General features: G+C 37.8%; 1 protein-coding gene and 1 long non-coding RNA gene across 4 annotated transcripts; one reads left to right on the top strand and one right to left on the bottom strand.

Moving 5' to 3' along the window:
• Window positions 1–11,336: 11,336 nt before the first annotated feature.
• On the top strand, window positions 11,337–98,274 carry LOC117670973 (sodium channel protein type 2 subunit alpha-like). Of its 3 annotated transcripts, XM_087881994.1 has the most exons (28): window positions 11,337–11,607; window positions 25,309–25,443; window positions 26,679–26,996; window positions 29,455–29,573; window positions 30,593–30,682; window positions 38,689–38,817; window positions 39,231–39,322; window positions 40,686–40,958; window positions 42,314–42,377; window positions 45,156–45,297; window positions 45,558–45,764; window positions 48,544–48,816; window positions 53,941–54,291; window positions 55,338–55,470; window positions 58,233–58,471; window positions 63,469–63,642; window positions 65,278–65,634; window positions 67,855–68,340; window positions 78,141–78,261; window positions 80,330–80,484; window positions 80,812–80,985; window positions 85,826–85,948; window positions 87,353–87,634; window positions 90,077–90,130; window positions 90,750–90,887; window positions 92,951–93,055; window positions 93,642–93,912; window positions 95,313–98,185. In XM_087881994.1, exons 3-28 carry the CDS (start codon window positions 26,730–26,732, stop codon window positions 96,503–96,505), a joined length of 6,012 nt encoding a protein of 2,003 aa, XP_087738120.1. In that variant the 5' UTR covers window positions 11,337–11,607; window positions 25,309–25,443; window positions 26,679–26,729; the 3' UTR covers window positions 96,506–98,185. The 3 variants fall into 3 exon arrangements, with proteins under 3 accessions (XP_087738120.1, XP_087738118.1, XP_087738119.1); XM_087881992.1 differs by lacking the exons at window positions 11,337–11,607; window positions 25,309–25,443; window positions 26,679–26,996; window positions 29,455–29,573; window positions 39,231–39,322 and adding an exon at window positions 39,418–39,509 and having other exon boundaries at window positions 30,568–30,682; window positions 95,313–98,274; XM_087881993.1 differs by lacking the exons at window positions 11,337–11,607; window positions 25,309–25,443; window positions 26,679–26,996; window positions 29,455–29,573; window positions 40,686–40,958 and having other exon boundaries at window positions 30,568–30,682; window positions 95,313–98,274.
• On the bottom strand, window positions 80,298–85,219 carry LOC117670986 (uncharacterized). Its single transcript, XR_004592742.2, has 2 exons — window positions 85,131–85,219; window positions 80,298–80,481 (listed from the first exon to the last, which is right to left on the bottom strand). It is a non-coding gene; the product is annotated as an uncharacterized LOC117670986 (long non-coding RNA).
• Window positions 98,275–122,211: the final 23,937 nt, after the last annotated feature.

Here is a 122,211-nt window from a genome sequence, read left to right as displayed (position 1 = left end):
TTAAAGAGAAACAATCCCGAGCTCCATTTTCGCTGGCAGAGGCACCACAGACAGGTCCTTTGCTACTTCCAAAATGGCCCTGTGGACCAGATCTAAGGACCGATACCCCTGCTCTAAATAAGACATTAAGGTAAGACAGCCCACTTCACATCCTACTTCACTTTGGGGAAAATAGCTTTTCTACCTGTGCATCATCACACAGAAAATTGGTAACAGTCAGAAGAATGGCCGATTCAATCCATATGGTGGTTGTTGATAACATGCTATTTTACTTTTCAAAAGCTTGCTGAAAGCAGACTTTGTTGAAAGCCTTGATGGAACTTCAGAGTGTTTCTCTCAGGCTTCACAGAAACCTACAAAGCCATCTGTACCAAATTTGTGGGTAGCATCTGATGAAATGCTGGCTAAGCTGAACAAAGTAAATGGATATCATTTGTCTGTATTTTTATATTTTTACTCTTTTACTTGATGCTTTTTTAAAAACTCAAATGTTGCCCACTCAGTTCCAGTTTCAAAATTTAAAGAATGACTCCCATCTTCCAACAATTTCTAATCTTTAGTTGTAGAAGCATCTTCTGACTATATGCAGTCATGGCAATGAAGCAAAAGAAATTTCAGAGTTCTTAATAAACCCTTGTGGTAGTATAAAGAATTAATTTGCAATCCATACCAGTGGTGGGTTCCTCCAGGTTCCGCCCGGTTCCACCGAGCCGGTAGCGGTGATGATATGATGTCATCAAACTGGTTCTGCCCCCCGTCCCCGCCCCCCCTCATTATTCTTATCTTTTATTTAGCCCCACCCCCAATCTATTGCTGCCTCCTGAGTCCCAGCTGATGGGCTATAAGGAAAAACTGTTTAAATTCTTGCCGCAGGGCTTCAAAGGGCCGCCCTACAGCTGATCAATGGTAAAAGGCAGTTTGGTGGTAGACCAGTGCCTCCAAAAACAAATGAGTAGACCGATGCCTGCAAAAATAAATGGGTAGACTAGTGCCTGCAAAAATACATGACTAGACCAGTGCCTGCAGAAATAAATGGGTAGATCGGTACAGCTCTGCAAGCAGTTAAGAGCCTGGTAGACCAGTACCTCTGCTAAATCCTAAAGAATTGTCACATGACCATCAAGCCACACCCCCCAAAATAAGCCACGCCCACAGAACCGGTAGTAAAAAAATTTAGAACCTACCCCTGATCCATACAATAAGATGAAGCTCAGTTTACGATAACAATAAACATTTTAGATAGTCAGTGTATATGGGGACCAGATTTGCATAGTGGTTGTAAGGTACCAGGCTAGAAACCAGGAAACTGTAAAGTTTTAGTTCTGCCTCAGGCATGAAAGCCAACTGAGTGACTTTGGGCCAGTCACTTTCTCTCAGCTCAGAAATCAGACTCAGGCGACAATTTGGTCAGTCAATTTCTGTCACAACCAATGGATTATCACTCAATTGATGTAAAAGGAGTGGACCCTGTGTTTGCAGGAAAAATGCTAGGAAGGAATAAAAAATCTAGTTAGTTTATATAAAACTCTGCAAGTGTTCACTTGTTCAGGTATTCTATCCATCTTTGTGCTATTTTATCATCCATGTATTTTACTTTTGTTTTATTTTAAATCATTCTCTTAAGCGGCATTAAGTATTTTCCTTGATATTTCTTATTTGTTAAAATAATGTTTTAATGACAAGTGTTACAGTACTATAGATCTATAATTAAATATATATGTGCACGTACAAAGGTACATATAATATTATATTAAAAGCTGTACCTTTTAATTTTAGCAACATTGGTCATGACCGTCAGAAGAAAAATATTTTTTTAAATTATATAAAATTATACTCTATACACTTCTATGTTTCTTTAAAGAAAGCTGTGATTACAGCATTACATAGCTTTTGTATTTTTTCAATACATTATATTTTCCACTCATCAATATTAGCTATATCACTAAGTTAATGCTGAATAAATCCATTTATTTATAGTTTTAAGGATTATATGGCTGAATTAGTTTGTTGGGAAAGAAAATTTAACAAGGACCTTCCATTTATTAAAAACTGAAATGACTAACAAATTATTTGCTGTTTTATGACAGATTAAATTTGCTGGCTTGTGGTAGGGCGGGTTGCAAATAATTATAGCTGTGTAGCTAAAAGCTTTTGAAACAGGGTAATTCCCAGGAGACCTAAATAAAAAGATTTCTTAAACACACTTCCATTTCATTATTGCCTAAAACTTAGGCCATCTAATTGTAAGACTAATTTATTAGGCTTTTCTGGCAGCTTTTTAAAAAAGGCACTATTATATGGACAAAAATTATTCCAGGCCTTTAAGAATTTGCTTACAGTAATTAAAATATTTTTTTTACAACTCAGACCAGGTAAAAGTAAATATATAAACAACACTTTTTACCATCACATATTAAAAACATGCTAAACCAGGTTAATATTATGAGTGAGCAGGTACATTTAATAATCTCCAATTTCATACAAGGGGAGAAAATGCATCACTTTTGGCCAGGATAATTTATCATTGTACATGGAAATAGTGGCAGGATGTTGTCTCCTGCTAGATTGGAAATAACTTGTCCAATTTATAAATATATCTATGAAGGCCAGATAAAGCAACAGCCTGGTTGTGGAAATGTGACTTCAATGGCACTGACTCCAGTATACTCAGCTTTACATAGTTAGGGATTTACTCCGTGATCCCTCTTCATCTGTCATCTACCTGCTCTTTATTTTATGGGAATCTGAATCCTAGATGATTTCTTTCTGTCTTTCTTTCCACGCATACACACCCATGGAACATTACTACCCCTTCATGGCAAGCCAGGTCAGAAAATACATATCACAACAAATAAAGGAAATCTACTTTACTGAAATAGATTATAATAACATGAAAGCCCAAGAGTTTTCCTTTCTCTCTCCCTTATACAAAACAGAGTCAAGGCAGGGCAAACTTGACTTTCTTTCTTATGCTTTCCTGTTTTCCTGGGCTGTTTGTGTTTTCCCACATATTTTCTTCAAGACCATCTCTATTCCCCTCTACAAATACTTCTCTTCTGACTTTCTTCTTGGTGGTATGTGGTCAGCTAGGAGCTTCTCACGAATTTTCATAAATAAATACCCTTTCTGTTACAGTTATAAAATATGCTTTATTACTTCATGCGTCCCACTTTCAGAATGGCATGTGAGCATATGTATACATACATATAAATATATACATATATGCAAATGCTTTCCCTACAACAAAGCTGAGGCCAAATTACAGTTGCCAGGTGTCCACTATTTGAGCGGACAGTCCGCTTTTTTCACATTATGTTCACTATTTTTTTTGCACAAAATAGTGGACATTTTTTTTATTCAAAAGCTTTATGATGAAATTAAAATGTAATTTAATATTTTACATATTATTATAATATATTTGATGTTGTGAATTTTAAGTAAAGTTTTGAAGTGATTATTTTAATACGTGTTAAAATGTTTGTAAGAAAATATATAATTTAATTGTAATTTTTTTAAATTTTTTTTACTACTTAACCCCCCCCCCCCCCCGCTTGTCCGCTATTTTTTGGAAGCAGACCTGGCCACCCTACCAATTTTCAATTTCAGAGAATAGAAAAACACAGCTGAATTTTTTGAATAAAAGAAACTAGAAACAGGCATGTAGATTTAACTGCATTTTATATTTTTGAATTATCTGAGCCACACAAGCCTTTGCTATCTCATCACAAAATAGGTTTGTAACAAATCAACAGTGCTATTAGCAGTTTTGCATATTCTGAGATATTTAATATTTAAGCTACGTAAGGTTTCTTTCAAAAATCAAGGGGAAAATAAAATTTAGCAAACAAATTTTAAAAATCTTCATTGAGAATCTTATAAGGAATAGTGAAATGAATATTTCAATTACTGAAACATATTTGAAAGTTTAAATGACAGGGACTCAAGCTGGGCTCAAGAAGGGTAAGGAAACTAGAGAGAAACTAATGAATTATTGGCTTCTCTCTGAAGGACTTCCCAGTGCATATCCCCATAGGAAATGGAGGAACACAGCTGTGCTCTCAAAAAATGAACATGTACAGTGGTACTCGACTTACAAAAAAATGAACTTCTTTAGATTAGAAATTTGTTATCGAGAAAGCATTCTCTAGGGCACTCAGCAAGTAGATTAATGGAGAAAGAGTTATTGTACTTTTTGGAGTATAAGACGCACTCCCGCCTCCCCCAAAAGAGGGTAGAAATGTTGGTACATCTTATACACCAAATACAGCCATTTTTGGCCTCCCAAAACCCCGCCCTGCGCATCCTGTTTTTGCCAAAAACAGGTGCAGAGGGTTTGGGAGGCCTGCAGAGTGCTCCTGGGGCCTGGGAGGGCAAAAATTGGATGCGTGGAGGCAAAAAACTATTTTTTTTCTTGTTTTCCTCTTCAAAATCTTGGTGCATCTTATACTCCAGTGCATTTTATAGTTTGAAAAATACGGTAATCTCTTTAACATTGCCTTCAATTAACACACCTCCCAATCTCAGCCTGAAGATGAATCAGCCCAATCTGAAAATAAGAATCTAGGCAGGCAAACAGGCAGGCCTGTTTTTGTACAGTACTTTATTTTGTTCTAGGCTCCATTCCAATCTAGGCCTTAGCATATAACTCCAGCCAGAGATGTCACTTATTTACTGCTTGGCATAGATGAAAGTGGTAGTTCCAAAAGGTGGCAAGCCTGTTTCAATTCTACTTGCTTCATCTTATTGAAGATGTCACTGTATGAAACACCTTGTGCAATCTGGACTTTTTAGGATACTGTACAGTAGTCCTTGACTTACAATAACAATTGGAACCAGAATTTCTGTGGCTAGATAAAGGTGGTTGTTAAGTGAGTCATGCCCAATTTTACAACTTTTTTTTTCTTTTTGCCCTGGATGTTAAGGAAATCTCTCCAGTTGTTATGTAAATCATGTGGTTATTAAATAAGTCTGTCTTTCCCCATTGACTTTGTTTGTCAGAAGCCAGCTGGAAAAGTAGCAAATGGCAATCGCACGATCCCAGGGTGCTTCAATTTGCCATAAATACATGTCAGTTGCCAAGAGCTTAAATTTTGATCACATGACTGTGGAGATGCTGTGGAGTGTGAGCGCTAGTTGTAAGCACTTTTTTCAGTGCTGTTCTAACTTTCCAGTCAACCAAAAGATTCTGAGTTCAAATAGGAAAAAAAAATGTCGCATGGCAATTTTCTTCAGCTGCTAGCTCTTTTCTTTCTGACCTCTCAGTTTTTCTCCTTCTATGGAGAAACTCTCTTCTTCCAACTAGTTTGTGATTGTGTTAGCAGTTTGGGAATTTGAGACAGACCACAAATTTGAGACAGACTGCAAGACACTGCAACTGCAACAGAGCTTGGATAGCTCTGCAGACTAAAGTACTGTAATTTAACACCAGCTGTCTGCAATTAAAGTAAGTTCGAATCTTGCCAGGCTCAAGGTTGACTCAGCCTTCCATCCTTTCTAAGGTAGGTAAATTGAGGACCCAGTTTGTGGGGGCAATAAGCTGACTTTGTATAAAAAATATACAAAAGTATGAAGGCTATTGCTTAACGCACTGTAAGCCGCCCTGAGTCTCCGGAGAAGGGCGGCATATAAATCAAATTTTAAAAAAAATATGAATCAATTGCCAAGTGTCTGAATTTTCAGACCGTGGGGAAAAGATCATAAGTCACTTTTTTTCAGTGCTGTTGTAACTTCAAATGGCCACTAAACGAACTATTGTAAGTCTAGGACTACCTGTAACTGAATATTGAAAGCCTGACAGAGTTTGTCTTTCCCTCCCTCTTATGAGGGAAAAAAGATCAGGAAATCTTACCTTTCTTCCTCGTGATTTCCTGTTTTGCTAACAGCTGCTAGTTATTTCAGTGATGGCAAACCTTTTGGGCTCAGTGTGTCAAAAATTTGGAAAATGGATAACTTGATCCTGTGGTTTGTTGAACACATACCTCTCAACAAAAGAGAAACAATTCTCTATCTCCCTCCCAACCTCCATCTAGGCCATCCTAAACAGCAGCATTTGGTGGCAGCACCAAGGCTGGGCCTGAAGTAGAGACCCAGGCTTCTAGTTCAACCCTGGTGCCATGCTACCACTCCAAAGGGCCACCTAACATCATGCTGCCATGTGCTGCTGTTCCGGGCAACCTAGATGGAAGGAAGATAGAGAAATGTTTTTCTTTTGTTTATGAATTTGTGGTGTTTGACACGCCAGTAAAGTTTCATTCTAGAGCAGGTGTGTCCAACCCATGGCTTGTGGGCTGCATACGGCCCCGGATAACTAGTAATACGGCACTACAAGATCATAAAAAAAAAAAAATTAAAGGAAATTTGTTATTTATATACATTAACTATATCATATATTTTATATGTGGCCCAAGATGATTTCTCTTTACTCAGTGCAGCCGAGACAAGCCAAGAGTTGGGCACTCATGGCCTAGAGTTTTTCACTGCAATGTTGCCTCATGAATATTCAGAATTTTTTCAGAAGTGATATTTTGTAGCCCATAGACCAGTGATGGCTAACCTTTTTGCAGTTGCGTGCCAAAAGTGGAGGGAGCGGGGGGGGATGCGTGCACGTGCGTGTGCGTGTGTGCCCACACCCATAATTCAATGGCCCCCCTGCGCTCCCCCCGCTTTTGGCACGTAACGGCAAAAAGGTTACTGGTAGGCCCATTTTTTGCCCTCCCCAGGCTCCAGAGGCTTTCTTGGAGCCTGGGGAGGGCGAAAACAACCCTCCCCACCCCCCCAGAGGCCCTTTAGAGTCCGGAAACGGCCCATTTCCCAAGTTCTGGTGGGCCTGGAAGGCCCAAAAATCAGCTGACGGGCTCACACATGCATGCTGGAGCTGAGCTAGGGCAACCTTCGTGTGCCTACAGATATGGCTCCGCGTGCCACCTGTGGCATGCATGCCATAGGTTCGCCATCATGGCCATAGACTATATCTGAAAACGATCTGTCCTCACATTTAGAGTTAGATTTCCAATTTCCTGGTGAGTTTGTCTCAAAGGTGCTTTTTTTCTTTTTTTAAAAAAAGGCAACTGGACTATTTTTTTTCCTCGAGGAAAAATATGTTTTGCTTCCCCTCCAAAAAGCTTCACTGGTTCTGACTGGATGGTGGGAGGGATGGAAGGATTAGTTCTGACAGGGTAGTAAGGAGCAGATGGAAGAGTGATATTTCTTTGCAATCATCTGGTCGTTAATGCTCTCTCTGAGCTATTGACGCTACTTGGGGGTTTATCTGTGCCCTCATGTCAGAGTGCAAACAGGTGCGGAACCTTCTTGGAACTGCTGAAAAGACTGTGTTGTAGACTGGAGATGGTGTCGTATTCCTTCCTCTCGTTGAGAGATGAGGCTTTTCAATCTTAATATAGATGGCCTCTTTGATCCATCTTTCAAACCAGCGGTCTTCTCTGTCCAGAATGTGGACTTTGCTATCAATAAAAGAATGACCTTTGTCTTTCCCCTCTGTTGAGAGAGGGCTGTTCAATTTTAACATACATGGCTTCTTTTACCCCTCTTTCAAACCAACGATTCTCAACATGGGTACCACCTATCTCCTTTTAGCAGTTCCAAGATTTCATGCCCATTTGAGGGTGCAGATAAACCCCCTTCTTCTTCTTCTTGTGCCATATCTGTCATCGGACGTTGGCAATCATGTTGGCCATCCTATTTTTATCAGCAGCTGCACGAAAAAGTGCTGCTGAGTTTTGTCCAAACGAGTCCCTTAGATTTTGAAGCCGTGATGTTCTTCTTCTGCCTGGACCTCGTTTGCCTTCAATCTTTCCTTGGACATTGAGTATGCCGTATTTTTCCGGGTGTCATATCACATGTCTGAAATATTCTAACATTCACTTTTTAATGGTTTTGATTATTTCCCTTGGCTTTCCCAGGCGGCTTATCACCCTCATTTCTGATTTTGTCAGCCCAGCTTATATGTAACAGCCATCTGTAAATCCACATTTCAAATGCTTCTAGTCTCTTCAAGTGGCTTTCTGTTAGAGACCAACTCCCTACTCCGTAGAGCAGGATAGAAAAGATGTAATACCTGACAAGCCTCATTTTCAGTCTTAGGCTTATGTCGTGACTGCAGAAGATCTTTTTCATTTTGAAGAATGCTGTTCAAGCTTTCTCTATCCTTGTCTTTATTTCAGTGGTCATGTCCCAGCTTTCATGTAAATTAGAACCAAGGTACATGATCTGTACCGAGATAAACCCCCAAGGACCCTCAATGGCTCACAGAGAGAGAACTAACAACCAGAAGACTGCAAAGAAATACAATCCTTCCATCCCCCCACTATCCAATTCCAACTGTTGATACCTATCCTTCCATTCCCATACCATCATAACTGATGAAACTTCTTGGATGAGAAGAAAAATGTCTTGTTCTTCAAGGAAAAAGCATAGTTCAGTTGCCTTTTGGAAAAAAGAAGAGCATCTCTGAGACTACCATGACCTGGATGATTTAGAATCTTCATAGACACCTGGTGAGTTAACTTCTCAGAGACACTGGAATAAAGAGATAAAATTGCAATTGATGTACCTCATCTGCCAAAGCCTATGAGAGGATTTTTCCTCTTTGGATCCTCTTACTTCCATTCTTGACATTAATTGAACTAAGGGCAACTCAGCAGATTAGCTCTTGCATGTCTGTGCACCCAAGGTATTATGCAATACATATCTTTTTATTTAATTAGTAATTAATCAGAAAAATAATTAATCAGAAAAAATAATTTTAAGCATGCTTTGCTTAATTGGCAAATACAAATACAACTTTTGACCCTTCAAGATAAAAATCCATCACTCCCTAATGATTGTGGAATGCTTTAACATTATGCAGAATTTATAGAATGTCTTATATTATTTATCTAATTCTATATGAAGGATTATTTTAGTTATCCCAAATTTCCAGTATAATTTAGAGCAGGAGTGGGGAAGTATGCCCCCATTATGATTTGGGAACTTCAATTCCCAGAATTCCGGGGCCAGTCATGCTGGCTCTGGAATTCTGGGAGTTGAAGTCCATAAGTCATTAAGGGGCAATACCAGTGGTGAAATCCAATTTTTTTTACTACCAGTTCTGTGGGCGTGGCTTGGTGGGTATGGTTTGGCTTGGTGGGCATGGTGTGGCTTGGTGGGTGTGGCTTGGTGGGTGTGGCGGGGAAGAATACTGCAAAATCTCCATTCCCATCCCACTCTAGGGGAAGAATACTGCAAAATCTTTTTTTCCACCCCACTCTGGGGCCAGCCAGAGGTGGTATTTGCTGGTTCTCCGAACTACTCAAAATTTCCGCTACTGATTCTCCGAACTGCTTAAAATTTCCACTACCAGTTCTCTAGAACCTGTCAGAACCTGCTGGATTTCACCCCTGGGCGATACTTTCCCACCTCTGATTTAGAGCAATAATTTACTGTTATGACCTTGAACAGAAAAAAGCAAATGTGAAATATTAGCTGATATGTGTCTTCATTACTTCTTCTCCTTTGTGACAACCAAGAGAAATAAATCAAGAGTTCCATTTTGTATTAGCAGATTGCCATAGAGTTGCCATTCTCCTTAATCTCAACCAATCTCACCTCAGAGTCTCAGAGTCGCACTTAATTTTTGCTGCAGAAATGGCTCTTTGCTGATTCTCAGAGATCCACATGGAAGGGGGAAGGTGATAAAATGGGCATCGTGTTTATCCTGATGCAAATCCCATAATTTATGTCTTTGCCTCAAATGTCAAGGTATAACAGTATATATACTAAATTGTATACAAGTGCATAAGGGCGGTGTGCACAGTGTGTTTGTGTTAAAAAATCATTTTGCATGTTTCATCATTATGATTGGAGAGCTAGTGGTTAAGGGACCAGGCTAGAAATAGGAGACTGTGAGTTCTAGTCCCATCTCAGGTATGAAAGTCGGCTGGGTCACCTTGAGTCAGTCACTCTCTCTTAGCCCAATCCACTTCACAAAGGTTGTTGTGGGGAAAAAAGGAGGAGCAAGGAGTATGTTTCCACCTTGAGTTATTTATAAAAAAATAATACAGACAGGGTAAAAGTAAATAAATAAGTAGTTAGCTGCTGTTAACTACTTTCTGACTTCCATCCAGTGTCACTTCATCAATGTTGCTCTCCTGCTCCCACCTAGTCTTAGCTAGGTTGTAGGCTGGCCTTGGAGGGAAGCTTTTTTCATCAGCAATGTGCAATATTCTCCCAAGGCTTTCTTTCTAAATCATTTCTAACCTTTTAGGCTGTGCTTCAGCAGACATTTGTCATTCTGCCGCCCAGAGTCAATTGGATTAAGATAGACAGCCATAGAAATTGAATAAATACATAAATAAATAATTTTTCCTAGATTTAGCTTAATGCTATTCCATCGTGCCTTCTGTTATTATGTAACTGATTTTGTTAACGATTGGAAATTTTTAAACTGCATTTTTTTAAACGCTCTGTACTACAACTTCCTATTGCAAGCCATTTTCAGTTCATCTTGTGGATTCCTTTATTCAAGCAGTAGACAGGTATTAATATTAGTATTTACCCTGGATGTTGTATTTTGAACTCACAACCTATTTAGAAGTGTTGCTAACTCTGGTAATTGATATGATTACATGCCCTCTGGAGCTCATGGATTCCCCCCCCCTCAAGATAATACTGATCCTTTGGGTGCCAGGCTGAATCTTTCTTTCCACCAGCAGAATTTTTCTTTTAAGAAAAATAAACAAACAAACAAAAAAGAAGTGGCAGCAGAAGATGGGACAGTTATCAGTTATCATCACGTGGCCCAAAATGAATTTCCTATACAAAACCCTGTTTGGAAAGCTGTCACATGGCATGGGGAAAAAACTACACACAACTAATGGAACAAATTCAGGGAGAGGCCCTAGAGGAAATGGTAGTGTTATCACACCTGTGAGGCAGCTTTGAAAGAAGTGGCCATCTTCTGAGTCAAGCACAACAACAGCCTAGTCTGGAGGATGGAGGGGAGAGGAACCATCGTGCTGAGAGTTTGGGCAGCCACAGAATGTTGCCCGAAGGACAGAAATATTCTGCAGACATTCTGCAGTATCACTTGCTACTTTGCCCATGCAGTCAGTTTGGCGCTGGGTGTGTGCGTGTGTGTGAGATGTCTGTGCGCCTCTCCTTTCCTTGCCTGGAAGAACACAGCTATCAAGCTGTTGATTCAAGAAGAGCCTGTAAAAAACTGGGCTTCTCATTTATGCCTTTCCTTGACCAGTAGATGGAGCTGCCATGTAAGGTGCTGCGTTCCCCCCTCCCCATCTTTTTTCTCTCTCCTCTCCCCCTTTCCCCCGTCTCCCCCTCCTAATGAGCTGTTTTCTGATATATGTTGGGTACCATAGAGTGAGCCTGAGAACAGGAAGCGGAGGCAGGAGCCACAAGGATTCTGGAAAGGTCTCTGTGTTTTTCTTTTCCTCCAAGAAGGCAGAAATTAAGTGAATATATAGACACCCAGCTAGAAAGAGAGAGATAACCTTGTGGCCGGAGACCTGGATCATTACAATAAGAAGCAAGCGTGTTATATGTTTCTGCTTAGATGGATGTTAGGGCTGTGCTTCGTCCTTCCCTTTTCATCAGGTAAGTTGGCAAGCCATTTCCTCGGGCTAAGGGGGGGAATGTTAGCAACCTGAGATCTTTATGGAAAAAAGAGAAGCATCCAATTTTAGTCTCCGGCTGGGATGTACAGATGCATCCAAAGAGGATCAGGGAAAATTTAAAGCCATGTTGGATTATCCAGCTGAAGTGATGCTGTGCTGGTGGGTGGTTTTGTGCTGCTTTTTAAAAATTATTATTTCTATCTTTCTGTCCCCCTGTCTCCACTCCTCCTACCTGTTTTAGACTATAATCTTTTACACACTGACCTGAGCCCAACTGAAAGCTTTGGGACTTACCTCTGAGTAAATATGCACAAGATTATGCTGCAATAATGGCTTAACACTGTAAATATTGCATTTTTTTTTCTCTTCCTCCCCCTATGGATTGGATCAATTGGTAAAATATGACTTTATCTATGCTAAAGCGAGACCAGGAGTGTTTTATATTTCCAAAGGAGGTCATGTTGCTTCTGAAAGGAAAGAAAGAAAATGTGCTTGACATTCTTTTTTTTAAAAAAAGGCTTTAGTATAGTTATAAAGCCCTCAAATCAAAGTGCCCTAGGGAAGAAATGCATATAATAGTCTATCTTATTTTCACAAGACTGCTTTCAGAAGAAGACTCCCTTTTCCTTGGATTTTTGATCCTTGCAGTAGTATGCACCAAATCTATAAATATTATTTTTTCAACATGAAGTAGATTTTGTGAGGGGAGGAATGTGATAGTTGGAGTAGTGAAGATGAAAGAAACCTTACTTTCAACCTTTAATAAGAAGTTTCTGAGGCAAGAGTGAGGCCTGTTAGGAACAGAAGCCATCACAAGGAATTAATTATGTTATATGTTAATTCCCACTAATGTATTTCCTTTGACAATAGTGGTTCCTGCTTGTATCTGTGCCCCTGTGCATGCTAATTAAGCAGCACAGCTTTTATTCTAGAATTATTGTACTGGTCTGTACATCTTATAATTCAGATTAAATTAACCTATGGATATATTTACATTTGTGATTTGTCCTATTACTTAGATCATGTTCAGATCTCTCAATAAGATTATAGTACAGAAATAATAGTTTTTCTTTGGAATGAATTCTATATTGTTACTGCTTTCTTGTGTTGGCAACAGAAGTTTTTGGAATAATAACTTAGTTTGTAGATACTACCAAAAAGGATAGGCCTATGAAGAATGAATATATGTTAGGATAATTGTTTTCTTAATTGTGTTCAATCCTGAAAAAAAATATGATTTTAATTACTGGTATGACATATGAAAATATAAAGTATGTATCTTTCTTTGGCTAATATTTCAGTACATTTTGTTTGGTAGAGATATCAATGGATCATGAGAAGCCTGAATTTTCTCTTAATTAATTTTTTTCTAGCTTGTTGATTAAGGCAACTAGATTGGCCTGAAAATCTGGATGAGCAGTAGATAAAACCAAAGAGATATAAGAAACTCTAGCTTTTTGCTGCCTTCCAGTCATCTTATAAATATTTGCAGCCCAGATCAAGTTATACTTCCAAATGGTCAATGATACGTCACCTTTCTCTTTTGAAAGAAATGCCTAAGTCTTCCCAAAATTAAATGTCTATTGGACTAAAAGCAAAAACTGAAATCACCACTAGATGGTAGCAAAGAGATAGAGACAACCTCAACACTTTTCTGCCACTGAGTCATTCAAAGTTTTGTGTCCCATGTCTGGTTGTCCTAGGATTAAATGTTATTGGAATCAAAGGTACATTGGAACATACTTTCAGGTTGTTTCTCCTATTACTGATATTAGTATTTTTTGAAATCGACCAAACTTAACTTCCAAAAAAGCTGTAAAAGAAAACAAGATTTTTATTGCTTCAACAATGGTTGGGTAACGCTACAGAGAGTTATTAGTCTTTGGCAGGGAAGTAAGCCCGGGAAATGAATATCTGATTTCTTCTTACTTCAAACTGAAGTCAGTTTTGATGCCTCTATTCTGAAGTACAGGGTTGAAGATTGTTGTCTATGTATATTTATAATGTCTGTGCTTGCAAAAAAATCTCTTCTATTCCTTTTTTTAGCTGAGGGCAAGAGTAAGACAATGCCAAAAGTAATATGGATCAGCAATGGGAATTAATTAAGCTGTGCCTGCTGTCTATCCTATTTTAAATCTGAGTGAGGATTCTTATTCTCAGATAATTAATGAAGTTATTTACATTAGTAGAAGTTATATATAGTAGATATCCAAATGCTCAATTCAAGGCATGGCCCTAGCATTTTTCTCTAAGCCATAGTTCAAATACAGCATTGTGTGACATTCAGTCCACATGGAATTTCTCAATTTTAACTCCTTTCATCCTGGCTAACCATAAAACCCTAATGCAATCTGCCTACTATGTGCTTGGTAGCTGATTTAGGGCAAAGGGAAGTTGTGTACTATACTGGAATGGAGTCGTCCACTGGTTTGGGCCACTATTGTGTTATCTGACAAGCATCAGGAATTTTGTAATAAGATGAATTTTATAGAATAAAAGGAGAGAGAATTTTGTGGAACTACAATATCTCCCTGTTTTACACAATGCCACCAGTGTTAGCTTTTAAACATAAGTTTAGTATTCTTCTGAAAGGGCGTGAAGCCAGGGGTGAAATCCAGCAGGTTCTGACATGTTCTGGAGAACCGGTAGTGGAAATTTTGAGTATTCGGAGAACCGGTAGCGGAAATTTTGAGTAGTTTGGAGAACTGGCAAATACCACCTCTGGCTGGCCCCAGAGTGGAGTGGGAATGGAGATTTTGCAGTATCCTTTCCCTGGAGTGGGGTGGGAATGGAGATTTTGCAGTATCCTTTCCCTGCCACACCCACCAAGCCTCGCCCACAGAACCGGTAGTAAAAAAAAATTGGATTTCACCACTGCGTGAAGCCCATGTTTCAAAATATGTTCCCTAACAGTAGATAAGTTGGTGGGACTGAGCTGTGAGTTTTGCTTCTAATGTCCTGCATAGCCCCTGTCTGTCTTAGACAGCCTATCTCTCTTTCAATGCCAAGCCCCCAAACTAGATTTGCTCACAAATATCTGGTGAGTATGGAAGGAGTGTCCATTTGAAAGAGCCAGACTCTCTCACTGCCCAAGACAGAATGATCCAGGAGGACATTGCCCAGGGATCTGAATGTACCAAGATGAGGAAGAAAACACTACCTTAATGTGGCGACAACTAACAATGATATAACAATGCTTCATAATGCAGTTAACATTCCAGAGGTGAGTTTCAGCAGGTTCTGACCAGATCGGGAGAACCGGTAGCGGAAATTTTGAGTAGTTCAGAGAACTGGTAGTAAAAATTCTGACTGGCCCCACCCCCATCTATTCTCTGCCTCCCGAGTCCCAGCTGATCGGGAGGAAATGGGGATTTTGCAGTAACCTTCCCCTGGAGTGGAGTGGGAATGGAGGTTTTACACTACCCTTCCCCCTGCCACGCCCACCAAGCCATGCCACGCCCACCAAGCCACACCCACATAATTGGTAGTAAAAAAATTTGAAACCCACCACTGTAACATACACTGCCTCACATGGGCTGGGGATCACATAAAGTCAACATAAAAAAGACATAGCATAAAGAAGGTTGTTTGGCATGTTGTACTGTTGTTAAGTAATGCTTTTGGGGTTGCATCTCAGGGTTGCTTCCCCTGAAGTATTGTATGCTGTAAACTCTGGACAACAAGAGGGAGATTGATTAGGCTAGGAATATTCCTTTAGAAGTGAAAACCATGGGACCAAGGCAGAAGAGAAGGGCATATTACCAATAGCAAGTTATCTTTATATTGTGACCATGCGAATATGAATAGTATAATGTTCAGTTAAATGCCTAACATAATTTTATCATATATCTTCATCCATTCTGAGATCCAGGAAAAAGAAATAGAATTTATTTAATAGTAGGTTCAACAGCTTCAGACTACGTTTCAGTTGAATAGGCTATTTGCTTTGGAGAAAAATAGGAAACATTTATTTTTACTTCCTACATTTACCATTCAGGCCATGTAATCCTTTCGAAAGTCTAGCAATACATTAATTAAAAAATATTGAAAATATTAACATTGTATTTCCAAATAAAACACCAATCAGCAAAGTTTAATTAGGGAAGAAGCAAAATTGGAAGCAGACTTTGGCAAGAGGATTAAAGATGATGTATGCCTTGTGTTGAATTGACATAAGTAGTGACACTTTCCAAGAAATGAGGAAATGGCTTGACTGTCATAAATGACAGATTCAAAAGCAATAGGCCTAATCCACCCACCTACCCCCCAGATAGTGGATTGCAATATCCCACCACCCAAAGAATCACTTGTTTCAAAGTTGGGGTAAATCAATATTTTCTCTTACATGTGCATTCTGGTGTAACCTCAAATCTGTCAATGGAGAAGCAAACTTTCAGCCATACCAAATACTATTAAATGATAAGAATCCCTTCTTGTGTTTTACCTAGTGAAGGTTTCCTACTTCTCTTCTAGGAATAACTTTTTGAGTTTAATGGAACTTATTCCCAAGTATGGTAAATGCCTAGTAGGGTTGGGTACTTTTGGAAAATGATTCAGAAAATGGGATGGACAGTGAAACACAGCAGAACTCTCTTATTGTCTGTGGAAATATTTCCTTTAATTGAGTTTTGAAGCATGAATCTTGCCTAGGATTGTACCCCTTTATAAGGCCTTTGTAATATCACATGTGGAATATTGCATCCAGTTTTGATCACCACGATATAAAAAAGATGTTGAGACTCTGAAAAGAGTGCAGAGAAGAGCAATAAAGATGAGTAGGGGGTTAGAGGCTGAAACATATGAAGAACAGTTGTAGGAATTGGGTATGTCTAGTCTAGTAAAAGAATGATTAGGGGTGATACGATAGCAGTGTTCCCCCAATATCTGAGGGGTTGCCACAAAGAAGAGGGGATCAACTTATTTTCCAAAGCATCAGAAGGCAAGACAAGAACCAATGGATGGAAACTAATCAAGGAGAGAAGCAACCTAGAACTAAGGAGAAATTTCCTGATAGTGAGAAGAATCAACCAGTGGAATAGCTTGCCTTCAGAAGTTGTGGGTGCTTCATCATTGGAGGTCTTTAGGAAAAGACTAGATAGCTACTTTTCTGAAATGTTATAGGGCTTCTTGCTTGAGCAGGGGGTTGGACTAAAAAACCCCCAAGGTCCCTTCCAACTCTGATGATGTTTTATGTGCTATGATTGCAGTTGCCTTTATTTTGGCTGCTGTGTCACTCTGCCCTGTTTCCTTAGCTGTCAATCTAGTCTTCAATCATTGCAGCTATTATATAAACATACAATTTGTCATTTACTTCAGCATTAGCTACTAGAAATGGCACAATATGAAGTTTGGAGCCTTATGGAAAGTTATATCTGAATCAACCCCATGTGGAAATAAGCCCCACTTAGGTTCCAGTAAACCAATACAAGAATGAGGTAATCAACTCTGACATATAGAGCAAGTGTAATTGTTAACACCTGAGCTTCAGTAATCTACACAAATTATTTTCTTTCTAACCAAATGTTGATTGATCGTAATGAGGGCAGAAAATGGATCCAATATTTCAGAATATTCTAAAGTCTTATGTGTTTGCTGAAGTTCCTAACTTGGAATTAGGAAGAGGAAAGCTGAGAAACAAGTAATTTATTATTTGGAGTATATCTCAACTTTTCTTTGCATATGAAAAGAGATTTCAGCAACAATCTGAGATGCTTGAAACTGCATAGATGAGAGGCCTTTTATCTATTTATATTTAATATCCCCTTTAATGGAAGCTCACTGACATCTCTTTTTCTTAATCTGGGAGGTTAAAATGTTAATATACTAATATTTTAGAACTCTTAATTTAGTTCTTAGAACCTAAGTAAATATATTTGATCAATATGCTATTGCTGACACTTTATTCCTTCTTAGTATTATTTCATTCAGTTTTTAATATCCTAAGAATCACATATAAGTTATTTTTACATGCTTTTAAATTAAAATGTGTGTTATTTATATAATTTTATATCATTTAGATCAGTTTACACTGTGTGCTATTATGTAACTGGTTAACTGTAATACTTTGCAGTAAAACCATAATTTAATGTGTTCTGTAGACTCTCAATTGAATAATTTGAGTTAAATATCTGTTAAATGTGGGGCTGAATGAAAACGTTATTATATCTGAAGTTTATGATCCAAAGTCTAATAAACTAAGGGTTTACAGTACGTCAGTATTCAACTCTGTTTCTTGAATTAATCACATATCTGCACTTGATCGTAGTAAAAGGTCCAAAAATCCTTGGAGTTGCAGAGGTTCAAATCATGAAGATTTCTCCTTAATCTTTCAGATTGCCTATATTAGGTTTTCCTGGTACATTGTATAGAGAGTAAGGAAGATGATCTGGAAAAGATATGCAGGATCTGTTATCTAGGCAAACCATACTGAAACATTTTTTTCTGAAGTCCAGAAAAAAACATTCGGAAGTGGCTTAGGCAGACACTTCCCCAATTCACTAAACTATAAGAAGGAAGAGGAGGTATTGAACAATCAGATTTCCAAGATAACTGCTCTTATAGTCATAAATAAAAATGAATAACTGTAGTTCTGGCTTTCCTGTGGAGTTGATTTCCTGGTCAGGTTTACTCAGTGGGCTGACTAATAGATACAAAAGTGAGCAATTGTAATAGGATTGGATTTTTAAAATGACTTTATGACCCCGGCATTGTGTGAATGGGTCCCCTCTTGTGTTGACTGGCATTTCCTGCAGTTGACAATAGGGAAGCCCTGCAGTTGAGAGCTTGCCAATACAATGGCCTTTGCCCCCTGCCTTATCCTTGCTTCCCCATTTAATAAAAACCAGTTTGCCCATGAAAAGCTTTGATTCCCAGTGCAAGGATGCCATGATGCTCCAGAAGCACTGCATTTCTAGTCACAAGATGGAGATTGGCATATTTTCCTGCCAGCAGAGAATCAGCCTGGCCAAAGCACTATTGAACTTTAACATCTCAAGCTGCCAAATGGAAGTTTTCTGTAGATTGCTGCAATAGGAGACTGGCATGGGAACTCTGGGGCAAGGTGGGAATAATACCAACCTCCATATATGGAAAAGTTCTTGATGTGACTGAAATTGGCCGGTGCTACCAATGAAACTTTTGAATATATTTGTCAATGGACAAATGGACAAATTTCACAACATGAAATGAACTGGATAAATAAATTGGAACCAGAACTTTCATTGCTAAGTGATGCAGTCATTAAATGAGTCATGACTAATTCTCTCTCTCTCTCTCTCTCTCTCTCTCTTTTTTTGGCTACATAATCTGTCTTTCCCCACTCACTTTGCTTGCCTTCAGAAGTTGTGTGGGCTCCATCACTGGAGGTTTTTTAAAAATAAATAAATGCTTTATGAACAATATATCATTTCCCCCTATTTTCTTGGTGGTTAATATGCTACCGCGAGTAGGTAGCGATGATGGCCGGTGGTTCGGAGAACCGGTAGCAATGGCAGCTGGAGGCTCCGCCCACCTGCCCACCCGCCCCATTCCCAGGAGTCGGAGAATGCACCATTTCCCGACTCCTACTGCTCACCTTTCTCCCGCAGCTGGCTGTCAGGGAAGACAAGCGCCTGAAAGGTAACGGAGTCGCTCACTTTCCTTCTTGAATGAGCCACTCTGGTCCACGCGCTCACTGTGCAAGCGCACACTGTTTATTTAATTCAGCGGCAGGTTGGATGTGCGCTTGCGCAGCTGGCGCGTGGACCAGAGCGGCTCATTCAAGAAGGAGAGTGAGTGACTCCAGTACCTTTCAGGCACTTGCCTTCTCTGACAGCCAGCCGCAGGAGAAAGGTGAGCAGTAGGAGTCGGGGAATGCACCATTCCTCGACACTGGCCTTGCCGCGGAGTCGCTGCCTGCTCGCCCTTCACCACACGGCTCCACCCACCTGTACCATTTCCCGGAGTCGGGGAATGCACCATTCCCCGACTCCTACTGCTCATCTTTCTCCCGCGGTTGGCTGTCAGGGAAGGCAAGCACCCGAAAGGTACCGGAGTCGCTCACTCTCCTTCTTGAATGAGCCGCTCTGGTCCACGCACCGGCTGCACAAGCGCACATCCAACCTGCCACTGAATTAAATAAACAGTGTGCGCTTGCGCAGCCAGCGAGGAACTGCACATTGGGAGACTAAGGAGACTTACTGCATAAAAATCTTGGTTTACGTAGGAAGAACCTGGCTAAAGAGAAATACACATAAAGCCTACGAAAAGGAAAGAAAACATATATATATTGACTCAGCCTTCCATCCTTTCGAGGTAGGTAAAATGAGGACCCGGTTTGTGGGGGCAATAAGCTGACTTTGTATAAAAAAGAACACCGCTTGGGGGTGGGCAAAAGCCCTACTAAGCAGGTATATACAAAAGTATAACGGCTATTGCTTAATGCATTGTAAGCCGCCCTGAGTCTCCGGAGAAGGGCGGCATATAAATTGAACCTATATATATATATAGGTTGGATATATATATATATATATATATATATATATATATATATATATATATATGCGTATTCTTTCTAGCCAGGTTTTACCTACGTAAACTAAGTTGTTTTACAGCCCTGGTTCTGTGAAATCTCATTCAGGGATCAGAACCAGGGCTGTAGAACAACTTAGTTTACGTAGGTAAAACCTGGCTAGAAAGAATATGCACATAAAAGCCTACGAAAAAGAAAAAGACATATATATATATATATATCCAAAATTATTGCAAGGTCTGGACAAGATGCTGCAATATTGTAGTAGGGTATATTTTACAAACGTAGGGTGGAGATAGGAAGTAACAGAGATTAGTTTTCTAGTTGACATGTAATAAATAAAATATTCTTTGAGGAAATAGTTTCTGGCAGGTTATATGATATAGGCAAGCTTCTTATGCATTTGAGGGTGAAACCATTTTGTGAAGGGACTGTAAGCTTTTCTGGAACCTTTTGGTCAAAGAGCAAGGTAAAAAAAATCAACATGAAAAATAGGAAATTCTTACCCAAAAACAACTAAAATTGATAAAAGAAACTTTTTACATCCCAGACCTTCAGTCTCTGTTGACAAAGATGGGAGCAAACCATATAAGGTAACTTTTGCCAGAATACCATTCTGTTTACTGAGGGCCAAGTAAAAATATTGGAAAATATATTAGAACATTAAAAGCATAATAAAAATATTAAGATTCTTATCCAGTTAAACAAAAAAACCCTGTCTAATAAAAATTATAATAAAAAAAACCCAGTTGGATTTTGCAGTTATATTCCTGTATAATCTATTACTTGCTTGATAAAAACAGTATAAATCTCTGGTAGTTGCAGTTGTTTAAACTTGAGCACAATCCTAGTACAGGGTCAACCCACAACTGCAAATCAAATGTGATTGTGGCTTGAGGTAGCCCTTTCAGGCACTGTGGTCTGGTTAACATTGCTGGATTTTGCACATTTCTTGCTTTCTTTTTTCTCTGTTTGCAGCTATATTGGTATTGATTTTATTAGTCACTAACACGTATGCTAGAAATAATCAAATGTCCACACTGAGAGATCATGAATTGAGTTCCCCTCTTTTCTCCAAAACCATGATATCTATGCTTATATTTTATTTTTCTAATTCATATTGTGTGTGTGTGTGTGTTTACTAGGCTTAAGCGCTGCTTCAATTATATCTGACTAGGCAGCTGACAGATCTACTAAACAGTAATAAGTTTAAAAAGTAAACATTAACAACATGAAGATAAAAGCATAATAAATAACATCCCCAAAGCTAAGGAATAGCCATTATACAGTAAGTCCAGAGGTGGGTTCTACTTACGTTTACTACCAGTTCACAACGGGATCACGCAGATCACTGACGACGACATCTGGGGCAGTGGGCGGGGCCTCCCACTGGTTTTACTACTGGTTCTTGCAAACCGGTCCGAACTGGGGGCAGTCCACCACTGAATAAGTCTACAGGAATGGTACTCAGGGAACCCATCCCATGTACAACAGAGGGGCTTTTGTATCAACAAAACAAACTTTCAGTATTGAGACTGTTAACACATCGAAGGCATTATTATTAGTTAGGCTTCCTTCTGATTAGCAGTGATTCTGAGTTTATGTTGTTATGTGGCTTTTCTTTAGAAGATCTAATAATTAACAGATTTCCATTTTATTCTTATTATTGGCAGCATCTGATTTGTATGAATTAGATACAAATTTATTTGTATGAATTAGGTGCTGAAACAATTGTTCAGATATATAGGGATCCTGCTTACTAATTTATTTCATCATTATAATGCTATAATTTTTACGCCCTGCTGAGAGCATTCATTTGCCTGAAAAGCAAAATAAAAGTCCTATATATAAATAATCAAAACATTGTATGAGAAACTGACTTACCTGGGTGCAGATTAATATTTCGACTGAATGTTAAAAATACATCCATACTGTTTGCCAATAGACAAAGTGTTAATGTTGATAATAGCAGGATCGTAAGAGGAGAATGTTAAAATGTTTCTCATGTACTTCTCAGATTTATTCAAATTCTTTAAAAGAACAGGGGCTTGAAGAATTATGGGCAACTCAGACTTCAGGCCCATAGATATATGACATTGGTTGATACCTTAGCTGTAGAATGGAATGCCTTATGAGTCCAATGGAAAATAAAAATACTCAGCTTGGATTTTTAGTAATTTCTTGCTTTATTTATTTAGTCCTTTCAGGTCGGTGATGACTATGGTCACTGCAGTTCTCTTGACAAGATTTTCACAAATAGTTTGCCATTGCCTTCTTCGTATAGTTAAGAAAGAGTTATGCAGATGGGCTCAAGGTCCTTTAGATGGTTTTGGGCCTAAAGTAGGAATAGAATTTACAGACAAAATTCATTGCCTTCCAGCTTCTAGCCTGCTAACTTAACCACTCCACCAAACCGGCTCTCTAATTGATTTTATTATTATAGATTTTCTCTGGGTCAGGTTAACACTGGTGTTCCTGATTCTTTTCCTCATGCCATTCTCAACATGACTTTAAATATAAATAAAGTGATTTCATCTTCTGCAGTGCAGATTTGGATCATAGGCACAAATTATTTTAGCTTCTTTTCAGTTCAGGCAGGAAAAAAGAAATTGCACGTTGCTTATCTAAGGAGATTGAAGGAGTTCAAATACCATTCTGTTAATTGGCAATATTGCTTTTTAAGTAAGTGCACATAGCTTGTATGAGAAGACAAGCTAGTATATGAAGAAATATGGGCTTCAAAATCTTAGCTTAGTGCACCCTAACAGGAAAAAAAATCCTGTGGTTCTGTTTTCCCAATCCCAAACAACATTAATATATAATTTAAGATCGAACTACAGAGATTTATACAAACATCAAGCTATTTTTCCACCTGCTTTTTTGAAAAAAGAAAAGAAAGCTTTTATTAAAGCTTTTGCTATCTGTGATATTTCTTCATCCAAGAATGATGAAAGCCATTTCATTTCTCAGTATAAACAATGGCAAATTCAAATGGAGATTCAGCTGCATTTTAAGTCAATCTGTGGAATGATCCTCAACCACACTCACTGGAGGGAAGGCAGCATAGGTTAATACCATTAATATAGCTTTTCTAAATTTAGTACCTTCAAGTTGTGTTCAGCATCAGCTTTTGTAACTCCAAGACAGTAGTGCTGTAGAATACTTTCAGAAGAAATTGTTTCAAGGGAAATTTTTCCTGAACAACTTTAAGGAATTTGAGGGAAAGGAACATGCAGAAAGAAAAGTAGCCAACTTTTATTTTGGCCCTGGATTCCTTTGTATCATAAAATGTTAGAGAGTTCTAGTCCCACCTTAGCTATTATTATGAAAACCCCCTGGGTGACCTCGGTCAGTCACTCTCAACCTAACCCACCTCACAGGGCTGTTGTTATAGGGAAAATAGGAGGTGTGTTGGAAATAATAATAATAATAATAATAATAATAATAATAATAATAATAATAATAATAATAATAATAATAATAATAATTTTATTTCTATACCGCCCTTCTCCCGAAGGACTCAGGGCGGTGTACAGCCAATTTAAAAACACAAGACACAACAATGATTAAAAATTAAAATAATTAAATAGATTTGGCCGATTTAAAATCCCAAAAATTTAAAATACCCCAATTTAAAATTATTATGTTGATAGCCCAGCCTGGCGGAACAACAGGGTCTTCAATGCGCAACGAAACACCCGGAGATCGGAGATCTTACGTATTTCCGGGGGCAGTTCATTCCACAGGGCTGGGGGTCCCACAGAAAAGGCCCTCCCCCTGGGTGTCGCCAGCCGACATAACTTGGCTGATGGCACCCTGAGGAGACCCTCTCTGTGGGAGCTGTGACAGCTATGTTCGCTGTCTTGAATTATTTCTAAAACAACAAAGGCAGGACATAAATACATAAATTCAAGTTGCTAGAACTTGAATTACAGGAATTATTTTTCCCCAGCTCCTTTCTAGAGTGCTTTGTCTTGTTATAATAGAAGCCTATAATTCCAATAGATTAATAATCATGCTTTTCATGTACAAATAAAATTCTCTCCTCCCAAAGTATAACAGTCTAAATATATATACTTTTCATTCAAGAACAGGACAAATAATAAAAACAAGGCTGAAAAGAAGTGAAATCACATCTATAGCTAGATTAAATATTGGAGTTTTCGGTACAAAGATGAGTACTGTTATTTAAATGGAATACTGGGGCTGTAGTATTGTTAAATGTGATTTTTCTTTATCTGAAAGTTTTCTCCGTCTTAAATATAATGCATTTCTGAATATTGATTATGAGAATAGATGTTCTTTAAGGTATTGTACCTGCCTCTTCTAATATGCTATAAAATTACCACACTATTTATAGCAAGAGGCACTTCACAGAATGGTGACGGTAAATCTGAAAATCTCGGAAGGAGGTAAAATCTTCTAGCTGACTTTTTTTTTTAATGCTGGGAGAAAATTATTTGAATTGCCCAGCACTTAGGGAAGAACAAGCAGACAGGAAATTCTATAAAGTAAGGCAGGAATAAAAGAAAACCAGACTATGAAAGCTGTAAAAAATGTTAGAACATGGAGCGAGAAAGAAAAGAGGTGAATATTAACAGGAACAATAAAAGTTTGGAAGGTTCAAAGTTTACATGTTGATTTCAAATAATTATTTGACCGCAAATCATTATTTATGTCGGATTTTTCAAAACTGCTGTTTGAGGTTTCTTATCAAAATGTCTAAATAGCTGGTATTTGCTGAGGATTTCTTTCTTCCCCATCTTTCCATGTATAGTAGGAATCCCTTCCCTTCCCTATACCAGCTTTCAATAAATTACTGCATTACATTGTTCAATTTTTAAATCTTCAACCAAAATAGATAGGTGAAACATAACTGATGGTAGCTCTTTAAAAGATTAGAAAAATGAATAATTGTTAATTTTCCTCTGAATCAAATGCTGCTCAAAATAACAGCCCCATAACTAAGGATCAAAGAGCAAGCTAAAAGGAAAACAACCCACACTTATACCTTTTTATGTGTTTTTTTTTTGCCTCTTCTCTTTGACAGTGTATGTACCTCCATCATTATTATGTGTTTTGCTCTTTTTCTTTCTCTTTTTTTTTGTTATTAATTGAAAAATGATTTTTTTAAAAAAATAATCCACTGACTGGGAAAGTGTTCTGTTTCAGCTGCTGTTAAGGATGGGATTCCCTGAATTCATTTTGCCTCTGGAAGAAAGAAAGATTTTGTAGTTCAGGGTTGCTGCATATTCCACCCTAAGAATTTACATGAAATTCTGTGGCACAGTTTCAGAAATCAAAAAGGTAGGACATACTTTTTTCCCTCTAAATGTTTCATTTTTGTCTTGGCAATTGTTCCAAACTTCCCCATTCTCATATCCACATAAGCCTTTTAGCACTTGTTCGATTTCTTGCTCTCTTTCCCCACTAGAACAGTTGATACCTTGACCTGGTTTAAATCTCAAATTGCCTTTCAGCTAATTGGTACTTCCCACTGTTATGGTTCCAAGCCCTTTCCCCCCACATCCTCATCACAGATTCAGGGTATTTGATTTCTTCTGGCCATGCTCTTTCTAAAATACTCCATCAGGGTGGCCGGAAGAAGAAAGAGCAAGGGCTAATACCTAGTCATAATGTCTATACTGCCCTGTCATCTGTCAATAAGACTCAAGCCATCAGCACTTAGACTGGGGAAATGTTCAGGGCTGGAGGATTGTTTCATGAAGTCATGACTTCTTACGCTTTGCAGTCTTTTCAGAAAGTTAAATAGCAGTTAACATTATATACACTCAGAGATTTCAGACGCTGCTTGGCTTTTGACAACCCTGTGGAACTTGTTCATAGATACGAGTAACTCTGGAGTATTCTAGAAGTCTCTAGAATGGAATTTGATCTTATCCCAAAGCATGAATGGTGTGGGACTAGGAATGGATTTCCAGAGGAAAAAAATTGCAGACTACAGGAACCAGGAATTCAGGTGACCCTGAGGACACAGATAAACCTCCAAGTGTTTCAATGACCCTCTAAAAGGATGCCAATGACCAGCTGCCGGCAAGGAATATAAATCCTTCCATTCCCCACTATCCTGTCAGAGCTAAAGAAGCTTCTTGGATGAGAAGCAAAAGTTTTCAAAAGAAAAAACAAGAAAGTCCAGTTGCCTCCTGAAAAAGCACCTTAGGGACAACCATGACGTGGATGGCTGAGAATCTCTACAGACTCTTAGGCAACTTCTTCCTTTCCAACATTATTTTAGGGATAATAACTGCCTTAAGTCATAAAGCTCGTTCCATAGGGTGAAGACACGCATGCATTTGTCATCCATCCATCCATGTACCTCAGCAGTTAACAGCATATGGCTGATCTGGTCTTGGCTCAGAAGCTAAGCAGAGGCAGGTTTGATTAATAGTGAGATAAGAAATCCAAAAGGGATTGTGTGTATATGTGTGCAGGTATCTGTGTTTGATTATTTATATATGTTACATATGTGTGTTATATTAACATTGTCTAATCATTTTTTATTTCACCTTGATTTTTTGCAGGTCATTCTTATGCAATAGGCTAAAAGTAATTTCAATGTGCAGGATGAAAAAATGGCACAGACACTGCTGGTACCACCAGGACCTGACAGTTTCCGCTTTTTTACTAGAGAATCTCTTGCAGCTATTGAAAAACGGTGCGCAGAAGAGAAAGCGAAAAGGCCCAAACAAGAACATACGGATAATGATGACGAAAATGGGCCAAAACCAAATAGTGACTTGGAAGCAGGAAAAACACTTCCCTTTATATATGGCGATATTCCTCCTGGAATGGTGTCGGAACCATTGGAGGACCTGGACCCTTACTATAGCAATAAAAAAGTGAGTTTTAATTAAGATTGGCTGGATTTTTAATAATATTTGCTGGATTTTTCAAAGGTTTTGTGAACGCTTGATGTTCTTAGTGTGTATTCATTTAAGCTTATTTTTCTCAGTTCGCACTCAGAAAAAATGTGAAAAACATTTTGCAGCATGGCTTTATGGGTACAGTTCATGGGTTTCCTGTTTTATATCTATGCAAAACTGGCCCTAGGGCTGGAAAAAAGAAAAGAGAGATCTTGATTAAAAATCACTACAAAAATGAGTTAAATAAATATAAACAACAACTATAAAAATTTATAGCAAAGTACAATTATCTAAGTAGAAGTTAATGGTTGGGGGGGATGAAAGAAAGTAGTACACTATAGAACACTTTTTATATGCAGGTAGTCCTCGACTTACAACAGTTCATTTAGTGACAGTTTGAAGTTTTTTTTTTTTAAAAAAAAATTGATTTATATGCCGCCCTTCTCCGGAGACTCAGGGCGGCTTACAATGATTTAAGCAATAGCCTTCATACTTTTGTATATTTATACAAAGTCAGCTTATTGCCCCCATAATCTGGGTCCTCATTTTACCTACCTTAGAAAGGGTGGAAGGCTGAGTCAACCTTGAGCCTGGTGAAATTTGAACTTGCAGTAATTGCAGGCAGCAGATGTAAGTGGATGTCAATTAGTCTGCTGAGCCACCAGCACTGAAAAAAGTGACTTATGACCATTTTTCACACTTATGACCATTGCAGCATCCCCATGGTCATGTGATTTACATTCGGATGCTTGTCATCTGACTCACATTTATGACAGTTGCAATGTCCCAGGGTCCTGTGATTCTTTTGCGACCTTCTGATAAGCAAAGTCAATGAGGAAACCAGATTCCACTTAACAACCATGTTACTAATTTAACAACTGCAGTGATTCACTTAACAAATTTGGCAAGAAAAGTTGTAAGATGGGGCAAAACTCACTTAACAAATTTCTCACTTAGCAACATAAATTTTGGGTTCAATTGTGGTCGTAATTTGAGGACTACCTGTAATACATATATATTTAATTACACTATATCATCTTGCTTATCTGTTCTTGATCTCCTACTTTTGCACAGTATCTTTTGCAATAATAAAATATTTTCTTTTTTAAAAACAAAAGGAGATAGCAATAACTATAGGATCAGCTAAGAATACAGACTCTCAGTATAATAAAACTCATCAATTTTATTATACTGAGTGGGTTTGCTCTCTGTTTAAATACAAGCAGCTTGCCCTAAACTAGATCTATTTTGTTCGTAATAGCTAAACTCATTTCTATATCTTAACTGATGGTAGTGTGGGGGTTGTGGAACAATGTGACGAGAAGGTTCTATGATTAAGTTGCTGCAACAGCAAGTCAGGAGTAAGCAAGTTATTTTGAAGGACGGAACTAGTCAGAATAAGTGCAGTCTCAATAAGTTCCTGCAGCAAGTGAAGGTTGCCCATCACAAGTTCACAAGTTCATCAGAGTTGCTGTTCTTCCAGTTAGGGGAGGAGCAGTCCATGGTAGGCATGAAATGCACCATAATACAGTAGACATTTAGCTGTTTGGTCCAAGATGGGGTGGCCTTTAAAGTTAATACTAAGAAATATTATTACCCATGGTTCCTGGCAGATATTCCTTAGCTGAGAGAGTACGTTACTTCTCAGCTGTAGAGTCTACTGTGCAGAGTTCCCAGTGACTCAGCCTCCACCCACGACGATAGCCATTCTGAGTCAGCCTCTGGAAGTTGGTGGGATATGACATTTGAATGGACATTATTGTATCACCATAGCCTATTTTTCTTACAGAGATACAATTATGTGTCACTTTATAAGTTTGTAGTTGCGAGTTACAAACCACACAGTTTTCCTTGTACGTTGCACCATGTTTCGGGTCAAACTTGTCCAATCTGATGCTCTCCAGATCTGCAACGACCAGAATTTCTAGTTCTGATTTAGTACAGCATCTGTATAATGATGCATTGGGCAAGTCTGTTCCAGTTCATAGATTTTCTTGCTCGTACACAGTAATAAAAAAGAGATTATTTACTGAATACGAGAATATTTACCTATGCTTCTAAATTCATTAAAGTGTGGTATTATTGCGCTGATGAAAAAAGTATGGACTTTATTTGATTCTGATCATTTTTATTTATGTGTTAAAAATTTGTATGTTGTCCTATAAACAATTAATTTGTTTTTCAAAGTAACAAAATGTGACACTCAAATGGACAATAAAGTTAGTAGTGATAGTAATCGTAGGCATTGTGATAACAAGAACAACAAAAACCAAACATCTTTAATTTACCTTATTTGAATCCGGGTACTGAATATAAAGTGCTGCATTTTCTTCAAAGGTCATTACAGTATCAAGATTTAGGAAGTGCACGGTATATGTATTCTTCATAAGAATATTCTAATCGAGCTATTCTTTGTGTGTTTTTTTCCCCACAGACCTTCATTGTGTTGAATAGAGGGAAGGCAATTTTCCGATTCAGTGCCACATCTGCCTTGTACATTTTAACCCCTTTCAATCCTCTCAGAAAAATTGCTATTAAAATTTTGGTACATTCATATCCTTTTCCAGCTGAATACCACAAATGAAAGTTGAATTGTTTTTCCAATATTATTTTCAAAAATAATTACTATCTTTACCCCTACAATCAGAAAGAATTGTCTTTTGATGATAAAGGCATGTTTTGAACAGTAGTTTAGAATAAACTGGGTTAAAGCTCCTGGTAAAATATTTTCTCTTTCATGATATTTAGATTACAAATCTAAATGTTTGGCATTACTTAAATGCTTAATAGTACCGTAGTATTTCCCCCCCATTAATTGTACTAATGCATTCTATGTTTGTTCATGTCATTAAAAAGAAAGAATACTGTTGGAATAATTATGTATCTCTGGAGACATGAAATGTATCATCTGCACCAGGTGGCATAATAACATGGTCACAAAAGGGAAATTGGATTGGGATGAGGAGATGAAGAAGGATGAATGTTTTAAGGGGAATGAGGAAAAAAAATCAGTATTTGGATTCTTCTTGTTAATGGGTATCTATTATTTTGGCTGTGTAAAGAATAATTAGTTATGGGAATATCTTTTATTCAGAAAGTTAAATAAAGTGATGAAGTTGTAATTAGAAAAAATATAACTCAGTGACATTGTGGCCTCAGCAATTTGATGCTAAATTAATATCGTTTAGAATGTAGTAGAGACATTAATGCTTGGTGAATAAAATATTGAGGTATCAGTGCAACAAATATATGGCTGGTTCATATAATCCAATTCTCCAGTACAAGGAAAATACTCAGTTATGGGCAGCAGATTGTGCTGGCATATAGAGACTCCTTGCTATTATTGGCTGTTATGTAGCCTTGCTATGATCTGTGGCAACCTGCTTATGATAGTTCTCTTAATACAAAGCATGATCACTTTAAATGTGCCATGTTTTCATCTATTTTTGCTGTAGCAGTGTCTTTGTGGGATTCACTTTGTTTCAGGGAAAATAAGATTGGCTCTGTCATTAAGTTTATTCGGTGATATGGCAAATAATAAAAGGCCCAATATTCCTTAACTTGGGTTTTACATTATTCAGCATGCTTATTATGTGCACTATTTTGACCAACTGTGTATTTATGACCATGAGTAATCCTCCAGAATGGACAAAGAATGTAGAGTAAGTCAAACTCTTTTAAAACCTATATAAGCTATCTTTGTTTTTATGTATTTTCAATTGCAGATTTTAATGAGCAGTCTCAGCACTGTATTTCCTTCTGCTCCTTTACTCTAAATTGGTTTGTAAATAAAGTTATAGCAATAGCACTTGGACTTTTTAAGGCTAATTTTATATTTATATTTCAATATAATTATATTTTATTATGATTAGATTATAAATAAAGTGATAAATGTGTGACTTTGGAGTTATATCCTTCCCTGAAACTCCAAATGGCAAACTTGGGTTTCCTCAAAAAACGTCCATCTAGGTCAGGGGTGTCAAACTCACATTGTCACGGTGGCATCACGTGACATACTGGAACTTTTTTCCCCTTCGCTAAACTAGGCGTGGGCGTGGCCAGTGTATGATATAGTCGGACTGCGGACCAGGAGTTTCACAGCCCTGATCTAGGTACTGAGTAGATCGAGCGTAAACAGTCATAGATAGGATGACTTTCAGACAATTAGAAAACATACTAAGGGTCTACAAAGCAGAACAAGAATCAGGGAATGGATGCCTGATACGACTTCAACACTTTAATTCCAACTATAGTTGCAGTGCATCCCCATATACCCATTTGCTCTTACTTTGGAGTAAAAAAATAATAATACAGCAAATAGATGTACTGTTCCAGGTGCCTATCCAACAGCTTTTTTTAAAAAAAAAGCTATTTCCATAGGGTTTGGGATTGCAAATTATTTTTAAGAGACCATATAGTGGCTTGCTAATTCCATGAATGGCATCAATCCTAGTTAGATCTTCAGAGTGGCATTAGTTTCCACAAAGCCGCACCTTTTATGATTAAAGTCACTGATGTCATGGCAGTGAGAACCTCCTTCCCTTATAGCTTGACCGCCTCTGCATTTCTTTTTTCTTGATCTTCCTTTCCTTTGGACATCCTCCCCTTTGTAGTAGTTAACTATTCATTTTCATTCGGCCCACCTCATTTATACTACTACTTCAGGCCATTCAAATGAGGCCTTGATGCTCATCGTGGCCCATCTTTTTAAAAAGCTGAGTAATCATGCTTCTCTTTTTGTGCTTACAATCCCTGCCTATTCAGCAGAATGTATGCATTGCTGCGTATATTCAAAAACAGCTTAAGGAGAGAAGAAGAAAGGAGGTTGTAGAGTCAGAGTGGAAAAAGGAAAAAAAAAATCCAATTAGTAACAATGAATCTTGTAGCAAAGGTCCGCAAAAGGACCCATACTTTCTTTAGAACTTCGACCAACTTGCTACGGTATACCCTTTTTTTAAGGTCCTTTATTTCAGCCCCTTTTTTGTAGTCCCCTGAAAGTGCCACAATCAAACATTCACTATTTTAAAGTTCATTATTTCTTTCCACCCTGAAACAGAAGCAAAAGCAAAACTATACTGTTGCAATATTTTCAGGATCAGACTCAATAAAGATAATAGGAGTTAGAGCTTTAAATATATTTCTTTTTAATTATGATAGGCATTCTATATTCACTGAATATTCAAGGTAGAAGCGACGAGAATGGTGAGGGTGGCTCCTTATATATACAAGGGGTGGAGCTAGGAATGGGAGTGGTAAGTTATGAATACATTAAAGTCCAAAGAATAAGTTAACCTCTGATGTCCCATATATACATTATTTACACATTGGAGAATAAGGCATTTACATCTGACAAATCCCCCTCTAAATGCCGGTTCGTTACACAACACCAATTACATTCTGATTCAGGACAATATAATACATATAATTTAGAAGTTAAATATTTGTGTTGTTTAGAAGGTAAGGGTTTTGTTAATATGTCAGCTAATTGTTCAGAAGTATCGCAATGTATTGCTTTAATGAATCCGTCTTGAGACAGTTGTCTCACATGCTTAAACTTTATATCAATATGCCTGGACCTTTGTCCAATTGCATCGGATCTGGATATTTCAATGGCCGCTTTATTGTCTTCATGCATAATAAATGGTAAAGTGGGTTTCTTCCAAACATCAGTGATCAGATCATTGAACCATACAAGGTTATTTGCAGCCTTGGACAAACAAACATATTCCGCTTCTGTAGTAGAAGTGGCTACTAGTTCTTGTTTACCAGTATACCAGTAAACTGGACAATCATTCAATAGAAAAACATAACCAGAAGTACTCTTTCTGCATGATGTATCACCAGCCCAATCTGCATCAGCATAACAAGTAATTTTTGGTTCTCTGTCATTATTGGGTTCCAACATTAAACAAAAATCTAATGTACCCTTCAGATATCTTAGAATTCTTTTGACAGCTTCCCAATGATACAAGGTTGGTTTACTAACATATCTTGACAATAGATTGAGAGGTAATGCAATATCTGGCCTAGTCCAATTAGATATATAAAGGAGTGAACCTATAACTGATCTGTAAAATGTGTTGTCTTTAAACTCAGGGGAAGATTCATCAGTGTTTCTAAGAAAATCAGTTTGCATAGGGGTGTCACAGGTTTTGGCATTATTTAAGTTACATTTGTTTAGGAGTTCGATGATTTTATCTTTCTGTGTAAGTTTGAATCCCCTTTTAGTTTTGTTAATTTGCACACCAAGGTATTTATTCACTTTACCCAGAGATTTCAGTGAGAAGTGTTCATTTAACTTATTTACAAAGATTTCCCTGCTCTCTTTATGCTTTCCAATGTATAAAATATCGTCCACGTAAATTAATACAAATTCAATATGATCATTACTCTTTTTTACAAAGAAACAGTTATCAGCAGTGGTGGCGTTGAAATCCATGGTCTTAAGTACTTTTACCAAGCAATCGTACCATCTTTTGCCGGATTGCTTTAATCCGTACAGACTCTTATTTAATAACCAAATTTCGTTCTTATTAGTGTATTGACTGTGTGGTGCTCTTACATATATTTCCTTATCTAATTTTGCATGTAAGTATGCGGTCTGTATGTCATATTGGAATACGTCCAGATTGAGTGCAGATGCTACTACAAGGGCTGTTTTGACACTCTCTGTTCTCACTGTGGGTGAATATGTATCAGTATAGTCTTCTGGATATTTTTGTGCATAGCCTTGTGCAACTAGTCTAGCCTTGTATAAGGTATTGCCTCCTTCTAAGTTCTTAATTTTATAAATCCACCTGGTACCTATAATTGTTTTATCCTTAGGTGCGATCGCAGGTGTGAATACATTTAATCCTTGTAAACTTTCCATCTCTTTTTCCATAGCTAGTTCCCATTTTTCTCTTTCTTCATGTGGAAGTTTCAATACTTCTTCATATGTATTAGGTGTTATTTGTTCTCCATTCATATGCATTATGTAATCTTTGTATTTATTTGGTATTTGGTTTCTATTGTTTCTAATAGTTCTTTCAGGCTTGCTATGGTTATCATGCAAATATCTAGCTTCCTTTTTTGTTAATGTGTCTGTCTTTATTTTATGCTGACTATTAGTCCAAGTTTTGGTTTTGTTCTTACTTTTGTTAATATTTTGATTTTCTGTTGTTCCTTCCTCGCAAGATATCGTATCTTTACATTTATTAGGAAATATTTCATTAAGGTGCAATTTTGACCAATTGGCCTGTTCATGGAACACAGCTGTTCTGGATACTATAAATTTGTTATTACTATCAATAAATCTGTACCCTTTGGTTCCAGTTTCGTATCCCATGAATCTTAATCTCCTGGATACGTTTTCTCCCTTTCTCCTCAATTGTTTAGGTATGTGTACGTCTGCAGTGACTCCAAATATGTGCATGTGTGATAATTTGGGTTTTCTATTGTACATCACCTCATATGGTGTCTTATTCACAATACTGGACCAGGTTCTATTTTGAGTGTAATTCGAATAATGTAATGCCTCTGACCAAAATTGTTTGCCTAAACCAGCATCCTCTAATGTGCACCTAATCATGGTTTGTAGTGTGGAATTTTTCCTCTCTGCAACTCCATTTTGAAATGCAGAAAAAGGATTGGACGTGAAATGTAACATTCCTCTATCCTTTAACCATTGGGAGAATTCTTTAGACATGAATTCACATCCCCTATCTGTCATAATTTGCTTTATTCTGATATTATGTTGTGTTTCTATACGTTTGTAGAATTCCTTAAATTTCTGAAATGTTTCATCCTTGTGCTTTAATGTGTAAACAAAACCATATCGGCTGTAGTCATCCACTATTGTTAGGAAGTAACGTTTTCTATAGGTAATTGAGGGACTTAATGGACCAACTAAGTCCATATGTACCAAATCAAAAATATTGTTAGTTGATCTGTTAGATTTTTTTGGTCTGGGACTGGTTTTTAGTTTGGTGGATTTACATACTGAGCATTCCAAATAATTTTCACAATTTTTTATTTTGACACCTTCTGCGTGTTCAGTCATTTTTTGTACTACAGGAAAGCTTGCATGTCCTAACTTCCTGTGTAAGATGTGAGCACACTCATCATGAATTGGTTTACCTATTTTTGGTTTCTTTTCCTTGTATGTATTTTTGTGATCATGAGTTATTCTACACTCATCACTGTCACTGTTACTGACATTTTCATCATCTGCTTCAATACAATCTTCCATATTTGAATCAATGTTATGTAAACATCTTTCTTTAGTTATCAGATAGGGTAGACCTCCTTTTATCATTACAGTACCTACATTTGTTTTGTTCTTTTCTATAGTTGCTTTCCCCTTTGAGAAAACTATATTGATATCAGATTCTCTGCTTAATTTTATGGCACTTAGTATGTTGTGAGGTATTTCTGGGATTAATAATACCCCCTCTATTTTCCCTAGACCAGGCAAGGTCACATTTCCTTTGCCTAGTACTTGAACCTTTTCTTGATTAGCTACCTTTATCACAAACTTATCTTCTATAAATGAAGATAATATACTTTTGTTGCTGGTGGTGTGATTTGTTGCACCAGAATCAATAAGCCAATTGTTATTCTCATCCTGCTGTGTTCTGGTGCTGTCTTGTTTATTTAGCCCATTCAGTGACCCAGATTTCCTCTCTTTTGAATTTTCTCTACCCCCTCTACCTTCTTTGTAATTTGGTGGACTTCTATATTTGTGTCTATCTGTGGAAGATTGTCTGTAATTATATTTGCTCCTATATTCTGGTCTATGTCTCTCTCTTGAGACTTTGGGGCAGTCTCTTCTACTATGTTCCCTGGATCCACAATTGTAGCATCTAAAGGCCTCATTATGTTTATCTTGAAAGACTACTTTCCTAAAAGGTTTGTGGTCTGTTTGGTTACTGGATCGATTTTTTCTTGAATTGTCTTCTGCTATCAATTTGTTAGATAGACTTTCTATGGATAAATATCCCAAATTAATGGTATCTAAGTGTGACATAAAGCTATCCCATGATGGATCAAGTGAATTGATAATAACACTTTTCATTGTTTGATCTGAAATCACTTCCCCCCTCAATTGTAGCTCAGCTCTTATTTTGTTTAGATTTATCAAATGCTCACTTATAGAAACCCCTGGTTTTACTCTAGAGGAAAAGAAATCCTTAGACATTCTTGTGGTTGTAGCTACGCTATCGCTGTGAAATAGATTAAACATGCATTGAATTATTTCTGATACAGTTAGGTTTGGTTTGATGCTATGATACATTGCAGGAGACACGCTAGATATTATTATGAAAAATGCTCTATGATGTAAACAATCTATTTTTAAAGTCCAAGGTCTTCTTGGAGGGCTAGTTATAAAGAATAGTAAATTTTCTTTCATGAAAATAACCTGAAGCTGTTGATACCACTCTTGTAAATTAATGCCATCAATTCTAAGTTTTGGGAAGTCACTGGGTAAGTTACCTACATTATTCTGTCCATTACTTACAACCTGGGGCAGTCCGTGATCTCTCAAGTGCAGGAAATTACAGAACGGCATTGGGATGCTTGCAATGAGTCTGCGCGGTTCTCTGGCCAGTTCAAGTCCTTCTGGGTCGTCTACGTAGTTTCGCACATGCGCGTTGCCCATTTCTTCTTTGGTGGCGTCGTGGAAGGTTCTCTCCCTTTCAGCTCTCTCGATCCGCTCCTCCTCAGATGAGTCGGTCTCTGGCTCGGTTTTTGGGGTTCTGGTGGTGGCGACGGTTCTTTTCTTCTTTTTGTGTGCGTTGGTATTCGATCTTGCCTGTGGTGTAGGGCGAAATCGGCATGGCTCTCTGGGCTCGGGCGTCGTCGCTTTCGAAGTCAGGATGGGAGCGTGCAGGTCTTGAGTCGCCGGTTTGATTTCTTGCTTCTTCGTAGATGTCTTGGTAATTTTCAGTCTTGGCCCAAAAGCAGCAAAAAGCGTTTTCATTGCTGATTTTACTTGAGATTTTGTTAAATCGTCTTCACTTTCTGATTTTGGATCATCTGAAGAGTTTGAGACTTCTTTCTCACTTTCTTCGTCTGATAGTGTTTTTCGCGCCAGAAATTTTGAACTGAGCGTTTTGATTGGCTCTGCTCCATTCTCTTTTGAAGTTCGTTGAAACCAAGATGGCTGCCATTCAAAATTTCGCGCGGGATCACATCTTTTCTTTTTAACAACTATTTTCTCAGTAGTCATCTCACTTACGGTTTTTTGATCTTTGGGTTTTTCTTTAAAGACGTTTTTCTCTCTCGCTGCTCCGCTGTTCTTCAGCATCTCCTGGAGGTCCGCGATGAGACTTTCATCATTCTTTTGGCTTTTTAGTATCTTTAATATCTCTGACCTGAGTTCGTTATTTTCTATTTCGATTTCTTTCTGGTCATTATTTTCACTCATTAGTTCTTCTTCTTCAGTGGTGTATTCTTCGGATTCTCTCGAAATCGCATTGGTGGATTCGTTGATCATCTCTTGATCAGTTTCTATTTCTTTGCTGTAGGCCCTGGTGTTGGGCCTATCTTTCTTGGACATTTTTAATTACTTATTGAGTCAATTAACCATCCTCTGCTACCAGCTTGTTGCAATATTTTCAGGATCAGACTCAATAAAGATAATAGGAGTTAGAGCTTTAAATATATTTCTTTTTAATTATGATAGGCATTCTATATTCACTGAATATTCAAGGTAGAAGCGACGAGAATGGTGAGGGTGGCTCCTTATATATACAAGGGGTGGAGCTAGGAATGGGAGTGGTAAGTTATGAATACATTAAAGTCCAAAGAATAAGTTAACCTCTGATGTCCCATATATACATTATTTACACATTGGAGAATAAGGCATTTACATCTGACATATACCAAATCCCATGCTTCTGGAAAGTTCCAGGGCTGAAGCAATTGCTTTTCTGCACATGTGAAAGTCAGGTTGGCTCTCTCTGGGTTGATTTTCTTCCCTCTGGGTTTGTAAAGAGAGCTTTTTTTTCAGAGAACCTTCCCTTAATTTGATTCTTGTTGGATCTTGTATCCTGTTTCTATTTTTGCAGTATTGTATTTTTAATTTTTATGTAGGATTGTTTTATATTGTGCTTTTTATATGAGTCGCTGAAAGTTGTTCTAGACTGGGGTGAACATATGTTTCATAAATAAATAAATTTATGCAAACCTGAGGTTCCCCCACTCCCGAGGCACCAGCTCTCGGATGTGGGTGTTGCTCATAAAAATGGACATTCGGAGAATGAGCTATTTATATAGGAGTAACAAGATTTTATGATACATGAAACATGTTTGCTTTTTTGCTTTTTTTTTGCTAGAAACAAGAAGTGAAACTTATAATGTATTTGCACATTCAATTTTCTACTAGAATATATACTGAGAGGCTGATTTATGTATTTATCAACACAACTTTAGTTGTGATCTCAATGGATCATGGACACAGTCATCCAATGTGTCTTAAATTAGTGTTGCTAGGTCAAAATAAAATACAAAAATATATTAATAATGTATGTTACCTTCATCTCATCTCACTAGGGAGTTATACTATTGAACATTTGGGGAAATTATTATTTCTAAAGTTTTATTTGTTGTTAAGTATGAAATCTGTGGGCAAATGAAGGAGAGTATGGAATTCAACATTCTTCAACTTTCACCTGCATGCTTCCAGGTACACATTCACTGGAATTTATACCTTTGAATCACTTACAAAAATCCTTGCAAGGGGCTTTTGTTTAGAAGGATTTACTTTTCTTCGAGATCCCTGGAACTGGCTTGACTTCAGTGTCATTTTGATGGCGTAAGTACTGTACTATACTTATTTTAAAAACTTTATAATGGACTTGAAATTGGTGCAAGAGTGTATCTCATTAGGAGGCATAGATTCCCTGGAATAAACAACATTCTGCCAATAGTGAAGTTTGCATTTCAGTAAAAATGCAAATGCTTACATAATATTGTAATCGTTTCTTTATATTTTAGAAATGCTAATCCCAACTCCTATTTAAATATTTAATAGGATGAGTTAGGACTTCAACACCCATAGCTTCCAGCCAGGATGGCTAAAGGCTAAAGGGCATTAAGTAGGGGAATTTTACTGATGGGCCTAGTACTGCAAAAGGACAAATTATCTAAATGGCCTTCATGAAAAAACACCGAGTAATTAGCCTAAGCTCTGCCTCAACTCTGAATAACTGTGGTTTAATTCTACAGGTATGTAACAGAATTTGTAAACCTAGGCAATGTTTCAGCTCTTCGAACTTTCAGAGTATTGAGAGCTTTGAAAACTATTTCTGTAATTCCAGGTAAGGAGTGGCTTGACGAAGGGCCAGGCCCCTGGTATTTCCAACTGTTTTTTGTGTGTTGTCATTGTGTTTGTGTGTGAACTCCCCTATTACAGATATGTGACAGAGTTTGTGGACCTGGGCAATGTCTCAGCGTTGAGAACATTCAGAGTTCTCCGGGCATTGAAAACAATATCAGTCATTCCAGGTGAGAGCTAGGTTAAAACCAGAGGCTGACTTCTTAGTTTCATGGAAGTCATCCACTTTTTTTGTAGATAAGTCTTGCTGATCGCTGCTAATGTTACTAAAAGGCAGGAATCGGAAGATCTTTGCCTTTTCAAATGTAACATTTATTTTGATTTGCAAAGTCAGCCTTTGAGTTTTAAAAACAATTGCATGTGACACCTACAAAATGCACAGCTTACATGTTTTATTTTGGTTCTGGGTTTGCTTTATGTTGATGCTGCTGCATTTATAGATGATTTTTTTTTCTTGCACAATGGAAAGCTTTAATTAATACTATGGCTCTTGTATGGCCATATTTTTTTAATATATTGTTTCAATGTGTCATCTTAAACACATTTAGAAGACTGCCCAAAAAACATGGTGAGATTTATTCCTGAGAGAACACAAAAGGACAAGATCCCTCTTCACGATCAGATTTGAATTAAGATGTTACAGAAGTTTTCAAAATTAGTGGTTGAAATAAGATTTTGACATATATCGGGTATTCAGTTTCCAGAATTTTTAGCCAGCATGCTGGCCCAGAAATTCCAGGAATTTCTATCCCAATATGTCAAGACGTATGAATGAACTGAAGAAACTTCAAAAAAAGTGTGGGATAATTTTTAAAATAAAAATAAATGATAAATAGAGATGTATACTTGTTGAATATATTATGCTTGATCTTAGCCAAAAGGCCAAGAAGAGACTATTAATTAAAGGCCAAAATAGTCATCTCACCTCTCACCTCTCTGCTTTCACTTTTTTGGAGAATAATTTAAAAAATGGATTGCCTTAAATGAATATGCCATTTTTAAACAAAAAAGGGAAGCAGTACATCTCATTTTGTATACCTTATAGAACCGGGGTCTCCAACGTTGGCAACTTTAAGACTTGGGGACTTCAACTCCCAGAGTTCCTCAGCCAACAAAGCTCGCTGAGGAATTCTGGGAGCTGAAGTCCACAAGTCTTAAAGTTGCCAACGTTGGAGACCCCTGTTATAGAAGGTTTTTCTTCATACATTTTTACAAGTGCTAATGCTGTTCATAAAGCTTCACTGTTTCACAAATGGGACATGGCTGTGGCTGCATGGCATATTAAATAGAATGGAAGAACTTTTGACACACTCTGATCAGCATTTTTGGTCCCTTTCTGCCTGCAGGCCTGAAGACAATTGTAGGGGCCCTCATTCAATCTGTGAAGAAGCTCTCAGATGTCATGATCCTGACCGTGTTTTGTCTGAGTGTATTTGCACTAATAGGGCTCCAACTTTTCATGGGAAACCTGAGACATAAATGCTTGCTGTGGCCATTGGACAATTCTACTTTTGATGGAAACATCACTTCCCACTTCAATAGCACAAAGGGAGACAATGATACCTTTGTAAATATGACAGTGACCACTTTTAACTGGGAGGAGTACATTGAGGATGAAAGTAAGGATGCTTTAACATAATTGGATATACAGAGGGAAAAAATACAACCATGTATATTATTGGTCATCTGAGGGTCATTTGTCAGCTCTCTGAAAGTCATTGAACCCACTTGGTTGAAAATTCTCCTCGAAAAGATCCAACAGGATCTCCTTCATAACAAAGAAGAAAACAACAAATGGAGCAACATTGTCATTTCATACATTGCAGGAATATTTGAAAACTCAGGAAGATTTTCAACCAACACAACATATGTGCCCACTTTAAACTCAGGAATACATTAAGGCAGAAACTTATCCATCCCAAGGACAAAATACAAACTACTGCAATGTAGTATATGCAGTGCAATGCAGTGAGACATGTACAGACCTGTACATTGAGGAAACAAAACAACCACTTCACAAATGCACGACACAACATAGGAGAAAAAACCCCATCAGTCCATTTGTATTTGAAAGGCAAAGGTCACTCTTTTATAGACAGCAAAGTCCACATTCTGCATAGAGAGGACCACTGGTTTGAAAGACAGACTAAAGAGGCCATATACATTAAGATTGAACAGCCCTCTCAACAGAGGAGGAGGAATACAACACCACCTCTCTTCTGTTTACATAGCAGTCCTTTCAGCAGTCCCAAGAAGGCTCCACCGCCATTTGCACTCTGATTTACCCCCAAATGATAAATGATAAACCCCCAAATGACCACAGTGACTCTCAGAGAACTAACAACCAGATGAGCTGCAAAGAGTATAAATCCTTCCATTTTCCTCCAGTCATTTAAAACTGAAGAAGCTTTTTAGATGAGAAGTAAAATGTTTTCAAAGCAAAAAACCAAGTTCAGTTGCCTTTTGGAAAAAAGCATCTTTGGTATTCACCCTTCTCATATACTCAGGATGCCAAGATCTCTACTGAATTCAGTAGGGCTAACTCCTACAAATTGGGATGGGACTGTAAATTTAAGTTTTCTTTATACATACGATGATACAAATTTATATATTTGAATCTATTAGTAGAGTGTTTCTAACAATGAACATCTAAATGTATGAAAGAGAAACCCTTGTTTACTTTTAAAATAAAATAAAGTTTTGCACCGTTATATTTTATTTGTTCTAATTTATTTGCTGCTTAATTCAAACAAAGCTTCAAGAGGCTTACAAAATAATTCAGTAAAACAATAATAAAAATGATAGGAAAAAAGTAATAGCAATAGTCCATAACTTCCATAAAAGAGAGTTTTCTTCATCACACATTTATAATTAATTGTAGCATTTTGATTTCATACTTCTGTTGTTTATGGATCTATATTTAATATCAGCAAACAAAAATAGTACTGTAATTGTTTTTTCTTTTCTCAATCAGGTCATTTTTATGTTTTGGAAGGACAGCGAGATGCACTTCTTTGTGGTAATAGCTCAGATGCTGGGTAAGAATATTTAATATCCCATTATATTCCATACTATTGTAATGTAATTCGAAAACGTTTGATCTCACATGATCCAGGATCTGCAGGAGCTACTCTATGAGAAGTAAGAAGTCTTATGAGCATAAGAGATGATTGTGCATATTAGAATGATCATCCTAATGTAATGTAATTACCTAACAAGATAATGCTAGCAGAAATTAGCATACCTAGTTATGCACTGGTAATGGATTTATCCAAATAGAAGTGCCTGCTCTTATCTATTATTTAACAAAAATGTTTGGTTTAAATAATCCAAATGTTTGGTTTAAATAATCCAAAATTATTTAAACCAAATGTTTGTAAAGCACTTTGATAATCAATGGATTAATTTTTGAAATGTATTTTAAAATTCAAAACAAATTGTGAGCATATCAAAATCTCTCCAGAATGATTGCCAAATTATTTATCAAGCAATTGGTCTGCCATAGTTTAAAACAGCAGCAGAAAAACTAAAGGATCCCTTTTATATCATTCTTGTATTAAAAAAAAAAAAGGCAAGAGCTTTTTTAAAAAAAAACAGTAGAAAGACAAGAAATATGTATGTATCTTTCTTTCTTAAATAATTGCCAGGCTAATTTTTGCTTGCTGAGGAAGCTAGTTGATTCAATGTGTAGTGGTGATGGGGAATATCATCTCTTGCAACATTATGTTTGGGATAAGAAAATGCACCATTGTCTGGCATTATTCTCTATTATCCTAAATTTCATCAAATTATTCCTGGCAACTTTGTTCATTTTCCCATGTTCTTTTTTTGCCTTTCCAAAACAACTTGCAGGGCATTGCACAGAAAACTACACCAAAAGAAGCTAGGCATTTGGGGAAATTGGGGACTTTCTTGAACTGTAATATTCATTTACATCTGGTTTCTCTGAATCCAACACATGCGGAACCTTATTTTTGAAGTATATGTATTTGAATTCTGATTTTGTACTTTTGTTAATTAGCTGAAACTTTTGATTATGGCTGGGAAACATCTGCCTATTCAAAAATGTTTTCACAAGCTTTTGCCCCTGCCAAATATGATTTTTTTAAAAAAACTATGTTTGCAAATGTCATTTTAGAGATTTACTTGATGCGTAATAAATTTAGAATGACAAAAGTAATTGATATGGGGTGATATCAATAATAAGCAAGCAAAGCATCAAAAGCAATCACTTATTGAATTTATTTCCACCTATTATTTAATATTGTGCAATGCCCTTGCTATACAATAACATGTTTTGTCAAGAATTAGTGTAAAAATACAGTAGCATGATAAAGTGCTAAAGTAGGCAGAGGTTGCCAACAAGAGCCGAGGTGGCGCAGTGGTTAGGGTGCAGTACTGCAGCTACTTCAGCTGACTGCTAGTTCAGCAGATCAGCTGATCAAATCTCACCAGCTCAAGGTTGTCTCAGCCTTCCATCCTTCCGAGGTGGGTAAAATGAGGACCCAGATTGTTGGGGGCAATGTGCTATTTAGTATACTGTCTTTGGTGTAAGCCGCCCAGAGTCCTCGGAGAATGGGCGGCATAGAAATATGAATAATAAATAAAAATTAAAAATTAAGCTATTGCTTAACGCATTGTAAGCCGCCCTGAGTCTCCGGAGAAGGGCGGCATATAAATCAAATTAAAAAAATAAATAAAAAATAAATAAATAAAGTATGATAATTATATGAGTATTTAGCTTTGCTACTTTTCGTGAATATTTCATGGTTTACTCTAAAGAGTGGTGGTAGCTCAGTGGTTAGAATGCAGTACTGCAGGCTACTTCTGCTGCCTGCTAGCTGCCTGCAATTTGGCAGTTTGAATCTCACCAGGCTGAAGGTTGACTCAGCCTTCCATCCTTCCGAGGTCAGTAAAATGAAGACCCAGACTGTTGGGGGCAATACGCTGACTGTGAAAACCACTTAGAGAGAGCTGTAAAGCATTATGAAGTGGTGTATATAAGTCTAAGTGCTATTGTTATTGCTAAATATGTAGCTAGAAGAAGAAAAAATGACCAGGAATTCTAGTTCTGTAAAGGCTAACAATATTTATTATTCTTTTGGCTATCAACTTTTTATCACCAGGTAAAGGCTAATTTTAGATAGCTTTAAGATTAAAAACTAATGTATTTTTCAGATCAAGCAAATGCCCTGGTCCAATATTAGAGACATTGGCCACTAGTTCAGGTGCCGTTGTATGCTTTACAAAACATGTATAATGCAAAATCTCTTTTTGTAATACATACATTAAGACAGCTGTCATTGAAATTAATGAGCTGTTGATCCTCCATCAAAAGTTAACAGCTAAAAACTCAAAATTCAAGGGTTACTTACAAGATCTAATAAGGAAGAGGAGAGAAGGGAAATTAAAGCAATCCATATCAAGGGTAGGGTCTCTTGAATGAAGGCAAATATACATGATGACCCAGGATAATGTTGCAGGATCCAATCTGGATCTGTCACTGGGACCAGAGGTTTAGTCTTCCGAGTTTGCGGACTCATGCTGGAGCCCATCCTCAGGAGTCTGTGGGATCTGTGCATCTGGCAAAACAACTCTCTTGGTATCTCAGCATGAATGGAGTATTAGTTATATAGGACTAAAATGTTCATTGATCTCAGTGAGATGTAAAGTGCAGCCGAACCCAGTTTTGTACATTCAATCACAATCCGGAACATAGTGGAAAATAAATGGTTCAGGTTAGAATTAAAATGTCATTTTGAAAATACTTTTAAAGTGCAAATAACAATAATATTCAATGCAATTCCTTTTCATAGCCAATGCCCAGAAGGATATGTGTGTATAAAAGCTGGTAGAAACCCCAACTACGGCTACACAAGCTTTGACACCTTCAGCTGGGCCTTTTTATCACTCTTTCGGCTGATGACTCAGGACTTCTGGGAAAATCTTTACCAACTGGTGAGGCAAGATTAATATGTATGACATTGGAACAAAAGTACCAGTCTTGCTGCTGATTTATTTTAATGTAACTAACTAACTTTTACATTAGCAACAAAGAATTGCTACCTATTATGCCTATTTGGTATGTCATTGTAGTTTTATGATTGCAATCGTAAAATACCAGTGATTTTTAATAACTAAAATGATTTTTTTAAAAATCAGGTAGATGAGTTCTTGTTGTGTTTGTTTGTCTTTCTTTCTTCAACTCACTTTCCCAGACTCTACGTGCTGCAGGCAAAACATACATGATCTTTTTTGTCCTGGTGATTTTCTTGGGTTCTTTCTACCTGATCAACTTGATCCTGGCTGTTGTTGCCATGGCTTATGAAGAGCAGAATCAAGCCACCATGGAAGAAGCTGAGCAGAAAGAGGCAGAGTTCCAGCAGATGCTGGAACAGCTGAAAAAACAGCAAGAAGAGGCTCAGGTAGCTTGCTTTTAGAAGATGTTGTTTTGAAATTGCTGAAATGTGGGGGATATATTAAATGCATCTTCCTGGATTTTTATTCAAGTGTGTTCCAATAGATAATGCATAAAATATAGGATGCATATCATGTTGCTAGTTACCACAGCCTGGAAGAGATGGAGCCACACTGATTTCATATGTTCCCTCTTTGTCATATGAGTTGTTTATACTGGACCTTTTCTTTCCTCAGAGCATCCTAAGATGCTCAGAGGTTCTGAGCATCTTAAATCAAAATATCCTGTAATTAGCTATAAGGAGTGTTGTTGCCATCCATATAGGAGTGTAGGTCCATCCCAGTGACATAATACCTCATCTCTGCATTCTCATGCCTTTGCCATTGTGTGTTATCAGGAACATGCTAAACAATACTTGCCTGAAGCTGGAGAAAAATGGGACCCGGTATCAACCCAGAGCGGGATGGAGCCCATTAAATGGCTTGTGTGATGTGTTGTCGCCGGCGTGAGGGGATATTATATTATTTGATTATTTGATTATTTTCTTCTATTAGTTTTATTTTTTATATGTGATGTTTTTATATTCCTGTAAGCCGCCTTGAGTCACCATGTGCAAATAGGGGGCAATAGAAATTTTCTAAATAAATAAAATAAAAAACAAAATAAATTGATAATGACAGTATGGGAATGCAAGGGGAGGGTTATCTTGGTCCATTGTTGAATCTATACCTCCATCCATTTGGAAGCCCTCTTTATGGCTTCCCAATTGAGACTGAAACAGTGCCTCCTACTCTTGCTGAATTGATTTTGTAAGGTTATCCAAGTAACACCCAAGGCAGTCTATTCTAACAATTAAATTGTTTGGTTAGAGCACAAGCAGGTTTTTTTAAAGTCCTATTTTTATGGCCAATCAGTAGTTCTATTTAGGCATTTGCCTGATAATTTTAAACAATGTAAAAAGTGGGAATATTTCTTTGGACTTCTCCCATGTTTTCATATTCTACTTACTCCATCCTTGATTTTTCTAGCTTCACACATTCAACCAAGATCATGAAAGGAATACTGAATTCATATAAGCTTGATTGTGAGTTCAGATCTCTGTGTAATTTGCCACCAGACTTCCAAGTCATAAGTGGAAATCTACTTGCATTCATGCAGAAGGGAGTACTTTTCTTCTCACCTCCCAACTGAATGTGTGAAGGTTAGAGAGAGCTTGTCCTGGACTTGGCAAGAGGTTAATACAACAAATACACACAGTTTCATCTTCTACCTTGTTTGAAGTCCTTAAGACCCAGTTGAACATGGCTCTTGTAGGGAATAGGGGCAGAATTGTATTCTGTGTACCCTCTATAGCTAAGGGAAGGTAACAGTGGGCTTTTTACTGATACAATTTGCATATGTGATTGAGATCCCCAACATGACTGAAGTTCATATTCATGTATACATTGGCTGTTCTCACCTCCTGCTGCCAGAGATGTGGAAAGCAGTTGATATAAGCGCAGTGTTGGCATTCAAGAAAATATAAAAATAATGCAGTAGGTGAAAATAGTTTACCTTGGCATTGGTGAAGCTTTCAAAATACAGTAGAAGGAGTAGAGTTACAAACTTTGACATCAACTGATTCTTGAACAGCTGGTGGGATTGTCTGCTGTATTAAAAAAAACCCTATGCAGATGTTTCTAGAGGTTATTGTGGGTTAACAGCCTCTCTGAACAAGCTAATTTATGCAGAGAGAGCTATTAGTCCATCTAGCTCAGCATTATTGACAGCAAGCTCTCCAGGGTTTCGAGCACAGAGACTTTTCTGCCTCTTTAGAAAGGCAAAGAGTCAAACTCAGGGTCACGCAAAGCAGATGCTCTGCCAGTCAAGTTTTGGCTTCTTAGAAATAGAAATAGAATAACAGAGTTGGGAGGGACCTTGGAGGTCTTCTAGTCCAACCCCCTGCTTAGGCAGGAAAACCTACACCACTTCAGACAAATGATTATCCAATCTGTCCTTAAAAATTTCCAGTGTTGGAGCATTCACAACCTCTGGAGGCAAGTTGTTCCACTGGTTAATTGTTCTAACTGTCAGGAAATTTCTTCTTAGTTCTAGGTTGCTTCTTTCCTTGATTAGTTTCCATCCATTGCTTCTTATACTGCTCTCAAGTGCTCTGGAGAATAGCTTGACTCCTTCTTCTTTGTGGCAGCCCCTGAGATATCGGAACACTGCTATCATGTCACCCCTAGTCCTTCTTTTCCAAATTCTTTATCAAAATGTAGATCCTGGAGTAAAGTGGTCCTAATTTTTTTAAAAAAAAACCCACTTCCTTAATAGCACCATTATTAAAAACATTAGGGACTGCTATACTCCCATATTTTTAGAAAACTATATTATCTTTGAAAGATCCAATCTGGGTTGGTCACCAGGAACAGAGATTTAGTCTTCTGAGCTTTCAGACTTGTGCTGGAGCCCATTCTCAGGGAATTTCTCTCATAGAAAGAATGTGTCTATGAAGTTCTATGAAGATGGACTCCAGCATGACTCTGCAAGCTTGGAAGACAAAACCTCTGGTTCCGGTGACCAACCCAGATTGGATCCTGCAATATTATCCTGGGATATATTTGCCTTCATTTGTGTGTTCCCTTTCTATTTCATTCCGAAGAAGACACATCCATAATTGATGTTAGTTTTTAATTTAATTGCTTTGTGATTGTGTAACCTTGGAATAATAATGGAATTCTCTACAAGGATGATGAATGTTGTAATCCAAGTAATACCAATTACCTGATCCTGTAACACAACAGACAACAGCAGCTGTGGCAGCAGCATCAGTTGCATCAAGAGATTTCAGCGGCGTGGGTGGATTGGGGGAGCTCTTGGAAAGTTCTTCAGAGGCATCTAAATTAAGCTCAAAGAGTGCTAAAGACAGAAGGAACAAAAGGAAAAAAAGGAAGCAGAAGGAGCTCTCGGAAGCAGAAGATAAGGAAGAAGTGGAGAGGTTTCCTAAATCTGAATCAGAAGATAGCATCAGGAGGGGAGGTCGCTTATCCTATGAAAAGAGAACCTCAACTCACCAGGTATGCTACAGTATTCATCTAAACTATGCAGTAGATTCTAATATATTTCTGGAACTCTGCACTTTGATATGGCCCAAGGGCTAATCAATAAATAAATTCATTCATTCGCTATATATTTCAGCTCCAAAAATCAGAACATGGTACATCAGTCCCACAACGATGTAATTTTCTTTCACAAGAACTTGATAATTTTTTAGGAAAATAGGTGCATTGTTGTTGTTGTTGTTGTTGTTGTTGTTGTTGTTGTTGTTGTTGTTATTATTATTATTAATATTAATATTAATATTAATATTATTATTATTATTATTATTAAAGATCGGGGACCAGGGCAGGCTATCCATATAAATTCTGGAATTCTTTGCTATGCTTTCCATTGACTTTTATAGGGTAAGATAACAAGTCTGCTGATTTTGGATCACAATGGGTATCATCTTTTTAAAATTCATAGCCCTGAGTGTGTTTTTTAATATTTTTCCATATATGTGAACCTTGCCAATTTGGTAACCATATTATGGAGTCACAAATTATTCTGTTAGTGACAAGTGTCTATTACAGGGAGTGTTTCTTTTCTTTCCAGATTCCGGGGCAACTATAGGGTTATGAATGGGGGATAATATGCAACCAATAGCTATCATGAACAACAGAAGCAACTTCAGTTACAACTTAAAGCATTTGTGCTTGCGGGTAAAATATAGAAGCACAAGAGTTTTCTTTATTTGTTCTTTATTAATATATTTGTATCCCACTATAAGGAGGGAGGCTTGTATTGAAAATATATTTGTTCAGTAAAGAAACAGAGAAAGAGGTGATAGAGATACAGAGGAAGAGATATGATAGAGATGGAGATGATATTGAGATAGAGACAGAGATATTGATACACCTTTTTCTTTCGCTGCATTTGATATCATCTGGTTTGTTTCCTTTCTCATTCTTTGGCTCAGAAAGAGGGGCGGGATGGCTCAGCAGTTAAAGACGCTGAACTTGTCAGCTGAGAGCCCGGGTTCGAGACCCGAGCTCCACACAACGGGGTGAGCTCCCGCTAACTTGCCCCAGCTTCTGCCCACTGAGCAGTTTGAAAGCATGCAAATGTGAGTAGATAAATAGGTACCACTTTGGTGGGAAGGTAACAGCATTCCGTGTGCTTTTGGCGTATAGTCATTCTGACCACATGACCTCAGAAATTGTCTTTAGACAACGCTGACTCCCTCGGTTAAGAAACGGCCCTACAGTCAGACACAACTGACAGGGAAATCTTTATCTTTTTCTCTTTGGCTCAGAAAGACCCTAAAACTACTTACAATCAATAAAAACAATAAAATCAAAATGGACAGTATACTGCTTATTGACTTTATTTAGCATATGACAAAATCCTGAGGCCTTCTCATAGTGATGTGTTTTAATCCAGGAGATCACAGGATTGTCTGGTTTCTTTTGTGGAAAAATTAGCCAACTCTGTGTCGCTGCCTAGGGAATGCCTGAGTTTAGGGATTCCTACACTCCTCAGGGAGGCTTCTTCCTTGTCCTCCACAGTATACTGTAAAAAGAAGAAACAGTTAAAATTAACACTATTTACAACAAGGGTACAGAACTGACTCCAGACTAAAAGCCCCACAAAAATCTCCCTTGAATCAAATAACTACATGAACCCTTCTATGCTATTATCTTAGCAACAATATACAAGTCGTTTGCTTATAGCAATAGCAATAGCAGTTAGATTTATATACTGCTTCATAGTGCTTTACAACACTCTCTGAGCAATTTACAAATGTCAGCATATTGCTCCCAACAATCTGGGTCTTCATTTTACTGTCCTCGGAAACCTGAATCAGCCTTGAGCCGGTCAGAATTGAACTGCTGGCAGTGAGTTAGCCTGCAATACTGCATTCTGCGCCACCACAGTCCCACTTTATAGTTTTTTTAAATAAAGGGGTGGGGGGAAGGAACATTGCCGGTAAAAATTCAGTAGGCAAATCTTGGTTAGAAAATTACTTTATTTCAGTCTTGGATTGAAGTCGATCTTGGATTAGCAGAAGAAAAATAATTATAAACATAAGAACAAAATGCATTATGAATGTAAACATGTAAAAAAAATATTTATTTAGTGCCTTCAAGTCAGTTTTTGATTCCTGGTGACTTCCTTGGACTAGTTCCTGCAATTTTCTTGGCAAGGTTTTTCAGAAGTGGTTTACCCTTGCCTGCTTTCTAGAGCTGAGAGGATGTGACTAGTCCAAGATCAACCAATGTGTGTCTAAGGAGAGACTAGAACTCATGGTGTCCCAGTTTCTAGCTTGATGCCTTAACCGCAATACCAAACTGGCCCTAAAATCTAAAGTACAGTGACAGGATTGGATTTAAACTTATGGCTCAACCTTTATGTCACCTATTATGTCATTTGTTTATTAATAACTCGGTTCCAAGAAACAGACTTTTCTTCCTTATAAGTGAGGGCTAGATTTGAATCAGATAAAAGAGTACATTACAATGTGCCGGATCTACCTACATAGCTTGCTGAAAGAAGTGTTACTATTAATCCTTATAAAAGGAACAAAATGATCAAGCATGTGCCACTGACTCAACCAGACCAGGACAGATAAGTGCATACTCATTCAAAATGTGGGGCACTTGTATCAAAATACATGGTAGCCTCTTCAGGAGAGCTCTTAGAAAGGAAAGGAAAGAAGCCAGACCAAAGATAATAATAAAGTTATAAATAAAATAAAGAAAGAAAATAATAATGCTTCAGTTGTTCTGCTAAAATAATTTTATTTATCAGTATTCAAAGCGTTCTGTTTTATTTCCTTGGCCTTTAGATATTCCATAGATACATGGATAGTTTTGTTTCAAGAGAGAGTTTATCTACCTGAAATGATGTTGATTATATAAAGTTGGGATGGGATAACTTTCTGGCCAGTATTATAGCTTTAGCCAAATATATGAGTTTATCTTGCCAAACAGGGCTTCTAGGGAAATAAGATTGGCTTTATTTTGGAATCCAAAAATTTCCCCTCAGAAAGTTAGGTTGTGTTTCCCCAAAAATAGAAATCTTTATAGGCAAGGACCTGCAAATAAAAGATTTGCAATATTTACTCCTTGAAACTTCCCAGAAGCCATGGGTATAAACCTGCCTCCCATTTGAATTTCAAAAATATTTTTTTAAAGAGTATCAGATCATGGCCTTTGTGAGATTTGGGCTTCTCATGAACTTATGTGCCATGAAATACCTGTAGTTTCTAACTTGCTCTACAGTGTGGACTCCAAGTTGCCATTTGTGTTTGATCCTTTTTTAAAAAAGAATTTTAAAAAACCTTAACTTTAGTTTTTGTGCAATTTATGTTAAGTCTTTGTTGATGTGAAGGGCTGTAATGCTTTCATAACCTACCACCAAGAAGGAAAGAACCAGTGGTGGGTTTCAAATTTTTTTACTACCAGTTCTGTGGGTGTGGCTTGGTGGGCGTGGCATGGCTTGGTGGGCGTGGCAGGGAAAGGACACTGTAAAATCTCCATTCCCACCCACTCCAGGGGAAGGATACTGCAAAATCCCCATTTCCTCCCAATCAGCTGGGACTTGGGAGGCAGAGAATAGATTGGGGTGGGGCAATCAGAATTTCTACTACCGGTTCTCCGAACTACTCAAAATTTCCACTACCGGTTCTCCAGAACTGGTCAGAACCTGCTGAAACCCATTTCTGGAAAGAACAGCAGTATTGCCTACCTAAAGTAAAGCAGGAATTGGTCTGGTGAGATGAGAAGAGTGGGAATTTGGGTTTTCAAGTGCTTGGTTTACAGAATTTAAATAAACACTGCCTGCAAAGAGGGCCAATAGACTGTTTCCTCCCCATTTATTTATTGATTATTGATTTATCAAACTTGTATTCCCCCCCACATCTCACCCAAGGTGACTCTAGGCACCTTATGGACATTAAATTAATATAGTACAAAATATAAAAAAAAATAAATTGAGATCAAATTGACAAATACTTGGTATTAAGTGTATTTGGGCATTGCAATGGATTCTCTATAGTCTAAGAGATGGTTGTCTGATTAAAAATTTGCCTGAAAAAGTTACTTTTTCTTGTAACTTGGGCAATTATGTCTATCTTTTCCTTAAAAGAGCACTTAGAGTTTAATATGAGTACTAATATTGATGAGTATGAATGTCTAAATAAAATTGTTAGTTATCTTAAATTCACATTTTAAAAAATTGAACCAAGAGTTTTGTAAATGTTTGTATACTGCTTGTATACTGCAAATGCAGTGATCATTGTGAATCTAAACTACTGAAAAGAAATCAAAATATAGGAACAATAATATATGAATTGTTTGTGTGTATGTGGTTTCTTCTGACATTGGTGATGACTTTATTAATTCATGAATGCTACTAATGAAATATGCAGGGAAGGAGCAAAAGTTTCCAGTAAGGATTTCTTGTAGTGCAATTAAATAAAAGGATAAGCAGCCAAAATTGATTTTTTTTCCTGCTCTCAATGTCAAAATCACCACTTCAGTCTCCTGTGGCTGCTGAAAGCATCAATTGATGAAGCAGCATGATTAATAAATAGTTTAGTTAAATAGATCTAGCCATTGAGTTGCCCCCATAACTGTATGCAACAGCTGGCTGGTCGATGTGTCTTTTTTGTTGTTGAAAAACATTTCCCTATATTTGAAATGTTCCACTCAAGGAAGACAAAGGATTAATTAAAGAATATATGACCCATTGTTCTTCTCATGTTGTCTTGTAGAACAGATCAGCGCTAGATACCTTAATTTGTAAGAATGCATATCAAAGATGCGGTTGTAGAATAATGTCATTTATTTCTTTAATTCATAACAGGGGTTCCCAACCTTTTCTATACCCCGCACCCCTAGAACACTTCTGATATATTCTTGCACCCCTTTAAAAATAATTATATGCATATAATTACGCTTACACACTATAATTTTGAAAGTTTTCACACCCTCTGGAATATTGTCTCGCACCCCCAGGGGGTGCGAGCATCCCCAATTGGGAACCCCTGATTTATAACCTCTTTCCTTTCCTGAAAGATAATTGTCATGGAAGCTACTCCTCTACAAATAATTCCCAATAATAACCGGTTTGGTTTGTGTTGTTTTGCTCCCTTACAGTCTTTGCTGAGCTTTCGCGGCTCCCTGTTCTCCCCACGGCGCAACAGCAGAACAAGTATTTTCAGCTTCCGAGGAAGAGCGAAAGATATTGGGTCAGAGAATGACTTTGCTGATGATGAACATAGTACTCTTGAAGACAATGAGAGCAGGAGAGATTCTCTCTTTGTTCCAAACAGACAAACAAGTGAGCGTCGCAACAGTACTACCAGTCAAATGAGCCTGTCATCAAAGATGGTACCGGCGCTTCCTGCAAACGGGAAGATGCACAGCACAGTGGATTGCAATGGTGTTGTTTCCTTAATGGGAGGGCCTCCTGCACTCCCTTCACCTACTGGACAATTTTTACCAGAGGTGATTAAACTACATTTGTTTTATTTGACCTTCTCTGAAATACTTATTTGCTATGATATTTCTGGACTGTACATCCTTTCATCTTAAGATAATTGGGTCTACATTGCCTGAGGGTATGTCTGATTGTTAGGGGTCAATCAAACCCCTAATTGGTAAAAATCCTCTTTGAGAGTTGGGAAATTTCAAAGAAAAAGGGATGGAGGGATGGAGAATTAATAAGAAATTAATCTTGGGTGAGCAGGAGCTCTGTTTGTGCAGTCACTTCATCTGATTTTTCTCTTTCCTATCCTTGCACACCTTGATAGGTGTGATGATATATATATGACAGCCTCTGAGTAACTTTTGTATGCTCTTTCACTAAAACCTGCAACATGCTATCATAAAAGTTTAATTCTTTTGTGACTTATTTTCAGATTATAGTGAAGAGATTGACTCTAAAGCAGTGTTGGTGAATCTTTTCAGCATTGAGTGCCGAAATGGGAGCACGCGCACGCGTGGGACTGCCAGAAATCGGAAGAGCAGTACCGGTTTCTGGTGCACATCAGTTTCTGGTGTGCATGCACACATGAAGACCCGCTTGCTGGTGCGCATATGTGTGCAAGAAACCACACACTCAGCTTCCTGGTGTGCACATGCACCCAAGGGAGCAGCTCTTCTGGTTTCCGGTGCTCCCATGTGCACGAAGACCAGTCAGAACTTGGAAGAGCAACGGGCAACACAGAGCCATCTCTCTGGGCACCCCAGCTGTTACCCGTTGCACGCGTACACTTCTATGGCACACGTACCATAGGTTCGCCATCACGGCCCTAAAGCTTTAAATTGAAAGATTAATCTGAAACCATTTTGTGCAACATAGAAAAAAAATTATTAAAATCAACTGTGAGGAAACATCTTACTTCCATCATCACATAATAAATGATAGGTCTAATAGCAGTAACTGGCACACACAGATAAGATCTGCAAAGTCCTCTCCCCCCTCAAGGTTACATAAGTACCAAGAACAGACCAACACTCAATCTGTCTCTCACTCATAATTTTATTTTCAGGGTACAACAACTGAAACAGAAATAAGAAAAAGAAGATTAAGCTCTTATCAAATTTCTATGGAACTGATGGAAGAATCTGCAGCAAGGCAGAGAGCCATGAGTATAGCCAGTATCCTTACAAATACTATGGAAGGTATGGTAGGATGTGAAGTCATTGTTTTAATATAAAGTGTATCACTCTGATTTCATTCTCTCAAACGGAAGCAGTTTTATTGCTGAAATCTTAGGCATATATTTTTATAATTCCAGGATTCCAGTACTTTTTTCTTTTTGTGTCCCATCCATGAAGTGGGAAGGAGCAGGTGGAATGTAGGCATGTAGGGATAAAAGTTGCTGGCTTCCAACATTCTGTGCCACAGCATGGTGGGAAAACTTCATTCAGTAGTGAATGAAGACCGGGTCAAAATGCTAATGCTTCAGATTATGAGAGAAAGACACTTAAAAACCTTTAGCTAGAATTCATTCAAAGGTCAACCTGAAAACTTAAAGGTCAGCTACTATACATAGAATCAAGTGATTATTTTAAAAATTGCATATTAATGCAACAATTTAAGGTGCTCTAGGACTCTGAACTCAAAAGTAATATATTTGCAACTCTTTGGTTGCAGTAATTTTATTGCAGCATTTTGTTACTGTTCTTAGCCACACAGAATTGTAAGTAACAAGATATGTGTAAATTTAAACAATTAACTCAAATGAGTAGGTCAGATAAAACAGTGAAGGGCAGTCCGTGATCTAAGTGTGCTGATTTTTCTACTTTCTACTGAAAAATTAAAGTCTTCCTTACATTCTCCTCTAATGTTTACTGGTTTAACTGCAGCAAATTCTTATGGTGAACAAGACTTAATTGCAGCTAAGACAATAGGTAGGAGTAATTGGTAGTAAGAGTCTTACCTGTTTCAGTTAAAATGTCCTGTGTCAGAATTAATTCTGAAGACTGGTATGAAAACATATTTAGTTATAAGAGTACATGTTTCTGTGGATCCTCGTTGTTCTCTGAGCTTGGTTGTTTGCTTGCAGGCATTTCATTACCTTACTGCACAGATGTCAAACTCGATCACGCCATGTGATGTATCACGATGTATCACAGCGCAGGTGGGGCTACGAAGGTCATTCAGGAGGTTGGCAGCATATTGTATAAAAAAATCGCTTGACAATTAACATAGAGAAATCAAAGGTAATGATATTTAGCAGGCAACAAAAGACGAGGAGATGGGTTTTAAATGGCAGAAGAATAGAACAAGTTCAGTCATTTACTTATTTAGGGCTAGTATTTCAGGCAAATGGCAAATGGAATAAGCAGGTAAAAGCTGGAGCTCGGAAGGCCTTGGCTCGGATGGCCCAACTAAACAAACTTATTTTAGAGAAAACTCCATCTTCATTAACCCCAGTGCTAAAGGTTTTTCAGGCGAAAATTGAACCAGTACTTATCTATGGGGCAGAAATATGGGGGTCGGTTAAGTTGCCTGGGCTGGAAACTCCTCAAAATAAGTTCTTGAGGAGAATTTTGGCAGTGTCCCCTGGAACCCCAGCTTGTGTAGTAAGGGTAGAAACAGGAGTCCATGCGATTGGCACTAGGGCCATGCTGAAGACCATTTATTATTGGTTAAGAATAATCGGGATGGAGGAAGGGAGGTTACCAAAGCTAGCGCTAATGGATCAGATTATCTCAAGTAATAAAAATAATTGGTTATCAAGAGTTCTGAAGCAGGTATCTAGCTCTGGTATTCCTTTAAATTGGCAGCAGTACGATCATAGACAGATCCGAAATTGGATTGCAGAGATTTAAGGACATAAGTGCACAATCGGATATTGCACAGATGATAGCAGTAAAAGTTTGCCCCTGGTTATCGGGCAATAAACAAAATTTTAAAATAGAAAAATATTTAACTGTGCCTTTGTTTCCCATCATAAGGAGATATTTTACCAAATTGAGATTAGACCAACTTCAAACAAACATGCTTTGGGATAGTTATAAGGATATCCCTGTAAGTGAAAGAGTCTGTTTATGTGGGAAGGGGGAAGTTGAAACAATGCCCCGTGTAATTTTTGACTGCCCCCTGTACTCAGATTTGAGGGGACATCAGCTGGGCAGGATCTTTTATGTCAGCACCCCTAAATCTAAAGAGCGCTTCTTGCAACATTGTTTGTTAGGTTCAAACTTGCAGCTGGTGAAATGGATTGCCAAATTTGCTGTAAAATTGACAGAAAAAAAGACAAAGTTGGTGCAGCAGAATGTGGTAGATTGCAGGAAAGATCACTTGATTTAATAATGTAATTCTAATAGTAGTTTTAAGACTGATTGGGTAGATACAGGGGTGACATTGTAATATAATTTTAATCATATTTAATTTGTATCTCAAATTATTGTATTCTATTCTGATTTCATTCTAGATCGTATTTTATTCTAATTCCATTTTAAATCCTATTCCAATCTCATTTTAAATTGTTTTTATCAAACTTCTGTAATAATTGTTTCTGTAGCGCTGCACATTGATATGGCCCAAGGGCTAATCAATCAATAAAGATTGATTGTTATTGATGTATCACAGCATTTTTTGCCTTTGGAGAGCTGAGGTGGGCGTGGCCTGCGCGTGACACATCTGGCCTGCGGGCCAGTTTGACACCCCTGCCTTACTGTGTAGCATGAAATGTCTACAAGCAAACAACTAAGTTCAGACAGCACCAAAGACTCCACAGTTCAACCCTGAGCTACATAACAAGCTCTTATTTTGCTAGATGCTTCTATCAGCTGTGTAAATAAATTAGTAAGCAGTAGAAATGAACATATATTTACTGTGCATTCTTAATTTTACAAGTAGTTCAGCAGAATACTGCAGAACACGGAATACACTAAATTGAAAAAGCTAACACATATCTTTTATCAATCTCCAGAACTTGAAGAATCTCGGCAGAAGTGTCCACCGTGCTGGTATAGATTTGCAAATGTTTTCTTGATCTGGGATTGCTGGAGCCCTTGGTTAAAAGTAAAGCACATTGTGAATTTGATAGTGATGGATCCATTTGTCGATCTTGCCATTACTATTTGCATAGTTTTGAATACACTGTTTATGGCCATGGAACATTATCCAATGACTTCTGATTTCTACCAAGTACTTTCAGTGGGAAACCTGGTACGTATTTGACAAGCGGGATTTAAAATATCTGTATCTCATATGTGTGTCCAACATTTTTATGTAGGAATTGTTAAGGCAGTGTGCAGTACAATTTGCAAGGATTTTAAATTATTAAGCTTAAGAACTGAAGCCAATGCAAAAAACCATCAGTAAAACATTTAGGTATCCACTTAATTGTAAACAAACTTAAAGAGCCAGGAAAATTTCATGGCATCCAACTGTTTTGGTCCTGTTTCAGAACTGCTGGTTTCATTTGTGAAAAGGAAATTTTTTCTTGCTATATTCATGAAATTCATGGGGAAAAGAAGCTAATGTACAAGGAAAAAAATACAGTGGCTGTCTCTTAAATTGGATCTGAAAAACATGCTCTTCATATTTTTTTTTTGATTGATTTAATTGAGTATGTACCATCACGTCAGTGTAGACTCTTAGCAACCACATAGATAGATTTTTCTCCATGACGACCTGTCCCTAGCATGGTCTTTCAGGTCTTCCTACAATGTACTCATCTCCACTATAATTGAGTCCATCCGTCTTGCTGCTGCTGCTCCTCTTCTTTTCTTTTCTTCCACATTTCCCAGCATTAGACCTTTCTCTAGCTTTCATAGCAATATCGTTAGCATTTAGGCTTATATACTGCCCCAGAGCTCTTTACAGCACCCTTTGGGCAGTTTACAATGTAAACATTATTTACATATTTGTCCTCAACAATCCGGGTCTTCATTTTACCAACCTCGGAAGGGTGGAAGGCTGAGTCGATTTGAGCCTTGTCAGGATCCAACTCCAGGTTGTGGGCAGAATTTGGCTGCAATACTACACTTTAACCACTGCGTTATCAAGGCTCCTCATATAATGTGTGCAAAATAAGGTAATTGCAGCCTGATCATTTATACTGTGAGGGAGAACTATTGAGTTGATTTGTTTGATCCATTTATTTATTTGCCCTTCTCAGGAGTCTTCTCCAACACTAAAGTTCCAAAGCATCACTATGCTCCCTATCCTCCTTCAAACTCCAACTTTCAGGTCCATAGAACATCACAGAGAATACCTGTGTATTACCTGTGTAATAAATAGAGAGAGAGATAGGCAGTTATATAAATGCGGTCACTAAATAAAAAATAATGATATGTGGGAAATGAGGCAAAGAAATGCTGCTGCCTAGCGAATGGTCAGATAAGGGACAGCGTAGCCCACAACTGCATAGTAGGTGGAGGAAGAGGCTCAGAAGTTCTTGATGTGTAAAGATGGAAGCAGGAGAATTCTACTTTCGGACCTGCAAGATTCTATTAGCTCTACAATTAAGTATAATTAGTTATCTGGTCATGTTTTCTGTCAGGTCTGCCTGGTAAGGCTGACAGTCTACTGTTCTGATCTTTGTTAGGTATAGACCTACAAAGGTTTGTTAGCCAAATATGGTTTCCCAGGCCTCGTCATGCATACTTTCTAATGAAACAGACCAAGACAGGAAGATCATTTTATTACAATTTATTTAGAATGTTCTGACTAAAAAGGATTCCTCTCATTCAAAGAGGGAACCTCGAGACCTAACTTTCAGTCCCTTTTATAATTAATTAATACATCATAGGAAATGACAAGAGAAAAGTTGATTGGACAGGACAAAAGTAACCCCTCCTTTGCATAGAAAATCAGTTATACGGAGTTAAAATATATTACATGTGACAATGCACATGCCCATTTAAATGAGGTCTGACAAAAGCAGAGGTTTAAAATTTAAGGTGTTAATGAGGAAAAAAAGTCATGAAGTTGTTTGGAGTTCACAGAGAGATAAACCAGGTATCAATTAGTGCTAATACATTTTCTCTTCTCAGAAGACAAATTCCAGACCCCATCCTATCCTGACCTGGGGAACAAAGAAAGTTTTTTATCTTGAAGTTTAGGAATGTTAGAAGTTATCAATCAAACCACTAACATCATCTAAAAAGAGAGAAAAATAAGTCAAATTAAAATACAAAATAATTATGTTAGTTAGCAAGTAGAACAATACTACAAAGTCCATGTTGTTGGTATTACAAAGTGCATCCTGTGTCGTCCACAAGACCCATCATGTAATCTGAATATTTTTCTCAGAAGCCTTCATGACTGCTTTCCATATGCTGGTCTGTAGCATATTTCTTGATTGCTTATTCCTTTGGGTGGTTGATCCTAAAAATCAGAAGCTATCAACTTTGAATTGATGTCTTCATTGTCAAGTCTAAGGCTGATTATTTCCATTCTGTCATTAGTTTGGGTTTTTTTTTATTATTTATTTTTTGTCCATTTTTTTCACTGTGCTCCTTGACTTTTATTGCTGCATGTTATAGATCTTATATATTTTCAGCTATCCAAATAGTGTTGTCAGCATATTATTAATATTTATTTCTCCAATTTTGAAACCATGGTCATCTTTTTACAATGTTCTTCATTACATTTTGAAAACATTATTTCAAATTTAAATTATACCTCATAAAAATGCAGGATGTTATCCAATGATTGCGAGGAAGAGGGTATGTGAGCAGAATTTTGCATATCCTAGGTCAGGGGTGTCAAACTTGATTTCATTGAGGGCTGCATCAGGGTTGTGCTTGACCTTGGGGGTCACCCACTTGGGTGGGTTTGGCCAGGGTGGGCATGGCCAGCTCGATGTCACTCATGTCGGGGGTGCTTCTGGAGGCCTGAGCACTCTGCCAACAAAAACGGGCTCCCGAGCTCCCTTTTCGCTAGCAGAGGCACTGTGGGCCAGTCCTTCACTGTTTCCAGGGCAGCCTCGCGGACCAGATCTCAGCACTCCATGGGCCTTGAGTTTGACACCCCTGTCCTAAATTGTTCCAGTTGATTGCAGAGGATATGCATTACAGATAGTCCTCAATTTACAATCCATCACTTAGCAATCGTTTGAAATTATGACCTATCTGAAAAAGAGGATTTACAATCCAGATCCAAAGTTCTGACAGTCTCCGCCCTCCCGGGTCATGTGACCAGACTTTGGGTGATTGACCAACACAGCCACATTCAAGGCCATCTGCCACATCCCGTAGTCAAATGACCACATTTTACAATGGTTTTACTGAAAACTGCATGATAGTGAATCATTGCAAAATTATAGCAACAAAAAATCAAAAAATTGTGTTTTATGACTGATACAGCTCACAGTCATAATGGGCAGCTTCCATTATGGTTTGAGGGGTCTCTGTAATGCATTAGTAGCAGTATGCCAGGGGATGCTGAAGAAGCAGTGCAGAACAGCTTAACCTAAAGAGTGTCCTACTCATCAAGGGGCAAGATTATTGCTTGAAATTGTCCTGAGGTTGTCAGTGTAATGAAATTCCATTGGCAGTTTTCCTTTCTAAGGAAGACCAGTGGGAAATGACTACACAAAGCTCTTAAGTAGATGATTCCCTTTACATGAAGTCCACTATTACATTCAGTGTGATTAGTAATGTTGTTTGACAACATTATGCAATCTTAAATATAGCTAAGCTTCTTAACAGAGATCATTTTAAGAAATATTAAGGTTTATCCTATACACAATTCTATAAGCTGATTTAATGGTCCCATCTTTGTTCATGTGTAAAATTCTAATGCTAGAAACTTTCTGAACCATATTGTAATCTCAGACCCACTTAACTTCTTAAACTTATTTGAGAGATTCATATTTCTGAAAGTACTATTAAAAATTGTTCAATGTAATATTGCTTCTTTAATATTGGAGAGAAAACAGTAGTCAGAAATAATAATTGCACTATTGTTAATATGTTTCATTTGTTTTATTCACTTTTGAAACTCACAATATGTTTTTTATTAGCAAATGTCACTCTTTTAATTTTATTTCATTTAAGCCAGAGATTTGAATGCGTCCACCAAGGTATTAACTTCCATAGGCAGAAATAATATATTCATGCCAAAACTACATGACAATAAGATGAAGATGAAGCCAAGTAGAAGACATAGAGCTTAATGCCATTTATAGATTCATATTTGTGATCTATAGAGGCTGCAAATGTATAGTGTACAGTTAATGAAAGGCATAGCTTTTTCCACAGTCATCTTGATGATCTGGAGAACATGGTGTTGCTCTTTCCTGGATTTTGCTCTAGAGCACAGAGGGTTATTCTATAGCTTTCTGCTATATTGCGATATATATACATATTTATATAGAGAGGGAGGGAGAGAGAGGGAGGTCTATTCTATAGCTTTCTGCTATAGAATCGACTGCTGGCAAGGCCTAAACCCTATTCTTTCAAACTGTGCCCTTGAAATTCAGCAGCCAAATAGGATTTCCTGCTGAACAATTCTTGTTCTTGATTATTTTCACTGTAGAAAAGAAAATAGAAAGTAAGAAAAACCTGCGTAGGCTTATCATATCAGGAAAAAAAAAAAATAAAGCAATAAGAATCCTGAATGACAAAGAAAAAACTTGTCTCTAAGCCCTGCCTCTCTCATTTTTAAAGACAGCCCTAAGTCACTGCTCTGCCCCCAAGTCCTTATCCATACCTCAGACTTTTGTCCATTGAAAAATGTCTATTCTTTTTTCTCAACAGATCTGGCTTTGTCTTTTAGATATCAACAGTACAGTATTCTTAAGTCCCCAGAATTTGATACGGTAATTGGGCATACATTTTGGTGAGGGCTTCAGTCAGATCATTTTAGGAAAGCAGAATACAGTAAAGTATGTCATTAGAAATATATTTAAGGGGAATTTTCTTCTAGTTTAGTATTTTTCCAACTTGGCAGTTTTAACACATATGCTGTATAGTATACTGTTGAGGAATTCTGGGGTTGGAGTCCACACAACTTAAAGTTGCCAAATTTGAAAAGCATTGTTTTACACTGTATTGGCCATTGGGGTTCATATGACTACCTCAGTAGTGTGCAGAGATGACAAAAGCATGTTCAATATAAAGAAGTGATTTGCATGTGTAGGAAATATTTGCACTAAATACTTGTTTTAATTTCAAAACATCACAAATCATACTTAAACTAATGTTTGCATATAGGTTTTCACTGGAATCTTCACTGCAGAGATGATCCTCAAAATAATTGCCAGGGATCCTTATTATTATTTCCAAGAAGGCTGGAATATTTTTGATGGCATCATAGTCAGCCTGAGTTTGATGGAGTTGGGTCTTGCAAATGTGGAAGGGTTATCAGTTCTAAGATCCTTCAGACTGGTAAATATATCAAGAAATATAATACTGTTTTTACCAAATTTCATGCCTTTATATTCACAAACAATCTCAGTATAGTCATGATGAACTGTAAAACTCTTGAATGTTTTTCTTTATACTATTGTTTTTAAAAATTATTTGTAAAGCTTACAATGATCTTGATCAACTGAATTTAAGGATGCTAAATGAGTTTCTAATCTGGGCTGGATACAGTATGCTTCTAGAAACCATGCACTGTAATTGTATTCCAGAGACTGAAAAAAACTTATAATGTCCCTTAAAACATCAAAAAAGTGGCCTTACAACCATTAATAATAAAAAGGGAAATCTGAAACAGCCATTATTCAAGCAAAGGGAATTTTCATAGTTCACAATTATTAATATTACAGTTTTTGAACTTAGATAATGTTCAGAGTAGCTCAAAACAATGCTAGAAGAATGCAAATGTTTTTGAAAAGTAAATTTTAATTTCTGTATCTGGAAAAAATAAGAAACGGAACAAAATTCTCAATTTATGAACTTTAGAAATAATGGCTGAGATTAATTGATCAATATCTCCATAAACTTGTTTAAGTACAGTTTATATTACTGTGCAAATGCCCCGCACAAAGTCTTTAAAATAAGACATAATGTGAGAACTATGTTCACCATTTAAGTGTAAATTAAAATATGTTTCTAAATATTGCTCTCAGATTTCAAGAAAGGTCTTACTGACCTTTAGCTTATATTTCATCAAATGTATTTAAGTAGGAAACGGGCACTTCTAGTAGTAAGAGCACCAGAGCATGCCTATGTTTGGCATATGGATTGATTACCGCTAGTAATGTGAATATCTCCCATTGAGTACTGTACTGTACTGTAGAGAAGGAAGATTTTGCTGGAGGTTTTTGTTGTTTTGAATTTTCCCTGGGAACAGTAGCATGGCTGTTTGGGAATAAAGAAGGAATTTAAACTAATTCCAGGATTATGGAGCATCATTTCCTAAAATGCAAGAAGGAATTGAATGTATGGTGATTTCTAGGTGACATAATAGAGAGAAAATAGTGCATTTTGTTTTATTTTAAATGAGTTCAAAGCCGTGCTCAATTCCTTACCTAAGTCCTTTTCCTGATCTTCAGTCTCCATTTAAGAATTACTCCAGTTATTGTTTCTTGGTTCATAATTGTACTTTAATCCTATTCCTTTTTCTCTAAATGTTTGTCTGTGTTTTCTTTATTGTGTGTTTAAATAAACTGTTTAATAAACTAAATACTGTTTTGAATCTTGAATGACACTTCAAAAATATTGGGCTTAAATAGTCCTCTCACTTTGGGAGTGAGGACATTACAAAGCAGCATGGTTCTTTCTTCCTCTAATATTTCTTTTTCTAAATTGTGATGTAAAAGCAGGGGTGCCCAACCCCCGGTCCATGGACTAGCACTGGTCCGTGGCATGTCAGCAACTGGGCCACGCAAAAAAGTGAAGCCCATCTGCGGGACACAGGCAGCATGCAAAACCACGCCACCTCTGGTCTGCCGAAAAACCTCTCTCCACAGAACCGGTCCCTGGTGCCCAAAAGGTTGGGGGCTGCTGATGTAAAAGATACCTCCAAATAGTTTTGAATATTAATAATTGTATTTCTTTACCACTGCTTTTCAGCTTCGTGTTTTCAAATTAGCAAAATCCTGGCCAACGTTAAATATGCTGATCAAAATTATTGGCAACTCTGTTGGTGCTTTGGGAAATCTGACTTTGGTCCTGGCCATCATTGTCTTCATTTTTGCTGTGGTTGGTATGCAGCTCTTTGGTAAAAGCTACAAAGAATGTGTGTGCAAGATCGCAGAAGACTGTGAACTCCCTCGCTGGCACATGAATGATTTTTTCCACTCTTTCTTAATCGTGTTCCGAGTTCTTTGCGGAGAATGGATAGAAACCATGTGGGACTGTATGGAGGTTGCGGGCCAAACCATGTGCCTTATTGTTTTCATGTTGGTCATGGTGATTGGAAATTTAGTGGTGAGTGCTCTGCTTTTTTATGTCCAATACAGTAATTGTGTGTTATCAATAGAAAAGTCACTAGGCTAAAGATTGGTTTAATTTCTTCTTAGGCTTTACGCAAAACCTCTCGATGTGAATGCATTTAGCATAATTGATTATTGAAAGCATAAATTAGCCCCTCGGGAGAAAGTGGACTATTCTCTGTGGTATGCAAAAACATGGACGGAAGAAAATCAGAACTGGGTGCTCACACTTCAGTGCTCTCTTCAAGTTGTTCTTCCAAAATTAAAAAAAGTATTGACCCAATGCAGTCTGACTTTACTAAATACATCGTTGTCCTGCATCAGAACAAAACATGTAGGCAGCAGTTTGGAAGAAATATTTTACGATGCTAAACTTTTAATTGTGTCAGGACACACACACACACACCAGCAAGAGTTAAACGATTAAATAAGGAAGGGCATGCACCAACCCAAATTTCTGAAATCCGCAATATATTCATACATCACTGTATTTATTGAGATTACTTCTGCTATTATCTATAATATAGTGCAATATTCATTACTTATGAAAGCTTCCTAAGCAGTAGCCTAGGTGAAGAGTCTATTAATTTGTTAACTATTTTAAAATTAAGGATGAACATAAGGCAGGAACATAGACATGCTGTCATCCTCCATTTAATCAGTTGACTTTAATTACGTACATATTTAACTTTGTGAGGCCTTCATATAAGTACAGGTAGTCCTCGACGTACAACCACAATTGAGCCCAACATTTCTGTTGCTAAGTGAGACATTTGTAAAGTGAGTTTAGCCCCATTTTACGACCTTTCTTGCCACAGTTGTTAAGTGAATCACTGCATTTGTTAACAAGGTTGTTAAGTGAATCGAACTTCCCCATTGACTTTGCTTGTCAGAAGTTTGCAAAGGGTGATCACATAATACCAGGATACTGCAACCGTCATAAATATGAGTCAGTTGCCAAGCGTCTGAATTTTGATCATGTGACCACGGAGATGCTGCAACGGTCGTATGTTCTTTCAGCACTGTTGTAACTTTGAACAGTCACTAAACGAACTGTTGTAAGTGGAGGACTACTTGTAGCTAACACTTTTTTCACAATTGCTTGATTTAACTTTCAAATATGCTGGCTGGCTGACCGCGGGAGTTTTGTTTGAATGATCTCCTAAAAAGCATTCCAACAGCAAAAGAAGCAAGCCATCACACAGTATGAAAACAACTTGTCTCATTAAGAGCCAGAAACAGCTAAAAGATCAAAAGGGAACTCTTGACTATATGACAGCAGTTCCTTTTTTCTGGTTGCTTTAAAACTTTGTTTTAAAAAAATGACTGCCCTATATAAGATTTTACCTATTTAGAGAAATTGGGAAAATAAAACATAGATAAGAATTAAACTGCTTTGTTTGATTAGATCAAACTTTGTTGCACAAGGACCAACTGGATATCTTATAGTACTGTGTTAATAGTATTAGTAAAAGAAAAGACAAATCAATGCAGAATAGGAACATCAATAAATATGTGGAGTGTGTTGATTCTAATGCCTGGTGTACTGCAGACTGAGGTAGTGAGAGGTCCTCAGAAGGGAATGTTCTGATTAAGAGGTGTCATATTTTTAATGTTTTCCAGGTTAAAACTAACACAACAAAACCCTGTTCTATGTATGAACCACCCAAAGTCACTGGGAATTGGACACCATATGAATTTAATGTTTTTTATTAAAAATATTATAGCACAAAGCAAGGAGACCAGAACTTTTGCTTTTGGTACTCTATTTTTTAACACACCGAAAAGCGGTGTGTATGTTTCATTTATTTATTTTATGAGGTTTTGGAGTGTTGCTCCAAAACAGAATTAAGATAAATGACACAGTTCACTCCATCTCTGATTTCTGCTAACCATGAAGGTGAGACTGGCCCTTTGGGATGGTGCTGATGAATACATTTAAACAGAGCAGATAATGGAGATCTGGAACTGAAGTAGCTCATGGTATTCTGTATCTCACCTCTGTTTTTCCTGATATAATGTACTGATGGACTAACACCTCTCAGACCACTGTTCATTCTTGCTGATGAATACAATATAGTAGGAAAGAATATTTGAACCCCTTTCATAAGTAAGGTTCCTTTTCCATGGTTGTCATTTTTTCTTGCTATAAATCTTACTTTTATATATATAAAAAACTCATCTGCATCTGATGCTTTCCTTCTTTGTCTTTTAGGTATTAAACCTGTTTCTGGCCTTGCTCCTGAGCTCCTTCAGTTCAGACAATCTTGCTGCTACTGATGATGATAATGAGACGAACAATCTCCAGATTGCTGTGGCGAGGATTCAGAAGGGGATAGATTACATTAAGAAAAAATTGGGAGAAATTGTCCAAAAAAGCACAGTTAGAAAGCAGAAATCTATAGATGATATCAAAGTCCTTGAAGAACTAAACCACAAGAAAGACATCTACATTTCCAACCATACCATGATTGAAATAACTAAGGATGTTAATTATCTGAGAGATGGAAATGGAATGACCAGTGGTTTAGGAACAGGCAGCAGTGTGGAAAAATATATTATTGATGAAAATGATTACATGTCATTTATCAACAATCCAGGCCTTACTGTAACTGTACCAATTGCAGTTGGAGAGTCAGATTTTGAAAATATAAACACAGAAGAATTTAGCAGTGAATCTGACCTGGAAGGAAGCAAAGAGGTAGGCCTTCTTATATTTATAGTATATAATATATATATAATATTAAGCAGAAAAATAGTGACACAAAAATATTTCAATTGTGTTACGTTGAATTATTCTTATTTATGACATAGTTTAAAAGGTTAACCTAGTTGTCTTTTTAAATAAAAACTAATCATTTTTTAAAAATAATGTTGAATTCATTTGTGGTTTTAAATATATATTTAATTTATATACAATATATAAATAATGTATTTAATTTATAATGCTGGTGTTTGTTTTGTTCTGTATAATTGTATATTCTGTATAGATTGGTATAGTGGTTATAGGCCAGGAATTGGGAGACGGTGTGTTCTAGCTCATCTTGAGTACAAGTTATTTGAGCGATTCTGAGCCAGTCGTTCTCTCTCAGACCTAGGAAGAGAGCAAGGACAAACCATTTCTGAAAACGTTGGCATGAAACTGCATGGACTTATCTAGGCAGTCTTAAGGAGTCAAAACTGATTTGAAGGCACAAAAACAAACAATTAGATGAATAAGAAGAGATTAGAGTGCATGTAGGCCATTAAGCCATCCCTGTAACTTGTATTAAAGCAGGGATGTCAAACTCGCGTCATCATGTTGTCATCATGTATCGCAACTTTTCCCCCTTTGCTAAAACAGGGGTAGGCATGGCCAACACATCATGCATCTGGCTCATGGGCTGCAAATTTGAACCCCTGTATTAAAGCAACTATGATAGGTTGTTGGCTACTCTGATTGAGCAGAGTTATGGAAAGAGAACTATTGTGAGAGTTATTCTTGACCACAGGTTTGGAATTTTCTTTGCTGATTTTTTTCCAGCAAAAATAGCCTATTGCATTTTTTACAATAGAAACACAACGATGTCTCCCTTATTTTACTTAGCAGTAGAGATAACCTACGGATATGGCCTAAGAGATTAACTGGGTTCTTTTTGAACTAGTGTTCATTTTATCTTTGCATTCATTAATAGGCCATCTCTCTATAGTGCATGCCATTTGGCTGCTATGATTTTTAGGTGTTTAGCAATGAAGGCTGAGCTGATCTTTCCTTTCTTTGATGAGCCAGGATTTGTATATCCATTTAAAAGACTACATTCCCCTTCATCTTAGGCTTTCCAATACACTTCTGCTTGTCTCCTTATGTAGGGATTACATTATAGTAAGTATAATGTTCCTTCCTGGGGTGTTATTCTGGAGAACCCTCAACCATGCTAGAAAAGAAGATATGTATTATTTGGGGGGCAGGGGGGAGAGTAAAAGCACATTAGTCATTTTCATTCATTCGTAATATTTTTAGTTTTAGTTAAAACTGTATTATCAAAGATTCAAGAAATCAAGAATCAGATTCTTTAGCATTTGTTCAATGTACTGTCCATTTTCTTGTGTATGGAATACTTTACCCTCCTGCAAAAATGGTTGAGAAAAAAAATCAAGCACGTAAATGTTAGCCATTTGGGATTTGAGGAAACTGTTAGTTTCATTATTTACTGAAAAAATTTCCATAGGATGTACCTATGCATATTTCAAAAATTGTTTGGAAGAAATGCTTCAGATCTAAATACCTCAAACTTTCAGGTTTCACTTCCCAGCCAATGCAATGCAGAAAGAACAGTATATATGTTTGGATAAGACTTGTATTTGAATATTTATGGAATTGGGGTGTGTGGGGGGGGGGGGGTAGGCGGGTGGAGGGTAATTTTTCTAACCCCAATAAGAATTATTGTGATTTTTTTCTAAATCATATGAACTATTTTAGAGAGTAAAATAGAAGCCAGAAGAACAAGGCAGAACTGAGTGAATATCTCTGCCGAACAATGTAGTCAGTAGCATGAGTATGAGGAACACACAAGAAATAAGGAGTACACAGTAGAAATAAAATGACAATAAAGTATAAACATTTGGGCACTAACAATCCATTTCTTTGAAAGTAAGCCAAATTCCAAGCATGTTTTCTTAGAAATTAGTACAGGTAGTCTTCAATTTACAACAGTTCATTTAATGACCATTCAAAATTATAAAGGGACAGAAAAAGGTGACTTATGACCGTTTTTCACAGTTACAACATTTCCAATATCCCCATGATGATGTGACCAAATTTCAGACATTTGGCAACTGGTTCATATTTATAACCGTTGCTGTGTCCCAAGGCCACATGATCCTGTTTTGCAAGCTTCGACGAGCAAAACGGGGAAGCCAGACTCATTTAACAACTGGGTTGCTAACTTATCAACTGCAGCGATTCACTTAACAACCATGGCAAGAAAGGTCATGCAATGGGGCAAAACTCACTTAACAAATGTCTCACTTAACAACAGAAATTTTGGGCTCAATTGTGTTCGTAAATTGGGGACTACCTATAATGCAATATTTGTTCAGTCTTACTTCTAGATAAATGTTCTAGAATTGTAGCCTTATTTTAGCACATACAGTAAATAACATTGTGCAAGGCCAGCTTTTTCACTGAACTGGATGAAAGAAAGAATTTATGGGTTTGCAAGGAAAGAGAAAAGTGTTCAATCCTTTTTTTATTTGCTTATAGTTAAAGAAATACTTTCATCTTGAAGATAATCATTTTCTTACATTTCTGTTAAAGTTCCAAACTGGGAATGACAGAGTTTTAAGGGATTTTATATGTTTCCCTTCTAAAAAGTCCTATACTTCTTCCTCAAAGAAAATAAATTTTTGTTATATTTTTCTTTGGTGTGTCTATTAATATAGTGGTTCTGCTAATTATGAAGTGTAGTAAAACAAAGACTAGGGGAAGCTTTCTTATAGAAACCGAAGTGAGGGAATGAACTTAATTTTTGAACAATTTCTTATAAAATTTAAATTAATTTCAGTGGTAGCCGATTACAATATTGCCTGGAAAGAGAAATGTGAAGGAAGAAAAGAAAAGGCATTTCTGAAAATGTGTGTGTTTTTTGTGGTAATGGAATAATTCAGTTCTAGAGATAGATATAGTTCAGTTTTGTTCTGAATAATCTCTTGCTGTTTAGATTCTACTTTGAAGAATTATTTAGATTATATTTCAGTAATTTCCCTGTTAAACAACCTTTTCCTGGCACCACCATTGTTGATACCATATCAGAATTATAAAACATAGAAGGAGCAAAGGAAACTCTTTGGTCCTCCAGATTCAATCAGGAGAAGACAGTCTGGTTTGTTGACTGTGGCCACAATGGGTCCCTCCCGATGAATGTCCCCAGCAGCTCCTGGTTCTGGTGGTGAGCCAAATTCTTTTTCTTCAGAGTGGATGAGGTCAAGCCAAAGACCACTGTTCTACTTTAGAATGGAGGAGGGAGGGAGCATAGAGAAAACTTTCCTCATTGTTGAAAGATTACTAATGAATTGGGAGCATCTCATCATTAGCAACAAACAAACAAACAAACAAAAACAGTTATGTCACATAATCCCAGTGATAAAGTATCACCGGTTCATCATGCTTTATTTTATTCCAATAATATTGATGCCTTTGCCAACCCAGTTGTCTACAGAACAGTTGAGCTACAGCAAAACCCGGCAACTCTTTTGGAGTTGATGGAACTTGTAATCTAAAATGTCTGTAAGCCACCAGTTTGGAGAAAGCTGATTTAAAATGTAATTAGGGCTACGAGCATTCGATCTCTCTTTTTCTTAGCTTTATGATTACATCTTTAGGTTCTCCTCCTTTTTTTTGTTTAACTTTTCTGAAAACGCTTCGAAGCCAGAGCAAAAGTTGTGAGGTGAGGTACTGTGTCATGAACTTCATTGCCTGCCCTTCTTACTTCTCACAGGGGTAAAATCAAGCTGGAGCAATCAAGAATGCAGCTCTGTTGCTTTTTAACCAGGTAGATTCAACCTATCACACCACCTAACAGGTTATCTAAGCAAGCTATACATAATCAGTTTCTGGATATTGACTGGCCTGCATGCTATATTGAGCTGTGTTTCCTTCCCTATTCATTGCAAGATAGTTCAGACATACAGCTACTCTCTGCTGAGTCTCATGACTCACCCATCACAGCATGGTCAGGCAAGATTGGCAACCTTTACATACATTTCGATCCTGCTAACGATTTCTCTAGATTACGTTTTATTATCAACTCTTTTGAACAGCTATTGCATGATTTAGAGGTGTTGCAAAGTAGATTAAATTGATGAGAATGTTAAGTCCTTCAAAGGTCAAGGGGGAAAAAAAAACAGAGCATGCATCGTTTTTAAAGCAATGAAAACAACCCCTTTTTGATTCAGCCCTTATAAATGTGTTGTGTAATTATTTATACAATTAACACAGGTGGACTTTGGAGAAACAATTTCAAATTACTATTTTTATTGTATTCTGTTTGCTTACTCGCTTTTCTAATTTCAAGGTATTTTCATGCAGCAAGCCTTCCTACTTCTAATATCTTTTTTTTTTTTTGCAGTATTTGTCTGAGTATTTTGGATTTTCATGTATGATATCAACTGGTGCACATTCTACAGAAAATTTTAAAAAATGTTTTACTGTTTTATGAAACTGTTGCTTAGAACAAAGACATGAATTCATGAATTAACCCTAGCATTGATATGCATTTCAATGTTGGTAGACTGCAATAAGTAGCAAGTAGTAATTTAAATTCATACAAAATGTATTTTATAATTTAAAAATTCCAATTATATTTCTTTTCTTCTGCTAAAGAAGCAATACAGGTAGTGGCTGAGTGACATTTACTGTTTCGCCTAAGATATTTTTTATTGCTAAAAAAAGGTTACAGTATATTGTTCAGTTCAGTTTGGCAGTGGCCATTGCTAGGGAAACAGATGTTTCTATTCTAGTTGTTTTTCTGAATATCATGTTTTTAACATTAAAGAAATAAAAGTTATTTTAAGAAAGCAGTAGTTATGAGCTACTGCATAAGTACAAACATTCACAACTATTGACAAATAACTTACTGGTCTAAAAGGAGAACTTAAATTATTCAGAATTTACTTCTATCTAGTAGAAGCTTTAAAACATACTTACATGATTCATTAGCCAAACAATGTAGGCTGGCGACCCCCAGGGGGAGGGCCTTCTCTGTGGGGGCACCTACCCTCTGGAATCAGCTGCCCCCAGAGATAAGGAGCATCCAAGACCTCGGTGCCTTCTGCCGTGCCCTTAAAACCTTCTTTTTCCAGCAAGCCGGGCTGGCCTAACACTTTTTAAAATGTTTTTAATTGTTTGTTATTGTTTTTAATCATGGGGCCAAATTTATATATATCTTTTTAATTGTATTTTAATGTTTGTAGTTTATGTTTTTATTTGGCTGTTCACCGCCCTGAGTCCTCAGGGAGAAGGGCGGTATACAAATTTAAAAATAAATAAATAAATTAATTAATTAATAACCAGCTCATACTATCAAAATACCCCTGAATATGAAAAGCTTCTACCAGTCTGAGACTATTGTGTACATTCTGCTCTTCACATTTTGAGCCAGACCAAATTCATCTGCTACAAGATTGTCCACGGTGCTTTCTCATTTTCAACAGATTCGGTGGCTAGGGTTGCTTTTTGTGTAGACTTGTTATATACATGTTATATGCAGGCTACTAATTAAGTGCTTGATCTGCTTCAGAGACAAGAAACAATATTTAATAAAAAGTGAGAAATTTTTTTTCTTGCTCAGAAATCAATTCAAAACCTTAAAAATAGTCAGAGATGTGGCTGAAATACGAAGAAGAAGGGTAACTGTTTCCTGCAGGTTTGTCAAGTCATGAAGCAATTTAGAATACTCAAACAGTACGAGATGACTTATTCCTCATAATTTATAATGGCTGAATCCCTTTGTTTATCTGAATGTCATTTGACTCATGAAGTGGTTTGTAAAGCTTTAACATTTGTAAAATAACCTGCTCCTGCTCCCATTGAAGTAACATAAAGCAAAAATAAAATGAGAGCAAGACTGGGTCTGAAGTGAATGCTTTAATAATAGAAATGGGCTCTTTTAACATGCTGTGGGGCAAAGCTTGTGTGAATTGGCCTTACATGGGCAAACAGATATGGGCAAAAAAGAGTTTCTCTAAAATCCAAAAAGAGAATCTTTAAAATGGATGTCCCATCGCTATCTATGCCGATTTAGACTGCACCCGTGTTATGTAATGTTCATAAAGCATCTTTTTTTTTTTAAAAAAAAGTGAAGTTGGATTTCTCTCTGTCTTGGCACAGTTTCACTAATATTGCACAGGCTTTTGCTCTAATCCAGCATGTTGTTTTGCTGATCCAGGTCTTGGGAATGCTGCCTATTAAACCAATGCCTTCCAGTGTACTCTTGCAGATAATTAAGATGTTTCTTCCTTATACATGCAGAGTTGTCTGTTATAGAGAATAGTTGGATAACTTTTCTTAAACTTTTAATATTTTATGCAGAAGGATTTGAGTACCTCCAAGTCCCTTCTAATTCTGTTAAATATTCCCTTCCTTCCTTCCTTCCTTCCTTCCTTCCTTCCTTCCTTCCTTCCTTCCTTCCTCCCTCCCTCCCTCCCTCCCTCCCTCCCTCCCTCCCTCCCAATTACTCTATGTATGTATAATGGGGGCCTTTGGATTCAGGTATTTCCTGTGAGTTAGAAGCTATATTTTTTCCCCTTTTTATTTTATAAAGATATTTTCAGGATCTTAACTTCTAAGGCATACTAGAAATTGCATTGTAGGTGAGAATAATGAGGTATATTATAATAGGTCTGATATTGCTAATGTTATAACCCACTGGAGAAAATGAAAAAGTCTAGTTCAAAAGCATTATGAATTATTGCTCCCTATGTCATAAATAGGTTGTTGCAACTCAAGAGCCCCTTCAGCTATCTTCCTTGATTTCCTAAACTTTAAAAGGTAACTAGAAGCAAAAACATTGATCCAAGATCAGTTCCTTGTGCCATCCTAGTTCCTAGCCCCCCAAAAACCAAAAACAATACATGGAGTTACTTCTGAGTTGTTCCTTTATCGTTGTTTGCCTACAAACAGAATCTTGCCAGACTAAAGCAATTATTTGTAATAACTATGGATCTTTTCTCTGAATTACTAGGGAGAATCCAACCTTGCTCTTTTCCTGCCTATTGGACAGTCCAAGTTCTCTGGTCTTTTTGCCCCCTGGGAAAGGGCTGCTCTTTCCTGTGACTCCTGACTACATTCCACAACACTAATTTAGGGAAACATGATTTATTTTGTCTCGGGTTTCGGAATTGGGTATAGTTAGAAAGCATACTTCAATCTGGACTTGTCTTCACTAACCACAAGTTTAAAAAACAATTTTTTAATCAATATGGATGTCAGTGGAAATGATGGTTTGTTTAAAAACAAAAACAGATATCCTGATTGCCAAAGTAGAAGGTGAAGAGAGTAAAGTGCAAAAGTATGAGTCACATTGCAACTTATTTAAATGATTAAATGTACTTCTCTTCTGATACAACTCAACTGGAAAACTGAATTGAGGTGTTTGTAGATTATAACCATCAGGTGTATAGTATGTGCATTTATTATTTGGAGGCATATCCAACTCTAGGATATACGTGCTACCAGTACCAGTCTTCAAAAGTATCAGCTGAAAAATTTATTGATAGAAAGGAATTAACATTTAAAAAGTGGATCACTAAAGAAATATAGGGAATTAAGAAATGAATAGGATATATTTTATTGTTCAGAAAATACAACAATACTGGATTGCTATTAAAATGTTGAATACAATGCAGTTGGGGAAAGAGGATGAAAAAAAAATGTTGAGTACCTCTTCCACATAGCTGTGGCTGTACATGCTGGTGGATCAAATGCTCCAGTAACATAAAAAATTAATAATCCTAAAGTTTCCCAGAAATTATGGCAGAAAAATATATCCATTTCTACAAAACATAAAATATAAACATCAAAAAGATTCTTGCTTATCTGGGTGTTGACTTTAGCCATCAATAGACACATGGAAATAAAGCATATTTACACACCATTCAAAAGAAACAATCAAAAAGCTAAAGAAACAAAGACCACATCCTCTTTAGTAGCCAACACCAAGATAAACATGGATTAATACCAGGCAAACAATAAAGCAGAAAACAATGCCCATATCAAGGAACTCCTAGGGAGCAAACTACAACCCTTCCAAAATTGGCAGGGCAAGCTACTGTATATAAATGGAAAGCAAATTCCAAACTCATTCACCTTGATGATGGTACCTAGTTGGATAATGAAACATCTCCAAGCAAACAACCAAGCTCAAAGAGCAGCAAGGATTCTTTAAAACACTTCAGCCAGAAAGTCTGTGAGCATGCTTGGCACCACCTTACCATAGTTAGAAGGAAAACAGATTTGCTAGAATATAATGATGCAACATTACATTAAAAGTCTGGTTAACCAGAGGTGAATAAACTGAGTTTCCAAGGCTTTTCTCTGGTCCACAGATGCAATCTGAAAGTTGTGACCAAATGACAATCTTAATGCAACAAGAACAATTCTTAAATACATGTCTGGAAAATATAAGTAATATATTGAATCAAACTTAATTTTTATCCTGACCCCATGCATTACTCTTTGGAATGTATCTCCATGGCATATCACCCAAAGACCAAATATAGTTCTTAGCTCACAAAAGTTTTGCCTCCTTCATGTAACATGTCTGTATTAATCCTTTCACTAAAACTCCCCAAACCCAAGAATGCGGTGTGACTTTAGTTTGGAAACATTCTTATAGCCCCATTTTCTTTGCACACCTCGTCTCCCAGTTCTGGGGTGAATATAAGAACAAAGTACGAATTGTTCCCAAACAGTGTGTGAGAACTCAAGTCCACAGGTTTTCCAATTTGCCAAAGGGGGAGGAGGGGTGAGAAAAAAAATGATTAAGTCACAGGGATATATAAATAAGAACTAGTCTTTATTCAGTAAAAGGAGGATTGAAGCAACAAATATTAACTTCCAAATAAAACATGAGGGAATTGAGTTCTGTTATTCCTGGTTCTTAAATAGTATACAGATCCAGGCATAAAATTGTAGATTTCAATTTTTAATTGCTGCTTTCCTGCTCAGAATTTGTCTTGTTCTTCCAATCTGTATCTTCAGAATTTCTCTTATTATTGCTCCAATCTTTTCCAGAATTCTGGGTAATTCAGCATTTCCATAAATTGAAAAAGATTGTGGCCTAGATATTTCAAAAAGTGCTGTGTTCCACAGGGCACTTCACACCTGCAGTTGCACAAACAAAGTCCATGTGCTAAAAATGACGTACAAAGATATGCTGTTGTTAGATTCCCCACCCCATCCAACTGAACTCTTCTATCTTGGCAACAAGGTTTAAGGATTATATTTATGCTAGATTTTCAGACTGTAGCTCAGCAGTCTATAATTTGATAATATGTGGGTATTAATATATTAATGATATCAGGAACTTAATTTGCTAATTTGCTGAGTTTTTTTTCTGTGAAATTAGCAAGGAACAATTGGACAACATGCCATTTTCTATCATTCTGTCATTTTCTTCTGTAGCATTCAGCAGTCGTGAAGGTAGCTATGAAGTGTCTGCTTTCATTAGGAGGGAAATAATTGATATTGTTGCATATATTGTTGCATATATATATATATTTACAATATGGTGATATTATTTATGAAATATGAATGGCCAGATAGAGATGTTTGTCAGCACTGTTTCTGGTGAGTAAACATAAATGCAGGAACAGATTTAACATTATATTCATGTTAAACTATTTACTGCTTTGGACAATCAGTGTAAAATTGAGTAGAGACCTCCGTCAGTATGGTCTTTGAGCAATGATAAGCTACAAGGGGAGGAAAAAATGCAAACTTTTCTGTGGGGTTTTTATTTCCAGAAGATAAATGCCACCAGCTCATCTGAAGGCAGTACTGTGGATGTTGCCCTGCCAGGAGAGGGGGAGCAGGCAGAGATTGAACCTGAAGAGGCTCTTGAGCCTGAAGCCTGTTTCACGGAAGGTAACAGGGTATTTCTGAGCCTGGCTTCCCAGGAACTGCCATTTTGTGAATGGGCTGGCTTCTAAGCATTAGCAGTCAGCTTTCATTCTCACCATTATGTGGCATTGGTCCTTTGTCAATAACTTACAGATACGTTGCTTGGTTTTCTCAAAAAGGATAGGCCAACTTAAGGCCAATCTTTATATATTTAGCTGAGGTTTTAAAGGACCTTGCAGAGTGCTTGTAAGGATTTTTAGAAGATTTTAAGCTGGGATTTTAACCAGGATTTTAAATATTTTAACCAACTTATTTATAATGACACGGGAAAACACCCGAGATTTTAATTTTTTGCATATGCACACCCGCGAAAATTTAAGAAGACAAATATATATATATATATTAAGGCCAATCTCTATATATATATCCTAAAATGGCTTTAGAAACTGTTACCAAGCACCGAAAAAGTCAGCTTTTGCCTAATTCTATTCATGCCCATTTGCTCATCTCTTTAAATCCATTCAGATGTTTCTTCCTCCACAGGGAAAAAAGGAACTATTTTCCATGAATCTGAAAGTAACTTAGAAGAGAAACGTAGGAGAGAAATTGTATGAAAGAAAAGTGAAGTACCTCCCCAAACAGCTCCCCCCCCCGTTCCACCAAACCCTCTTTTCAGAAGAATAAACACTTTCTTGAAAGAAGAAAACAAAAATAAATTAGTGGTCATATACCAGCACCCCAAAATCTGGGCATATGCAGTATTTTTTTTAAATGTCTGGGTGTATTTTCTCAAATGCAATCTCTCCCTGGAATGTCATCTTCTGCTTCCAAAAACATTTTTGGAATCATTTTGTGAAAAATTGAAATCCAGAAGCCAAAGCCTGTCTAAGATACTTTGCTAACTGAGAGAAAGAAAAAAATGATGCCCTATCCATCTTCCATAGTAAGAAACCGACTGGATGGACAGAATAGGTTTATTTCAATATTGCCAATCATCATCATACTTGAGGCCATTAAGGGATGCATAACACACACAGTTTGCCCTCTAACAAAAATAAATCACTGGGGAATCAGAAGCAGCAGCTATGTTCCTCTTTGTTTCCAGAACCTCAGAGATCCAGGGTGGAATATTAACTTGAGCATCCTCCATTCCCCAAATGCTTTTCTCATTGTGTCCTGTGTCAGTAATTGATCTCTCCTCTTTTTAAACTTTTAAATCCAGTGGTTCATTGGACAGGAGCGTGTGAGTACTAGATACTACAGGTAGTCCTTGACTTACAACAGTTCCTTTAGTGAGTATTCAAAGTTACACTGAAAAAAGTGACGTATGATCATTTTTCAGACTTAACTGTTGTAGCATCCTCATGGTCATGTGATCAAAATTCGGCAGTTTGGCAACCGACTCATATTTATACAGTGGCAATGTACCCGGGATATGTGCAACCTTCTGACAAGCAAAGTCGACGGGGAAGCCAGGTTCACTTAACATCCGTGTTGCCAACTTCATAACTTTAGTAATTCACTTAAGAACTGTGGCAAGAAAAGTTGTCAAATGGGGCCAAACTCACTTAATAAATGTCTCGCTTAGCAACATAAATTTTGGGCTCAATTGTGTTTATAAGTTGAGGACTACCTGTATACCAAAATGTTAAAATAAGTCTTAAATAATATTTTAACAGATGAGATTTTGGTTTTAAAAGTCTGGAATGAAAAAGTCTTCCAGTCTTCTGAAAGGACATGGTTTCTTTAAATCCTGGCTAACATATAACCACAGGAATAACTCCAGTATCGGAAAATTTATACATCCTGCTGGATGCATTTTATCCATAGGACAAAAGCCCAGGTATTTTCCTTAGCTAAACAGAACTGTACTAAGTCAGGTTTTTCTTCTCTCTGAGGAAGAATGAATTCCATCATTTACTTAATACTTCCGGAAATGTTGATACACCTATTCAGGTTATGCTAACTTCAGAGGGATATTACAAGATTAAATACCATGTATAAAAGTTACACTCTTTGGAGAAAAGACAGTTTTTTTTAAAAAAAAATAAGAAAGTATCTGTCAGTAACATTTTTACTATTGTTATAACAGGCTGCATCCAAAAGTTCCCATGTTGTCAAGTGAGTATAGAAGATGGCAAAGGAAAATTCTGGTGGAATTTTAGAAAAACCTGCTACAGCATTGTTGAACATAACTGGTTTGAAACATTCATTGTATTTATGATTCTCCTCAGCAGTGGTGCTCTGGTGAGAAAAAAGAAAAAGAAAATTAAATATTCTTCTCAAAATGTTAATGGTATCAATGTTTTTAGAAATCTTGTTTTCTGACAAGATTTTTAGTGATGTTGCATAGACTGTATTTTCAGATCTGAAAGCTTTAGTTAATTAATAAAACCATGGAAAGACAATTGAGATTTTTATGTTAAAAAAGAAAGTGAAAGAGAAGATTAGAAAAATAAACATTTTGCAGTTTGCTATTTTTTTTTAAGTGTTATTGGAAGATGATTTTTTTGCCTTTTTCCTCCATTTTAAAATATGATTGGTGAATGATGAAAGCCACACATCTCTTTTCAGGCCTTTGAAGACATATATATTGAACAGCGTAAGACTATCAAGACAATGCTGGAATATTCAGACAAGGTCTTCACATACATTTTCATTCTGGAAATGCTTTTGAAATGGGTGGCCTATGGCTTCCAAATTTATTTCACAAATGCCTGGTGTTGGCTGGATTTTTTAATTGTTGATGTAAGTATTGAAAAATCATAGTTTGCTTTGTAGATATATTATCTAGCATCTTTCTTCTAAGAATATCCTGATAAGTTAAAAGGAACTGAAATAGAACACTGGTGTTCCATTAATAACAGGCTATTCTGGAAATACTATTAACATTCTGATTAGCATAAAGCAAATTTTTGGAGCAACAAGTTGATCATAATTTTCTCTTTTAATTCATATATGCACATCTATATTGGTGCGTTTTAAAATATTATAGCGTTCTAACTTCTCTAGATGTTCTCTTCAACATGATGTCCCTCTAAATCAGAGGTCCTCAAACTTGGCAGCTTTAAGACTTGTGGACTTCAACTCCCAGAATTCTCCAGCCAGCTGGCGGGAGAATTCTGGGAGTTGAAGTCCACAAGTCTTAAAGCTGCCAAGTTTGAAGACCTCTGCTCTAAATGATATTCAACTTCAGCAGTTGAAAGGCACCACGCTGAAGAAGAATGATCTGGACAGTAAATATCTATCTGGATCTACATGAATACTACTGTATTGTGGTTGTTTAATATTTGTTTTGATTTATAGTCATATTTCTGGCTCGGTATTAAGTGTGAATGAGACCACTGTAGCTTATTTAAGAAACTATGGCTAAAAGTTCAGTATGTGAATCCAAACACTCTATTAGAGAACAATTACATCCCTCAGCTTTTGTACTGCATCTCTTTCTGTGTTTTTCTTTTTGATATTGACAGCTCAAGTACTTTAAATGTGAAGCATTAGACAGCCTTCTATTCTTTGTCGCTTATCATATAATTTCATATGACAGATCTGTGCAACTTGTGACGTGCCAATTCCTTCTTTCAGTCCTCCTAAGACCAATAAAATCTTGCAAAAATAGATAATTGTAAAAACTAAACATACTGTAATTATATAAATTTTACTGTGTACAGGTAGTTCTTGACTTACAACAGTTCATTTAAGTTACAACTACACTGAAAAAAGTGACTTATGATCAGTTTTCATACTTACGACCCAATGGTAATGTTATCAAAATTAGACACTTGGCAACTGACTCACATTTCTGTGTCCTGGGGTCACGTGATCCCCTTTTGCAACCTTCCGACAAGCAAAGTCAATGGAGAAGCCAAATGCACTTAACAACAGTACAACTAAATTTCAGTGATTCACTTAACAACTATGGTGGCAATTTCTAGCCTCCAGAGGGCCTCCGGGGGCGGGGGGGTGAGGAAGGCCGTTTCCACCCTTCCCAGACTCCTAGAAAGAATCTGGAGGCTGGGGAGAGCAAAAAACAGGCCTTCTGGTCCCACCAGAAGTTGGGAAACAGGCCATTTCCAGCCTCCGGAGGGCCTCCGGGGAGGTGGGGAAGGCCGTTTTCGCCATCCCCAGACTCCTAGAAAGGCTCTGGAGCCTGGGGAGAGAGAAAAATGGGCCTTCCCCACCACCACCCCCAAGGCCCTCCGGAGGCAGGAAACAGCCCGAAAATCAGCTGGCTGGTGCGTGTATGCACGCTGGAGCTGAGCTCACATGCCCACCGATATGGCTATGTATGCCACCTGTGGCACATGTGCCAAAGGTTTGCCATCACGGTCAGGGGTGGATTCTACTTACTTTTACTACCAGTTTGCAGCAGGGCCGCACGCACACTCTCTTTTGTGCAAGCGCAGAAGCTTCTGTGCATGCGCAGAAGCGTTTTGATGACTTCGGGGTCGGTGGGCGGAGCCTCCTGCCGGTTTACTACCAGTTCTATAGAACCGGTGCGAACCGGGGGCAACCCACCACTGATCACCGTCCTAGAATATAGCTATCAGGTCTTCCTGTACTTTCAGAATGCCATACGGCTAATGTATGAGAAATAATAGATGTTCTTGATTCTGCCTTACCACAATGAAAGTGATATGTTGTTTTGGATAATATTCTCTGATGTCTTGTTTACACATGCTGTCAAGATGGGATGTTGATACATAGCTGAATTAATTGACAGACAATGCTAATTATATTAACTCTTTGAAAGACATGGAGAGACCCAAACTGCTTCCAACTAGTGACAGCCATAGAAAAATTTAAAACACAGGAACATCAAATAGACTCACAAAAAAAGAGAGTACGGAATAACATGAATGCTTTCAGAATTAAAAAAAAATAGCAGGTGTCTCAGTTTGTGGAATCCCTTTTAGCTTGTAAGGTTGACTGAAGAAATAATTAACTGGGTCTGTTGAATTAAGCCATAATGCTAAGCCTTTGTTATTCTGAGAAGTGTCACCCTGAGAGTTCTGCTAGTATCCCAGTTTTTCTTTTTCAACCTACCCAAAGTATGTGCTTGATTTGAAAAACAGTCATGACTTCAAAGAAGAATCTAAATCTCTAATTTTAAAAGATAAGCTTAGTTGTCACACTGAGATAGTCTTAAAGTTTGGAAGATCAATACCATCTAATTTCCTCCCTACTTCTCATTTTGCATGAGAATGTTCTTTTCCTCATTTTGGTTAACTAACATTAAATGAGTTATAACAATATTTAAATTTAATATTTGCTCTCAGTTTTATATCTTTCCGTTCTCCCCAATGCTACTTTCTTGTTTTCTATCTCATTCTGTGGCAAAAGAAAAGTGAACTCAAGGCAATAAATAATGTTTATATTATCCAAGAAGAAATCCACAGTTTTGAAGGAAACATGAGGAAATCTGACATTCCTGCCTCTCTGTTTAAAAGTTCTTTATGCCTCCTTCTGGAATTTATTTTAAGAATGAATTGACTAGATTAAAAATTGGTGAAAGATGTGTGTATATGCATGCAAAGAAACACACATACATATATACACATAAAGTGTGCACGTGCACCATATATACAGAATAACTAATTTCCTTTTATTATATTTTTATATTTGATCTTGAAAGTGAAATATGGTCTACCTAGTTTGAAAGGGCTAATGTAACCTAAAATAAATGAAGAAGATTATCAAAGAGAGATTCAACTTAGAATTAAGGAGAAATTTCCTGGAGAACAATTAATAAATGGAACAACTTGTCTCCAAGGTCCCTTACAACTTTGTTATTCTGTATTAGTTTTCCTTCCTAACTCCTGTTGATATAGGAATTAGAGAAATTTACTTCATGCATGAAATTGGATGGGTGAAGGAGATAATGCCAGGACCTCCAAATATCTCTTTGTAAATATTTCCACATTCTATAGCAAGAAGTTCTTGTGCTAGTGTTTTTGGTCAAAAAAACACTGTGCAATTATTTCATCTTTCCTCCTTACTAGAAAGAGTATCATTAAGAATTAAAAATGGAGGAAAATGTTTTAACCTCTCCAAAAATTGTCTTTCTGAGTAAGGGCAATAATAGAAGTCTTGAAGTATGTGGGGGAAAAGTGAAAAAAGTGTGTGTGTGTGGGGGGGGGGGGAATGTGAAGGTGCAAAAAAAGAAAAAATTAAGGCAAAAGAAGGTACCGATAGCACATGTATTAGTGCTATTTTGTTCAAGTAGGCATAACTAGATGTATCAACCCTTTGAGGTAGTCCAGAGCAGGACACCAAAATGATGAATACTACTTTTATTATAAGGTTATAAAAGCAGAATTTTGTAGGAGCTTTCCCTTTCCCTGCCTTTATGCTCCAGAGAACTTGGAAGGGTCAAGCATTCTCAAAATACATTTCTGGTTTGGGCTCAGATTTCTCTTATCTGAAGAATGTCTAGGCTACAGCTCTTCCTCTTCCTCAAGGTTATTCTCCACATCGATTACACCAGTTATGAGATGATAGTGTGTGTGTGTGTGTGTGTGTGTGTGTGTGTGTGACAAGTTTAGGAAGGCTGGGTTAGGCTTTCTACCTCTAATGTTAGAGACCCTCCTTTAGCAGTGTGGAAAAGAAATCAAAAGGAACAATATAAACATAATTGTAATGTATGCAGTTGCAATAACATGTAGAAATTATTTGGCGGTAAGCAATAATTCATTGGCCACTCTTTATTTGAGCCAATTTCAATTAATAAAAAATGGCAGATGTAGGAGAAAAGTGGTCCTGATCAAGACTAAAAGGAAAGAACAAAAGATTAAACCCTTCCTGATCTTATGCCAGAAACCTGTTCCAAATGTTTACTTTTGAAAAAAAAGAAAAAAAGAAAAAAACAGATGCGTATGTAAAGCAATAAATACCTTAATTACTTTATTTTTTCTCACAGAAGTCCTTCAGCCTCATCCTCAGATTCTTAAAGCAGTTTTCCAGGAAACAACAATTCCTACTGAACATGACCTGAACAGAACATTCAACAGTGGTTGCACTGATTCTTATAACTTTACTGCAGATAAAGGAATCAGTTTCTCAGCAACTGTAATAGAAGTATCAGGAAATAATATTAATATACCTCTAATTGTCTGTACCAATTAAAACTATAAATGGAACTATCTTTTTCAGTAGAGGAAGGGAAGGTTCAAAAGAAAAACACATCTTTACATGCAAAAAAAAAGCATGTTATTTTTATTAGGCTTCAGTACTGAAAAAAAATTCATGTGAACCAAAATGATTGCTCTATAATCTTTATGGTCAGAGTTGATGCTAAGAACTTGGCTTGGAGGTACACTTTACGTACACTTTAAGTCAGATCTGTTCTGAAGGCAAGCATTTAAGTGTAAGAAAGGGGTTGTTATCAGGCATATATACAGCAATAAGAAACACTTAAGAGTCTGGCTTGGTGGAACATAGTCTATGGGAATTTCATTTCAGTTTTGTGTCCTTGGCCCATCCATTCCAGGCAACATAAAAGCCCAGTTGGGGCCTATAGAATTTCACTCAAAATACATTCTATGAATATCTGAACTTTCTTTTTTCTCTTTTTTTTCTTTTGTTACAGGTTTCATTGGTCAGTTTAATAGCCAATGCACTAGGCTATTCTGAATTAGGGGCCATTAAATCACTTCGAACACTAAGAGCATTGAGGCCTTTAAGAGCTCTGTCACGTTTTGAAGGAATGAGGGTGAGATGTTAAGAAACGAACCTGAAATTAATATTTTCATGAAATAAATCTGTTTCTGCAATATAAGCAGTGATGTTTCAGAGCAGAAGTGTTGAGCTTTTTTCACTACTGTTTCATGCCATGGTCATAAGCACTTCCAAAATATTTTTTTTAACAAAATTTCTACCACCTTCTTTGAGATATCGCCCATAAATTGTTTAAGCCATTTTAGTGCTTCCATGATTAACATTATGTTGTGTTTCAAGTATTAGGACATTCTTCAAGTGTTAGGGATAGATGTACATGTATGTGAACATCAGTATAGATAGCTACAATACCTGTATTTTGAATCACAAATATATATTTTTTAAAACTCTCAAGATATTTATGTTGTATACACAGAAAATTAAAATTTTGAAGTTTTGATTATCCAAGCTAAGAAATATTGAAATCTAAAAGAAATATCTGTTGAGGGATTCCACCCTAGCCTAAGGTTCTAGTAGATCAGCCAAATCTTTAAGTCCCTCTGGAACTCCATTGGGTGGAAGCTACCCAGATCTCAGGAAACCTGATTCCAGAGAGCAGGTACTGCAACAGAGAAGGTACACTTCCTGGTCTCCATAGATAACACCATTTGATCAAAGGAACCCAGAGCATGCAAACCAAGTCGGCTGATATCAGCCAGGCAGACACATAATAGACAGGTGGCCCCTCAAATAACCAGACCCTCTGCCATATATGCCTTTGTAAATCAATTACATCCAGCAATTGAAGCTTCCAAGTGGTTTTAAGAGACCAAAGTACAATGTACTAGTCAAGCTATAAGGTGACTGTTTCGAGGGCCCTCTGATCCAGGAAAAGATGCAATTGTGCACCAGATGGACCTGTGCAAAGACCTTCCTGATCACAGTTGCTGTCTGCTTTTGAACAGAAGCTATGAGTCTATGAAGACCCCAAGACGGGCTGCATTTAAACAAATGGTCATTCATCTCTCCCTAAATTGTTAGTTTGAGCTATATTGATTGTTATCTTTTCTTGCCTCTTTATTGATTTCTTAAAGTCTGTGGCTTCATATATTTTGCATATTTATGTTCTTGTTCTAGCCATTACTTATCAGACATATACGTACTTTTTATCAGTTATGTTCTTGGTATGTAACCTTTTTCTTTCTTTTTTTTTCTCCTCAGTGCACGCAAATGTTATGATTCCATCTTACCAGGTTTTCATTTTTGTTTTTACTTTCTGTAGCATTTAGTTTCTGTTTTGCCTTTTGGGTGGGAGGGTAAACTTTAGCTTTCCTACTTTGACATGTGTATTATTTTCCATACAGTCTCTGCATATAAACAGCTTCACTTGCAAAAAAAATAATCTAGGCCTTCTTCCCCTCCTCCCTCCCTTTTTTCCCCTCTTCAATATGTACCTTAGGTGGTTGTTAATGCCCTTGTTGGAGCAATTCCCTCCATTATGAATGTGCTTCTGGTTTGTCTCATATTTTGGCTGATCTTTAGTATTATGGGTGTGAATCTCTTTGCTGGCAAGTTCTACCATTGCGTTAATACCACAACGGGTGAAATGTTCAACATCAGTGATGTCAACAATAAAACTGAATGCGAAGAGCTAATACACAACAATCAGCAAGCCCGATGGAAAAATGTGAAAGTTAACTTTGATAACGTTGGGGCTGGTTATCTTGCTCTGCTTCAAGTTGTAAGTAATTTTCTTTCTACCCAACTGCCTATAAGAATAACCATGGAAATAATCTAAGTTCATTACTTTCATTCTAAAGCTCCACATAAGTTCCAGAGATACTTGCTTGAATCAAGCTCCAGGATCAAAAGAGTTGTCTTTGGTGAGATGGGTGACTAAATAGTAAATTTAATAAATAGAAATAAATAAAAGTAGTAGCGAAGCTGTTGCACTACTACTTTGTTGTTCCATGTTCACACTGGAATTTCTACAAGTAAAAAATATATATCCTGATTTAAACATGATCGCACTTTTTGATGATGGTGTTCTCTAGATGCCACTCCACTGGATATAAGGCTTATTATAAGAAAGGAGAAGTATTAAAGGTGTTGTCAGTCTAGTGAAATTCCCTTCCTGGGAGGTTTACTTGTAGAAGTTAAAGGCCAGGCTAGAATCAAAAGGAGTAGAATGATATATGGTAAGCCATTTTTTTGAAATGATACAGTTCTGTGTCAATATTGCAAGTATCTTTAGTGACTCCCACAGGAAATGCAACAATGCAACAATGACAAAATTCCAGTGGATCATGATGGTGGGATCCATATAGCTTTTCAACCATTATTAGCAAACTCCACTGATAAGATGGTCCTGGGCTGCTGTGTAGCGACAATATTCTCTTTCTACAAGGAAAGACTTAAAGAAAATGGAGTTAATACAATAGCATTGGAAATGTCCAATCATTATTCTTGATTAATTTATTACTAAGAAGAGATTGAGATCAAATACACAGCATAAAGGTTCATTGATATTACCATTTATTTGGTGATCCATCCACACTTCTCATCTCCAAAACTTATTCTGTTATGCTGGATATTACTACAACTCCCTTGATAGCTCTTCCTGTGGTAGTGAAGAGTGTTCTTAATTTTATTCTCACAACTACAATACCTTTTTAGATAGGTTGGGGCTGGGCAAAGAGAATATTTGACTCAAAGTTATCCACTAAGAGCTCTGTGGCTGAGAGAGACTTGATTTCCCCTGTCCTGATCCAGTAATTCCATCACTACATTATATATATATATATATATATATATATATATATATATATATATATATATATATATATATATATATATATATATATATATATATATGTATGTATGTATGTATGTAGGTCTTTGGTTATATATATATATATATATATACAGTAAAAAATAATAAACTCATCGGTAGAGTGCACTAGTAGAGGTGCACCTATTCTTATTGTTAGCCAAACTCAGGAAGTAAATGCATCTTTGAGGGCATTTTTAATTTTTCTTTGCATTAGTCCAGTATTATTGTATCTTCTTCTGTAACATATCAAGATGCAAATCTAGCTGACTCAGCTCCTCTATTAAATAAGTATAAATCCTTCCATTCCCCACCATCCAGTCAGAGCTGAAGAAGCTTCTTGGTTGAGAAGCGAAACATCTTCAAAGAAAAACCAGAAAGTCTATTGCCTCTTGAAAAAGCACCTTTGGGACAACCATGACCTGGATGACTGAGAATCTCCTTAGACACTCCTCTATTAAATGTTTACATCAATATTTCCTGCATTTATGTGGCAAAAATAAAGTCACTACTTTTAATGCTTTGGATTATTGGATTTAGACTTCAGAATTCCAGGTGGGCTGCAAAAATTAATAGGACCACTAGATAGCAGCATAGAAATCCAGAAACCCCTAACTCTTTGCTGCCCCTCAAGTCCAATTTGGATTGTTACAGCTTACATTTGACAATCTTGCACACTGCGAGGTGTGCACAGAAGTAGGAAAAATGTTTTATTTCTGGAACAAACCATCCTGATGAATCTGTTGAATCTTTCCAGATGAATTGTGGTTCCAAAAAACCTGAATGTTTTGGTTGTTCCAGGCTTCAAGATGAAATCTGGGGTTGATGAAGAGGACAAAGACTTCACCCGTTTCTGCCCTCCTTCCCCATGCAACATATTCATTGGCCCTTCTATCATCTTCCTAGCAGTTTCCTTCACTCTGTCCTGTTAGCTGCCTCCAGTGTATTATACCCTATCAGCTTGTTAGTCCCTGATCTTCCTAGCATCTTCTTACTTTCCCTTCAACCACTGCCAATGTCCCAGCATATATTCCATAGGATGTACATATATTCCACAGAAGTGCCCACAAGCAGCTGCCTATTCATCAACTTTGCAGTGCTTTTCTTCTCCTTATAGCTGCCTTATAGCTGTATCTTGGCTTTATCCTAGTTCCCCACACCTTTGTACTTCTGCCCTGACTAAAACAGCAGAAACATTCACATTTTGAATCATGCACCTTCCTAATTTCCTCATGACTAACTTACATTCCACTGAATTCAACAGGACTTTTTAAAGTAAGATTTTAAATCTGTTGCACGTCTGTATCTCTTTCACTCTTTCACTGAACTTTCACTCATTCTGATTCTGTTTAGGCTACTTTTAAAGGATGGATGGATATTATGTATGCAGCTGTTGATTCACGGGATGTAAGTAGCATTTCATATTCTATTAAACACAGAGACATGCTTTTGCTTCATTACTGTCTATGTTGTATTTTATAATCCATAGTTTTTCCTTTGCTAAAAATGATATTTGTTAATAAAGCATTTCTGAGTTCCTGTAATAGATAAAAAAAAAGTGTCACAGGAATGATGAACTGAAAGACATTTGCATTTAGTAGCTTGGATCCAGATTTGTCTTCTTACAGATGAAAAAGTTTCTTCCATCTGTGGAAATTTTTGATCAAACATTTCTACAGTGGAATGAAATGGGAAATGATCTCTGCTGGTTTCCCTTCTTCCTACTTTGGTCCCCTTACCTTTGGAAATTTGGGAACAATTAGTAGAGCCTCCAGAACTGCCAAGGATAGGATGTTATAGATTGTAGCGGGAAGAGTAGGACTATATGAAAATATGGCAGGTCCCTTGTATCCTGAGTACATTGAGTATAGAAGAATTTCTGCTTGATCAAAGTCTACTTTCACAGCATGGATAGAAACAGGAATAGATTTCTAACTTACACTGAATTGTTGTGTTACAAAAGAATTTGATTACTGCCTGCCTTAAGTGATTGTACTAAGATACTGTATTGTTTTATGCCTTGTAGGTAGAAGAACAACCCTATTATGAGGATAACCTATATATGTATCTTTATTTTGTTATCTTCATCATCTTTGGATCATTTTTTACCTTAAACCTCTTCATTGGTGTCATTATAGATAATTTCAATCAGCAAAAAAAGAAGATAAGTATTTAAAGTGTTTGCTCTATGTTCTGGAAGTAAAATCTACAATTAAAAAAACCACAAGAAACCCCCTTAAAATGTTAGATAAAATATTAAATTTTTATACACACACACACACACACACACACACACACACACACACACACAACTCTCTTGTCATCCTGAGTTTCCAGCAGGTTTTTGCCAGCTATAGTCACCATTATTAGTTCATTTCTTTTTTACTTATAATCCTCCCTAAACACATCTTCACTTTCAGCGCAGGAACCAATATGAAGGTAAAGAAATTATTTTTTATGTGCTGGTTGACAAAACAGGGGAAAAAATTAAGGAACTAAGAGTAGATAAAACTAATTTCTTCTAAATTATGTTACTATATTACATTTTTTCACTGGGGGGTGGGGAGTATCCTGAACATGATTCCAACACAATAACTTAAATTGAGAAAGTGTAGTTTGTTCAAAGTTGTAGCTTTATGAGTGATTTTGGGGGGGGGTGTGTCAGGACATTCAGTGCAGCATGTGATCTAGTCTTGATGACCTTTACAACAATTGCCTGTTTATATTTGGAATATTAATTTCATAGGGGGAGAGTAGATGTAGTTATTTTATAAGCCTATTTATTATTCAAAAGGATGATCAGGATGGGTAAAAGCATAAAACCAAAAGTATAAAGGGATCAACAAATAAAAACATAGTAAACTAGACATCTAAATGGTTGAATCACAGAAAACACAAAAAGGAAGTGAATTCTAACTCCCTTTCTAAAGGCAGATGGAGAAGAGGAGCTGAAGACAACTCCTAAGAGTAGGCCTTTGATAACTAGGAAATGATGCATGAGAAGACCCTATTCCATCCACACAACCGGGGGGGAGGAAAGAGTTTTTAAAAAGGGTATCCATAAAAGGCATCTCCTGCAGATCTTAACATCCAAACAAGTTCATAACAAGAAAGGTTACTAACAAATCATTAGGACCTGACCATCCAGAGTATTAAAAATTAAACTCTTATGTGTTGAATTCTGCCCATAGGCTAGCCAATAGGAACCAATGCACTTTTTTTAGCATAAACATAATATGTTCCTGGAATTTTGCACAGTTTAACAATAAAGTAGCTGTATTTAACATTAATTGCTTTGGGACACTGTTCAAAGATTGTTTCACACACAGCATATTGCAGTGCTCTAAACACAACCAAGACATAAATAATTGTGCCTGTATTTAAGTTTTACTGAAAGGTTGCAGGCATAATTCTGCAAATGTGCTTCTTGGCACATTGGGATACAAAGACAGATGTGGAGAAAGACTTTCCCAGATTATAAACCTGGTCTTTCAGGAGAGTTTAGCCAATCCTGCTTTAACTTCTTAAGTATGGACAGCTAAGAAAACTACACTTCAGAAACTAAACAATGAAAACATTGCACCCGTTCTATTAAAATGCAGCAAACTAGAGAAAAGAGAAATTGTTCTTCCTCTTTCTACTAAGAGCTGTGGTGGCACAGTGGTTAGAATGCAGTACTGCAGGCTACTTCTGCTGACTGCCAGCAGTTCAGAAGTTCGATTCTTACTGGTTCAAGGTTGGAAGCCTTCCATCCTTCCGAGGTTGGTAAAATGAGGACCCAGATTGTTGGGGGAAATATGCTTGCTTAGAGAGGGCTGTAAAGCATTGTGAAGCGATATATAAATCTAAGTGCTATTGCTACAACCAAATATAGACCAGCAAGAATGGTTATATATTCTTTGATCTCATAGCCAAAAAAGAAATCTTATCTTGTGAACCTACCGTCCATTTTTTGAAGGGCAAGGTCACATAAAAAAAAGTTATTCAGTGTATATGATATTATACAGAAATAAATTCTTAAGACTCTTCCAGGCCTTAAACTTCAAACCCAGTTCTTTTTATTTGGCCTAGAAATAGACTCAGGCCAGTGGATATGATATGATATTGGAGTAATGTGAAATTGTTATAATGTAGTATTATTATCAATGGATTAAAATGTGTTTCTCCATCATTACATAAATCAGTCTGCAAACATGTTGTGTAACTAGATTTGGTTTATTTCTTTACTTTGGAGGACAAGACATTTTTATGACAGAGGAACAGAAAAAATATTACAATGCAATGAAAAAGCTGGGTTCCAAAAAACCACAAAAGCCGATACCAAGACCAGGGGTAAGGATTTCTATTTTACATATTTTCTACTCTCAGATCACGCTTTCTAACTCTTAGCATCTTGTTCAAAATAATAAAAAATGCACTTCCTGTAATGATATGTGGACAATAAAATATCTGAAATTGTAGCTTGTGTTATCAAATTTAGGATTATTTTTTTTAAAATTTGATTTATATGCCGCCCTTTTCTGGAGACTCAGGGCGGCTTACAATGCATTAAGCAATAGCCTTCATACTTTTGTATATTTATACAAAGTCAGCTTATTGCCCCCACAAACTGAGTCCTCATTTTACCTACCTTAGAAAGGATGGAAGGCTGAGTCAACCTTGAGCCTGGTGAGATTCGAATTTACAGTAATTGCAGACAGCTGGCGTTAATCACAATGCTTTTAGTCTGCTGAGCCACCAGGCCCTTTTTTGGTTCAAGATTTGATTTTTTCTTTTGATTTCTCCCACTTAGTAAAGTTGTCCATTCACAAAAGAAGAGGGCATAAACATTAGTAAAACAAACAATAAAGGAAAAATAATCCAATACTAAATAAAAATATTTTTGCAATATTAATATTTTTTGTTTTTGTTTTTACAGAATAAATTTCAAGGATTAGTCTTTGACTTTGTAACCAAACAAGCCTTTGACATCAGTATCATGATTCTTATTTGCCTTAATATGGTCACCATGATGGTTGAAACAGATGACCAAAGTAAAGAAATGGAAATTATTTTATCCAGGATTAACTTGGTATTCATAATTCTTTTCACTGGAGAATGTATACTCAAACTGATTTCACTTCGTTATTATTATTTTACCATTGGCTGGAATATTTTTGATTTTGTCGTTGTCATTCTCTCCATTGTAGGTAAGAACCATTTGTTTCCAAAAATACATAATGGCTAAACTCATTTACTAAATTTCATTAGATTTCTAATTCAGTAATAGTTATGTAATCTGATTCACTAAAGTCGTGTACTAATTTTTTAGATTCCTGATTCAGTAATAGGATTGTTTTATATATATTTCAAATAATATTTAATAGTAATTGGCAAATAGAATTAAATATAAGCATGACCAAAATGTTATATTGAAACACATAGAAAAATGCCAGCCTTCAAATACAGACTTTTGCTGGATTTAAGTGCAATCATGATAAATTCATGGGTTGCTAGCAGCTGTATGCTATCACCTGAATCACAGGCAGTTTATCTTAAATTGGCAGCTTCTGGCAAACAATAATGGAAAGTTATTACCTGATGCATCTTATTGGACATTGTATATCATAGAATATTATATTATATATTGCATAGGTCATCATCCTGATCCAACAAAGCTCTTAATATAGTTTAATAAACAAGTATAAAGGTTGAGAATTCTCCTTTCCTTCTCACAACTCACAATGGCCGAAGAGGTTATAGAAAAAATGCTTTTAAAAGGCTCTGACGATCCCAGCTGAGCCACGTGATCATCAGAGGCTTTTTTTTTTACTTTTAAAAGCATTTTTTTGGTCAAAGAGGTTGTAGAAAAAATGCTTTTAAAAATAAAAATAAAAAAAGCCTCTGATGATTGCGCGGCTCAGCTCGGAATGGGGGGGGCAGGGATTTTTGCTACCGGTTCTCCGAACCACCCACCTCCATCGCTACCATCCGAACCGGGAGCATTTCACCCCTGAGTAAAGTGTATAATGGGCCAGAACACACAGTTGTAGTTGATTGATTGGAGAGTGGATTGGGGGGGGGGGCTCCTGCATGAGGCAACCTATATTATGATTGGTTGCTGGGGGAGTTTGCTTTTTCCCGCTTTTTTTCTTCTGTGTGCTTAATGTGCTGTACTGTGATTTACCTGGTGATTTACCTCATGATGTAGTGAGGTGCCTGACTATCTTGTTTACTGTAAATATAAATGTAAAATTATATAAAACTACAAGTTCATGTCAGCATCTCTGACTCCATTTGGACAATGGCTATGCAATTCCCTGACAGAGCCAAATAATTTTTACACATTTTCTTATGTTTGCAAATTGATTGTTTTAGAATTTGCCTAAAATAATGAAGATTAACAGTCTTAATTTGTCTTAACTGTTAAGTTTATTGCTTGCTAATTTTTTTCAACATACCAGCATCTCATCAATATGTAGCTTTTGGACTAATAGAGTTTACATTTAGGAATCATTTAATACTATTTTAATTTTGTGTGCTTAATGCCCAGCTGAGAAATAATGGGCACTGTAAAAGTGACACTTTTAAATATTTTTTTCTTTTGCAGGAATGTTCCTCGCAGAGATTATTGAGAAATATTTTGTGTCACCTACCCTGTTCAGAGTGATCCGACTTGCCCGGATAGGTCGAATCCTGCGTCTAATCAAGGGTGCAAAAGGGATCCGCACTCTGCTTTTTGCCTTGATGATGTCTCTCCCTGCCTTGTTCAACATCGGCCTCCTGCTTTTCCTGGTCATGTTCATCTACGCCATATTTGGAATGTCCAACTTTGCCTATGTGAAAAGAGAAGTTGGTATTGATGACTTGTTCAATTTTGAAACTTTTGGCAACAGCATGCTCTGTCTTTTTCAGATCACCACCTCTGCTGGCTGGGATGGCTTGCTAGCCCCCATCCTGAACAGCGGGCCTCCAGATTGTGACCCTGAGATAGACCATCCGGGTAGCTCAGTCAAGGGAGACTGTGGCAACCCTTCGGTTGGGATTTTCTTCTTTGTCAGCTACATAATCATCTCATTTTTAGTTGTAGTAAACATGTACATTGCTGTCATTTTGGAGAACTTCAGCGTCGCTACCGAAGAAAGTGCTGAACCTTTGAGCGAGGATGATTTTGAGATGTTCTATGAAGTCTGGGAAAAGTTCGATCCAGATGCATCCCAGTTTATAGAATATAGTAAACTTTCTGATTTTGCTGCTTCGTTGGATCCTCCTCTTCTGATTGCCAAACCAAACAATGTTCAGCTAATTTCGATGGACCTGCCCATGGTGAGTGGTGATAGAATTCACTGCCTTGACATCTTGTTTGCCTTTACAAAGCGTGTCTTGGGAGAAAGCGAAGAAATGGATTTACTCAGAGTGCAAATGGAAGACCGCTTCATGGCAGCCAACCCATCCAAAGTTTCATACGAACCAATCACCACCACATTAAAGCGCAAGCAGGAGGAGGTGTCCGCTACCATCATCCAGCGGGCTTTCAGGCGTTTCCTCCTAAAACAGAAAGTTAAAAAAGTAACTTCTATGTATAATAAAGAAAAATGCAGAGATGGTGACGTCCTACCAATCAAAGACGGGACCTCTGATAGGTTTAATGGGAATTCCAGTCCAGAGAAAACCGATGAGAGCTCCTCGACCACTTCTCCCCCTTCCTATGATAGCGTTACTAAGCCAAACAAAGAGAAATATGAAAAGGGCAAAACAGACAGAGACCTTAAAGGGAAAGATATAAAGATTAGCAAAAAGTAAAAACCGATCATTTCTATTATTTGTTCTTCAACTTGTTTACAGCCTTTGAAGGGGATGTATTTGTCAGCAAAGCTCCACTGGAGAGTTATGCTAAATTGTCAACGTTTATAAATATATTACATGTATATCTATGTATAGATATTGACATAACACAGATATGTCTCTATATAGATATGTACGCTCTCTTTCAAGGTTAGTGCCTATAACAAGACAGTGACCCCCTAGTCACCGGACCTTAACTCTGGAAAACGGAGCGGCAGCCTCCTGTTGCTCTTGCTGAAAAAAAGAAAAGGGAAGGCATTGCTGCTCAGCATCAAGTGGGCAAAGCTATCATAGGTTCAGCAAGTTACAAGACACTTAATTCAGTAAGTGTTCTCACTGTGTGTTCTTCAGCAGCCGCGTTCGCCATATTTTTCGCATGTGAACACACACAAACACAAACACACAGTATAGGTGAATTTATCATTTTTTTAAAGAAAAAAAAAAAAAACCAATCCGCAGGGTGTTTATATGTGACTATTTTTGTAAATGGGGTTTCTGTTGTGGTGGGAGGGAAGGGATGGGGGAACCAGGGCCAGGTGTTCCACTGTCTAATTCTCTATAACCTTCAGACAGGGGAAGCAATTTGCTCGAAGAGATGCTGTGCGCTCCTAGATTGTGCGTGGAACCCTTGTGGCATCATCCAGCACAGGTTTTCACTGTGTTTTGCTGTTTTAGCTTGAAGCAATTTTATACTTTCTGTTAAGAGGCAACCTCTTATCCCTACTATTTATACCAATTCCAAGATGCATTATTTTTTACGCTGGTTACCAAATCAGAAAGAGTGCACATGCACATACTTGTGTTTGTGCCTGTGTGTGCGAGCACATGTTGTGCACACACACACACACACACACAAGTAGTATCTTAGTCCTAGGGATTTGTCTCAACCCAGTCCCTGTGCCTAAGATAGGATTATCTTTGCACTGAACAATCACTTAGGTCACAGGTTAATTCCTAACACATTGCAGCAGATAGGAACAAGGAATACACAAATGTCCTGTGTCAGAGGCGCCTGTTGATTCAAGGTAACAGTCAAAATGTTCAGAGGAGACAAATAATGAACAAAAATGCCCTGAAAGAATGGACAAAAAATAGGATTCTATTTTGTCTTAAAGTACTGCGTAATCAGCTGCTCTCGGTATAGTATATGCCTACATTCTTTTTTAAAATACTCCTACAGGTATAAGTTGTAAAGACCTGTTTGTACATATTTGAGCCTACAGTTGTTCTGGACACAATGTTATTTCTGCAAACATGAGCCCTAGCAGGCCTAGCTTGCAAACTATTGACAAATCCTTGTATTCTGTGCCATTATAGATAATTTGGAAGATGCTGAAGCCTGTGAATATTGCCATTGCTACCAGTGTGCTGTGATCCTTCTACCAGTTACCTTTGTTTTCTATAGGAAGTGCTGAATGAAAACGGTTCTTCCTATCACTGAATTATATAGTTTGCCGTTATTGATCACTTTTCTTTTCTTTTTAGCTTTTTGAAATTTGAAGTGGCTACTCAATGGTGTAGACCAAGGCTATATATGGACTAATGCAAACTGTTTAACCTGTTGACAGTGCGATTAGCATATATAAATAATGTAAAAATAAAAAGCAGTATTGATGTACATAAACTACATCTGTGCTCTTTTTGTTTCCATGTTTTATTTTATTTTCATTGTATCTTTCAATTGAGCTCTCCACAGTACTAAAATAAAATAAAATAATTAATGACCACTTGTTTATTTCTTTGTTTAATGACCCAAAATTCACTTAACAACCATGTTACTAATTTAACAGTGATTCACTTAACAGCTGTCACAAGAAAATTCGTAAAATGGGACAAAACGTAACAACTGTCTCACTAAGCAACAGAAACTTTGGGCTGAATTGTGGTCTTAAGTCAAGGACTGCCTATCTTGCACCTAGGCGAGGAAGCATTTCCTTTGAAGGAGCAGGACTACAACTTTGGGGTCCTTGGAGATTCATGCTGATAAGTGGAAGCCATGACCGGGAAGGTGGGGGGGGGGAGTCTTTTCCACAATTCTGATTGATATACCCATTGCAGCTTTACAGGAGCAGATAGTAAGTGGGAATGACCTTGGGACACAACAGGAAGAGCCACAGGCTGAACAACTCTCATGTAAAAGATTTCTCATCCCACAGAAGGGGGATGATATGGGAAATGTTTCAAAAGGGACCCTCCCTACTTTTCTGGACAGTTAAAAAAAAAAGGAAGAAGTGTTGCAAGAAACTGCTAATATAATCTTACCATAAAACTAGAGTAGTACTCATGGCTGTGCTCCTCAAAGATAATTAGGAGGACTCAACCAAGTAATATGTTCTCCTTACCGCCCATATGGATTATTGCAATCCATTCTACAGGCGGTTTCTTTTGAAGACCATTGCAGAAACTGCAGTTAGTTTCCAAAGCCCTAATCTGCTAGCTGGTGGGCACCTGTCATGAATGCACATTAATCCCTGTGCTACAGGCCCTGCATTGGCTTCTAGATGCAGTCAAGGTTCAAGTTCTGATTAATAAAACACTACGTGGCTTTGAGCCCAGATGTCTCTAGGAGTTTATTTTCCAACTCGAATTGACCCACTGGATTTGTTTGTTCCGGGAAAAGCTGCTGGTGGTAGTTCACTTCCATGAAGTGGGAAAAGCTGAGATACAGAAGTGTTGCTTTTCTGTGATAGCACCTGCTTTTTGGAGTAGCGTCTTGGTTGAGTTTAGTCTGGCCCTCCTCGGAATGTCGTTTTGGAAGATGTTGAAAACGAAGCTCTTCCAGTGAAACTTGTGATGTAAGCCGCGGCCATTTCGGGATTGGGGGTAAAGGGAGATTTGCTGGCTTTAGCTTTGATTTGACTATGTTTATGAAATTGTGTTATGCTTTAATTTATGTGCCTTTATTAACTGCTAGTGAAAGATCAAGGCCACAAGTGAAGGTCCAATTAAATTGATTTACTGCTAATAGCAATAGCACTTAGACTTATATATCGCTTCACAGTGTTTTACAGTCCTCTCTAAGCAGTTTACAGAGTCAGCATATTGTCCCCAACAATCTGGGTCCTCATTTTACCCATCTCGGAAGGAGGGAAGGATGAGTCAACCTTGAGTCTGGTGGGATTCAATCTGCCAAACTGCTGGCAGCTGGTGATCAGCAGAAGTAACCTGCAGTACTGCACTCTAACCACTGCACCACTGCGGCTCTAATCATATGTATGCACAAGAATCTTCTCAACTAATGGTTAACCCCTGCTTGGGGTTAGATAAAGATCAACAGAATTCAAGGTAGGTTGAACTTAGTTCCATTGTGACTCATAGGGATTCTAGGCTGATTCCTCTTTTAACTCCACCGCCAGAGTCTTCTGTTTCTTTTACAACTGCAAGTTGAATGGATAAATGAATGAAGCCCATTATGCCACTGTTGCCTCGGGGAGCAATAGCAAATATAATGATGAACAAGATAAATGTCAAATATTGTTCTCTTATGCTATGATTTAATTTTAAGCAGCCCAACCAGAAAATTACCAAGATATTTTTCACTGTTCTAAAGTCGAGTTCCCTTTCCTTCTCAATATGCAAAACCACAAAATGCAAGCATCCACTGAAAGAAATTCTACAATTGATTCCAGTTGAGTTAATTCATTACCGCTCATTTGTTTATTCTGGATCTTACTGAAAATCATTATTTGCCACTTGCTGTTTCATTTCAAATGAGGGTTTGAATGAAGCCATGCTGATTTATTCTGAAATAATCCTCAGAACCCACAACCAATATTCAATGTGTGGTGCTGAGCTACTGATTTATCTTTACTCATATAAATCCAAGCATTTTGACCTTGGTAAAAACATGCTGCAGTCAGCATCATAGAGGGAATAAAGATACTGTGGTGAACTGAAATGCATTACCATCTCCCTGGAGAAAAGGCCTTTACAACCACAGGAAGCAGGTTAAATAAGTAAGTAGGAAGGTGTCATGAATAATTTACAGCTGGGGAATTCTGGGAGTTGAAGTCCACACATCTACTGCCAAGGTTGAAAAACACTGATTTAAACCACACTGACTTAATTTGAATGCCCTCCCTTCAAATCTATGCTTTTTCCTAGGTGGGAAAACATATATGTGGATGCAGAACAAAGAAACTGAGTTATTCCAGATAGCCATAAGACCAACAACAATCAGAACAACAAAGCTAGGTTGGCCCTGGAAAGTACTGGAAAAACCTCATTAAAACTCCAGCCTGGTTTATGCAACACTAAACCATAAAGTGGGTTGCTACATGACTCTAGTGTTTGTGACTAGAAAATCATGGTCGGTGGTTTAGCATGTGATTCCAGCTAACTATAATTTATTTAATAAATCATGCTAAAAGGAGATTATAGTTTAGTATGAACCAGCTCATAATAGCTCTCTAGATCAGGGCTGTCAAATTCAAGGGCTGGGGGCCAGATCCAGCCCACAGAGTGCTTAGATCTGGCCCATAGGGTTGCCTGGAAACAGAGAAGGATCTGCCTACAGTGCCACTGCCAGCAAAAATGGAGCTTGCGAGGGCCACAGGCGGTCCTCCTGAGCTCCGTTTTTGCTGGCAGAGGGTTGCAGGAGGCCGTCACAGGCAAAAACAGAGCTCGCGACCCCATTTTTGCTGGCAGGCCACTTGGATGCCCCCCAAATGAGTGATGTTGAGCTGGCCACATCTTCCCTGGCCACACCCACTCCGGGCCCCCAAGGTCAAACACAAACCTGATGAGGCCCTCAATGAAATTGAGTTTGACACCCCTGCTCTAGATAGTTCTTTCCTAAGGATCAAGAAAACAGAATCTCTTGGTGCTAACAATGTAAGTGCTTAGAAGTTGGAAAAAAAATACTTGAAAACAAATTCAAAATGTCATCAGTTGACTGAGTAATTCATCTTGGAGCAATTACTAGTAGCTCACTAGTTTTGCATTGAATTTTTCTGTGGGCATAGCTACTGTATGTTGTATCTACCTCCACACATGGGATTCTGTTGTTCCAACTTTGGGGATTTTCTTCGTATGTCATTATTATTTATTAGGGTATGGTGTTTTTTTAAAAAATAATTTTATTGAATATACATTTTAAAAACATTAGACTTGGTGCGACTTGCCTGGTACATACTTTTCTAACACTTTTTCTTTCGTGTATATTACAATATAACATCATGCATATTCCATATATACTTCTTGTACATTCAATCACACTTCAGTTACATACATATTCCCTTCGTATCTATTCAAATCCAATTTAATCCTATCTAATATTTCTTATATTATTTTATTTATTTTTCTCCCCTTTTCTTCACTCTTTCTAATTCTCTATCCCTACATTCCTCCTTTTCTCTAGCCATTTATAAAACATATTCCAGGTTACATAGAATAGGGTATGGTGTTTTTATGTTAGTTAGGAGACTACAATGCAATTGCACAGTAGTAGTTTGGTTGCCAAGGTATGTGCTCCGCTGTAGGGAATGCTCAGGTGCTTCCCATGGTGCCCTACAAGAGAGCAGGCTGGCTTTGCACTAGAAAGAAAGACAAGTGGCTCTTCCTGCAGTGTCATTCACCTCTCCCTTCCCGGAGCTGCCTTGCAAATGGGCACCGCAACTGGAAAGGTTCAGAGGGCAGGAATATGACTTTATGCACAGAGCACCACTGAAGCGGTATCTATTTTATCTACTCACACAGAACATGCTTTCAAACTATTGGGTGGACAGTGACAGGAGCTCATCCTGACATGCTGTACCAGGACTCAAACCGCTGGAGCAGAAACCATCTCCAGAGGCATTAAGCCACTGAGCCATCCCGCCTGTTAGTATGTGATGAAGTACTTTTTTGTGACTGTCTTGGAATCACAAAAGCTTCAACTGTCCTTTTTCGGAGTTGAGGCTGAGCCAAACTATCAATAAACTGCTCCTTGCTCCTTGCTTTGTTTGCACCTTTTCCTAGTGTCATCCTATAAACTGGACCAGACTAAGAAACTAATGCCAAATTGCTCTAAAACTAATTTTACGGTATAGTTATAGGGACAGAATCTTGCAAATCTGAATGTGCTTCCCCTCTCTCTCCCTTTATCTATGTGAACTAAGAGGGTCCTGACTGAAACATAAACTCTTTTCTTCTTGCTCCTCTGATTATTGTCTTGGTAAAAACTCTTCCTCCTGCCTTTCAAGGCCATTCCCTATTCCCTCTACCCCGGGAACTGGGGTTTTTTTTTGGATTACCATAGAGTACAAATGATCCTTCCCATCCCTAGTTTCAGCAGCTAGGTGTGATCCTCCAAGAGACTTCCCTGTGGAATTTAGGTTGTCATGGTGATGGGGCATCACCACCTGCACGTCCCTGCCATGGAGACAGAGAGCTGGAATAGAACACTTTGTTTAGCTGGCATTGGATGCTGACATTCTGCCTCCATCATGTGACCTAACTGGGCGGGGGCGGGGGCAGCATAACTGAGAAAAGGAAAAGCTTCCATTTTTCAAAGTCAAGACAGCAATATAACATTGTGCATTTGTGATGATGATGATGATGATAATGATGATCAATGATTGATGGTAATGACAATTCACATTCTTCAGCAGGAAAGAAAGCCTTCAGAAAGCCTTATTAGGTTTAACAACTTTAAAAAGACAGAATGTGAAAAGAGGCTGGGGAACAGAGGTGGGTTTCAGCAGGTTTTGACCAGTTCTGGAGAACTGGTAGCGGAAATTTTGAGTAGTTCAGAGAACCGTTAGTAAAAATTCTGACTGGCCCCCCATCTATTCTCTGCCTCCCAAGTCCCAGCTGATTAGGAGGAAATGGGGATTTTGCAGTAACCTTCCCCTGGATTGGGGAGGGAATGGAGATTTTATAATATCCTTCCCCTGTCACGGCCACCAAGCCACGCCCACCATGCCACGCCCACAGAACCGGTAGTAAAAAATTTTGAAACCCATCACTGCTGGGAAGGAAAAGAAAAATAAGGCAATGGGCCTTCTTCATGGTACTGTCATGGCCAGTGGTAGAGATGGACTGCCCAAGAATATTCAGATAATGTACCTCACTCAAGAGAGGATTCTGTGCTGTTCTTCAAGGTCCTGTTATTTCTGAAAAGCAGAAAGTCTATGGGTACCTACAACTCTACTAGTTACAGCAGCAGCCATGGAGTCAAGGGTTCTTGTGGTCTGTATCTGATTCACAGTCCTGATGGCCTTTGAGGAACTGGGGCTGCAGCAGTGGTGGGTTGCTCCCGGTTCTGTCCAGTTCTTTAGAACCGGTAGTAAAAGCGGTGGGAGGCTCCACTCACCCGCCCAGTCATCATAATTGACTATCTGCGCATGTGTGCACACGCTCCTGTTGCGAACCGGTAGTAAAGGTAAGTAGAACCTACCCCTGGGCTGCAGGGAGACAGAAGGCAGCCCAGAAGTCTTTTTCTGAAAGCAGTGAACAAGATGGATGGATGCCAATCATCAAGGCAAGTCTCAGCCAGGGTTAGAAGTCAGCAGATGATGTTGGCTCCCTACAATGCAGCAAGAACAAAGTTAGAAGTCAGAACTTTAACAGGAAACTATCAAAGGAAAGATGCAAATGTTCTTGAGCATAAGTGCAGGAAGTTACAGGAAAGAACTATCAGAATAACTAAATCTGTATTGAAATTTCAGAAGAAAACAGGCTTTTTTTCCACCTGCAAACGTCCTTGATTTTTTAGGGTGGTTTTTACAGTATGTGTTAAATATGCATCTGTATCTGAATACAACCTGGGTTAATCAACAGTCATGGAACCATAGGGTTTGGGGCAGTGGTGGGTTGCTACCGGTTCGCCCCAGATCAGGCAAACTGGTAGCGGCGGCGGCGGGAAGTTCTGCCCACCTGCCCGGATGTCTTTGCACATGCGCAGAAGCGTCGCGTGCCCGCGAGCGAATTAGTAGCAAACGAAACTAAAACCCACTACTGGTTTGTGGGTATGAGGTGTGTTGTGCAAGATCCTTGTGAACTCTTTCCTTCAGGCAGCACAGCGTCACAAAACGTATGATAAAGGTCGTATGCAACCTTCACATTGCACTACTTTACAAGCGCTGTCATTTGTGGTAGAAACATTTCAATAGGCTTGCTTTCCTCCATGGTTACCTATTAATTTCATCAAAGAAATTAATCTAAAATAGAAAGACAAAAGTTTCATCATATTCTCTTTCTCTCTATTGCTTTCCTTGGTGGTAAGGCTGCTTTGGCTTTCACCAAAGGCTGGTAAAATTGTTCATGTAAACCACATTCACACAACTTAATTGCATTCATGGAATTGATTCATATGTAAGATGACAGACGGAACGGATCTAAATAATGAAAATGATTATGTCCTGTGTTTACAGATGCCCAGAAGAACTGGATTTGTCAAAATTAGCCTGCATGGTTATATATGCAGCCAAATTCTGCCACCTTGTGGAAAGCTGCTGCAAAAAAATTATCTAAATTTGATTTTATTGCTGCGGAATAAATCCACTCATCCACTCTTCCCTGCCTAAACATCTGCATTTCCAGATATTGCACTGCTTTTATATGCCATCCCCATGACAACAATCATATTGTGTCAACTCAAACAACCAAAAATTCAAATGTCTATCATCACTATCATTTTCATCACTATCTCTATCATCCATGTATCCATGCATCCATGCATCCATGCATCCATGCATCCATGCATCCATGCATCCATGCATCCATGCATCCATCCATCCATCCATCCATCCATCCTAATGTGCTGCCCATCATATATGTTAGAGCCATGTTGAATAGTTCCATGACAATGTCAGCCTCATGACAAAAATCAAATTCTTTGTCTGGTGAGTATAAAAAAATGAAACTGCCCGCAGAATTAATATACGTTTATGATAATACTGGTCTTACGCTCACTGATCACTGTGCAGCACCGTAGAGATAGTAAAAGTTATGAACGCTACAACTAAATTGTTTAAAGGTCAAGAGGTGCTCCTCCACAAAGAAAGATCGCATCAGTTGCGACTCTGTTTCCTCTTTCTAGCCTTTATCTATAAAAGCTATTAAATGATGTGAGGAAAGTTTGGCTGCATTTAGCAGGATTAAAAATGCTTCCTCCTGAAGGCTCCTAAGGACCCATCAGAAAGCATTTTGCAGCAATTCATTGCAGAAAGAATCTTTCCTTCATTCACAGATTTCCTGTGGAAAGAAACAGGATGGATGAAGGGGTGGGTCTTATAGTTCTGTATGGAACAAAAGATTCTGGTCTTCAGGCTTGTTCCTTCCTTGCAACAAAATAAAAGATAACTCAAAATCAGATTTTATAAGGGTTCTTTATGAAGGCAACGGTGAGATTTTAATAGTGAATATTTTTATAAATCCATGAATAGCATTGGCACAGTAGTTAGAGTGCAATACTGCAGGCTATTTCTGCCGACTGCTGACTGCCTGCAATTTGGCAGTTCAAATCTCCCCAGTCTCAAGGTTGACTCAGTCTTCCATCCTTCCGAGGTGGGTAAAATGAGGAGCCAGATTGTTGGGGGAAATATGCTGACTCTGTAACCGCTTAGAGAGGGCTTTAAAGCACTGTGAAGCAAGGGTGCGCTTCAAAAATTTTAGCAAGGGGTTTTCTGCCTGGTTGCTGGGTGGGCATGGCCATGGTAGGCATGGCCTAGTCGGCCTCATGCACCATGGCGGGGGAGCATTTTTGCCCTCCCCGGGCTCTGGAGGCTTTCTTCAAGCCTCCAGGAGGGCGAAAATGGCCTCCCCAGGCTCCGGAGGCCCTCTGGGCTCTTTCCAAACTTCCAGTAGACTTGTTTTTCACCCTCCCCGAGCCTCCTCACGTGCCCTGCACTTACCTGCATCCAAAATGGGCTGCGTGGGGACTCCTGGGAGGGGTGGGGTGGGATGGGCGGGGCCAGCCAGGAGTGGGATTTGGAGGTTTTCCAAACTGCACAGAATCTTAGCTAGAGGTTCTCCCAAACCCCTGCAAACCCACAGCAGCCCACCCCTGGGTGAAGCAGTATATAAGTCTAAATGCTAATGTTAATATACATATACATATACAGCTCTGAGCAGTATATGAAAAAGTTACCAAAGATCCTGTCAGCCCTTCATGGAGGCAGGTTAGGAAAAAGAGACTAAAAGAAATACAAGAGCTATACTGTATTGATGTAAGCTACAAGGCAGTATTCATTTAATGACCATGATTGGGATTGCCAACGTTATCATTATGTGAAGCAGTTGCTACATGAAAGTGTCACTTTTCGTATTATCTTGCTTCAGCTTTCATTTGCTTTACAAACCCGTGAAAGCCATAAATATTAGGATTGGTCATAAAGGGGTTTTTTTGTCACTCTTTTAACTGTACAGGGTCACTAAATGAGACAGTTGTTAAATGAGGACTCCCTGTAATAATAGAACCTTGATGGCTGGGCAGCATTTTTCCTTTTCTCCCCCTTTTATTAAAGTAGGACGTAAAGTGATATTTGGATATAAGAGTGAAATGATACGGGGTTGGCTTGGATGATCTCTAAAGGTGCCTCGACCTTGTTATTATAAGAGACAGTTTCTGAGTTCAAAAAGTCAAACCACAGAGTTAGCTAACTTTCTCCTTCCATGTCAAAATGCAGAACTAAAAATCACATGGATCAGCATGTTCAGATGTTAGAAGGTTATCTTTTCTGTCTGAACCTTTTGGCCAAAATAAAGCTTCTCTTCAACTCGAAGTCTAAATCCTTTGATTTTCTGCAACAATATCAAAGAGAATCAAGGCAATTTTAAGTTTCTGTCTTTCTCACACGTTGTTTGTCCACTTATGTTTTGTTACCTCTGCCTGAGTCCTCTTCCATCTTGATGCTCCTCTACAGATTCCCCCTTAGCATTTTGTAAAAAAACAAAACAAAACCCAATAAAAATATGTCAAAATACTTATACAAGTGTTGACTGGAAGTATTTAATGTGTTTTAAAAATACATTTAAAAATATTTATTATTATATTCTATTTAAGAAGGTTAAGATAGCTACAGAGGGAAGGTGCAAAATAGAGAAACAATGTGGGAAAGAGAATAGCACAACGGATCTTATTGAAAGAATATCGGATATATGGTATATATGCACTAGGGGTTCTTTTCATTGCCTTCTTGCTTGGATTTTCCCACACAATTTAATATTTTACTGTTCCAGAGAAATGCTGTCTTCAGAGTGTGCTAACAAGTGCCCTAAGACAGGGGTCTCCAACCTTGACAACTTTAAGACTTGTGGACTTCAACACCCAGAATTCCTCAGCCAGCTTTGCATTACTACAGCTTTGCTGGCTGAGGAATTCTGGGAGTTGAAGTCTACAAGTCTTAAAGTTGCCAAGGTTGGGGACCCCTGCCCTAAGAGCTCCCACCCCATTTGCTTGAAATCTTGCAAGATTATCCAGTTTTAGTGATGATGGATGCTATCATCTTTCCATTTGGTGACACCCCAAGAAAAATGTCTCTGCTCCCACACAAGATCTCCTCACTTTGGCTTAAGACTTCATTGTTCTTGGATAAAAAAAATGAGGTGGGACACAAGCTTGTTAAAATGACTTCCAAATTTGACAAAATTGCTCATGATTTCAGGTGAAGTTGTGTTTATTTTTTTTTAAATAGCAGCTTAGTTTGGGATTTATTATGAATAACTTGTCTTCTGTCAACCTGCAGGCTAGAATAAACCAGGTAGATTTTTGCTTGCTTCAAAAGAGAAATATATGAATGAATATTGCAGTTATAAAAACCACACCAAAATGAGCTAGTATTACAAATTAAATTTGACCCTTCATAATGAAATATTAAAAAGCCGCAATAATATCTTGGTTGTGTACATTATTCAATGATATTTTACAGACAACTTTCTATTTAGAGTAGACTTAATACTCTTCTGCATATTTTAGCTGGAATCATTTGGGGTACATGCATACATAATCATCCTTTGCTTGTATGTACATATTGTGGCTTCACTAACATTATCTGTGCCTAGCAAATAAAAACAATGCAGCAGAAATGGTATTCTGGAAACTGTTAGGTATGAGGCAGTTGCTATGGCAAACAGATAAATGTATCTTGTGGGCAAAGTGCTTTAAAACTGAAATGTTTCATGCTTGAAACACACCTATGTCCAACTCATAACTGTTGTTCTAAGGCTGAATCAGTTTACTGGATCCTGCAAGATTGCACCAGTGGTGAAATCCAATTAACCAAGGGTGGAATTCAACTTTTTTTACTACCGATTCTGTGGGCGTGGCTTGGTGGGCGTGGCAGGGGAAGGATATTGCAAAATCTCCATTCTCACCCCATTCCAGGGGAAAGATTCTGCAAAATCTTCATTCCCTTCCCACTCCTGGGGGAAGGATATTGCAAAATCTCCATTCCCACCCCACTCTGGGGCCAGCCAGAGGTGGTATATGCCGGTTCTCTGAACTACTCAAAATTTCCGCTACCAGTTCTCTGAACTACTCAGAATTTCCACTACCAGTTCTCCAGAACCTGTCAGAACCTGCTGGATTTCACCCCTGGATTGCACTGCCTAATCAACAGGATCCAGAATGTACCAATTCTCCCCAGCCATATCCTTGGATTCAAGGGAGTGTGAGTAAATCTTATTTGGGAAGAAGGTAAAGCTATAGCCACTGAGGATAGGATTTGTGTAAGCATCCTCCTCTCAGTCCATCTTTAAATAGTAATGTGTGCAGACTCAACATTGACTTAACAATCTTGGGAGACAGAGTAAATGAGCTTCTTGGATGAGATAATCTAAGAATCCTGTCTTCTCTGTCCTGTCAACTAAACCACACTTAGTAGATAGCTTATAAAACAAAGTGGGATTTAAAGGATGGAGAAAAATTTCCAAGAACTAAAAGACTTCTATTTTATTACAAAAGGGCAACATTTCCCCTACATTGTTCACATAAAGTGGTTAACTATACTATGAAAAATCATATCCCCTCTTTCAAATACTCTTTTTCCCTTAAAAGGAAAAAGGTAAAGGTTCCCCTCGCACATGCGTGCTAGTTGTTTCTGACTCTAGGGGGCGGTGCTCATCTCCGTTACAAAGCTGAAGAGCCAGCACTGTCCGAAGACGTCTCCGTGGTCATGTGGCTGGCATGACTAAACGCCAAAGGCGCATGGAACACTGTTATCTTCCCACCAAAGGTGGTCCCTATTTTTCTACTTGCATTTTTTACGTGCTTTCGAATTGCTAGGTTGGCAGAAGCTTGGACAAGTAATGGGAGCTCACCCCGTTATGCGGCACTAGGGATTTGAACCGCTGAACTGCTGAACTTTCAATCAACAAGCTCAGTGCCTTAGCCATTGAGCCACCGCATCTCTTATGTGCCTTTTTCCCTTATGTGACATCAAATCAGCATTGGCTCTTAGCAACCACATAGACTTTCCCCAGGATTGTCCCCAATCTGGCCCTAACCATAAAATAAGAAGTTGAGCTAAGAACAACCAAATTCTGAAACATAGACAAAGATGATCAGAGTAATTAAAGTAGATCAGGGAAAGTTAAAAGAATAAAAAAAATGGCTGATTAATTACTGCTAGAGAGAGAATACAAGAACTGTGTGTATGGTGGGTTTGGGATAGACTTACGTAGGGAATTTTGGATTGGAGTTCAGTTTGATGCTTTAAACAATATGGAATTGTAAGATCTTTCTTAGATCTTTTTAAGAGCTGGGGTGGGGGCAGTGGTTAGAATGCAGTATTGCAGGTTAATTCTGCTGACTACCAGCAGTTCAATCCTGACCAGCTCAAGGTTGACTCAGCCTTCCATCCATCTGAGATTGGTAAAATGAGGATCAAGATTATTGGGGGTAATATGCTGACACTGTAAATCGCTGTAAAGCACGATGAACTGATATATAAATCTAAGTGCTATTGCTATTTCTAAAATAATACTTGATTTCACTACCATCACCACCAAAACACAGTGCTGTGATTTCATCCAGATTTTTATAAAAATCTAACATGGAAAAAGCTCTTGCTGCACACAGGAATTTCAGAGAAGGGGGTCTGGTGATGATCTCAAAAAAAAAAAAAAAAAGGTCAGACCAGATTAAAACAGTTAATCTTCCAAATGCAGAATGGCACTTCGACTTTCTACAAGGAATGGACTGAGAACTAATAAAGAAACCAGATGCTTTACTTCTTAGATACAAACAATCACTTAGCATGATTATCTCATTAATGTATGACCAATTATATCCCCATCAAAAACAAATGAAAATAAATTGTGTTACAATGTCTCCATGAAATCAATCCTGGATCTTGGTCTATGAACATTTCTGCACCTGTTAATCCTTACAAAAAAAACCCCTTCCTATTTCATTTAATATATTATCACACTGTTTGTGCATCAACAAGATGGCCTAGTTTTTAGCATGTGCATTTACTTAAAGCTTTTTTACTAAAAAAAAACAATAATTAAAAATTAAACAAGTACCGGAAAGTAATCCTTTTCATATCCTTTGTGTTACTGCTGGAAACAGTATTCAGTAACATGAAATAGAAAGCTGTATGTCATCTGTAAACAGACTTCTGTGTATCACATAAGATATGTCAAATCATTCACTGAGAAATATAAATAGTTAATAAAGACAGTCTAAGAAGTTGAGCTTCTTAGTATTTAATTGCATTTTTACTGATATAATGGAAAGCAAAGGACACATACCAATTAATAAAAATGGAAGCTGAGGTGTGTATTTGCCTTCTACAATATTTTAATGGAGAAGTACATGACGTTGGACTGTACCAAGGGTTACATAGAAATTTGGGCTGGCTGAACATCACAGCTCTGAGAAATTTGAGAGATTTGAAAATGTTAAGGGCAGGGGTGCTATTCAGCAGGTTCTGACAGGTTCTGGAGAACCGGTAACGGAAATTTTGAGTAGTTCAGAGAACCGGCAAATACCACTTCTGGTTGGCCCCAGAATGGGGTCTGAATGGAGATTTTGCAGTATCCTTCCTCTGCCACGCCCACAGAATGGGTAGTAAAAAAAGTTGAATTCCACCCCTGGTTAAGGGTTGAAATGAGCATTTTAAATAATCCATATGGCACCCATTTTGCTCCTTAAACTCTCCCAAAATGAGAAAGAACTAAAATGTTTGGCTTTGTACATTTGGAAGTGGGAAGGCTGTGAGGGCTGGGGTACTGCCAGGTCACACGTAACCCCACTACATACAGTATAATTCATTATCCTTTTAGGCTTTTCAAAAACACAGTAGAATTTGCAGAATGGAATTGTATCTAAGTTTTAAAAAATCTTTCTCAATAATGTTGGAGGTATAAATCCAATGGTACTGACTCTTCCGTGCCTTATGATCTCCTGACCTTCGGGAGAAGGGCGGTATAGAAATAAAATTATTATTATTATTATTATTGAATGAGTTATGGGTTGACTCTGTGACCATTTTTCAACTATCGTTTTGCTTGAATCTTACCTAGGAGATTTCTAGGTTTACCCAGATATTCTTGATCTCTCCTCCTGTTAGGGATGTGGTGAGCTAGATAGCTTTGACTAGTATTTGCTGTAAATACATTGCCTTTCTGTTATAAGGAGGTCATCTGAACAATTAATCGTTGTTCAGATAACCTCTGTTCATATAACCATCCAGAAGACTTCAACCTCCAACATAAAGGCATCACACAGAGAGACTAATCATGAAATTTGCCTCTTTGGAAGAAAGGAATATAAGGATAGATACAATATTATGAAAAACGTATGGCGGCAGGATTCAGTCTATTGTGTCAATTATATTTCTTTTTTAATAATCCATACAGTCTCTCAAGCGGGTCCCTATATAAACTAGTCACAGAAACCACTCCCTATATTTCTTTCTTTCTTTCTTTCTTTCTTTCTTTCTTTCTTTCTTTCTTTCTTTCTTTCTTTCTTTCTTTCTTTCCTTCCTTCCTTCCTTCCTTCTTTCTTTCTTTCTCTCTCTCTCTCTCTCTCTCTCTCTCTCTCTCTCTCTCTCTCTCTTTCTTTCTTTCTTTCTTTCTTTCTTTCTTTCTTGTTATTGTTAATGGACCCACACACCCCTATAGACACATCCCAGCATGTATAAATGTGATGGTTATGGCAGTAGGCAGCCAATGTTAAAATCCCTGAGATTATGTATTTCCCCAAGGAGCATTTCATAAACCTGGCATATGTCCAGAGCTTAGCAAGGCAGATCCAGCACATTGATATTCTACCAAACTGAATCTTCAAGCTGATTGCATTACTTAAAATGAAATGCTAGCTGAGTGGAGCTGTGGTACAGTAATTAAAATACGACTTTTGCCTGTCACCTAACCATGCTCACAGATACATTGTGAACTCCCCCATTTGGGATTCCTTAGATTGCTGAAAACATTTCCACCATCCCTTTGTATTGTTCTTTATTGGGATATTACTAAATGGTTGGATTATCCAGTCTTTTCTGCAATATGAGAAGGCTAAGAGAAACATATAATTTGCTGAGGCAAGTGTCATAGATTTTACTCATTGTAGAAAATATAATGGCTATAAGTCTGCAAGTGGCCAGGCACCTGTCTACCAGCTGAGATTTCCATTGTCATGCCAATTGTCTTTCCTCAGACTACTGTCTTCTGTGTAAAATCTATGCATTGCCTCCCTTAGCAAATAAAACATGACTTACTTTTTTGATTTGGTCTCTTAGAACAGAGGTGTCCAACTCGATTTCATTGAGGGACACATCAGGGCTGTGTTTGACCTCAGAGGGCCAGGGTGGGCGTGGCCAGCACGGTACTCGTGTCAGGGGGTGCCTATGGTGGCCCGAGCACTCTACCAGCAAAAACAGGCTTCTGAGCTCCGTTTTCAGCTGCGATGGCCTCCTGCAACCCTCTGCCAGTGAAAATGGAGCTCAGGGGGACCACATGTGGCCCTCCTGAGCTCCATTTTTGATGGCAGAGGCACCATGGACCAAACCTTCACTGTTCCCAGGGCAGCCCACAGGCCAGATCTAAGCACATCGTGGGCCAGATCAGGTCCCCGGGCCTTGAGTTTGACACTGTTAGAACAACTGAATTGAACTGGAGTGGACTAGTTATACTATTCTGGCCATTCCACCCTTGTTGATCCAGGAACAGGATTAATGCTTTCACATTTAACAGAATATTTTCTCTCTGTTTAAAATTTTTGGGGTGAGGATCAGGGAGAAGAAATGTAGAGATCAGATAAGTGTAGAGGCATCTTATGACCAAAAGTTAAAACCTGTTCAGTGGAGATGTACAGTACTTCGACGGCATGCTTCGGTTTAGTACAGCTTTGATCATCTCATCAATGCCACAATCGAAATAGAGATGTTCTAAGAAATAGAGATCTGAATCATATGAGTCTGAAGCCCTTTGTAGTCTTTTGAAGTGTGATGATCCTGGAAGCAATGAGAGACAAGCAGAGTGTCTGCGTGCTAAGAAAAAAAAGAGAATCATTCTAGGATAGAAACGAAGATGTGGGTGGGGAACAGTGCAAAGAGAAACTCAGAATTTCCACTGGTGGATGTCACAAAGAAGCAGACTTGCATAAAGATTGCTAAAAATGCAAGAAGACCTGTGCTAGAGCATTTTATTTTATTTTTTATTAGTTTGTAATATAAAATACAAAAGAAAATAGTAGGAAAAGAAGGGAGGAAGAAAGGAAGGGAAAAATGTAGGGAAAAGAGAACAAGGAAAGAAAAGACGTTGACTTCCAATTCCCTTTTTACTTTTATATAATAATATAAACTAGCCATTTCTACAACAACAAACCTATTGGTAAAATCCAAAACCAAACTTTCATTTTTTCCACCTCAAGCATAAAGTCCAGAAGCGGTTTCCAAGTAGAAGCAAAAGTAATAGTGGTTTTTTTCCCCCTTTAATCAAAGCAGCCAATTTAGCCATCTCTCACTCCTTCAATTTTTGCAGCCATTCATCCACTGTTGGAATCAAAGTGTCCTTCCATTTTTGTGCATAAAGCAGTGGTGGGTTGCTCCCAGTTCTGTCCGGTTCTATAGAACCGGTAATAAAACCGACAGGAGGCTCTGCCCACCCGCCACAATGTCATCATGGGTGATCTGCGCATGTGCAGAAGCTTCTGCGCATGACAGAAGCGCGCACACACGCATGCACATGCTGCGAACCGGTAGTAAAGGTAAGTGGAACCCACCCCTGGCATAAAGTAATCTTGCTGCCGTCAACATATATAAACCAAAGTTCCAATTTTTCCCCCCAAGTCTTTTTGAGCATTTTAGCAGTTCCTGGGCAGAATCTGTGGCTGCTGATTAGAAAGTTTTAAGCAGCATGTCTTCCCTTCCTTACTTGGATGTTGAACCACAACAGCTTTTAGTTCACAACATGCTCTTTGACTGTCTGCTTCCATCTGACAATGGTGGATGAGGTTCCACATGGAGGAAACTGCAATTCCTTCTTGATTGTAGGTCATGGTTTTGAATTGTTAGTGTAGGCCAGGGGTGTCAAACTCAATTTCACTGAGGGCCACACCACGGTTGTGTTTGACCTTGGGGGGCCAGAGTGGGCCTGGCCAGCTTGACGTCACTCATGTCAGGGGCGCCTATGGTGGCCCGAGTGCTCTGCCAGCTTAAATAGGCTGCTGAGCTCAGCTTCCTGCAACCCTCTGCCAGAGAAAATGGAGCTCTAGCTCCATTTTCTCTGGCAGAGGGTTGCAGGAAGCTGTTGCAGCCGAAAACGGAGCTCAGGAGCCTATTTAAGCTAGCAGAGGCACTGTGGGCCAGTCCTTTGCTGTTTCCAGGGCGGCCCTGCGGGTCAGATCTAAGCACCCCACAGGCTGGATCTGGCTCCCGGACCTTGAGTTTGACATCCCTGGTGTAGGCAATGTGCTTTCTGTAATCTGAGATGAAAAAAATTGTGCGTGGGTTACCAGCAAGTCTCAGCAAGTGCTTTAGGAAGCGATCAAAAAAGCAATCTGTTGACATGGCATCAGCTTTATGGAATCAATCAAGCTAAACTCTTGGCCTCGGGCAAAGGTCTCCATCTGAGCAACTAGACAACTGGCTGACACAGGATTTCAAATTTCTGGGTGCTGCTAGTCAAGTTCATGAATTGTCTGTTGCTTGTGATGCCTGGGAAGAAGACTCGTTTGCAGAATTGAAGAGTTCCCTCAAGGCACAGCAGGGAGGGGTCTGGGCAAGGTGATTCATTCACCCATCCATCATGGGCTGAAACCACTTTTCTGCATGATGTTTTGATTTGATAGATATCCATATCAGCATTTAGCTGAAGACATGCCACTGTTTACTTAGGAGTATTAAAGGTAGGTGGGCGGGGTAGTGAAAACAAGATTATGGCAAGTCTTTGCAGATATTGATACATGCTTGATAAAACTCAAACTTCCTGCTAAGCTGTCTCTTTAACTCTTAGTTTCCTTCTCATCAGACAGCAATTTAAAACTGTGTTCACAATAGAAGTAATAAAGAGAATATTTTTAGCAAAGCTGAAAGGTGGCATGATGAATTTCAGTTAGCAATAATTTATCTGATTGTAATGTCAGGAACATGTGCAATCATAACCCATTTTCTAACATCACCTTAATTAGGAATGGTTTCCTATACATCTTTGAACTCACAATTATCTCATGCTTAGAACATCAGGTTTAACATGAGTGATGGAATTCCTCAGCTGCCGTATACAGTGATTGACCTCGGGGGAAGGGAGAGAGAAAAGCATAATGTGTGAATATATCCAGACAGAATATTCACTCAGATATGTTTGTCTGTGAAGATGGTACAGGTAGTCCTCAATTTACAACAGTTCATTTAGTGACAATTCCTAGTTACAACGGCACTGAAAAAAGTGACTTATGACCATTTTTCACACTTACGACCATTGCAGCATCCCCACGATCACGAGATTTACATTTGGATGTTTGAAGGCTGGTTCATATTGATGATGGTGGCATCGTCCCAAGGTCATATGATCCCCTTTTGTGACCTTCTGGCAAGCGAAGTCAATGGGAAAGCCAGATTCACTTAACAGCCACATTACAAACTTAACTACTGCAGTGATGCACTTAACAAATGTGGCAAGAAAAGTCATAAAATGGGGGCAAAAGTCATTTAACCGATTTCTCACTTAGCAATTGTTGGGCTCAGTTGTGGTCGTAAGTTGACAACTACTTGGGTATTCTTGGGAAGAAGGTATTTTCTTCTTGGGAAGAAGGATGCTGGATGTCGTAGTCTTTCTTGTTAGTATCATCTCATCGTCAGTGCTTCTCTTGGAGTTGCCATCCTTATAGGTTACATGAAGATATTTTACAGTACAATATTCTCCTACGACATTTACTTTGCTCTGTATTGGTTTCTAAGCACCAGTAAGAAACACTTTAGAACTATAACTGACCACTTAACAAGTCAGGGTTATGTTGGGCTCAGGCAGAACCTAGTCCTAGAACAGGGGTCAGCAACCCTCAGTTCTGGAGCTGCATGTGGCTCTTTCATCCTTCTGTTGCAGCTCCCTGTCACTGGTTGGCACCACAATTTTGAGAGGATCTTCCGGTTGGTGGCGGGAAAGCATGGCGCACCAGAAGGAGACTCTATGGCAAGGGGTGGGTTTTCTGGTCGGCTCCACAATTGATAGGGCTTTCAATTAGGACAGGTAGAGGATAAAGGATGCTGCGCTATGAGGAGACTCTATGGTGGGGAAAATGGACTTCCGGTCAGTTCCAGAATTGAACGGGGGACTTCCGGTTAGGACCTTTGTGGCTCCCAGTGTTTTCTTTTCTGTGGGAAATGGATCCAAATGGCTCTTTGAGTGTTTAAAGGTGCTGAGCCCTGTCCTAGAAGAACAGAGTAAGAGCTTGAAGCAAGCGCCCAGAAGACCCAGCACTTGGTCAAAATGGCAAGAATAGTATTGCATTGTTGTGCTGCAGGCTAAACCCCTTTTGTACAGCATGCAAAATCACAACACATGTACAACAAAGGCAGAATGTGTGTCATGTGGAATGACATTGCTTTCATCCACAAGGTTTTTTTTTCTCCCTTTGATATATCCCCACCATTCCCAAATGCTTCTGAGTTAATTCAGAATAGAAGCTAGAAGTATTATTTGCTCAGGAGAAGAAATCTGGCAAATCAAGAATTGGAATGGAATCAAGAATCTAGTAGTGTTCAAAACTCAGCATGCTTTATTTTATTGAGTGATGTAACATTTTCCATGTGAAGAAGGATATCTTGAGGTTTTATAACAGAGATGATTTCAGCAGAGTTATCCACGCAATGGTAACTTCCAAATTAGAATACTGCTGGGTGTTGCCTCCAGAAATGTAGCACCAAAGGCAATCACATAGATACTAACTAGTTTCAATTATTAGGAACATGTACAATATTTCTAACCTTTTGTTTTTTTAAAAAATATCCTACAGTTTTGCGGCACAAGTTAATTTTCACTGTAAAGTGGAACAGCGATGCAGTTCCATAACATTGTCAAGAATTGTATTAAAAGCATGCTTTCCTCTGAGAGGCATGAACCTTGGTTGAGACAGAAAATCACCCCAGTGGGGAAAAGAAATCAATAGATTTCTTGAAATGTTTTTATTAAGAGACCCTTTTTGAGGTGTTTTCAACAAGAAGACGCTATTAGAGCCCTTCAAAATACATATTTTTCCATCTTTTCCTCCTCAGGCTCAGCTAATTCTTTTTTTTAATAATAATTTTATTAAAGTTTACAAATACAAAAAAAAAGTACAAAAAATATAAAAAGCAAAGAAAAAATAAAAGAACAGAAAGAGAAGAAATATAAAAAATGATTTCCCCTTCCCGCCAGACAGATATAAACAATCTGGATAATTTAATACCTTGTCTAGTACTTCAGCTGTCCATGACATCATGGTGGCCACATGACCATGGAAATGTCTTTGGAGAACTTCGGAGATGAGCATCGGCTCCTAGAGTTGGCTACGACTAAGCGGAACAAAATCCTTAGGTAATCCTTTCCTTTCCTAGTGTTTCAACTAAAAAAAAATCCTCTTCTTCCCATATCAATAATTCTCATCCCTTATCAATAATTAAATTGCAAAAAATATATCCTTTGATCCTAATTAGCAAACATTTATTAAGAGCTACCAGAGATACGGTATTAATAGATAAAAGTTAATCTTAATAAATAAAAAATTCAATGTTATAATCCAAACTTTCTCTAAGAAATAAAGTAGAAGGAATCTCTCCCCACTTATAAACAAATCTTTATGGTCTCATCATACAACCCTGGTCTAAAAGAAATCTCATTAACAGCTATTGAAAACAGATTTTAATCTTTATCCAACAGATTCACTTTATAAATCTTATTTATTTTATTTTAGATAACTTATATAGCTGCCTACTCGCTCATAGCAACTCTAGGCGGCTTACTAAAGATAATAAAAACACAATGTAGAAAAAATAAAAATAATAAAAAGTAAAAATAAAAATAATAAAATAATAATAAAATAATAACCCCACTGCCTTCCTTGGCAACAACACACGCTCAAATCAATCATTTAATGGGATCCCTCCCACTCTGAGTTCCCCAGGCCCACTGACAAAATCATATCTTCAGGGCCTCATGAAAGAGAGTGGGGGCCAGTCTAATTTCTGGGAGGATAATGTTAATAACAGAGTCTTGAAATCTGACAGTTTCACTTTTATTTATTTTATGTATTATTTAGATTTTTTAAAAATCCCATCTTTACTACTTATAGGTAACTCACAATGGACAACATACCTAATATCCCTTCTTCCTCCAAATTTCCCTGCAACAACCCTGTGAGGTAGGTTAGGCTGAGAGAGAGTATGACTGGCCCAGAGTCACCCAGTGCCTTTCATACTTAAGAGAAGACTAGAATTCACCTTCTCCTGGTTTCTAAGCCAGCACCTTCCCCTCTATACCAAAAGAACAAAGGTGGGCTAACTTTCACTTTATTTCCCACTCCTGTCTCCTTTCCAGAGCTGATGTTTTTGTAATGGTGTCACCTGTTTTTTTCAAGGCTGTCTCTGTACTCCACTACCCAATCAGGCAGATTCTGAGGTTAGGATTGCTTTATTAACAACTGTGTATCTCACTCCAGCTCTGAAGAAGCTTCTTGGGTGAGAAGCGAAACGACTTCAAAGGAAAAACAGAAGGTCCAGTTGCCTCTTGAAAAAGCACCTTTGGGACAACCACGACCTGGATGACTGAGAATCTCCATAAAACTGTGGCCATTTAATGGTTATGCAACCCATCGATAATATCCTTAGCTAAAAATGGCAGCTAAAACTGAAGCCCAAAAGCTGTGAAGGACACCAGGTTAAGGAAGACTGCCTTTATCTGTGTCTTATTAGCACTATGACTCAGTCGATTGGGTGATGAGATTTAATTCCCATTTTCACTGAGAATATTCTGTTCTTTTTTTCTTTTCGGAGGCTGAAAGCTTTGTGCTAAATTGACCTGAGGCTGAAACTTGTCATATAACAAGTTTTTCAAAGCATTTATTCTGCAGCTTAAAATAAAAAAAGAGAGAGAGATCATGTTTATAAAGGAAAATCGGAGAGGGGAGAAATCTGTTTTCATGAAGACTTTTGCCAGAAAAGAAAAAAAAAAAGAGATGCGCTGAATATAAGAGACCATAGGTGCCTTTTGATGTTTATAAAAAAAAATTGCAAATAAATTCAGTGTTCACTGAAATAAATTCACTGAAACAGCTGCAGCAATTTCCTAGACTGAATGAATGGTAGAATAGTTCAAAGGGATTGTGAAATGTGCTTACTGATGCAAATGCTGAAACCATTATCTATTGCCAGTGGCTCTACTACTGGCTTCTGATCACAAGGCCAGAAAATGTCTGGCTACTGTTGCAGAAAAAAGTCGTATTATAATACTTGCCAGTAGGCCAAAAAAAATAAAGCACATTAAAATCTCAATTTTAAAAAGGATGTTGTATGGCATTTATTTGTTTGTTTGCTTGTTTAATGCCAGCTATCAAAGGCATCTTCTGTAATGTAAGAATCAGCAGTGATCCAAACAGGAAGCTACCAGGCCAGCTTGTACATAACATTTGCTCAGCTATCTTCCTGTACAAAGAGGTTTATCAACTGAAGCTGAGTAAAAGCATTTCTAAATAATGAGGCAACTGGTGTCCCTCCATGCAATGATGGATCAATGATTCTGGGCAGTGGTGAAATCCAATTTTTTTACTACCGGTTCTGTGGGCGGGGCTTGGTGGGTGTGGTGTGGCTTGGTGGGCGTGGCAGGAGAAGGATACTGCAAAATCCCCATCCCCACCCCACTCTGGGGCCAGTCAGAGGTGATATTTGCCGGTTCTCTGAACTATTCAAAATTTCTGCTACCAGTTCTCCAGAACTTGCCAGAAAATGCTGGATTTCACCCCTGATTCTGGGAAGAGTGCATCCCTTCTAGAACAGTAGAGTACTGTCCAACACTCATATTGTCTGGATTTTTTTTTTTCTTCCATTCAGTTGTGCTCAATTCTTGGAAACTGTCTGGACATGTCATTTCAGTTTTCTTGGGAAAGTTTTCAAAGTGTTTTACCATTGCCTCCTTCCTAGAGTTGAGAGAAAGTGACTGACCCAAGGTCACCAAGATCAAGACAGAACTAGAACTCATGGTCTCCCAGTTTCTAGCCTGATGCCTTAACCAGCACACCAGATAGCTTCTGGATTAAAGCTCCGTTTATTGGCCCTTATTGAGAACAGACTCACAGAGTTGGAACGGAGCTTGGGATCTGGAAACATTTCCTGTCATTGATAAAAAGAGAGACAAAGCTGGTTGGTATTAGTGACCCCAAGCCAGTTTTTTTAATGGTTGTCTATTTTTAGATAACACTTTTCTCCCTATCACTGCATTATATCAACACCTGAAAGAAAGGCAGAATGAAACATTTGGTTTCTTGTTCTGCATACACATATTTGAAAACATTGTCTTAATTGCCTTACCGTTTGTTTGCCTTTTAATGACTATTGAATGATATTGACTATTTAGCCAAAATTAAACACTTAAGTGGGACTCTTTTTTAATAAATGGAGATATACTGGGCAAGAAGATTTTCGCTGTGGGCACAACACATAACTTTTATTGTGGCAATCCACTTGGGAACCATTTCTTTTCTTTTTAATGATTTCCATCATGGGATTGTGCAATAGATTTTTAACAGCAGCTTCAGTTCCATTTTAATCCTGATCCATTTGGAGAAAACCTTGTGTGGGTAATAATTTGAGTACCTGTTAGAATTTGTGAGTGTGGGGCCTGGATGTCGCAAAGAAAGAAAGCTGCTATGTAGGAAGAGCCTGTAATTTTCAATGCTATATTTGGTCTTGGAAAAATGCCTAGGCACTGGGAGAACTTCAGAGTAGTAATGACTCGGTATGTTTTATTCTGTTTGATAGCAACATTAAAACCACTTTTAAATTCTGAGCCTAGTAGGACTTCATTTTGTTCCTAATCCTGGTCATGGTCCTTATCCAAAGAAAGACAAAACGGGATTATTTGTTCACAGAACAATGATTAATTAGACATTCAATCACATAAATTCAATTTAATTACAACCGTAACTCCCCAAATCCCAACTAGTCTAGCACAAGAGGAATTCTTGGTCCCAAAGCTCTGAAGGGCATCAGGTTAGGGAAGACCAACTTATCTATTGCTCTCTTATTAGTTTTGCATTTCAGTAA

The sequence above is a fragment of the Pantherophis guttatus genome, chromosome 1 (genome assembly GCF_059756535.1).
Source record: "Pantherophis guttatus breed Tessera chromosome 1, ASM5975653v1, whole genome shotgun sequence".
NCBI lineage: Eukaryota > Metazoa > Chordata > Lepidosauria > Squamata > Colubridae > Pantherophis > Pantherophis guttatus.
The sequence above is the reverse complement of the archived record's forward strand: the minus strand, read 5'-3'. Positions and strand labels throughout refer to the sequence as shown.

Bases quoted from the DNA above. Each gene is read 5' to 3' on its own strand.
- LOC117670973 (XM_087881994.1), top strand. From the start codon at position 26,730: ATGGCACAGACACTGCTGGTACCACCAGGACCTGACAGTTTCCGCTTT. The intron at 80,986-85,825 runs GTAAGTATTGAA...CTTTTGTTACAG, and splicing joins TGGATTTTTTAATTGTTGAT to GTTTCATTGGTCAGTTTAAT. The intron at 90,131-90,749 runs GTAAGTAGCATT...TATGCCTTGTAG, and splicing joins CAGCTGTTGATTCACGGGAT to GTAGAAGAACAACCCTATTA.